Raw genomic sequence first — 144,179 nt, forward strand, 5'->3', positions numbered from 1 at the left:
AACATCGTTCAGACTTGCAGTTGTATAATGAAATATATAAGCTACTGTTTTCAGACTCAATGAAAAGACAAAGGACTTAAACAACAGTTGAAATTCTGGCTGAAACCAAGTAAAAGTTGTGAGAATGAGAACAGTGGGGGATTTCCCCAATTTTAGGCGTACAAGAAGAACAAACATACATAAAGTAGACTATGGAGAGGGAAGGAAATTCAAATGACGGACATTATACATAACATGTCCGTTTGAAATCTTGCGTGAATGAATTTGAGAAGGACATACATGAATGTTAGGTAGAGCCGAGTGAATAGACTGTAGTGGTAGTGACCATGTTTCAGATGATGAAGAAATGGATGAGAGTGAAAATGATGTGTGGGGGGAGAAAGTTAATGGTATATTGTTTGAAATAGAAATGCAACAAGTTTTAAAATAATACACCTAAAGTCCTTTTTTGTTCGGGTAACCTAAAACCAATTTGGGCAACCTGAGGCCTGTGCCTATATTGCCCGAACGGCGAGTCCACATTCTATCGAGCAACCTGAGATCAGTACCTATGCCCGAATGGCGAGTCCACATTCTAACCAGTGTCGAACTCTGAACACCTATAATTCACAGTGACTAGATTTTCTATATACATGTATTGTATTAGAATCAAGAAAATTGCATCACTATTCACGATAGCAGTGTATCGAGCTAACTGAGATCTTAAAAAAATCAAATTGGAGTAGAATTTTAACAATCACATGTACAAGTAATTATGGAAAAAGGCATGCATATTTTCTCTTTTCAAAAATAGTAAGAATCAGTTAATTTGCAGAGCTATGAATAATGTGCAAAACTAAAGAAATTAAATTTTCATGTATATGATGATTTTTTCTTGAGTATACATTATTTCAATATATGCAGTTAGATAAATTTTATGTAACTGCATATATCCTTCTTACCAGAACCAACTAGTGCATTTGGGAACATTTGTTGTCCGCTAGAGGCATATATCTCTCAGCTTTGGATAAAATTAATGTCATCCCTTCCAATTCTGATGCACATTTAAAAAAAATCTAAAATGGGCTGAAATAACCTTGCAACTCTGAAGTAAAAAGCTCCCTCTTTCCTCGCAATTTTCACCAATATTATTATCCCCCATCACTTTCATTACTCATGTTCAATGTTGTCACATTTTTTCTTCGATTATTCTTCCTTACATATATGTACCTTCCTACAAAGGGAAATAATTTTATAATAAAATTTCCGAATTTTATTTCCAATATTGAGAAATTTCTATTTATCTGCAACTAAATTCCTGTTCAGTAGTTATGATTTTTATATATTTCAAACCAGGAAATTGTAAATATAAATCAAAGGTACTGTTATCAAAGACTACAAGATGACGTCATATGTGATTATTCTTAGTCTCACTTTTCCCAGACTCTCGCTCTCGAGACTTTGCACGAGCGAAAGTTTGTAATCGTACCAGACTCTCACTCGTGCAAAGTCCTGAGAGCAAGAGTCTGGGGAAAGCTAGATTAGGGTTATGTAACCCCCATATGGTGTCGAGAGTATTGGCACTCTATCAAACAACAGCATTATTACGACTAAACTTTCCCGTAGGGATCCGGGTTAAAATAGGTCCTCAGTACCCCCTTGCTTGTCGTAAGAGGCGACTAATTGGGGCGGTCCTTCGGATGAGACCTCAAAAACCGAGGTCCCGTGTCACAGCAGGTGTGGCACGATAAAGATGCCTCCCTGCTCAATGGCCATAAGCACCGAGCATATGCCTAAATTTTGCAGCCCTTCACCGGCAGTGGTGACGACTCCATATGAGTGAAACATTCTCGAGAAGGACGTTAAACATTCAAGCAATCAATACGACTAAACTATCGAGGTTTTATGAACAAAAACACCCACACCAAACAATGCGACATAAAAAGAAATGAAAGGCAAAGATAGCGAACAGTGATCAGTCTCATACCTCTGGTATATCCAGGGGTACGTGTTTGCCCAACTCTATTTTGTATTCCATATAGGAATTATGAGATTGACCAATGTTCGTTATTGTCACCTTTCAATCTTCGAATTCTAGTTTAAATATTTGCATGAATTTTGTAATTTTTTCTTCAATTATTTATTATATTTTGTATTTTACAAAATTCTTTTAGATATGTTAAAGATTACTTGCTACACTGTATGCTGTTGTTCTTGAAATTATATCAATTGAGTTGATATTGTGTTTCTATAATTACAGTTTATGTAGAATCCTTTAATTTCCGGCAGACCTTGTCAGATGTAACAGCAAATGTATGTCGCAAAGTTATGGTAAACTGTGTACCAGAAGTGTTCAGCAAGTGTGTGCGTGCCAGAAGTGTACAACAAGTATGTGACGTGCCGGAAGTGTACAGCAAGTGTGTGTCGCAAAGTTATGACAAACTGTGTGCCGGAAATGTGCAGCAAGTGTGTGTCATAAACTTGCGGTACACTGTGTGCCAGAAGTATGTGCCACAAAGTTGCGGCAAACTAGTGCAGCAACTTGCGTGCCAGAGAAAACAAAACTTTACATGCGAAAAATACACTTCAGGCACATGCTCCGTAAGTAGTTCCAGCAAACTTGCCGCAGATATGCTGTAAATTTGCAGCAACTGTGTGTCATAGGGATATTTTGGTAAGGGTATTTACAACATTAGATGAACAATTTAAAAGTTCTTTATGAATTAATCAGAAACATACAATGCAATATCTAGAAAAAAGTCAAGGTCACACAGAATGTCACGGAAAATAATAATAGGAAACATAGTTTACATGTATGTGTTTACAACAAGATTCAGTTATATAAAAGATAATATTTCTGACTTTACTGAGATTTAATTACAGTGGTCCACGTAGGAGATGTAACGCACAGCATCGGATTCCTTGAAATCGTCTTTGATACTATTAAAAATGAAAACTTCTACCTGTAGACAATGGTAAGCTAGAGATCCATTGCACTGTGTGTGAAAAAAAAGCCTGCTATTTGTAAATCCTTGCGTCAGTTGTGTTGCTCGATTGCATTCCGAAATTGTTGGAGAACTATCACAGAGTTGTCTTTCTTGCTCTGTAATTTTGGTTATTTACGACCAGAGCTCCAGATCACTTTTTAACACAAAGATACTTCTTCCGTTAAATTTTAACTTATTAAGTTTTTACTGAAAGACCGCTCCAGCAACATTGTCTCACTAAGAATTTAATAGCATTTGTGAGAATGAGAGTCACACATTTATTTGATACTTGTATATTTACGGATAAAAATCTTTTGTAGATCTATCAATTATAAACTCTTCATTGTCGATCACTGGAATTTCAAAACTTTAGATTTTCAAATTTTTAAATTTTAAAATCAGGGAGTAAATATTTTTTGTGGAAAAAGGTCCACTAAAGAAAGGAGTTAAATTATAATTCAAGACTTTTTCAGTATATTCATTTCATTTTTTATTTGTGAAACAACATACTGTCATAATCGGTGGTGGTGGTGGGGTATCAGAGAATGACAAAGCCCGGAAAAGGGGAAGGCAGTATTGTCTACAAGCGGTTAAATACTTAATATTTTTCATTATAAGTTTTAATGGTTTTGAAATACATGTATGCATTAATTAGATGAAGTGTATGAACAGGGAGATTTCCGTTCTCCCCGTGATTCCTGTTTCCCCGGTTCACGATAGACATTTTGATTTTACATTTTGCTGACTTGCTCATGATATACCTGTTCCGTTTCTGTTCCGCGTTTGAACAACATCCGGAAAAAAAGCGTCCATCTACTAGAATGACTAATTATACGACATATGTACTTCCGGTCGAATTTCGCTGGTGCATGTGCATTTTCTATTACTCTTACTAGAGTTTTCGAAAGAGAAATTTTCATCAGCACTTGTTTGAAATCTTATTTTCAAAAGATACAGCTGCATCAAACTTTTTAAAACTCCTAATAATTTTTTCCAAGATCGAAGTGTAGGCAACTCGAATTCTGCTCGGACAGAAATATGATTATGAACATCACCAATTCCCGTATCAAAATTACAAACTTTTATCACCTTTGTTGTTTTCACCTGCTAAAATAACATCTCAAAGTGTAGGTTTGTCTATATAAGTAAAACGTAAGAGGCCTTTTCTGACAACATTCATGTAAATATCAGAGATGTTATATAGCAAAGCACTCTTATCACATCAAGTATATTAAAATTCAGATTACCCATAGAAATATACATGTAATTGTCATAAACAGAAATGACTATAAAATTTGATTGTACTTAAAACTATAATCATATTCCGCTCATAAAAGAGGTCAGATTATTTGTCATGAGTGTTCCCACATATGTAATGTCTTTTTGTGGCCCAATGGTAGAGAAATCACTTTTTGGGCAAAAGGTATTACGTGTAGATTTGCAGCAATCAGGTGTAGTACAAAGGACATTCTAATTCTAGTTCTTTTGGCTAATTGGCAGACCTCCTTGGGAGTAATACGCGAATAAGACGGTGCTGCTAGTCAAGAATGTCTAGCTGCGCGAGCTGATTCTTTCAGATGTTGATAGCGTCAGCCTCTGCTACTGAGACAGGTAATGTATTCCACTCGGTGATGGTTCTAGAGATAAATGAGTGGAGTCTTTCAGTTGTGTTGCACCTCTGTTGTTTCAGATTGAGAGAATGGTTTACCCTGGTTCTGGCATCAACTTGTTGTAGTCCAAGGTCTTCAGGTATGAATGCGACATGTCCGTGTAAGATCTAATACATCATCAGGAGTCTGGGCTTCCTCCTCCGAAGTTCCACTCTCTCCAGCCCCAGTGATTCAAGGATTCCTGGCACGCTGAAATAGGTACTGTACTCATTGACTGTCTATCGCCGAGCGCTCGCCTTTAGTAGAACGTGAGCAGTCGTGAATCACTGAAAACCAATGTCGGCACGAAGACCCCTCGATGCTGTAAATGATCCAATCACTTTATCCAAAACGGCTGACTTCATGATATGAATAAAAAAGGCGTTCCAAAAACCATTCACCGTGTATAACCCCCATTCACCGTGTATAACCCCACATTCACCGTGTATAACTCCACATTCACCGTGTATAACTCCACATTCACCGTGTATAACCCCACATTCACCGTGTATAACCCCACATTCACCGTGTATAACCCCACATTCACCGTGTATAACCCCATATTCACCGTGTATAACCCCACATTCACCATGTATAACCCCACATTTGGGAGCGCGGAATCGTGACATTAAGGAGTGTTTTTCTAGCTGACATAGTTAGCTTTGCTAGGTGTATATTAACATGTGATGTCACCGCTTACTCTTACTCGTTTCCCACCTCGCAGTTCGTGCTAGAAATAAGTGAACACTTCAACAATATTCGGCAACCACACGTAGGGATGTAAATTGATCGATATTTGATAAAATTGGCAATTATTCTACCATTCCATGTAATTTAACTAATATACATGGTTTCTGTACATAACGCTGCTGCAGATACTTTCATCATTTCCGAATTTTCACGTCAAATAAACGGCGAAAACTGCAATATCAGCGCGTGTCACTCGGGGGTACAACTTTCAGTGGAGGTAGGGGCACTGAACCAATCTCCAATCGATTAGTCGCTGTTCATTTCTTCACTTTTTATCCTCTCTGTCTGAGTCTATATCTTTATTGTTGGTAAGTGTTGAAGTCGGTGGATAAAGGATTGTTTTGATGTTTTAAGGACTGCGAGGCTTTGTAAATTATGTGATTATAATGATATAGAAGATGAGTTTCATTTTATCCTGAAATGTCCATTTTACAACGATTTGAGAAAGAAATATATTAAGGGTTTTTATTACACAAAACCCAAGTGTCTTTTAATTAGTTAAGCTCCTTAGTGTAGACAATACTCAAAAACTCAATAACTTGGAAAAATTCTTAGTACACGCTGTGAAAATACGTAGTTTAGCATTGTAAGTCAATAATGTAATTATAGTATTTTTCTAATAACATGTGCATATCATAATAGGATTACATGTACACTTCTATATCATTTTATATTTGTAATTTCTTCTCCTCCTATCCACTCATCTGTTGTTTATCTTATACTATTAGATATATTGTGTATATACATATACATGTATTAGATGAGTTGTATAAAGGACAATAAAGAATTGAATTGATCATTTCATTAAAAAAATTGGCTTCAATTTCTTTAAAATGTAGTCCACATTCCAAAACCGCTAAACGTGTACATACGTCATCCCAATGGTTATGCAACACACTCACCAAACCATTGGCTCAAGTGAGCTAAAAAGGTGTAAAATCATAATGGATTCACAAACAATTGTGATTGCAAAGCAAACATGACTTATTCGCAGATTGGTGAGGTGTCACACATTTTTATAACACAAATAAGAGGACGGACTATATACCTTGAAGGTTACCATAGTTACGTTATACAGCCGATGTATATGTAGCGATTGTCTCTAATAATCCATGGTATGGTTTTTTAGCTGATGTAAAACTCTGGGGAGCGAAAACACAAATACCCAATTAAATTTTGAGATAAGGTTGAAAGACTTGGAAAGTAAGGAGGAAACAAGTTCAATCAGTTGCAAGAAAAAAATTATAAGCAATTTGCCGCAAATTGATTAAGACCGGATATTGCAAAAAATGTACCATTACATTAATATAAAATATAATTTGGAATTAACTCAAACAATAAATGATGCTGACCCAGGGTCATGATGTATCGCTGTGTCACAGTAGAAGGTTCTAATATCTAGGTCCCTCCAGTACAAGGTTATGAGATTGACCATGATATAGGGTCATGACTAGCTGCAATAATGTAACCCTCTCCGATTTTTTTTTATTCTTACGTTTTCGGGAGAAGGTTACAATTCCGTATGATCTTCATAATGGTGCAAACTATTTTTATGAATATTTTGTAATAAGCTCCGTGAATTTGTCTCCAATGTAGTTTACACCAAAAAAGAGTACCAACTTTGTTCTTGGGCATGCCTAATAAAGGTGATGTTCATTAAATATCACGTGCAACATGCGAAATTCTTCGTCTGCTCTGTGAGGCTTGTTATCGCGAGATCTCGTAGGTGGATTTACTGGAAAACCTAAACATTGACAATCAACGCGAAAATGTAGTTACTCAAGCCACTCCGACAAAGAAAGGAAAGCCATAAAAATTTACACTCTGCTGTTCGTCTTTTGAAATTTAAAACTTTTCAACACCGACGAAATCGCATTATCCTCCGTACTCGTCCATTCATGTAAACACTACATTACTGGGGCATATGCAAACATGGCGAACAAATCGTAAGTTGCAGGTTGTAAATTTAGATATTGACTAAGAAACGTAGAATATCATTTTATTTGCGCAAAGAAAGTTATTAATGTTTACTATAACAATGATCGAAAGTGTTGCAGGAGTGAATCACTGTTGTAGCCCTCCCCCCTCCCCTCCCCCAACAAAAATCGGAGAAGGCTACATTATTGCAGCTACGTCATGACACACCGAATGATCACAACCCGCAACCCTTTGTGCCAGTGATGGGCCTCAAATTTTTTTCATTACAAAATTGCCAATTAGAGAAATGTTTTAATTATGTTTGTCTGAGACTTTTGCCAAGTGACCCTGGAGAGGAATAATTTTTGATTTTATCATTACATCTATTCTAAGGTGTTCACTCGTTTGAAAAAATCAGAGACGATGTGCTATTCCTTCGAAGGGCTTAAGACATACATGTAGGGATTGATTATTTGTAGAAGACAAATTCACGCCATTGTTCACAGAATCAGAATCTTTAGATGGAGGTGTTGTTCTTCACAAGGAATTGTGCCGGCTAATGAAGAGGCTAATTACTGTCTACCAGACAATCGTCTGTGAATGAACTCATAATCCAACGCAACAATGCGTACCTGATAACCATTAATGACTCTGGCATTGTGATTAATGCATATATGTATGTATATATATGTCTTGTATATTGTAACATAAAAATCTTGATTGCATGAAATGATGTTTCGCTTCCGAGCCAAGTCTTTTCGCTGAGACAGGAAAGTGAGGATGAAAGGCGTAAGACAGAAAAAAAAAATCAGATATATAGAATAAAATTCATCATTACTTTTTGTCAAGCCATTTTGGTTAATCAGTTTACAGTAAATCCTGCTTAAAAGGAATCCTGGGATATATGCTATATTATATTTACATTTTCAACTGTTTTCTCTTATTATACGCCCGTCATTATGTTATGGCGCTGTCCGTCCGGGGCCATGTTTTCAGTAACGGATGCATGTACAACTTCGAAATTTGGCCAGAGTTTTTCCCTCAAGAATTGTAAGAGTGAGTGAGTTTGCATTTCAGCTGGATTGGTCCATGCTTGACTTACTTTAGGGCTATAAGTATACTTAGGCTTAGGCTCGTTTCGATTTAATTTCGCGGTTTTGCAGGTGCCCTGGTGATCAACATATTACACACAAAAACAACAACAACAACAAAAAAACAACAAAAAACCAATAACTAACAACCAAATTGACCCAAGTGTTAAAAGAAAGATCTCAAACCATTTGTTTCATCTAAAAATTCGAAGTTAACATGTTTTAGACAATAATGATAATGCATTGTACATTCATTATTTCAAAACATTAAAAATGAATCCTCATGAAAATATAAAAGGTACGTAAAATGATGGTACATACAATTTTTCTTTTTAAATTTGCCTTTTGTTTTGCAGTTCAGATTTTGCGTTACCATGATTATCAGGAAACGTTTTCTTTCTTTATTTTTGTTCTTACTTATAAGTTTTTCTTAATATATGAACAAATTCTTTGCTAAGAAACACTTCTACTTTACAAACGATGTGTTAAAATAGCGCAGTAGAAACGCACAGCTAATTACAACTTGCGTATCCATACCAACCGCCTCTTGGAGGCCCGTAAAATTTGTTCATTCATGATAAAAATTCTAATAAATTTATGCGCTTTTCATCAGATGTATTCAAATATGGATATAACATTAGAAATACCAACAAAGTAAATTAATATTGTACATGTACTCTCTAAATTGTACTCGAAAATACAGATATCCTACTCTTGAGTATGTCCAACTCTCTCTCTCTCTCTCTCTCTCTCTCTCTCTCTCTCTCTCTCTCTCTCTCTCTGTGTATGTATGCATGTATGTAAGTAAGTATGTGTGTGTGTGGTGTATGTATATATATATGTATGTATGTATGTATGCATGTATTTAAGGGGGGGGGGGTGCTTATACATGTGTACTATGGGATGAATTAATTTTTTTTTTTTATAGTTTCGTATGTTTTATACTTTCTCAGTAATACCGTAAAGCATATCTCTTAAATTTGTCTCTATGAAAATACATGTTCATGTATCTACATTCAAACTATCGGCAACATACACTTTTCGATACTCAGATCATTTGTTGTACAAAGCCCGACTGACTTTCCATAATCTGTTTTCTAAAATCAAGATAAAAAACGTGAGGGGGTAACCCTGCTATGGGGTGAAGATCTACTATATATAGCCATTTTCCGGGTGGTGGGTGGTGGTGGTGTACTATGGGGGGAAAGCTACTATACAACATCAGTACTACTTGTACTAAGGCAATACACATCAAGCCATGCATCGCCTCTGCTTATTCTAGAAGTCTATCAATAGACGAAATCAACATCACAAAATGTATTTATGATTTTACTTGTATCCAAGCAGTGGACTTTCATCAAAGATAAACACATTCTGTAAAACAATGATCAATGTCGTCTGCTACCCTGACCCCTGGTCATCCTTATGTAAAGAAAGGCTGAATTTGGCAACTTTGATATGGGTGATGCGGAATGTACCTTCTGCTAGACGATGACATTTTTGCATCACTAGATATTGCCTTTATGGCACCTCAGAAGTGCATTAAGACTTACGCACCGCACTGCCTGCGCACCACAGCCATTAATTGATGAATGATGCCGGTTTCCGAAGTTTATTTTGGGGCATCAAAGGAGAGCGTCGTTGTAAACCTATAACAGAAAGTTATCGAGTCATAAGAAGCGTTCAGTGAGCTCATGTTTGTCAACAATTAGCCTACAAATCCAAATCCAAACCGTCCCTTACCTTCGTGCACTTCCACATCCTCTACGATGTCAGTTCTGTCAGGAGATTCATCCGCGTCCTCTGTCATGATTTACCTACACCTGACGACTGCCGCCCTGTTCTTCATGTTCCTCCACCTCAGTCTTTTGTTAACTCTGTAATATCCACAGAATATTCAAAGTAGGTCTTCAACAACTTTCAAAAGTGAAGAGGCGCAGGAAAACTGTAACGTTCCACGCCCCCTTTCGCAGTACGTTTTAAACCAGTTTTCCAAAGTTACCCATTCAGACATAAGGAAGCTGTTTTCAGTTATGTATTCCTGAGTTAATGTATACGTTTTTGATGATACAGTGTACTTGCTTTTCAGCGTCTTTAAATGATTAAAACAGTTCTTCATTTGATGGAACTTTGTTGTGTGTTTTCGTCATTTTGAACGAAGCGACTGCGTTGTGCAGGTCAACAATGTGAAATGTATGGATTCGTGTTGTTAACATAATTCAACAATGGCTATCGATCAAAAATGTAAATATAAGTAATAAGGTATTTTACATTATCTATCGGGATATAAATACGGGTTGGTACGTGATCAAATTTACCATAAAATCCTTATCTCTATATTGATACCGATGTTTTGTCGGCTAGTATTAAATATTTTATATATTTCTTCATAATTTTCAATTAAGATTTTACAATAAGTATACAACTAAACCTGGGCCTGAATTCCGTAATGAAAACGCCCAAAGTTCTCAAAACATAGATAAATATACTCAGTGGTGGATCCAATATTTGTTAAAGGGGTAGGGGCAATAGGTTGGGGGTCTGGGGTGTAGGGTTTTTCGGCTTAACAGCTTTACTTGATACATAATAAAATCAATAACTGGTTTGTTTATCTGTTTGTATATCAAATTATACTTTACTAATTTTTGTTTTTATTTTAGTCGCTAAAATGGGGGCCCGGGTCCCCCGCCCCATTTAAATCCGCCACTGCTTCTACCACCATGAATATTTCTTTCTGTGTTTATTTCCAGGATGAATATTTTTAAATTACTCAGCTCATAGAAAATTTTCTCTCTCAGTTCTCTAAATATGTTTAATGCCATGATAATTAAAAGCCCAAGAATGCTGTTGTATTATTTGGTTTTATTTTTTGGTCACGAAAAGGGTGTCCCTGCTCCCTCTACATCCGCCACAGATATTTTGAATGTACATGTAGTGATGCAGAATCCCTTGTATTTTTAAGTATACAGTCTATGTTAAAATATTTATTCACACACACACGTAGTAACACACTCTTGAACCAGTTTGTCAATATGTTTCTTTTGATGTCAAACGTTTATTGAAAAAAAAAAGCTATCTCGGTCATGACGCCTGCATTATTGTTCATTCTGTCCAAGCTTGATGTACGTATGTAAGTAAGTAAGTAAATGATTTTTTTTATAGTGATATGTGTTTTATACATTACAGAATTGAAATATACATTATACAGAATAATAGGAATTTAAACACCCGGCCCATTGGGTCTATTTGTCACTTTTAACAGACCCCCCCCCCCCATTATATAATAAATAAAGTGGTACATGTATTTCGCATGACTTTTGCTATTATGGTATATGATAGACTGTCTGTAGGTGTATGCGGAGAACAGGAATTTTGCAGTTTGTCTTGGAAAATTTAATAATAGAAATTTTGTTTTGTCTAAATCTGACATATTGATCACAGTGGGGTTAAATCCGATACTAGTAAAAAAAAAATTCATACTTATTTTGTGTTATGAACACCCGTGAGTATGCTGCCAAGAAGACGAGTATTACTACTGCATTCATGACGCTAAATGTGGATTTATTTTCAGATGCCACCCTAATAGCAATGACCTTCAAACCAACCTTAAGGTTCACGTCAAAACTTGACAAAGGCAGATTTAAACGTGGAATTTTTCCTCTTTTTTGCGAAACAGGGACTGATATTTTCTTCTGTTTTTCTGAGACGACATAACGGCTATCTGGTTACACAAGTTGTATAGAAATTAGACATGAAGGGCCTGTGGCGAATCCTTGTGTTGTATAGGTTAGACCGGGAGCTAGTATTTCAAGTGTCTGCTTGAGTTAGACGTAAACAAAATGGCGTGCCTTTTGCTGTATTTCTGCCATGTAAGTTGTGAATAGACATGTCTTTAAAAAAATCATTTTAAGAAATAATTATATATCGTGTACTAAGGCAGATTTACACTATAATTAATCTTGAATGCATGTACCTAATCAAGCTGTAATGGTTGTTGCTGCTGGTAATTAAAATGAAATAGAACTTGTCCTTTTATGTGTGGCAAGATGCGTGCTACTGAGCAGTCAATTAAAGCAGACAATCAAAATCTTTGACCATTCCTTTAAAGTGTTTGATTACATGTGGACCTTTCAAAGAAAGTTTTCTCCCTTGATGGCATTGTGAACCCCGAACTCTTCTATTCTTTGAATTCATGGGCGGATCCAAATTAACACCCCGGTTTCTCTCTTCTTTTCATCTACGACTTTTGCAGCAGTTATCCTAATTACACATGCTACAATGTAGCAGAATTATATCATTGTTTCTGATGCAATGACGGGAACAAAAAATGGGAAATTACATGTACTTAGTATTCAGAAAACACGAGTATAAAAAAAAAGTTGTGCGCGTGTAGATGCATGTGTCAATATATTTAGTGTATAGAGTAGTATCTCTAGGTACTAGTACAATGTTTAAATCTACGGGAATTGTCAACGGAATACAAAACCTACATGTACCTATGAACGCACAGACAAACTCGGCGTTAGGTATTCCGTATCAACAGTGAATGTAGATTGCATATGAACAAAATCGCGGACATTTTAATGGTTGACGGATGGTCATGAGAGCTGTGAAGAAATTTAATAAGAAATGTAATTAGCCTTATAATTAAAGATCAAACAGTAATGAAATAACCACTGCAGCAATGCTTGCCTCTAGGAAATGAAGATTCGTTAGGCCACAGAGTAAACTTAGGGGACGTGTTGCAGTTGAGTCTCCATATGAGTGAAATATTCTCGAGAGGGACGTAAAACAATATTCAATCAATCGTCATCCGTCACGCGTTAAGCAATCTTATATTTTTAACTTCTTGATAGCTATTATTCCAATTCTTTTCAATTTTGGTATGAAGCATCTTTTGGACAAGTGATACATAAATTGTATGTTTCAGGACCCCTGCATCCCCCGGGCTTTAGAACTGACTGCTGGCACATTTTCAAAATCTTCTCTACAATCGCACATCTGTATATATATGTATTAACAATTATTGCCAGTAAACTCCGAAACACTTGCTCCAGAGTTACTGCATGCATCTTTGATTGTGTTTCATATGTGAGATGAATCCGTAAGCTATAATAGAATCTTACTTGATTAGTAAATATCGTAAAATTGATTTTAAAAAACCTATGTTCGTTTTCGATAAACTACCCAGAAATAGCGAAAGTGAAAGTATAGTGGCGGATCCAAGCCATTTTTTTTTAAAACGACAACTTAAGATAAGACGATATGATGTTGATTCGTTGTTTATCGATGCTTGATTTTGATCTTACAGAAGAAATGTTTTGATAATTGCTGAATAAATAAAATATGCCTGTTCGTTTCTTCAATCCGTGATTTTAGTCTTGAATCAGCCTTATGGAAATTTCCAGAACGAAGCAAAGCAAAGTCATACCAGTTGCACATTCTCAGGCCTCTCTGGCAAGCCGAGAAGATGCGATCGGTCTACAATGTGATCAACATAAACTTGAGTAGGTGTTCAGAGTTAGTTTTACTTATAATAGTTTTGACTAGGCCCATATTTATCATATTAGCACTACTTGTGTTAGTATCTCACAAGTGGTCATCTCAAAAGCTTGCAGAAAGTAGAAATTGACTTTGCAGAACGACTAACGAAGGTGATCGGCGGGGAAGTCACATATTTTAGATAAATTTTCGTTCTATATTTTTTTTCATTTGGTAGGAGAAGTATGTACATATAAACTTATCCACAATTCAGGTGCTTGTGCTCCCGAGACGAACGATCTGACACATCGATGAATTTTTAGATACGATATTCATCTGATATTTTCAATGTTCTTGATTTTTTTTCACTGTGGATAAACACCAATAGGTCAGATATCGGATAGTTCAGGACTGTTCTGGGGAGTTTGCGCCTCAAAGCGTAAACATTTTACCGAAATTAGGTTGTACACTACCTGACAATATCCAGGAAATCAAGCCACTGTTTACAATATGTTATACATGTAGCAGTTTTTCTGTTTGTCATTCATATAGTGCATAATGTTTTAATGGATTATTGTTTTTGACGAGAAGAAACGATGTGCATTCATAATTTTGTCCTTAAATTGCCGTACAGGACGAAAATTACCACGATAAACACATTCGCAATACTGAGTTTCAAATATTGAAATTATGAATGACCGTTCATTTTCATTTTGTCTTTGGTCAACTATCGGCATGACGGATTACAGTTGCATTAGTGAAATCGTTATCTAATTTTCAATACGGAGAGAGATCATTTATGTTACATAATTTGGAGCTCCAGGTGACTTGCTAATAATTAAGTTTTATTTACTGTATATGATATCAATAAATATAACATAACTAATGCTCGCAATTATTCAAATATTTGTCTTACATTCATTTGAATTATTGATATCGTTTATTCAATTAATGTGCGTGACAAATCAAACACACATTAAAAAGTCCTTCCTCTATATGCAATATCATTTATTTCTGATTTCCCGGGTTTCATCTAGTGTAAAAAATAAAAAAATAAAAGAGAAAATAAAAAAAAACTTAAATGCATAGTGGTGTAGAGCAGGAAGTCCTCAACCAAAATTGTCAATTTCATGATCCCCAGGGTAGGGGTTCTGACCCCAGGGATGGACCACACCTGGTATATAGTGTTTATATATGAAACATTTTAAAATATTTTCTTCAATGCTATTGATACTAAATATATATTTAGAGAGCTATCAAACTATAGATTTCATGATCACAGAGATAGCGTAAGGGATTTTAGGATCAGGATGAGACCAAAATGGTCAGTGATTTTGAGGATTGAACATTTTTATTTATGTAAGGTGAAGATAACGAACTGTGATCAATCTCATAACTCCTATAAGCAATACAAAATAGATAGTTAGGCAAACACAGACCCCTGGACACACCAAAGGTGGGATCAGGTGCCTAGGAGGAGTAAGCATCCCCTGTTGACCGGTCACACCCGCCGTGAGCCCTATATCCTGATCAGGTAAACGGAGTTATCCGCAGTCAAAATCAGTGTGCCAAGAACGGCTTAACAATCGGTATGAAACACGTCAGACAGCATTTGACCCAATGATAGGTTGTACTGACGAAGTAGATCGTTGTAACGACCATAAAATTTGCGAAATGCTGACTTCAATCGAGACTGTTGAAATCCCTGTACCATCAACTTGTTTGTCAGTAGCTTACCTCGATTTAAAAACTGACTATACACAGACCAAGCTCTTGCATATCGAATCAGTTGAGATATATAAACACTATATGCAAGTGATAATGGAATATTGCTACATAAATATGGGAAGTTGAAATCATCCCGTTTGTCATACAGTTGAGTTGTCAGTTTGCCGTTAATGTTTACTTTCAATAAAATATCTAAGTATAAAGCAGAAGTGGACGACTCTGTGGTGTCCTTTATTTCGAGCTCACAGGGATATATCAAATCGACATATGAATGAAGTCTATCATTGTTAATAGACAAAACGTCATCGATATATCTAAAAGTCGAATTGAAGGCCACAGCGAGAGAATTTTTCTTCTCACGTAGAAGTTTTTGAATAAATTCTGCTTCATATGAATATAAAAGCAGGTCAGCTAACAAAGGAGCACAATTCGTGCCCATGGGAATTCCAACAGACTGTTGGAAGACCTGATCACCAAAGACCATGAAGATATTGTCAATGAGGAACTCTAGCATATTTTTTATTTCAACTTCAGATTACTTGTGCGTGGAATCAGAGAGGTGTTTAACAAAGTAAGTTTTTGAATGACTGATCACTAGATATGAATATTTCCGTTTTCCGTTTTTGTTGAAGAAGCAACTGTCTATGATGTCAAAAAGTCTAGTCTTTAATTTATCGTGAGGAATGGTCGTGTATAGTGTTGAAAAGTCATAGGTTTTAATGTTATTGATTTGGGAAAAATTCTGCGATTTCAAGTTTACTAAAAGTTCTTTAGAATTTTTTAGAATCCACATTTAATTAACAACACTTCTGGCATATGTAGTCGCACAGTAAGTTTGAAGTTTCTCCTTCACAGCTGTTAACATTTTCGTGAGGAGCAAAGATAGGGGCTTGGTAGCGCACTTACTGGATCCAGCAATGTATCTTTGTTTGTAAGGGTTTTTATGTAGTTTAGGAATCCAGTATAGGTACGGTAACTCATATTCATTCGACCCATTGACTGGAATATTAAATGTGTCTAAAACTGAATCATGGTTTTGAAGAATTTCATCTTTTGAAAGAGCAGTTGGAGTATAAGTATGATTACCAAAAGTGGAATTAATGCCAAGTTCGTTTAAAATACAGTTGTAATAATGAGCCTTACAAACAAAGACAATGTTGTTACTACCATTCTAATTCTTTTCAAATTCAGTATGAAGCAGCTTTTGGACAAGGGGGACATAAATTGTAAATTTCAGAAATCCTGCACTCCCCGGGGCCTTAGGGACGGGGCAATAACTGCCCAAAATTGACCAATTTTCAAAAACCTTCTCTACAACCGCGTATCTTTTAGAAAAGCTGAATGCATAGTGATGTAGAGCAGGAAGGCCTCTACCAAACTTGTACATTTAACGATCTCCGGGGTAGAGGTTCTGGCTCCACGGCAGGGTCATACTTGGTATATTATACATCTACTGCATGATAGTGAGGGGGATATGAAAATCTATACACCCAATCTATCCACCGTGTTGATCCAAGTTAGAATTGGTTTTCAGTACCCCTTGTTCGTCGTAAGAAGCGACTAAATGGGGCGGTCCTTCGGATGAGACCGCAAAAACCGAGGTCTCGTGTCACAGCAGGTGTGGAACGATAAAGATCCCTCCCTGCTCAAAGGCCGAAAGCGCCGAGCATAGGCCTAAATTATGCAGCCCTTCACCGGCAATAGTGACGTCTCGATATGAGTGAAATATTCTCGAGCGTCCCGCTTAATTCTTTAAACAATATTAGGAAGAAAAATCCAAGTAACATCAATTACGTTTGTTAGAAACATTGGAAATCAGCTAATACAGTATTTTATTTCCGAATATTGATATCAATGGCATATGAAAAGGTGAAGATTTATTTTAAACTTTAATGCATTTTGTAGGAAACACCAGTGGTGTAATGTATGGCATCATCTTAGACAAACTGAGGATTAAATGAATGGGAATGAAATTCGTCCAAACCAGAGCATCGTTACTGTATAAAATCAAAGACATTGCGCAACATGACAAGTCTCGGTTATCGCGAGATTTCAATAAGGATATATCTTGTTACCTAAAGTGCTCACATAAAGTGCAATATTGTTTTTCAAAACAAAAGAGGAATGAGAATTAATAAACAAATGCATGCAATGGTGAGCATATATGGATTACTGGACAAATATTATTTGCATTTTTTAAAGAAGAAAAACAAATGTCGACGTACAAGCTGTCAAAGTTTAAGAAATATTTTCATATCACATCATTCGTATTTGAAATTTATTCTAGGGCTCTCTTTTATTAATACACTTCCCGACGAGGCTGGTGCGAGGACTTTTTAATGTGTCTAAGGCGCGTGACTTTTACTGAACAGCAAACATGATGCTTATTCAGATCCTCGGAAGGACTGATTTTAAGGAGAGATAATTCTAAAGTTATGTTTTCGCTATACCGTCATTCTCTCCGGGGTTTCAAGGGGAATATTGAAGAACAGAGTTCTCCGTGACTGACGAGTACAAATACAATAATGGCATTTCTGATATTCAAGACTATCATTTATTTATAATATTAATATGCCTTCTAATTTTTTGTCCGTTTGTAGCGTCCAAAATGACAAAATGTGTTTTGTCAGCTGCTATCTGAAAGGCACAGATTTGATTGATAAGTTTGAACAGCCGTTGATTCCAGGAGACGGTAATTATGTAAAGTACTTACAGAAATGTATTTTCATTTTGAATGGTTTCTGCGCAATTCATTGTTGCCCCGGTATGTACCACAGTAAAATACGCTTATATGCTAGGGACAAACATTTTGATTCGTTATAAACGTAATTCGTAATATCCCATAAGTTAATAATATATTTTGAAAAATGACTTCGCTGTAAGTGTGAGTTCATTATATGTGTGTTTTATGGTATACGGGTGACTGCCTCGAACATGATGATTTCACAGTGTCGTCAAGCTGCTTCAGTTTCTTGTCTTGAAATGAAATACTTTCTGATAACGTGCACGTGTATTTCTCTCTTTTATAGATATCATCTGATAACATGCACATGTACCTCTCTGTGTTATAAACATATGATAACGTGTACATGCATTTCTCTCTTTTATAGATATCCCCTGATAACGTGTACTTATTTCTTTGATAGATACCTTCTGATAACGTGCACGTGTATTTCTCTCTTTTATTGATATCTTCAGATAACGTGCACGTGTATTTCCCTCTTTTATTGATATCTTCTGATATTGTGCACATGTATTTCTCTATTTTATAGATATCTTCTGATAACGTGCACATGTATTTGTCTCTTTTATAGATACCTTATGATAACATGCATGTGTATTTCTCACCTTTATAGATACCTTCTGATAAAGTGCACGTGTATTCTCACCTTTATATATACCTTCTGATAACGTGCACGTGTATTTCTCTATTTATAGATATCATCTGATAACGTGCACGTGTATTTCTCACTTTTATAGATATCACCTGATAACGTGTACATGTTTTTCTTTCTTTTATAGATACAATTCCTGTATTGTTTTATCTCGAAGGACAACCTTAGATTTGAAGAAGCCTATATGTGTCCAGCAAATCTCGGAACGAGGAAAAGAATGGGTTAAAGACATCATTGTAGTATTTTACGATCTCTGCAACCATTCTCATCAAAGGTTGCACAATTTGCCTCTCAGTTTTAATCCAGTAAAATTACCAGAAGTGAAAACAAATATAAACTACTGCTCATTACTAATTACTCCCCCACCCTTCTCTCTCCCTCACACACACTTTCTCTCTCTTTCTCTGACTTTCATTACATGAACAGCTTCACAGAAATATCTACTTTATATTTTCCTCCTGATTAGAAATACTCTCGCTCAGAATTCCCTTAGAAATACCATGTAATAACATTCGTGTACAGTAGATCAGAATTTTATTGAATTATTAAGTCTACAGATAATATACAATCTCATGATTGAGGTCTGAAGATGATATAAAACATAGAAAAAAATAGACTCAAATGTATTATCAATGAGATACACAAGTTTTAAAATTGAAAATTAGGCTAAAGAGCATCTACAGGAAAGTATAAACAAGCATGGACATAAAAGTATATTATTTCGGTAAAACATGGCATATTTACTAATTAGAGAATAGATTTACGTGGCGAAACCCTGAACGGTTTTGATACTGTTTCTTCTGCCATTTTTTTTCAGTTTTTCCATATGGCTAGATGCAGTAGTAACAGCATTTATAATAGTATGTCTTCTTAACTAATTTAGAGCTCCAAAATGATTTATTCCATATATTGACAACATTTTTTGTTTCCATTTCTTGCTTATAGACATTTTGTTTTCAAATATAAGAACAACAACCATTGTGGAACAGAAAAAGGTATTGAAACACTTACAGGATTTTATTCATTGTACAGAAATACGCTACGGGTACAGTCGTGTGGCAGAAAAAGTAAGCACAAATGCAAATCATTTAAACAAAGCAGATAATATGAGTCAACGTCTGCATGATGAAACAGCAGGAATGGTGATATGTTCTGAACAGGTTTAACCTCCTCACCGATTTACATCTTAACCTGAAAAAGATTGATAGATTCATCATTCCATCGTCTACATGCAATAATATGTACACGTTTAGGACATGTTATTGATAGATCTATATGGAGGGCACAGCGGGTTTTCTTAATTTGGTACCGTATATAATCGCCTATAAGTCGGATTATATGGAGTTAACTTTTGGTCCAAAACTCTATGTCCGACTTATAATTTGTTGAAAATAAAAAATGAAATATTAATGTCATATCCCAAAATATTATTGGAACACAGATAAATACATAAGAGTATTGATATGAAATTGATAAAAAAAAAATATCAAATATCGGCGCATTTCTCAAAATATCATGTGAAACACAGCTAAAAACATTAGAGCATTGATTTGAAATTATCAACCGATTTTTGAAAAAAGTTAGACCGACTTATAAATGGGTCAATGGCAATTCCCTCCAAAATAACCTAAAAACTGTACAACCGACTTATAGGCGAGTATATACGGTACTCTGTAATTATCAGTACAGTTGTTGTAAATGGACATTCCTTCACTTGTCCCCCCCACCTATTTTGGCCCACTCCCCTCTCTCCCTCCTTTCCTCCCATTTTCACCACCATTTCCCCCTTTCCTTATAGCCAGTCCACCCCGGCTTAATATATAACTGATTTGCTTAAATTTTCTGAAAATGTCATTTTCTGCTTCAAAAAGTTTATCGACACAAATCCCTTATTACCTGCACGGATGGATCAGGTGTGATATATAATGAATTTAACAATATCTTTTGACAAGCACACAAGGCGGAAATGGTAGTGAAAGCCCATTAAGACGAGGGGTTATGGAAATCGATATAAATTATAATAGACAAAACCAGACAAACACGGACAAGTGATTCCCGAGCTTTGAAATCTACAGCGAATATCAATAATTTTCTGCATTTGTAAATCGAATTAGAAATGAATTTTCTATCTATTACTAACGGATTTCGAGGATGAACTAGACGTTTAGCGCGCAGGAATTTCTATTGAAATTCATCACTGAGAATTAGGCAGCATTCTTTAGAAAAAAAGCCAAGTAAAATTGATGTAAATGTTTGAGGGTTTCTTGATACATCGTATGTCTGTCGATTAATCTGAACATGTATAATGCCGGTTTCCTGTATTTCGTGATATGAATGTAGGATTGTTTCTCTCCACGAGTGTTTGATTGTTTCTCTCCACTATGACCCCTGTATCTAACAATCGCGTCTTTGAGACCATGAGCACAACGGCATCATCTTATGTTAGATTCATACCTCCAATATTTATTATCTAACAAACTGTACATGTATATGCATGTATAGACAAATTTTTAATCTCTTCATTTCGAAAATGTACAGAAATTTCATCAAAATCCATTTCTATCCATTATTTTTTAATATTGATTAAAGAGAATAACAAATCACGTTAAAATCTAATTAGGTTTTAGTGACGCAACGCGTATACTATGCTAAAGTTGTACATAACAATTATGTTGCATAATTTCAAATGAACGGTCTCCAGTCTCCAAATGCTTGTGTGTAGTTATAAATAAAGCAAGTTCCAACATTCTATGTCTCTCATCGCGGAGAAAATACTGGCCCATAATAAGCAGTCATTCTACTTCTCACAAAACTAATTGATTTAACGTTATGAATTAAAAATGTAGCAGATACGAAAATATGGGATGTTGACGATGGGATGAATTCCACCCCATTTGATACAAAGAATGCGGAATGCTCTGGACGCACTGCCACTAAACTTATAATCTCCGGAATCATGATGAAAGGACACTTAATAGATAAGCGCCTAATATAGCCATCATTTTTTACTTAAATTTCAAAACAGATTTAAAACCATGAAACCTAATAAAAACTTATATAAAGATGATGCCTTAGTAAAACTATATATTCATGATCATGAATTTAAGCAACTAAAGTCACAAGATTGTCACATATTTCAAGAAATTTGAGGTATCCAAAGAAAATGACGTGTTTTCTTTTTGAAAGTTTACATACAGTTTGCTTTGAAAAACATGGAACAAACGTTTGCCTATGTACCATACTTATAATAAATTTGTTACTGATAAAATGTACAAAATATTGTAAGTTTAAAAGTATACAAAAGTGAATTCCATATTTTCTGAAGTAACAAATGCTTAAGATTTGATGATTTTTGGCCAAGCATGAGTAAATTTGGAATTTTCATTAACCTTGTAACATTCTTATAAACTTGGAATATGATTTGGTCTACTACACAATGATAACGAAATCGACTCGTAAAAATGACAATTTTCCTGACGTCTGTTATTGAACAAAAATCAATGAAGTAGACGAGGAAAGTCAAATGAAATACTGAAAGGTGTAGCTATATCAGAATGGTCATGATACTTCACCTTTGAGAAAGTATTGCTACATGTAATTACATTAAAATGATAATATTTTAAATCTGTTTTCAGCTTCGAGGATGTAATATTAATGTTGGATTAAGGTTGACATCAGACATCCGCGGTGAAGTCACGTGATGGACATTCACTTAACCAGAAAGGGGGTTATTTTTTTGTTAATTCATTGATTACTTCAGTTGAAATTAAATAGTTGATATGTTTTCACCCACCTCTGAAACAGGGATAAGGAACATATCGGGATCCTGAGCGGCGAACACAGATCCGGAGATGTCCGCGTTTGTCCGTCGATATTTTGTCTTTACTTTCCTTCTCGTTTTCGTCGTCTGAGTAACTCTCTGTTGGTGTGGCCATTACGTCAGGGTTCAATTTTCCTTCTTCAACTAACTGTAAAAAGTTAAGAATTCATTAAAGATCATGTTTATTAGGAAAGGAAGATGACACATTGAAAGGCCAAGCGTCGGTGCCGTAAAACTTAAATGAGCTCACTTTTGATCTACATTTTCACTTTTTCTTCTTTTTTAATTCAAAAGTGACCTCATGTAAGTTGAATGGTCCTGTAGCGGGGATAGAATCTCATTTATCCTATGCCGGGTATCAGCAAATAATTCAGATAGTGTGACAAGATAATTTTAATGCAAAAGCATCAACCCGGCCGCTAGAATTTTAAATATTCTACACTAGTTCCTAAGGAACACGCGGAAATTGTAATCTGAAATATGATATTTAAAATTGGAAACAAAATCAAAAATCAATTTAAAATGAATAATCAGTTTAAAGAAAGTGTATGTACTATCATCAATGGAAAAGTAATCAAGAATTTTAAAAAATATAGATGCATAAAATATCCATATTTTTTTATATTTTAGGTTTCAATAATGGATGTGTTCGGTCAAAATTGGAGCAACTCACAATTGCAGCATCATGTATATATGTTTATAGAGGACGTACAGGGGAAACAACAACAAAAAAATCAGAGGAAACAAAAAAATCGGACGTCACCCAAGTCGATGCTAGACAAAGGGAACCAACAACGCTATCCAACATGACGGGGGAAGTTAAAAAACCGAACCATTATTTATTCCCAAAATTAGATTGCAGCATGTGTACTTAATTCTATTAATTTTACGCCAGATTTCATTATCAAAATACGTTTAAACACGGGACGTTCCGGGCTTTGCTCCTTGGGCCCCCGTCAGGGCGAAATAGGGACCTAAAAGCGACCAACAGGCCCCTTGTCTCTCATATTTTCCCCTCGCCCTCTAAATTGAAATCCTTAATTCGCCCATGCTCATATGGCAATTTGCATTGAAGAAGCTAAATTCATTTATAAAATGTTGAAGTACCAGCATTATGGTATGCAAATGAGGCGAACATGAATAATACAAGATTTTGAGTTTCAATATACATGTATTGCAGAAACCAAACATGCTTCAGAAATGTTCTTAATGTGTCTTAAAGATTATAAATAGAATGCAATGATACGACCGTATCTAGGTCACATGATGATGGCGGTATTATTTTCTGGACTGACAATACTGTGCATGTCTGCAATTCTGATTTGCACGTCACCAAAATATACATGTATATCTGCAGCTGTAACATATTCAAACCAAATTAATTGTTTTTATCAATTCCTTTATTTAATTAATATTTGGAATCTCATGGTAGGTTGCTTCTGTATTTCATTACATTGCCATTTCCGGGGAGTAGTCGTTGTAAAAACGTCGTATAAATCCTAAATTCATAGTATTTATCTAATAAGGAATAAAAATGAAACGTATTGATTACAGAAATCAAGACTTTTATTTATATAGTTTTAGAAAAGCTTTTATTAAGAACTTTGATGCATGTTATCGATAAGGAATTATTCTAACGAAACTATAAAAAATGATTTCCCATTGCGCACTTTCTTACACAACCACAAGTAAATCGGCCGCTCCTGCGTTAAGGATGTATAAATGGAGTTTAGTACTGTTCTGGCACTATCATAAAATGTTTGTCATTATAAAATCGCAAATTACATATGGTTCATTGTTCGTGGATTTTGTCAATTTGACTACAAGTGCATTTAAAATTTTTGTTGTTAGCAAATTTAGACATGATGATGAACCATTCGAAGTTTATATAAAAAATAAATGACCAATTAAAAACTGGTCATCTGAATAAATCATGTAAAGCTCAAAATGTTGCTCTTTAGATTTGATCACGAACCGCCCACTTCCTAGCCTAGTGAAGTTTTCTTAAAACTAGTATTCACATATAGTACTTGTACCTATATATGCCCGTGGGGATCCGGTTAAAATAGGTCCTCAGTACCCCTTGCTTGTTGTAAGAGACGACTAAATGGGGAGGACCGCAAAAACCGAGGCCCCGTGTCACAGCAGGTGTGGCACGATAAAGAACCCTCCCTGCTCCAAGGCCGTAAGCGCCGAGCATAGACCTAAATTTTGCAGCCCTTCACCGGCAGTGGTGACGTCTCCATATGAGTGAAAAAGTCTTGAGAGGGATGTTAAACAATATTCAATCAATCAATGTATATGCATTTAGGATGAAGCAGCAATGACTCGCTGCAAAACAGTGACTTAGAAACAGAGTATGCCTACAAGCCTTTATCGTGAGTGTTATAAAGCTGAAGTTATGCAGTTTAGAATGATTGTTGTGTATTTGATTAAGCATTCCTGTCGTCATCAATATGACAGAGAGTGTTTGTGTCTAAGTGTGCATATGAAATGACCGGTTGGGACAGGGTAAAAGGGGGCTGAATCGAAGTTTGAACGTTTGAATGGATCGCACATTTAGGTCCAGATAATTATCATGCTGTGAATTCGTTATTACAAAAGATGAGGAAGTAACTTTCTTTCTACTGATAAATTCTGTTGTATCTTGTCGTATATTTTTAATTGTATTTCGTATACTAGTATATTCTGTGTGATTTCTTTGCAAAATATTCTATCTAAAAGTTACTACCCGTTCGCAAAATGTATAATATGAAATAATGACCATTTAACGCTAAAGGTTTAAAACATAGCATGCGTATTTGGACCTATTTCCACATTTCAGATGACAATATAGTTGTTAAACTTCAATTATTCAATATACAGAATTGAAATCGATACCAGAAAATGCCAATATAATGATACATTGTTTTAATTTTAGAATGCACCTTTAAAGGAAATAATAAATGATTCATTGGTATGAATTGTATTATATTCATCTCACTGTGTAGGGTTCACCTGAACATGCGTACTAAACAGTTTGAAAATTTATTTTCCCCTAGTAACCACAACAGTGCATGCCAACTGCTTCATAAAAGAAGAAATCGGAAAGGTTCTATAGTTAACTTTCACTTCAACCCAAAGAACTGTTGTCCAGAGCAAACTCTTCAGAACGTAGTCCGGCCAGGTGTTGTTCTGACTGACCAATAAGTCCAAAACACAATTATGACAATTTTGCTAAAGTACCGACTAATGTTATTGCATGCGTCAGCTATAAGATACGACCTTCAACTAATACTTTAGGGAGATGACTAAAATAGACTGTGCCTGCTGCCCAATCCCATTCATTTTGTGAATGAAATATTGTTTAAATTAAAGTCAATACTTTGAAGATTTCATTTTCAAAACTGTTAAAGAATTTACATACATATACATTTTTTTTTTATCAATACTGTAATTGTTATATCATTTCCACGTTTGCTTCAGTTTAATATGTAGCTTATCATACAAGTTCTTCAACACTACATTGACTGAAAGTGCGCAGTGTTAATATTTCAATCAAGAATAAACACCAGGTGGCGCTGTATAACATACTTTAAACGAACACGTAGTACGATCTTAAACGCTTTCATTCATTGACCCCCGTGAACATAATTGTGTAGGCGTTCGATATACCATTGTTTAACTATTTTAATGCCGGTCATATCATCAGCTAATGCGGTAGAACATCCAGTTATTTGCACTAGACAAGCACCCTTTTAAGTGGCCAGGACTGTCAAACAGCGATTAATGACATTTCACCTGAGACCAACACAGAATTAATTCATTATCATGTTTTACCACTCTATCAGATTTCAGTGGTAGTGATTATTAGGCTCTCCTTATTCCCAATAGGACTTCCGGGCAGTCTAGTCCGCGGTGTTACCGGATATGACGTTATATCTGTCAATCGAATTTGTCATGCTACCAAGCTTCGCTGTATTTCGATGCGCAGTTTCCCGTTAAAACGTACTACAATTATATATGTTGTTAAATCATTTTTTTCACTTTCTGTATGTATTTTCAATTTTGGATTCCTTTTTAATGAATATTTATACTGTTGATAGATTTGTTATTAATTGTATCCCCACCCCCACGAAAGTCATCTTGATTGAATATTGTTTAACGTCTATATCGAGAACCTTTCACTCATATGGAGACGTCACCACTGCCGGTGAAGGGCTGCTAAATTTAGGCTATGCTCGGCGCTTACAACTTTTGAGTAGGGAGGGATCTTTATTGTGCCACACCTGCTGTGACACGGGATCTCGGTTTTTGCGGTCTCATCCGAAAGACCACCCCATTTAGTCGGCTCCTACGACAAGCAAGGGGTACTGAAGACCTATTCTAACCCGGATCCCCTCGGGACGAAAGTCATGTTGAATTTCATATAAATGGAAGCAAATATCAATGTTGTTCAATACTGGATTAACATTTTCTCATATGGTTGGTTGTCATTTTCTACAAATCATCTACAAATGTTCCACCAATTAGTTCTGGTTCGAGTACCAAGATATGTTCATTGACGAAAAAAATCACACTATGATGTCAAACAAAATTCTTGTCTTATTCATTTGTTTTAGGGGTATTAAAGAATACCGTATTTTTAAGACTACTATTGCAAAGGAGTTGGAAAATTATAAATTGATTTAAGCTAAGGTGGGATGATTCCATTAAGGAACCCTAATAATATGGGTCTAATCGTAATATACCTCGTGCCGGGGATTTTTTGTATCTTATCGAGTCCTTTAAAGATAAACATGTGGAAAATTCCTCTATCTTTGGTTGCCATCGACTACAATATATAAGATATTGAAGTGACAGAATTCAAACGAGAAAAATAAGATCTCTGTCACTAGGGTTCATTGAAACAATTGTTTTCCTGTGACAAATTTTAGAACAACATTGTATAGGGATGTAGAATTATTGATTGGAAGGACAGTGTGTTATATCTCTAATTCATTGTTGTAAAAATTGCGGGTAACTCCGGTGAAACCGAGGCAGTGGAGGCTATTTTCGATCTTTACGAATGTTTATATCTGCTCTTTCAATGTATTTGCCTTTGATTTGTAACGATGGACATTTTCTTATGAACGCAACCTAGCTGCAAACAATGCGCGTATGAATACAGGTCTATTTGATAAATATAGTACGTCTACTGCAATGGCTGGGAATTCAGACAGAAATGAATGTGGAATGTAAATATTAGAATCGATTTTTATTTTTGAAAATACATGAGAGTATGTACTGCAACGGTTCACACCTGCATACCTTTCATGAAATGCTAACACTACATGTAAGTTTGCAGGCATGAAGCGTCAAAGTTCATGTACATGCTATTAAATCTTTTCAAAAGTGAAATTTATTTCTTTTTCAAGTATATATGTTTCAGGTTGGACAAGATTACATTAAAAAAAACAGATCCTTGAAGGCATGTAGATTTTTAAAATGCAGTTTTGATAGAAAGTGATGGGGGAAAAAGAATAAACCCTGCTAGACTCGAACTGACGATTTATAGATCAGAAGCTGAACCGTCAACATACTGAGCTACTAGGCGGGGCAATTAGATCAAAAATAAATGTGCATTGTATCACTGATATTCATATTTTTCATGTTTCGAAATGAAGTCGGCCATTTTGACAATGCTTTAATCCTCCTTAACTTCATGACCTTCTATAATACAACGTACCAATTCTTATCACTTTATTTACAAAACTAAAGAAAAAAACCTTCATGCTTTTGATTTTAAAGAAGACAGAATTTCAGACCTAAACCTAGTAGGATTTCCGGATTCCAGAGACCTTTCATGTGCAGTAACTGTCATGAAACTTCACAGTGTGTGTTCTAATTGGGCGATAGTTCGGTTTAACGACGGAGATACTTAGTGAGGTCACTCGACTGTTTAATAACAGTGCTGAATAATGGCTATCATGAACTGTTAAGTTGACCCCCCTCCTTTAAATGGAAGATTAGTTTGCAAAGTATTGAGAGTCTTTTGTGTCTAAATTGATTGTTTTATTCTTGGACGTAGGTAGAAAGTACAAATGCAAGTAACATTTTGATGCCTACGAAAATTATCTTTATCTGCCTTTCATTTTTACAGAAAACTATTAGTTTTACTAGACAGCAAATCAATTCTACAAATTATAAATCTGAACTCAGTATCAATGCTGTGGATTCAATATATTCTCAACGGGAATGATAGATTGAGTTTGAAATGAATAGAATCTTATTTACAGTGCCGATTTAAAGTGCATGTAATTGAAAATTATACAAGAATTCATTTTAAAGCAAGTAGTGAGTAAGTTTGAAATTGATTGCTGAAATCGATCGTGCGCATGTTTGTTTTGTAACAATAAAGGGTATGATTTGAATTTTGAATAGAATATCGTAATATCTGCGCTGCAAAAAATGTGCAAGTCTTCATGCATTGTCCAGAGAAATGGAGCTGAAGACATAACATTATTCAATGTCGAAAAAAGCAACCAAAAAAAAAAAAAAAAAAAAAAAAAAAAAAAAAATAAACAAAATTTATAGAAGTCATCGACACATTTTTTAAACCAAGAGTCCCTGTCAAACCTGTAGCTCTACTGGTTCGGTGTTTAATGCATTGGAGAAACAAACACTAGTGAAATATAGTAATAACAGCGGTAGCTTTGTATATCTAGATTAAAATCCTATAAATAGAATTAGATGTCAATGTATTTGCTTATAGACACCAGGCAGATGGATGAACGACGAACCATGCATGGGAATCAGACACAAAAAAACCCAACACATATTTTCTCGGGTACCTGTAAAGTGCGAAACGAAATCGAAACGAAACGAAATCTACCGAAACGAAACCCACCGAAACGAAACGAAACAGATTGTACAACCGAACTCTTTTAATTATAATTATTAAAAATGGTATCTTAGGCCCCTGTGAAAGTTACCACATATAAATAAAATTCGCCTCCCCTTTGATGTAGGCTTTGGGCTTGACTTATACAATTTTTTTTTAAAAATTGGAATGGGGGGGGGGGGTGAGTAAGCACAAAGTACATATCCGATTAAATAACATGTGCAATTAGTTTCCGATCCATAAATTTCAGAACGGAGGGTTACAGTCTCACAGGTCAGAGGTCTGGGGAAACACACTTAACGAGGGGTGGGGTCGTCGGCGCTGGATCCGCGTTTGGGCATAAATACATGTTTCAGTGTTTTTTGCTCTAAAGACAAATCTATGTATACATGTGGATATTGTGTATTTGTATGTAGTATATCAAACGGTGGATTCTGAGTATGTCCTCCCGTTCTCTTTCTAATTTATGCTTCCCTTGTTCATAAGCCTTTTGATTTTACAAAATGCAGATCTCTTCCTGATATTATTGCATAAAACAAACTTTCTCGGACACCAGCTTCTTCAAACAATGTATCATCCATTGAATAAAATTTATATTTTTTTTTACAGTTATAAGCAAATGTATTAAAGCATTGTTAAAATAACAACCGGAACTACTTGCCGCAATATTCATCCGCGATACACAAAATCACCTTCATTTTACGTTATATATATAATTAATTATTTTTTCATGTTTTTTACTTGAATACTCAAAATAAAATTGAAGTTGTCTTTAATATTGTTCAAATGTTTTGATTTTTATGTATTTTGCTTATTTCTTGAAGTAAAATATTTTCTGCGCTATATTGTTTTGAACGTCAATAAAAGTGCTTAAAGAAAAACCGAAGTCAATAAATTCCATGTTTTTGTTGTTGGATCTAAATTTATTTCACTCATGAGACAGGACTTTTGAAGAAATATCTATTTTCACTTGTGCTTCGCACTCGTAAAAATATATTCGTGAAATAAATTCTATATCCATCAACAAAATCATCGAATATCCTCTACTTATTTTACTTCGTAGATAACATGTTTGAGAACCACAAAATGAATTTATAAAAGCAGAGGCTAAATCTCATAGTAATGTCGTACGAAGTAACGACATTCCTTTATCTTTGGCAAAAATACATGTACATGCATCATTTAATTGATAGTGGTGCCAAACCATTTCAAAATATTGAGCAGAGGATATCTTCCTATGTCCAGATTGGATTGACCATGTGACCTAAAAATCAAGAGGGGTCATCTACTCCTTATTTTGTACCAGTGTACCAAGTTTCATATTAATCAAGCAACTAATTCTTAAAATATGGGAGACAATATATTACTATGTTCAGTTTAACCCTTGACCAGGTGACTTCAAAATCAAATCAATAGGGGCATTTACTCCTTAAGATGTACCGTATATTTCAATGTCCAGTTTGACCATTTACCTTTAACCATGTGACCTCAAAATCAATAGGGGTTATCTTCTCCTAAAGATGTACCAGTGTACCAAGTTTGATGTATGTCAAACAAAGGGTTCTCAAAATATTGAGCGGACAGTATATTCCTATGTCCAGTTTGACCATTGACCTTTGACCATGTGACCTCAAAATCAATAGGGGCTCATTTTCTCCTGAAGATATACCAGTGTACAAAGTTTAATGTCTGTAAAGCAAAGGGTTCTCTAGACATTAAATCAATAGGGGTCATCTACTTTTTAGGATGTACCAGTGTACCATGTTTGATGTCTGTCAAACAAAGGGTTCTCAAGATATTGAGCGGACAGTGTCTATATACGTCCAGGGTGGATTAACCCTTGACCTTTTGACTTCAAAGCGATAGTGGTCCTCTTTTACTCATAACCAACCCACATATGAAATATTATTGTGATCAAGTGAATGGTTCTCAAGATATTGAGCGAACAGCATGTGGTCTACCGACCGACCGACTGACATGCCGACCGACCGACAGGTGCAAAGCAGTATGCCCCTCTTCTTTTAAGGCGGCATAATCATACCGGAACTGGAGAGATTCATGAAATATAAAGGGGAAAAAGTACCAATTCATTTCCCATAGACTCCTATACTTTCTCAATCTATTTTATTCGAATGCTTATGTTATGAGAGATTCATGAAATATAAAGGGGAAAAAGTACCAATTCATTTCCCATAGACTCCTATACTTCCTCAATCTATTTTATTCGAATGCTTATGTTTTCATTCCTAATTTTTGCCAATCACGTTAATTAATATCTTTGCGCTCTGTGTTAAGTAAACAGTCTGCGGTTTAAACACCCGGTATTTGTTATTCTATTTCCATAAACCCAAACCCTTTCATAGAAAATGCAGTCGACACATATCTCTATGTAACCCCAGCTTTCATCAACGTTTTTCAAAGCCACGTGTTTACCATCTTTACAACATGCTATTGGAATTTTAATCTCTTGTGTCATCACTGTTAAACAAAGTGCAGTATAAATTTTGCAAACTATTTGTTGATTTTAAATCATCATTTGTATGCAAAAGGTCTTGCTCTGCTGTTGAATTGATTTATCATGTATATTGTCAAAGGCTAGTGGATTAAAGTATGTTTTACTTCGAGGTAATTTCAAAGGACCGTCTTATAGTATTATCAATCCATCAGTAAACTCCGGTAGGCTGTGTGATGGTGTGACTTCCGGTGGGCTGTGTGATGGTGTGACTTCCGGTAGGCTGTGTGATGGTGGGACTGAGTGAGCAGAATAAATCACCACGTACACGCACGAATCTTTTGTTACCAATATATCTGTTAAAGTTTCAGGAGATATGGATGGCGATTTGACAGATCTTAAACCAGCAATTAGAACTGGTGTGAGGATGGTGGACACTGTTATTTCGTGGACCCCGTCATGGTGTAGAAGCGGAGTCTACTGTTTTAAACATCTTTGATTTGCTTTAATTTCTTTACTATTATGATACAGAAGAAATTTAGCCTCCCAGACCTAGTCATTTTATATTGGTATGGATCCGATCGTTCTCCTTGAATATTTTAAAAACGCTATTGTCTGCTATGTCGGTCTCAAGTTATTGTTTTTCCAATTTATTGTCAAAAGTCATGACTATGTAAGACATAGCATGTACGTGAAAACGTGGGAAAATCATGTAAGCAATATACATGTTCTTCATGCACTTGTGTGTGTATGTGTGTGTGTCTGCCTATATGTGTGCATTTGTATGTTTGTGTGTTCTCGCAAATTATAAGTTGTATCATGCCGATTTTCTTAAATCAAATACTCGATTTGGATCGTCAGATAGATTGAGAATAATGCAAAAGGAAAGGTCATATACATAATGCAACAGGTCTTTATCCAGACTGGAAGCCATCTGTCATGTCTCCACCCTCAGGTACATCTCCATTTCATCTCATGATGTATCGTAACTATTCGTACGTGTGTGTATATGGTTGTCTGATCAAAGAACAGTGTGACAAAATTCCCGTCTAATTCTTCTGAAAACAGTGACTAACAGTTGGTAATGACGTAGCGGGTCTCGTTCCATCTACATGGGAGTACAATTGTCCTAAAGCAACTTTATCATTAATTTACATCTCTCCCCAGAGATTAATGAAATATTCAAGTGCATCAATGTGTTCCTTTTAATACTTTAAATGATTATTTTACACTCTGTTTAGTTTTATAACAAAGACACACCGTTAATAGCAGGATAAGGAATGAGAAATTTTCTAAAAAGGGAAATGTTTTATGATATGTTTCTGTCCATCTAAAGATGCTTAAAACGCAGGACTTTTGCTCTGGCTTTTCACCTTTCTACTTCAGTACAGCACCAGAAAGTTGAAAAATGTGACTTACTGGTAATCATGAGTAACTCGATTTTCATGACGGGATGTGTATATTGCTTCAAATAAGAATTCAGGCATTTTTATATATTTCTTAAAAATGAAGTGTTCCGCATCAATTCGATTCGATCTGATATACGAATATCGTACATGTAACAATACGATTTCTCTCTCTCCGTCTGTCTCTTTTTGTCTTTCTCTCTCTCTCTCTCTCTCTCTCTCTCTCTCTCTCTCTCTCTCTCTCTCTCTCTCTCTCTCTCTCTCTCTCACTCACCCCTTTTAAAGCCAGGTATATAATTCTTTGGAATCTGTCGAGGTCCCTGGTGTCCATATACTTTGGTCGTTTGTCTTCCAGGTGTTGGTCACCCTAAAACACAACAAAATACGCTTCATTACCTCAAAAATAAGTAGTTCTTCATTACCTCAAAAATAAGTAGTTCTTCATGTACATTTCCATTCTAGTCGCATTTATATTTTTGTCAGATTATTGTTAATTGGTTCATTAAAGCCGAGCAATGTATGTTTTGTTGAAAGAACCTCCCAGCACCATTGATTGACATTGAATAACTGAAACTCAAACTGGTGGACTTGTACATACACGTCAGCATCCTTCCTGACCAAGTCACAACAATTCCTTATGTGATACCTGTTCCTTAGAGGTGACATCCATCCACTTACACACACCCTAGTCAAGGTTAGCGCCACTTACACCCCCCTAGTCGAGGTTAGCACCACATACACACTCCCTAGTCAAGGTTAGCGCCACTTACACACCCCCTAGTCAAGGTTAGCACCACTTACACCCCCCCCCCCTAGTGAAGGTTAGCGCCACTTCCACCTCCCTAGTCAAGGTTAGCGCCACTTACACCCCCCTAGTCAAGGTTAGCACCACATACACACCCCCTAGTCAAGGTTAGCGCCACTTACACACCCCCTAGTCAAGGTTAGCACCACATACACACCCCCTAGTGAAGGTTAGCGCCACTTACACACACCCTAGTCAAGTTTAGCGCCACATACACACCCCCTAGTGAAGGTTAGTGCCATTTACACCCCCTAGTGAAGGTTAGCGTCACTTACACACACCCTAGTCAAAGTTAGCGCCACTTACACATCTCCTAATCAAGTTTAGCGCCACTTACACACCTCCTAGTCAAGGTTGGCGCCCCTTATCTATTCTCTAATCACGTTGGTGCCACTAACCCAAACCTAAATTAATGTCGATGGCATTTTACGTTCGAGTAGAAATTTTGATTTAAAAAAAAAGAAGACTGTCCAAGTATAAAACTTACAGTATGATAACACATGTACATATACCAACAAGGGATTCGATTGCTATGGCAACTTAAAACAACTTAATAATGCACCACTTCGTGCAGAGTTCCGCTGTATATTATACATGTAAATGTTTGTTAACGGAGAAACAAAAGGTCTAAATTGTGTTTTAGATGCGATCTAAGCCGCAATAGACGTTTCATTTAATGGTTATCATCAGGAATGATATTCTGGGTAGGAAGTGACTAAATGGTTGAGGCTAAATCTCAAAGTAATGTAGTACGAATTAATGAAATTCCTTTCCGGGTTAGAATAGTTCCTTAAGACCCCTTGCTTGTCGTAAGAAGCTAAAGACTAATTGGGACAGTCCTTCGATTTAGACCGCAAAAACCGAGGCCCCATGTCAACAGCAGGTGTGGCACGATAAAGATCCCTCCCTGCTCAAAGGCCGTAAGCGCCGAGCATAGGCCTAAATCTTGCAGCCCTTCACCGGCAATGGTGACGCCTTCATATGAGTGAAAAATTCTCAAGAGGGACGTTAAACAATATGAAATCAATTAATCACTATTCTGAGTAGGTTTACAGCGATTTCATAAATGGAGCACGTTTCGATGAAATGTTGATGGTAAGATTTGCTGAACTGTTCCATGGCATTTTACATGCCATCGACATTCAATGAAATTGCCACTTAGAATTTAACCTAAACGTTCACCAGCCATGTTTTGCGTTTCCACGAAGATAACTATTTGTGAATATCTCCGCTTTAAATGTGTTATACAGTTGCTTGTTACATGTATATCGCAAAATTTAACGAAGACAATAGAGCGCTATTTACATACATGTAAACAGTTATTTAGCAAAAACAGAGTCACGACGGTGGGTCCAAATTATCTTTTCTTTGCCTCGTTTACAGAATTGGGATTGGCTCTTATTTTTTCAGCGCTCTAATACTGTTATTGTATATACCATGGCTTTGACTATTTACCTTACCAATGTTGTTGCTTTTGATATCTCAATAAATTGTAATGGTAGCCATTTCTCCGTGAACGTGTTGCAGTTATGAACAATTTTGAAGTACATAGTTTTATTTCTCTTTCTGATCAGAAAGCTGCTCTTTAGTCACATTTTTGGAAGAAAAAAAAACCCACTTTGGCAATATAAACTTAATTCCACCAAATTGCTAAATGATACTACAGATAATTACATAGAATCATTGCAGCGATGACTGTCAACACAAAATTAAATCCACCCAATGTACCCGTTTAGTTGGTTGTTTTGTGTGCATGTATTTATAGTTAATTAACTTGCCTTGCTGTGTGATCAAATTATAGGGATAAAGTGTTTTAAGAGGTCGAGTCTTAAATTCATCTTATTTATCCAATGCCTATCAGACGATACTTAATCTAGACAAATTGTCATTAGCTTCAGAACAAGGAGAGGAAGGAGAGACCTAAATATACTTTGTAAAAAAAAATATTGATCAAGTAAATAAAACTAAGAAATTGAATGAACTTGGATGAAATATAAATAAGTGTGCGATCATCTTGTCGCCCTGTCATGGTCTGGAGTAGGCAATTTTGAAAGAAATATAACTTTAGATGTTCATGGCTTCAGCACTTCAAGAACAGACCTTCCCCAGTAGCTTCTAGCAGGGAAAATGATGACTGTTAGTTTCCCCAGCCGATAATCATCAGTGGGTTTGACATACGTGGTGATATTTACGGAATGTGGATTTCTTAATTTGATACCGATTTGTTTTTATAGAAAGTCATTATACTTGTGTGAATTTGTTGTTTTCATGTAGATTTCAACATGTACAACATCCATTACACCAAAGCTCGCATTACTCCTCGATAGAAACACGTTCTAAAATCAATGGATGTATGCTAAAACATGTATCAATGGTATTTAATAGAAAATCAATATTCGTAAAATGAAAAACAAAAACCTCGCCACATTTTACAACCTCAAAAACTCCATTACCAATAGTAAATATTACTTGCCTTTGTCTGTGTGAATATTTGTTACCTGATTTCATCATTTTATTTAAAATCTGGATCAAATAGGCTTGTCAAATATTAAATACATATTGTACTTAAAGAATTGTATAATAGGTGCAACTGAATGCCATTTAAACCAACTGACTGCTGTTTAAATCAATTGTCAGCTGTTTAAATCAACTGACTATTGTGTTGTTGAAAGTGGTTCTCTTGCTTTATTACATCAGTGTCTCACCACATCAATCGGTTCACTGTTTCTTGTCTCTTCATTCGGTTCACTTACCCACGTGTCTCTCACCGTCTGTTCACTTACCTCATCGCCTCTTCCGTCGGTTTACTTAGGCCAATTCAACTTAACTAGTAGGTTATCATCCAGGGTCACCAAAAAGTATGGGGCGGGTGGAAGGATTTTATTTTTGAATTTTTATTTTCTGAGAAAAATACTGAAGTGCATTATTTAATGTCAGATGGATATCAATCTATCCTTAATTCACAGACGAATTCTAGGGTAAGCTTTAATTTCAAACACAGAAAAATACATAATTCTTCAAGATTTACGCCCACAAGAACGCAAGAAATATTAAGAAAACCATGCATCTATTTTCTTCACGTGGCTTTTCACGTTGTTATACCGGAAATGCAAACAAGAAGTGTAAATACCGGAGTCGAACATGAACACTTTACGGAAATCGCAAGTTTCGCAAAATAAAAAAATTCGGGGCGGACTCATTTTTGAGGGGCGGGCGGGGATTATAATCTATCAATTAAGTTGTATTGGCCTTACGTCAGTTTCAAAAGCTTCTACATGAGAAAAAAGCACATCTTGCTGTGGCCTTCACCTCGACATTTATATATATCAACGACGTTTTATCTATTAACAATAATCATTTTCATTCATATGTCGATTCAATATATCCCTGTGAACTCGAAATAAAAGACATCACAGTCTTCCACATCTGCCTCGAACTAAACATATTTTATTGAAAATAAATATTAACGGTAAACGAACAACGCAACTTTATGACAAACGGGATAATTTCAACTTCTCATCGTCAACTTCCCATATCTATGTAGCAATATTTCATTATCATATTATTTTGATTTTATGTTTATATTTCTCAACTGATTCGATACGTAAGATCTTTTTCTGCGTATGATCAGTTTTGAAATCGAGGCAGGCTACTGACAAGCATTTTGATGTTACAAGGGTTTCAACAGTCTCGTTTTAAGGCAGTATTTCACAAATTCTATGGTCGCTATAACGATCTACACATGTAGTTTGCCAATACAACCTATCAGTAGGTCAAATGCTGTCTGACGTGCCTCATACTGAATGTTAGGCCGATTTTGGCACACTGATTTTGACTACGCATTATTTCTGTGTTTACTTGATCAAGATATGGGATTCACGGCGGGTGTGACCGGTCGACAGGGGGTGCTTACTCCTCCTAGGCACCTGATCTATCCTCTGGTATATCCAGGGAACCGTGTTTGCCTAACTCTCTATTTTGTATTCCATATAGGAGTTATGACATTGACCACTGTTCATTATCTTCATCTTTCCTCTCACCAGGTCGATCGGTTCACTTATCTCACCGTCTCGTATCCCCTCAATCGGTTCACTTATCTCACCGTCTCATATCCCCTCAATCGGTTCACTTATCTCACCGTCTCATATCCCCTCAATCGGTTCACTTATCTCACCGTCTCATATCCCCTCAATCGGTTCACTTACCTCAGTTTCTCTCGCCATGTCAGTATGTTAACTTACCTCAGTGTCTGTCGACATGTCAGTATGTTAACTTACCTCAGTTTCTCTCGCCATGTCAATCGGTACACTAAAGACGCACGAGATCAGAGCCAAAATGAGGCCGGAGGACAATAATGTTGACATACTAATATCCATGGTCTGTAAATGAGAAAGAAAAAAAACGATCTTTCACAATTTGGTTTAACATAACATTCTATTTCTACAATTCATATATCTATCCTGTTGAAGAAATCTGCGCATTAGCAATGAAATGTATATGTAAAGGTTCAAGTATGTAAATGAAGGATAACATGTTTGAAGGCATAGATTTTTTTTACATCCACATTTCCAAAATCATATCATTCTGGGTGGGTTTTTTGTTGTTGGTTATATACACTGCATCGGGGTAAAAAAAAAAATTCATATTGTGCACTTGCACACGTACATCTTGCAATTTACACGTGATATAATCATGTTTTACAGATACCAGTGCGTCAATACTATATTCTACTAATTCATCAAATCATTCACTAACATCAGAGCGCTGGTGTAAAATACTCTATAGTGTACAAGTTCGCTTCTGAAGTCTATTGAGGGAGATCATGTAAATAGATTTCAATATACATAAAAACATATTACTGAGATACACAAATTCAATCACCCAAATGTATCAATCCCAGCGACGGCCATGCTTTGTTTTTATGGTATGGGTTTCTCCTGTGATTGTGCGATGGTCGGGGTGTGTTCATTAATAGGGTTTTCTCGCGGAAGTCGTTGTGTGGTAAGCTTATAGATATCGGAATGCAGTTGTAATTCACTCGGTGATTTTTTTTAAACAAAGGTACAGGAGAACAGGCCTCAAGTTGGTTTATAATAGCTGTACTGTAGGACGAGGAAGCTTGATCTTAAACAAGTGTCTGTTGAGAAGGCCAACAAAAGCGAATTGTAGTTGTTTTTAAAATTATTAACTCTTCAGCATGTATTATATCAAGAGGCATTTTACATGAAAAATTTGTTTTAACACACCATGAATGAAAACTTTGACGCCAGGTGGTGCATTTATGATATGATCAACATAGTTATATTCATAAACTTGATAAAAGATTACATTTAATCAGTGCTCAATCGCATTTTTTAAAGGAACAAAAATGCGAAGTAAATTTAGAAAATAGACAAATGGCCACAAGTTTTGTATGATATGAGATTTATACAAAAATGGCACGCGACAGTCTTATGATGGTATATCAGCATACCAAAGGCTTATGGCAAAAGACAAAAAAGTTATGGCCCAGATAAAAAAAAAACTGTCCCAAGGATTCTATTAATTAACCTTTACATAAAAGGTCAAGGTCATCAAACAATGGTATGCGACACACTGTCTTATCAAAGGCCTATGTGAAAAGACAAAAAAGTTATGGCCTGGACAAACTTTGTATGAGAAGAATTCACACTAAAACAATACGCCCCCTTATGGGAAGGGGAGACAAACTGATGTGTCAAGCAGTCGGTAGTACTTGCCATGATGCCAAACCACGATTCCGGCGGGTTCTTGGCAACTGCCGAAAACATATCAATTTTCTTTAACCTTAAGCATTTGCTTGTCGTTTTAAGCACAAATTCTACACAAAAATAAAATGTCAATTTTAAATCTTTATAAATATTTTTATTGAAATGCCCAAGCAGCAAACTTATGTAACGACCTGCATGATTTTGCCTTTAATAGAGTGCTCTCACTTTAAGTGAAATGGTTGTCAATCTTTATATCATAGATCTAAAACGCATTCTGCTATCTGTTTACTAAATATAAACAAATTAGTGTTTATGTTGCTAGGGGAGATGATGGCGGTCAGTATTATAGGAAAATTTCTAAGACGCGCTAACACGCGTTATTAATTTTTCTACAATGCTGGTGACTACCCCGAATAATGACAAAAAAACCACACTTCATTGTTTAAATGAGACATAGATATTATTTCACCATTAAGTAAATTCTGTGTTTTGAAATCAGCATTTACCACAGATGAATTTGAGCAGTTTCCGTCTCCAGATTAACGTTCTTTATGTTTAGATAGATACAAGTTAAAACGGTCTAGGATTTCCCCGGTATATATATCATGTGACAGACTTAAGTAAACATTTTGACAACATTTTTCTTTTTTTAAAAACAAATTTTAACGCAGTAAACCTTTTTAGAAAGATCCTTTCTGAAAGACTCTGGTGGCCGAGAGGTTAGATCGTTCACCCCGCATGCGGAAGGCTGGGGTTCGAATACCGGCTGCGACAGCCCTAAGTCGTTAAAATATGTAGTGACAGTTCCATTGCCAAATGCTCGGCATCAGGTGTGAATGTCACGGGTCCTCGGAGGTGACCTTAAAAACGGTGTCACAGCAGGTGTGGCACGCAAAAGAACCCTCACTGCGCAATGGCCGTAAGCGCCGAGCATAGGCCTAAATTTGAAGGTTTTCACCGGTCTTGGTGACGTCACCATATGAGTGAAAAATTCTCGAGCTAGACGTTAAGCAAGATACAGTATTCCAATCAATCTAGTCCTTTGTGACCCCCGCGTGGCCTACGATGCTCTACACTTCTTTATCCGTCATCAGAAGATACGTTTGTGTTTTGACGTCTGAATATCTTCAACATGACGTGGCATCAAACCGTTAATTTAAAAAAAAAATGGTACAAAGTAAATATAAATCTTGTTTAACTTATGGTCAAAACCCAGATAAGTAGCCAAGGTGTGTGTCATAGTATTAATGGACATACATACATCATCCTGTACAGATATAGGATATACAGTCTCTTGGACGGCAGCTCAGACCCATATACATATCGGCATATCTCCTATGCTGATAATCATTTTTCAAAAATCTTGGACAAAATAGGCGCGTTTTAGCATGAGCACAAATACCTTTACATTTTAATTGAATTATGTACCTTGACCAGCGGTCTTGGGGACAATGTTCACCCCCCGGGGGTCAGAAGAAATGGTCAATAAGAATAAAAACATCAAAGTCCTGGATGCAAGCTATTATTTAAGAGGTATCTGGTGGCTGGTCAGTAACTTTAGAAATTGACTGTAAATTAAAAATTGACAAAATATGGTTGATACTAATCGCAACTTAAGGAGGTGTGCTATACCAGAGAAATTGGAATGTGGGTGAAAAGTGGAGGATATGTAAAACAATATTTTGAAATTGAAAACTTTCAAATTTGCTTTGTTTAGTCAAAAAATGCAGTTTTAGTAGAGAGCAATATGAATTTTTTTTTTCAAACCCCTGCTGGACTCGAACCCGCGATCTACAGTTCAGCAGTCGACGTGCTAACGAGAATTTGTTATATGAATAGACAAATATTGTTGATATTTATATTTCCATCCATGTTTTAAAAAGGAAGTCGACCATTATGACGATGTAGACAACCTCCTTAATATAAGGAGCAACAACGACGAAAGATTCGCGTCTTGTACATTACCAACAACAAATTAAAAAGTCTGTATTTTCCTGTGTGGTGCTCAGGTGATTGCTACAACTAATTGAACTCTTGTTCCATAATTCAAAAGCTGTAAATTAAGCCTCGATAATCCCTAGACGGTAATTTTGTTGTAAATTATTTAATAAATTGAAGACAGGAGATAGATGGCGCTTTCTCCCTTTGGGTAAGGAAATGGTTGTATTAAGCTTATTGATTGTACGACAGACTATTTATGTTTTCTGTGGTAGATCTGTAACCGAACACCTGGTCTCATTATACTCGCCCTCCTCAGTCAATCTTGATGAACGCCTCCTTAAACCCCAGTAGACCGATTAACAACGTTCAATGAATTACAAATGTTCAGTTTACAGCTACATTATGTATCCATCCAGACAGCTAGCTAAGTCACAAAAACCGTACTTATTAAGGTTTTGTTCTCTCTAAAACTGCACGCGTGTATAATTCATTATTCTCATCATCATAATCGTACTCAGCATCCTCTTCATTATTATCATCACCCATTATTCATGAATGAGGATTGACGTCACCGAGGGTGATTATTCAGCGAGTTGAGCGATTTTTTCCCCCTGAGAGTTTCCGAATTTGTTGGTCAAGTACATTGCAAACACTTTGAGATGTCTTTCATTGTTCCTCAGTTACACATGTACTTCCCTTGGATATATATATATATATATATATATATATATATATATATATATATATATATATATAATGGAATGCCCCTGATTCATTTATTTAATACAACTGCTGCACAAAAGGCTGGTGTTCCTTTATTTCGTTAAGACTTTCTATTTAATAACCTGAATTTTAAAATGCAGAACCTTTATATATGGTTTGTCACACTGTAGTTGCATCCGGTGCTCGATCTATTACTGTACACCGGGTTATTTTCGCCCCGTGTTATTTTCGCCTTTCTACACTTGCAGACAGGTTCGCCCCTATTTTGAATTCGCCAAGACACAGTTGTGTTGAAAGAAAGATATGAGAAAAATTCAGTCTTAAATTCGCCCACTGACAACAGTGGCTAAAGGAGCGAAAATAAAACGGGGCGAATATTTCCCAGAATACAGTAATTTGTCATACTCAGCGCATATGACAAATTTAGCGCATACGATTTAATGATGTTGAATTATTCGGTCTGATTCGGGTTTTTTTTTTATTGTTCATTTGTATTAAATATGTTTCGTTAACTGCATAATTAGGTAGGCACAAACAAAAACTTTGAATTAAATTTACAACTAAGATATCATTTTCGGAATTTCCGTGAGGGGGTGGGGTGGCAAAGCAATGTTTTTGTTCGGATTGAAATCATTACAAATATCAATATTTGTATATCACTAGTAGTTGTTGTACCGTGGTCTAATATCATTTTACATATGCGAGTTATTCAAATTCAGATGGGGATTGAGCTGCGAAATTCTAACAACATTTGGGTGGATAAGAAATCAACTTGACGCAAGCGTCATAGGTATCAGGCCGCGGAAGATATGAAAGGAATTGTTAAACTATTATTGTTTAGGTCGGACCACACAGATGATATGCATTTTGTACATCCCTTCAGACAATGATTTTGTACAGAATCCACAACAGCCTGGCACTGCAGAAGACAATGATGTTTTACCTATGTAATCTGTTGAACTTCAATCTTACATTCGGGTTATGGTGTTAATACAAGTCATAAAAAACTTGTACTCAATAGTGTGGTAGAGATCACCCTTCAAAGAGGCTACAAAAAGATTGACTCCATTCAAAAGAACTGACACAGTGCTAACATTTGCATCAGTATATCAGGCCTCGCACTCTGCTAAGTCTTCCGAGTTGCTAAAGGACAATCAAATTAAAATCAGATCCTTTGATCCGCTCACGTAAATAGCTACACAAGGATCTGAAATAATCCAATATAGGGTTGGCATCGACAAGAGCTTTCGTTAAGCCAATCAAATACACGCTGTCAGATTTCTGCCAGCGATCCCTTGTATCAATTTACATACGCTAAAGTATGATCGGAGTGCACACCTGTCAAAACATGCAAACAATACCTGTATTCTTTGCTGGTTTTGTTTTTTCAGCCTCCCAATAATTGACAACTATTCATACAAAGATATTGTAATTGACAATTTACCACATTTAGTTGTATTCTGTCTTGTACGTTTTGTTGTTTGTGTGAACCGAATAAATTAAGCATTATTGCGAAAGTTTTGAAAATCCTTGTGCGAGCACATACAATATTATAGTGTGGAATAAACTTCTGGGGAGGGCGATTTATCTGTATGGTGCAATATGATTGAGTGATAGTTCTCATTAATATTCCAAAAGAAAGGTCATGCGGACATGACCCTCTATTGGGTTACTTCATATCCTTGTGTAGCGATCAAAGGATCTGAGTTTAATCAGATTGGCTAAAGCACGCCCATACGAGAAAGAGTTGGCTGGGTTTTTTTTGTTATTATGACACCCAGTACAGCCTTCTTAAGTCCACTAACCCATTCAAATCCTTGGGGAAGGGGATATTTCATACGGGATTATGGTTACTTTATATGTCCCCTAAACCCTACATCCCATCCTAAACAACATAAAAGAGCCTGACTACAACTTTAAGTGTATTTGTATCAAAATTCAATGCCTATACTCTCATTTATGCATTCATTGCACTGGCTTTCACCACATACGCCTCAGTTCCTATACACAAAGATTAGCTCAATCGTCTTTTTGTCGCCCAAGCCCCTTATACACATCATCCAGTCGACATTTCAGAGCTTCAATCCCAACATCAATTTTGAATACGACATTCACTGAATCACAAAGATTCAGGTATGGCGTCAACCCAAAAATATGGGAACTTGGAAAATAAAATCATTAATAATACACTACGTGGTGACTATCCCTATAGATGCCTAGCAAACAAGTTATTGTCTGGATTTTCATTTGGATTCCGTTTACATTATTCAGGCCCAAGAACCTATTTAGAAAATTGGAATTTACTTGTAGCATATCAACATCCCCAAGAAATTAAGTAAAAAATAAACAATGAGGTCAAATTATGAAGGATTGGGGGGACCGTTTCAGAGACTGTACATTTCTAATCTGCGTGCGTCTCGTACATATATTGGAATTGTTCTGAACGTTGATAACTCAGGCTGGCGTCTTATTTCTCATTTGTTAATTCCTTCCGATAATAGCGTGGACTTGTATATCGATCCTTCCGAATTCACGGTACATTATGCATCTTTTGATACTGTTTCCCAAATGTTAGCAAAGGTAGGTAGGGGGCTTACATTGGGAAGATGGATATTAAATCGGCATTAGACTTGTACCCATTAACCCAGGTGATTTGGATTGATTGAGAATTAAGGTAGACGGGAAATATTACATAGACAAGTGCCCTCCAATGGGATGTGCTTTATCATGCGAAGTTGACGAAGAGTTTGCTACATTTTTGCAGTGGGTTGTAGAACAAAGGAGTGGCGTGGTTGCCATTGGTTGTTACCTATATGATTTTAATTTTGCTGGTAAGGATTTTGTATATTGTTCAAAGTTAATGGTTACAGTCAAACAAATTGGTCAGGAATTTAGGGTCACACTGGCCGAGGACAAGTGAAATTTGCAGGCCCTACATACAGACGATCTTGTTTTTATAGGGTTAGAAATTGATACAGTTGAGATGATGGTTGGGTTGGTTGTGTATTATTTAACGTCCCGCTCGAGAATTTTTCACTGGAGACGTCACCTTTGCCGGTGAGGGGCTGCGCGAGGCAGCCTTTTGATTTGTTTGCTTTGTACTTTCAAACATCCGTACCCTTTATCGGGAAATGAAATATAAAGTATAAAAACGAATATTGGCCATGTTTGTTTGCACTTTCTGAGTTATAGTTATTGAACAACAGTAGCTTCCCTACACCTGAAAGGTTATCGTTATTGTAGTATAACAATTGTTGTGGTATTTGTAATCCGATAAAGACATTGTGTTTCCTTTCCTTAAAAAAATCACGATGGATTATGAGTATTTAAGGTGAAAAAAAGCAGTACGTAAAGTTCTAATCTCCCTGATCTTGTTAATGTTCAGCAACTGTGCCTAATTCATTATTATTATTTATAAACGAAGTGGATTTCAAATATATCTAATCCTTATTTCAAATTATAACGTGTAACAACTGTTTATTAAACCGATAAAGCCACGCTCCTGGTTCCACAACTTCAAAGTTAGACAAATAAAGTCAATGATTTGAATGAATATGTTAACACGATTTTTCTTTTCTGTTTTTTTTTTATATCAGATAGTACGAACACTGTTTGATTTTTGAGATTTTATAAATTCTATTGATGCCTATAGGAAAATGAAAAGGTAGAATAATATTGAAGTCCTGATACAATGAAATTTTTTTGCATCTCAAAATCAATTTTCGACAAATAATATTTGGTTTGTGGGAATCTACGCATAGGCCGGAAAAAGGTATGGGGTGAAATATTCCTTAATTAGTTTAAAATTTCAGTAACTATAGACCAGAATCACAATAAAATCTTACTTTTAATGAAGAGACTTAAAACTGACGATTTGCTTGTTTTGTGTGTTTCACCATAATGGTTTAAAGTTCGGATCGGGATAAAATTTCCATTTTCCATATGTTAAATGAGACATATTTTATTATCTTGCAGAATATATTTCCCCTGATAGATGCAAATATTTGTTTCTGGTTGCATTTGATATACACATGTAGATAGATACAAAAATCTACGAGGTTCGATTTGACTAGTTACCAAACGTGGCTAAACATGCAAAATCATTTTGAAGCTGTGAGTTTTCTGGTCGCATGGGGCTTTGATGAATATTTGAAGGTAAGTTTGGGCACAAATATAGTGGAGAAAATGTGTAAGGATTTTGTTTATGAATTAACTTTTGGATAATTCAGTGACATGATGCTTCAACGGTGCGCAGATTTTTGCGCTCCGTAAATGGCAGGTTTCTATAAGGGGTGGATCTGTAGCTCTCTGATCTGTCCCATTACATCCCCTAGGGAACTGCAGCTACTAATCATAGTGCAGTATTCTAAAACACGTACAGCGTATTCGAATTGAATCCCAGTGTGATGCATAGCGTTAATGTCGGTGTCTACGGGTATCAATGGTGTTCTCCCGATGCCAATCAATATTATACATTAGACATTAACTCGCCCTTTTTAGCACAACCAGATGCACGGAAATGCATTGTAAATATTTGATGAAATATAGGAATATACTATATTGTTTATCAGCACTCAAAATAAGGTTGTCAAGTTAAATACTATTTATAGCGATGACATTTGATCAATGAATGGTTGACGAACGTATTCTGAATTAGACTCTGGGAAAAGCAATACCAAACTTCTAAATATCTCACAATATCCATAGAGAAACATCCCGCTGTTAGGACAATAGGCCTATTATCATTGGGCATTGTGAATCAAAACGGATTACAATTGGAAAAAAAAGATTAATAAATAAATAAATAAATATGTTTAAATTACTCACTTCATGATGGTCAAGGGGAAAAAAAAGTTCAACATAAAGTGACAGTGTTTTTGTAATTTATTTCCTGAAATGCGCGATTCTTGATTTAAATTCAAACAAAGGAAAATATTTTCATTAGTATCAAATTCCTCAATTTCCTTGTGGATCATTCATTTTTGCATGAAATGTAACAACAAAATGTTTAATAATATGAAATGCCTATTTGTGAGCTCTATCGCTACTGTATAATACACAATGAGTTCTATTTGTCGATGTAAGCCTCCCGTTTATTTCAAAAGAATGGAAAAAAAACAACAATATATCGTATTATCTCGCAAAATTACAGTTGTGATGTGCGCACTATAAAAAAAAATCAATATACAGAACTGTAGCTAATACCACGTGAATACCATTTTAGAAAGAAGAAATTGAAAGAACAACTTAGTTATAGCCTTTATGGTATGGTATCGAATTCTTTCACATTTCCAATGTAACAACGATAGATTTTATAGGAAGTTATTAGTAATTCAGAGTACCATCGTGATTTAAAAGTATATAAAGAGAAATAGAGAGAATCCTTGATATTTTTTCTGCAGACAGCCAAATCATATTTTTTTGCGATTTTTTTCATTCAGAATTTTGATGTGATTTTTTAATTTTTTCCCGCCGCCAAGGAGACAGATGAGCCGTTTCAAGATAAGAGCTCTTCTGAATGCTTAAATAGGACAGAGTGGACATACAGTCAGTGGGGAAGACGATAAAATGTATTAAAAGCGGCTTCTGATTAAATATGTAAATGTAAGAAATATTGAATATTATCGAAAGAAATGTTTTAAAATAGTGGAATAATAAATGATAATATCAGCTGCCTTTTATGTAGCGTTATATTTCCCGCGTTCAATGAATAGGCGGATCAAATGCTTAAAGTGTTAGGATGCTTTGATAGTCTCAGAGCTCTGTACTTACACCTCTAATTTCGGGATATTTTTGTCCTGTGATGGATATATACCCAATTCTAATACTTTTTGCTTTGCCCTCAAACACGGTCACGCCGTAAGACATGTTACGTACGAGCCATGCGATATAATAAAAATTCCATGTATTTAATTAACACCCTGAATACATTATTATATATCATTTTCTTAAAGTTTGTGTATCAGTTGAAAACTACGTATAAGGATCGAATTTACTGAGCACATTCACTTATGCAGTGATGAATATATTTGTCCCACTCCCACATGTAAAGAAGTTGTTTCGCGCCTTACTATGTACGAGAGTTCTACAAAGGGAAATAACTCGGAAGTGTCACGAAATCGGCGTATTGCGACGTTACAACAGCTATTCCAATTTCAATCCTTATCAGGTTGACACGACTAAGTAAATCAGTGATAGCTAATTTTAAAACTTGAAGAAGTAAGTTGAATCCAGTGCTCCTCAAGTCGGCAGATCACGCAATTTAATACATTTAGATTATATTTTAACGCGGTCTGCGCAACTTCCGAGAGTTTATCCTTGACATGCGTACAGAGTATCAACAAAGTTGTGTACCGGAAGAGATTGATGATCATGTCACAGGTAGGTGTTCTATGTATAAAATTAATGCTACAACCTGTCACGTAGTATTTGATTTTCACGTATAGGGGAGTAATATACACGCTTTTTTCTAATAAACCGAAAGAAGAAAAAAAGATAAATTGCAATACAGTAAGATTTTTTTTTTTTTCGTTTTCGATTCACAATCGATATGTGTTTCATTGCACCTAAAGTGTAGGGGGGAAAAAAACGAGAACAAAGTCTGTTCTTATATTTTACTGACAATAATACTGGTGCACTTGAAATGGAACACATATATAAGAAACAATGCCACCACCCCCCCCCCCTCCCGCATGTATTGTACTTGCATGTCCTAATTCATAACCTTACCAATCTATGAAAGTGAAATACGATACTCTCTTCATTACGAAAAAACAAGTTTTATCAAAAAGGTTCCATAATCATAAATTAATTATAAATATACACAGTCTTCTCCATTTTATTGCAATCATCAATTTTATCACAACGAAAGGTGCATTTTATTGATAACTTGCTAAAGAAACCTTTCTTAGAGTTAGTCTATCTAATCAGCTATAAACACGCAAGGCTATTGCTAATGTATACTAAGGCCCAAAGGTTAAAAAAATTGCATTTATTCTTGACTAATTCTTTCCCAATCTACCACCGCGGTGACCTAGAGGTTAGAGCGTTCGCCCCGCAAGCTTGAGGCCGGGGATCGAATCTCGGCCGCGACAGACTTAAGTCGTTAAAACAGGTTGAGGTAGTGATAGTTTCATCGTAAAACGCTCGGCATCAAATGTGAATGTCACGGGTTCACGGAGATGACCTTAAAAACGGATGCCCCGTGTCGCAGTAGGTGTGGCACGCTATAAAGAATCCTCACTGCTCAACGGTCGTAAGTGCCGAGCAAAGGCCTAAATCTGAAGCCTTTCACCGGTCTTGGTGACGTCTCCATATGAATGAAAATTTCTTTCGAGAGAGACGTTAAGCAAGATACAATCAATCAATATCCTAATCTACTGAAAACATTACTTTTTTTCATAAAATCATTAACGACAACGACGCCAGGATTCACGCGCTTGGTTTTCATTCTTTGCTGAAGTGAAACAATCAAAACGACATTTTTTTCGAAAGCGAACAATTTTAAAAGTTGATATATTCTGACTGAGATTCATTCCCATGTAATTGAAAATGAAATACAGTATGCCTGTGTAAAAATCTAATATTCTAATTCATAATTCTACCAATCTAAAATCACTCGGATATTTTACTTCTACAATGTCAGATACGCTGGCTGTAAAAATTTTAGAACAGTCTTCCAATATGACGTCATGAAAACGTCAAACTTGGTCCTAATTTTTTTAATTTCAGGAATTCCCTATCGTTACATCTGTACAATTTGAAAGCTTCATATTGCTGTTTGAATGTACTAGACTCAGATTGTTTAAACAACTGCTGCAAAAATTAACTGCTTTAAGTTAATCACTAAAATAGTTCAGATTAAGTGTCGAATTTTAACAGCATAGAATAATACTGCTAGCGTTTTAGAGGAATGGAGAGACCATACATACAAACACACACACACACACATACATACAAACACACACACACATACACACACAAACACACAATATATAGATATAGATAGATACTCAAAGGAATAAGAAATGAGCGGTATCACGCTTCACGTAAAATTGACATTTATAGCAAATGAAACAAATTAATAAAACACTTCTTATTAGCAATGTCACCCTATGAATATAATTCAAACAGAATATTTATGAGGACAGCAGGGGTGAATGAAATTGATGTTTGTTGTAACATGACAACAAAGACAAGCTGCATTAAAATAATTATTACTTTATCGGCAGCCAGGGCGTTAAGCAGTGAAGAGAGCAAAGGAATACTAGCAATTTTGTAGATAGATTGTACACGGTTAAAGTTAAGATCCAATGCGTTAGAATAAGAAGTTGAATTTCCATTAGAGAGTGTTATTGGATTCTAGAATAACGTAAAATTAGAAATAGCACTACATATTTTTTACGTCCACTGCTTATACGCAACGATGTCTAGAAAAAATATCGTGTCATGAACAAATTTTTCAGCACACCGTTGCGTATTTTGAAGTCTAGAATTGTGAATCTAAAAAAGAAAAGACAGCACTTAAATTTACGTCAAATTTAGAAGTATCTTTTTAAAGTGTAACTTTCAGGAGCAATTTTTCTTTATCAGTCAACAAATTGGAACAGTTTTGAATGCTCTCTTTAACGTCTGTCGAGCTGCTATTGTGACGTAACGTTATCGTTGAGAGTGACTTTGTGATATCATTGCGAATTTTTATTATTTTTGTTATAGAAAAATCACGTTGGAATGACCTAACAAAAGAAATTGGCCATCAATGAATTTCTTTGATCAATAAAAAAGACAGAGTCCGTGTCCATAATTATTGTTTATATTATATAGTCCGAATGATAGCCTTGCTGATTAACGCGCATGTCCGTGGTACACTGATTTGACTACGGATAGCTCCGTTTACCTGATCAGATATAGGGCTCACGGCGGGTGTGACCGGTCGACAGGGGATCCTTACTCCTCCTAGGCACCTGATCCCACCTCTGGTGTATCCAGAGGTCCGTGTTTGCCCAACTATCTATTTTGGATTGCTTATGGGATTTATGAGATTGATCACTGTTAGTTATCTTCACTTTTTATGCATAAACTCTACATAAGATACCCACTGATTTTTTTTTCGCTGATCAGTATTTAGAAAATTCATATTTAAAGAACAACAAATAAGAATTATTTTTTAGATTTAAACTTTTTATCATTTTTTGATATAAATTCACACTTAAAATAATAGTGTCTGTAAAGAAGTTATTATCATCATAAAATTATATAGCGCTTTATCTAATCAACTTAATTAACCTAAAACGCTTTACATGTAAAACAAAGAACAATGAATACATAAAAAGACATAGGCCAATATTACACTGAAGTAATTAAGAATAGGCAAAACTATATAAGGTTTTTTGTTGTTTTTTTTAAATGTATTTTTTTATAAAGATAACTGTATGTTTACATAAATACATGTAGCGATTTACACATTAAATACAAGTTTAAAAAGATATGTTTTAAGTATATTTTAAAAAAAAACACCAGCTAATAAATTTTCGAATCGAAGAAGTTTGCCCGATGCCTGACAAGGAGAATTCTCAAATAAGTAATGAAACTCATCACTAGAAGCTTCTTTGTGAATAATTAGCATCACTTTCACTAAGGCGCTTTGTTCAGTTGTAGGGGATTTGGTATAGGGAATTTACATCGATGTGCTCCGTTTAACTTTGTTACAAATTTCCGTTTGATATGTCGGTTGAAATGAATTATTAACAAATTTTCATTTGATGACGAATCGCAGTCACCAATGCCAAACTTTTAGTTCCCTGTCATATGAGAATTCGGTTGTCTCCCCTTTCCTATTGGGGAAGGGGTTATAATTCCCTATTCTTGTAGATGATTCCTGTATATTGATGTTCGAAAATTTTAGCCAGGCTGAGGGTGAGGTTGGTTCATAGATAATTAAATATTTAATGAGAAGCAATACAACATACTGTATATTAGACAATAGATATAATTATTTCTGTATTGTAAAAAAAAAAAAAAAAAATCATTATAACACAAAAACGTCGGGCAGTTTGGTGAAGTACCAACAAAGTATTAATCGTGGATTTTACAGACATTTTCTGTTCTTGTTCTATATCGAAGGCGATTCAGCGAATAAAGTTATCATGAAATGTATCTGAATCTGCTATATCAAAAGTGAATCCATTTAATTATTGTCCTTCAAAATCAAAATAAGAGTACGTAGTTATTTGCAACTTTTCCCAGGTGTAAGTAAAACTAAATTTCCTATCCAAGTTATAAACGCCGTTCATTATTGCACTCTCGTCATCAAAAAATCATGAGAAATGCACAGATATAGTAACAAGCTGTGGTATTCCCAACACTATCAAATCTTTCCTTTTCTTTCACGTGTCACAGTGTCAATGAATTTGTATGTTAAAAACTTATTGACACTGTTAGAATGAGAAGAAAGTAAGTAGAAAACGGATATAATTTTCTCCCATTTCATTATCATTCGTTTGTTCTTTCTGACAAATCTAGTCTTATTGAATGAAATTCGCAACACAAAAGGTCATAGAGCAAAGGTTTATTAATTAGAAATATAATTTAATATTTTATTGTGATAGGAAAGTCAACACCTCTATTACTAGTCAGTTTAAGAGTGGGTAACTTTACTACTGTTAATTTAAACTATATCTTATTCACAAAGTGAATGGGATCGGGCAGCAGGCATAGCCTATTTAAGCCCTCTCCCTTTACTACTGTTAAGATCATTTCAACGACTTTCTATATTAAAAGCACAACGGGGCAATTTTAATATACCTTGCTAAATTTGCTATCGCCAGGAAAATTCTTGAAGAAATGAAGATGGAAAAAATAACTTGCATTTACTTTTCATACATACGTTTTGAGGAATGCTATTTTCAAAAACTTAAGACAACTGACAAACAAATTTTATCCGATTCTTTTAAAATGACTGAAACAGATTTACATTTCATGAAAATCCCTACTGTCATATCACCGAACATACCTACTGATGTCCTCTCTGGTAGTTTCAATATGAAGTTGCTCTTGCTTATATTAGAGGTTATCAAATGACTTTCAAAATTGTATGGAAGAAAATAATTCATTGGGGAGACATTGCGCAAAATATTTCCAAAATTCAATCACCCTTTTCTACTCCGACAATAATTAATTTTCTTCATTTTAAGCGCAGTCCGGTATAGTAGGATATTTTTTATTTTAAAAATCTACTGCTTACACCATAGTTCCGCTTTAATATGTGTTAATACTTTTATCTTTTTTATATTTCATTTAAACAATTACCCAGTCAAAAACTATCGCTATGATATGAAGAACCCCAATACTATTATTGATATAAGCGACCCTTACCTTTAACTGTTGCAGTTGCTGAGTTATGAGCGGGCGAGGAGTGAATGGAAGAACCGATTCATTCGATTGGCTTTTTGTATCGTCTCCGGGGTTATTTTTTAGATAAATTATTAACTCGTACGATGATTGGCTTTTTACGGGACTACATCACCGGTCGCTTTAATGAATTATTAACCAACACATGATTGCTTTTCGGTGAGCAGATAAGTACTATTTGTAGCAAGGGAATGTTGATAACAAGGTTTGAACATAGCCAACACTGCGACCAGGATAATTCATTAGATAATTTATGAGATATAGAGAGAGATTTTTCCTGTTTTGTCTCATTCAATTATGGAGCGCACCTCATTAGAATACAAAAGAAAACGTTATGTTATTGTGGGGGAGCAGGTGATCGCAACTAGGAGTGTAAAAGACAGAGAAATACTTTTTGTAAGACACTGGCCTGTAAATGTATCAGGGTTTTGTAAATTAGATTAAGATGGCCGTCATGTAAATCCTCAGTCGATCACTAATGCTCTCTATATACTGAGTCGAGTATCTTTTAAGATTATATCGGTGTATACAGAAATTGATCAAAATTTGAAATCACTTACTATCGATTGAAAGTAAGAGAGCACATTCTGCTATTCTTCATAATCTTGTTCTGCAATAGTTGTCCCCGTGTTTTCTTTCTTAGATTGATTAAACTCTACATAAACTTATCTATATAAGTAAAGCTTTCCCTTGACTGTTCCATTGACGTAAACGTTCACCTACTTCCTGTCTTTTGACGCTGTAAGCCTAGAATACTGACAAGATACATACGTATACGAGGAGTTTATAATTTCATTATATAATGGCTACGGTAATTTAAATAGTAAGTTTGCAGTGCCACTCCTTCGGGAGGTCTTAGGTTTGATCCTTGATCCCAGCGTCGCGTCTAACATATTAGTGATTGCTCCTTAAATAGCCAAGTGCCCGGAATATGATTGACTGAATATTGTTTAACGTCCCTCTCAAGAATATTTCACTCATATGGAGACGTCAACACTGGCGGTGAAGGGCTGCAAAATTTAGGACTATGCTCGGCGCTTATGGCCATTGAACAAGGAGGGATCTTTATCGTGCCACACCTGCTGTGACACGGGACCTCGGTTTTTGCGGTCTCATCCGAAGGACCGCCCCATTTAGTCGCCTCTTACTACAAGCAAGGGAGTACTGAGGACCTATTCTATCCCGGATCCCCACGGGACCCGGAATTTTAAGTGAAAGTCACGGTCTTTTCGGATATGATTTTAAAACGGAGGTCCCGTGTCAAGATTGGCGTTGACATGATAAAGACCTCTCACGTCTACGTCCGGAAGTGCTTTGTATAGGTTAAAATCGTGACACTTCACCTACAACTGGTGATGTTTTAACATAAAGTGAAAATTGTTTGAATGGTGCATTAAGCAACATACAAACAACCACTGTATAGGTGTTTTAATCGCTCGAAAAGAATTAGTACTTTTTTTTTTATTTAGTACCTTTTTCTTCATTTAGTACCCTTAGAGAGATTAGGAAAAATAGCCTTCGTCCTGCTATTTTCCCGATATGCATAGTCTTGGATATCTACCCTCGGTACCGCCATACACATAATGAATCCAAGCTCGCCTTACGAAACATGGTCGGACTTGCAGCAGCCGACATCAAACTTTCTCTGTCATGTTTAGTCCAGCCATTGTTTATTATTGCGTTCATCACTACAGGGTACCGGGGCCCGCTGGGTTGTTGATTGATTGATTTTATTTTGTTTAACGTCCCTCCCGAGAATTTTTCACTCATACAGAGACGTCACCACTGCCGGTGAAGAGCTGCTAAATTTAGACCTATGCTCGGCGCTCATATTTATTTCCATTACTTTTTTATCTGTATTGTTAGAAGACATGATTATGTGTCTATTTTATGTAATGATTGATATACATGTATGTTATGTTGACACAACAGAAAAAAATCTAGTTTAATCCAATAAATCTTAAGTCAATTTTAATTGCACAAAGGTAATTTTCCTAATTCCCCTTCAATGTAGACATCAAAAATACACTTCCAAAAATTGACATTACTCCACATCTCAGGTGCGAACTTTTTAAAGAGACGATTCTAACAGCAAATGTCGCTTATGTTAGTTTCTTATCTTTCCCCATTCCCTCACCAGAGGGCGTGTTACGCAAGCTTCGCTTACACCTCTGTCAACGCTTGAAATCACGTGATAATATAATAACATGATATAAACAACCATTCTCGTGTCCTTTCCCTTTAAATGTTTTGGCATCAGGTGATACATTTCTCTACTGATTCGATACGGAAGAGCTTGTTCTGCGTATGGTCAGTATTTAAATCGAAGCAGGCTACTGACAAACAACTTGATGGTACAGGGGTTTCAACAGTCTCGATTGAAGTCAACATTTCGCAAATTCTATGGTTGTTATAACGATCTAGTTCGTCAGTACAACATATCATTGGGTCAAATGCTGTTTGACGTGTTTCGTCTCCGTTGCCGAGTGGTTAGAGCATCGCGCTCAAAATCACGGCCTCTCACCTCTGGTCGGCGCAGGTTCGTATCCCGCTTGCGCTGGTAAATGAGAAACTTTCGGAAGGTCCGTGGTCAATCATACCGAATGTTATGCCGTTCTTGACACACTGATTTTGACTACGGAAAACTCCATTTACCCGATCAGGATATACGGCTCACGGCGGGTGTGACCGGTCGACAGGGGATGCTTACTCCTTCTAGGCACCTGATCCCACCTCTGGTGTGTCCAGGGGGCCGTGTTTGCCCAACTATCTATTTTGTATTGCTTATAGGAGTTATGAGATTGATCACTGTTCGCTATCTTCACCTTTATAGGAGTTATGAGATTGATCACTGTTCGTTATCTTCACCTTTATATGAGTTATGAGATTGATCACTGTTCGTTATCTTCACCTTTATAGGAGTTATGAGATTGATCACTGTTCGTTATCTTCACCTTTATAGGAGTTATGAGATTGATCACTGTTCGTTATCTTCACCTTTATAGGAGTTATGAGATTGATCACTGTTCGTTATCTTCACCTTTCATTAGGAGTTATGAGATTGATCACTGTTCGTTATCTTCACCTTTCATTAGGAGTTATGAGATTGATCACTGTTCGTTATCTTCATCTTTATAGGAGTTATGAGATTGATCACTGTTCGTTATCTTCACCTTTCATTAGGAGTTATGAGATTGATCACTGTTCGTTATCTTCATCTTTATAGGAGTTATGAGATTGATCACTGTTCGTTATCTTCACCTTTATAGGAGTTATGAGATTGATCACTGTTCGTTATCTCACCTTTATAGGAGTTATGAGATTGATCACTGTCCGTTATTTTCACCTTTATAGGAGTTATGAGATTGATCACTGTCCGTTATTTTCACCTTTATAGGAGTTATGAGATTGATCACTGTTCGTTATCTTCACCTTTCATTAGGAGTTATGAGATTGATCACTGTTCGTTATCTTCACCTTTATAGGAGTTATGAGATTGATCGCTGTTCGTTATCTTCACCTTTATAGGAGTTATGAGATTGATCACTGTTCGTTATCTTCACCTCTATAGGAGTTATGAGATTGATCACTGTTCGTTATCTTCACCTTTCATTAGGAGTTATGAGATTGATCACTGTTCGTTATCTTCACCTTTCATTAGGAGTTATGAGATTGATCACTGTTCGTTATCTTCACCTTTATAGGAGTTATGAGATTGATCGCTGTTCGTTATCTTCACCTTTATAGGAGTTATGAGATTGATCACTGTTCATTATCTTCACCTTTATAGGAGTTATGAGATTGATCACTGTTCGTTATCTTCACCTTTCATTAGGAGTTATGAGATTGATCACTGTTCGTTATCTTCACCTTTCATTAGGAGTTATGAGATTGATCACTGTTCGTTATCTTCACCTTTCATCAGGCTCTTTTCACTGGCCTTTCTTACTTTTGATTCCATGTTTACATTTAAATCTCCACCACATTAGTGTCCTATATATTCATATGCATATTATGAAGTAGTTCCAAATTAAGGATCGGAAAACAGCGATTTGAAATAATTTACAGTAGACATCAATTTAACTGCACCAAAAGTATTTCTTGATATGACTAAATATTTAGTCCAAAACATAATTCTGTCGATATTTACATGGCACTGTTAACAAATTCTATCATGTCATCGTCACTCAATGCAATGTTATGACGTCATCAGAAACAAATTACACGACATCAATATAACATTTTGTATTTCTTTCTAAGTAGTGACATGGTTATTTCATATATGAGTAAAATTTGCATGAAAATAAATACAGAATTAACCAGATCGAGATATGGGGCTTACGGAGGGTGTGACCGGTCGACAGGGGTTGCTTAAAGGGAAAGGCAACCCTAACCACATTGTTGCTTTATGAATAACGTATTACTTACTGATATTGTAAATGACAGTCTTCAACAACAGACATCCTTGCTTAACAATTAAATCAATATCAATATATCTTATATTTCAAATTACCCGCCGCTAAGAGAGCGGCCATTGAAGTTTAATTTATGACGTCACACCGTCGAGTCCGGTTTATTTCATCAGCAGCACTGTAAACATGACAAGTCACGAAACAGTTAAGTTTGGAGTCGTAGAGATTTGAGCCCGTTCTTTCGCAAGAAGAATTTAAGAAAAGAAGACGTCCAGTCGAGTCGCAGACCATGCAGATGATGTCTCAAACCTCAACTTGTCATTACACAAATGATGGATCCACAGGTTACGTAGTATTTTCTTTTCAGATGACTTTGTTGGGTCAGGAATTTCGGGGGGGGGGGGGGGGGTCCCACATCTTCATGGTTCACATCTTCCCTTCGCATTAGTGTAATTAAGTGCTTGACAGTAAGGCATCCACCTATTTACAATGTATTCGTAAAATCTACCACATGCACATCTTTGATGATCTTAGAATCTCATCAAAACCGGAATAGACGGTGTGACGTCAAAATTATTGATTTTTGTGGTCTTGAATACTAAAGAGTTCCGCATCATGGCAGCCTATAGAGATGGCGGGAATTTCAATTTTTAAAGTTTTAAAATTAGTACTGAAGCTTATCTAGGTCGTATATGAACAGAATAGTATGACAAATCTTTATCATATAATTAATCCTATCATTTATCATGTAAAATGTTTTGGGGTTGCCTTTCCCTTTAATCCCTCAGAAAACCTGTTCCCACCTCTGGTGTGTTCAGGGGTCCGTGTTTGTCCAACTCTACATGCTGATTTTTTTTTATATGTAGGAGTTATGAGATTGATCATTATCCGCATCTTCTCATACTTAATGATATTCTTATTTCAAACGTCACATTGTTTCGCGGATTTTATCCCAGCAAAGATTTTTATAACCTGCCATAACGTACTCGTGAAGGAAAATTCTGAATAGCATTTCTACAAACAAGTATCGATATTTATTGAAATACTAATTCTTTTAGAATTGGTTTTGTACAAAGTTTCACATCCTTAGATCAAGCAAGAGGCATTCAAGTTTGTTCACCGTCTATGGGGTTATTTTACACACCAGGTGCATCAAAGGTGGGAATACCTCTGGTAGTTTATGCAGAACGAAATAGTCATCATTCTTTAATGCATGTCGGCCCCCATGGGATTATATGCACATCATGTTTCATTTAGCCGATACCCGCACAGAATTGATTGCTTTTATTACGTCAGTGTCAATGTCGGCTTTGTAGAGCATTGACTGAAACGTCATGCCTACTTACGTTAGAATTATTACAGTTTGCTAATCCTCAATACTAATACATTTTATTATATCATTTCTTAATTGCACATTAATTACAGTACATTGTTTCTTTTATTGGACGTTCCCCGGATGGTTTTCTGTAATAGTTTGTGTCAAAATCTTTTTATATGAATTACTGTAAAATAATTTATTTTCGTTTAGATATTTTTTTTTCTTCTATTTTTAAAAATGTTTATGGAGTATTGATTTCATTGTTGATAAACATGACAATTGTTCTTACAACAGGCCTCTTCAAAGAACTTTTAATAGCTTTTAAATAAGAATTTTCCTAAATCAATAACATCAAAACTTTTTACACCACCATTCCTCGGTATACATTAAAGACTAGGTTTTTACAGTCATTTTCTCAATAAAAGTGGAAGATGGAAACATTTCTATCTGATAATCAGTCAACCAAGAATTACTTTGTTAAACTCCACTCTGATTTTACACACAAGAACACTGAAGTTGATATATTTGAAGATGATGGAGTTCCTCACCGAACAACATCTAATTAGTCTTAGCATTAGGTCTTCGGATGTTTCATTGGAATTCCCATAGACACTAATTTTGTCCTTTTCTTATGAAGCAGAATTTATTCAAAAAATTAAACATGAACAGAAGAGGTCTCTTACTATGACATTCAACTTAACATTCAAATGCATCCACGTTTTATCTATTAACAATATCATGGATAACGAACAGTGATCAATCTCACAACTCCTATAAGCAATATACCAGAGGTAAGCTGATATGCCTAAGAGGAGTAAACATCCCCTGTCGACCGGTAACACCCGCGGAGAGCTCTATATCTTGATCAGGTAAATGGAGCAATCCGTAATCAAAATCAGTGTGCCAATAACGGTCTAACAATCGGAAACACGTCAGACAGCATTTGACCCAATGAAAGGCCTTATTTGTTCGTCATCCTTTTGCTCTGGGATTGTTTTGATGATTTTGTATTTGTCATCTTATAGCGTAGCATTATTTGAGTTATTTTGTCTTCTTTGGGGGAAATCAGACTGAGTAATTTATCTTTGCAGATACTTTGATGTAGAATGTATTAGCTGATTTCCCCCAGAATCTTCTGTTGAAGATTTCTTTCGTCATTTGGTATTGTAATAAATGACAATTTTTCAATCTCAATTAATCTTTTATTTTGTTCAGAATTTTAATGCCAGCAAAAAGGAGCTACGGTGAGCAGAGAGTTTGGGTAATAGAAGCTGATAAACATAAAAGGTTGTATTGACTGAATTTTTGTGCTGTGCGTTGGAATCCGTGCCCGCCGCTGCTCGGGGCTCCTGCAATCTGTGTATGAAGCGTATAAAACGCATAATAACCACATGATTACTGGATACACACCGGGCAATTAACGGACATTACCGTCTGAATAACGAACCAGTACCGGGTTAAACGAATACCCTATCGCTCTTGATTCAACAGATATAACCAAGGTTAAAGTTTTTGAACAGTAGGTCAAAGTTCAAGGCAAACGCCATTAAGTCAAAAGTCTTCCAGCAAAACAAAGGTCTCTTCATGAGGCATATATATTAATATCAAAACTTTATCCCTATTAGTTCAAAAGATATAGACCAGATTAAAGTTGTTTTTTTTAAATTGTTGGTCAAAGTTCAAGGTCACAAGGTCAAACGTTTCTTCATGAGGCATCTATACGTGAAATATCAAAACCCTATCCCTCTTAGTTTAAAAGATATAACCCAGGTTAAAGTTTTAAAAAGTAGGTCATAGTCCTCAGTAAAGGTCACTAGGTCAACAGTCTTGTACCCACAACAAGGTTTCTTCATGAAGCATCTATTTGTGAAATATCAAAAACCCTATATACCTTGATTCAGTATAGCCCAGGTCAAAGTGAATAATGGGTCACAGTCAAAGGTCACTAGGTCAAAAGTCTTGGTAACAAAACAAAGGTCTCATCATAAGACATTTATATATGAAATATCAGATCACAACCCCTTTGGTTCAAAAGATATAGCCCAGGTAAAGATTGTGAATAGTGGGTCAAAGTTTAAGGTCAATATCACTAGGTTAAAAATCTTGGTACCACAACAAAGGTCTCTTCATGAAGAATCAGTATGTGAATTGTCAAAACCCTATCCCCCTTGATTTCAAAGATATAGCCCAGTTAAATGTTTTTCCTTAAAGTGTGACGCCGACCTCGGGGTCATGACAATAGCTCTTCAGACAGTCGTCCCAGCGAGCTAATAAAATATCTGAGGATGAAGCAGATGTGGAGGACTCTGTGGTGTATTTTATTTCGAGTTCAAAGGAATATATCGAATCGACATATGAATGAAAACGATTATAATTGTTAATAGATAAAAGGTCTTCGATATATCTAAACGTCGAGTTGAGGGCCATAGCATGAGATTTTTTACTACGGATTACTCCGTTTACCTGATCAAGATATAGGGCTCATGGCGGGTGTAACCGGTCGACAGGTGATGCTTGCTCCTCCTAGGCAACTGATCCCACTTCTTGTGTATCCAGGGAGTCGTGTTTGCCCAAATCTTAATTTTGTATTCCTTATAGGAGTCATGAGATTCCTTATCTTCACTTTTTCATTATTACTTCATTGCAGATAAATACTTCATGGGTTGATTGATTGATTGTTGTTTAACGTCCCTCTCGAGAATATTTCACCCATATGGAGACGTCACCGCTACCGGTGAAGGGCTGCAAAATTTAGGCCTATGCTCGGCGCTTATGGCCATTGAGCTGGGAGGGATCTTTATCGTGCCACACCTGCTGTGACACGGGACCTCGGTTTTTGCGATATCATCCGAAGGACCGCCCCATTCAGTCGCCTCTTACGACAAGCAAGGGAGTACTGACGACCTATTCTAACTCGGATGGGATATAGCGTTAACGTTTTGTTAATCTTTAAATACGGTGCAGATCTCAACCGTGAGCCTTTTATCTTGATCAAGTAAACAGAATAATTCGTAGTCAAAATCAGTATGTAATGCGCAACGTAACAATTGGTATGAACCACATCTGACTGCCTTCGACCCATTGATAGCTTGTATTTGTACATTAGATTACTATAACATAATGATTTAACATGAAAATTTGCGAAATTGCTAAATTTAAAACGAGATCACTGAAAACCCTGTAACATCCACTTATCTGTTTCGATTTTAAGATTGACCATACGCATATGAATGTTTCCATGCCAACCACAAAGGAAACACCTAAAATCATTCAAATCATTGACAACGTCTTAAGGTGTTATTGTTTCAGTGTTCAGATGATGTCTCTATCTGACACATCATTCAAGGAATGAATTACTAGGGTGTTTGCATTATAAGGGGTGTATATAAACAATGAATATCCAGGGTGTTTGCGTTATAAGGGGTGTGTAATGTGTAGGGTGTTTGCGTTATAAGGGGTCTGTATAAACAATGAATGTATAGGGTGTTTGCGTTATAAGGGGTGTATATAAACAATGAATACCCAGGGTGTTTACATTATAAGGGGTGTATATAAACAATGAATACCCAGGGTGTTTGCGTTATAAGGGGTGTATATAAACAATGAATACCCGGGGTGTTTGCGTTATAAGGGGTGTATATAAACAATGAATGTCCAGGGTGTTTGCGTTATAAGGGGTGTATATAAACAATGAAGGTGTGGGGTGTGTACATTATAAGGGGTGTGTATAAACAATAAATGTGTACGGTGTTTGCATTATAAAGGGTGTGTATAAACAATGAATATGTAAGGTGTGTACATTATAAGGGGTACACCGGTGTATATAAACAATGAATGTCCAGGGTGATTGCCTTATAAGGGGTGTGTATAAACAATGAATATGCAGGGTGTTTATAAGGGGTGTGCATAAACAACGAATGCCTAGAGTGTTTGCATTATAAGGGGTGTGCATAAACAATAAATGTGTAGAGTGTTTGCGTTATAAGAGGTGTGCATAAACAATGAATGTGTCGGGTGTTTGCATTATAAGGGGTGAACATAAACAATGAATGTGTAGGGTGTTTGCGTTATAAGGGGTGTGCATAAACAATGAATGTGTAGGGTGTTTGCATTATAAGGGGTGAACATAAACAATGAATGTGTGAGGTAATATCATGGAGGATGAATACGCGCATATCAAATTACCGTATGTTTTCACTTTCTCCACATATCCCTCAAAATGCAATCTAGACATCAATTTCTTATACCGAGATCTATATTCTGCAAAATAAAATGGATTTACATTTTATGCTCAGAATAACTTTCCATACAAGACAACCTCTCTTTGTGACGTAATCATGAGTTCCTATATGAGGGTATATGAATATGGAACTGACATTGTTGAATGGAAATTCATCGATGTATTCTATCAGGGCACATTTAGCTCATACCCAATCGTGAAACTCGTAAAATAACCCAAATCCACTAGGATGTAATAGAATTCTTTTTCTTTTACATCGTTTGTTCTAGTACTAAATAATTACGTCATAATAAAAATGGTTTCTCTCAATTACGAAATCAGATATCGTTTTGAACATTTCAGGGATTCCGAAAGCAGTCGATCGAATACCATCTGCATTTTAAATTTCAATGAAGAGAAAATATCGCTTATGGCACTGAATTGAATACACGTTCACATGACGGAAGTGTTGTCATCACGAATTCAACATTTTCACATGAAGTGAATATATTGTTAGCTAATTTTGTATTCCTAACTTTTGTGAATGATATATTTCTGTATAAAAGCGTGAGTTAGAAGCTAAAAGGAGTCAGTGTTAATGTGACATGAAATTTCTTTGTATCTATCAAATCTACGTATTTCTGCATGGTTCACTGATTTCTTCCAATTTTGCCATTATTTGATGCAGTCACTCAGCGTAGAATTTTGTTTACTAGTTTTGTAATAACTGAATTCTTAATGATATTCAAATTAATTTTTAACACGTTTTCAAAACATGATATCCAGGAAGTAAGGAAACGTGCGTCAGATACATAATATATATCCTAGATTTACCGTGCCTGGTATACAATCAATACATAATATATATCCTAGGTTTACCATGCTTGGTATACAATCAATATTGAGATACATCTGAGAAAGTTAAGTAAGCATTTCTCTTCTACAAGGGCTGACATTAATCTACAATACAAAAATTAAAATGATTCAAGAAAGCATTTCTCTTTTACCAGGGCTGAATTTAATCTACAATATAAAGATTAAAATGATTCAAGAAATCATTTCTCTACTACCAGTGCTGAGATTAATCTATGATACACATTTTGACAATCTGCAATGTTTAAACCGGCATAGTTACATTTATAAATCACGTAGTGATAGCCAATTCTTGTGTTATGTCGTGGATGTATCCTTTAACTTTTCGTAGAGGGGAGTTCACATTTTGAACAAAAGCCATTATATACAAAAACGTAGTTTTACGGACATTATCCATGACTATTTTTTGAAAGCAAGATTGATTGATTGTATATTGTTTAACTTCTCTCTCAAGATTTTTTCACTCATATGGAGACGTCACCATTGCCAGTGAAGTGCTGTACAATTTAGGCCTATGCTCGGCGCTTATGACTTTTGAGCAGGGAGGGATCTTTATCGTGCCACACCTGCTGTGACACGGGACCTCGGTTTTTGCGGACCGCCCCATTTAGTCGCCTCTTACGACAAACAAGCGGTACTGAGGACCTATTCTAACCCGGATTCACACGGAATATATCATAAGATACAATTAATGAAATTCTTCATCCATGCCGTAGCAAAATAAACAATATTTAATGAACTACATCTGTCCATATTCAAGATGCTGTTAATTTAATTTTAGTCACACGTGGATAAATCAAATGCATGTGTTGAAGGTGAATCGTAGTCAAATTTTATTGAGAAAAATAGCAACTTTGCGTTGTCATGACTATAAAGAATCGCTGTATTTTCAAACAACATCGACTAAATGCGAGGGCCTCCGTGGCCGAGTGGTTAGAGCATCGCGCTCAAAATCACCCGGTCTCTCACCTCTGGTAGGCCTGGGTACGAATCCCGCTCGCCCCGGTAAGTGAAAAAGTTTCCCAGTTTACTTTCGGAAGGTTGGTGGTCTCTTCCCAGGTACATTGTATCTTGGTTCTCTCTTCCATCAACAAAAACTAGGCACCACCAGATAACTGAAAAATTGTTGAATGTGGCGGAAAACAGCAAAACAATCAACTAAAGAGCAAGCGAGGTGAAATGGTGAATAATGCCTTCTATATTTCCGCCATTCTGGTCACACAGAACAGCTAACTACATGTAAAACAATGATATTAAGAACGTCAGTTTCATTGGTTTAGATATGAACTAAATGAATAAACCACTACCAAAATATAGCTGGTTAATATTTCAAACAAACGTCTCTTTTGAAAATAAAAATCATATAGAGAAAACAAGTCAATTTTGATTGTAATACTTTATTAATTTTAAAGGAAGTGCTTGTTAAAAGTGGGTGTAACATACTTTGTTACTTTGTGGATTCTTTACCAATTTAGTCCATAAATCGTGCTTTCATGTTTTGGTAATGAAGTAGGTTGCCAATGTGTTTTATCCTTTGAAATATATCTTGGGATTTTTAAACAAATTGAGTTTCTATGTCTCCTTTTAAACAGAAATTAGAATTCCATTCCATCATTAAGTTCCACAGACATGCGCTAATCCGTTCTGTCATCGTACAATGTAGCTTCTTTGCAACTACAAATACCATTATGCAATGTATATCACACGAGTTCACAGATCTCTCTTCCTGTGTCATCCTTTGTCTCGAAAAAAATAACACTCTATTTACTTCATTTTCCCACGAATATTCCATTTGGTTATATGCACGGATGACAGTTCACAGCGCTTTAGTAATACGTCTCACAATGCTTATGTCGATTTCATCATACATTAATGATTATTGTGTGTTTTAAAGCCACTTTGGGAATTTACGGAAGTCAATGCAGATTACGTTTTATCTAAAGATATCAATTTTGATGTAGTCTCTGATATATATTCTTAAACGAACCGTGACCAGCTTACCCGAAGAAGAGGCCCATGGGCCACATCGCTAACCTGAGTCATGTTTCCTACTGTCGTGCTTGCTGATGCGATTTTTATAGGATATTTTTTCATCTTTATTCCTATGAATAATTCTGAATCCATATCGTGTCCCTTACCTAGCCTCAAATGCCAAAGGGTCACCACATAACGATAATTAAACGTCAAAAGGTCAAAGCACGTGTTAGAAATGTAAGATCTTGCTATAAGATATCTATATACGAAATAAGAAAGCCCTACCCTAAACAGTTCAGAAAGCCCTACCCTAAACAGTTCAGGAGATTTTACCTAGGTAATGTTTTCTTTCAAAAGTAGGTCAAATTCTAAGGTCAATTTACAAGGTTTAAAACTCTGACATAACAAATGCACATATTAGATTGATTGTATATTGTTTAACGTCCCACATATTAGATGTGAGATCTCTATCACACAGCATTCAAAAGTGATGAGCAAGGTTATAGGTTTAATTGAAATTCGCGTCAAACCCAGAGGCCAGGATCACAAAGTCAAAGATCATGGTATGAATAGTAAGGACTTGCCATAAGGAAACTATCAACAAAATATGAAAGCCCTTCTTGGAATACTTTAAGATATATTGCCTTAGATAGGAATGGCTCTTATAAAGCAGTTTAATCCACAACGTCAAAATATGTAACAACAATAAAGGTCTTGCAACAAGGAATGCACATATAAAAGCCTTATCATTCACCATTAAAAAGTTAGGGTCATGGTTAAAGCCTTATCATTCACCATTAAAAAGTTAGGGTCATGGTTAAAGCCTTATCATTCACCATTAAAAAGTTAGGGTCATGGTTAAAGACTTATCATTCACCATTAAAAAGTTAGGGTCATGGTTAAAGACTTATCATTCACCATTAAAAAGTTAGGGTCATGGTTAAAGACTTATCATTCACCATTAAAAAGTTAGTGTCATGGTTAAAGACTTATCATTCACCATTAAAAAGTTAGGGTCATGGTTAAAGACTTATCATTCACCATTAAAAAGTTAGGGTCATGGTTAAAGACACACAAAGAGGGTAAAACCAATATGTGTCCCGACTTTAGTTGCAGGGGAATAAAATATTTTTATTGTAGATGACTGATCACGTGATAGTTGCAGGGGAATAAAATCTACCCAAATTGAGAACGTTTGTATTTTGATATGAATTAGTGCGACCCTGCTACTCTTGAATTTGTTTTGATTTATTCCATGTTTATTCCTACATTGTATATAAACCTCCCCCTACAACCGGGGATCCTTTATTGAATAATCTTGAGTTTACACTACCTTGTGTGTACATAATCAGAATCGCGTTTTACAAATTGATCGTTTAGATGAATGGTTACAAGATATTGATATTAAGTATTTCACGTGGTATTAATATTTCCTGGTCCCTGTTTTATTGTAGATGACTGATCACGTGGTATTAATATTTCCTAGTCCCTGTTTTATTGTAGATGACTGGTCACGTGGTATTAATATTTCCTAGTCCCTGTTTTATTGTAGATGACTGGTCACGTGGTATTAATATTTCCTAGTCCCTGTTTTATTGTAGATGACTGGTCACGTGGTATTAATATTTCCTAGTCCCTGTTTTATTGTAGATGACTGATCACGTGGTATTAATATTTTCTAGTCCTTGATCTGCCTCTGATGTTAAACAGCGCCTTCTTTGATACATAGTGAGGAATAGTTGTGTAAAGTGTTGTAAAGTCGTACGTTTTGATACTGTTTATTTTAAAACAGTTTTATGGTTTAGAATTTATTGAAAGTTCTTTGGGATGTTTGCATTGAAAATCCACACTCTATTTATATCAATTTACACCGTTTATCGCATATGTTGTGAAACAACACGTGTAAAGTTTCTCCTTCACACCATAGTATATTCTTGAAAAGTAAAGATATGGACTAGGTAGAAGATTTACGGCATCCTGCAATGCACAGTGTATCTTGGTAAGGTTTTGGAATCCAGTATAGATTCGGTAAACTCAGATTTACCCCTCACACTGAATAGGATATTAAATGTGTTCAAAAATGAAATTGATTTTTAAGAATCTCGTCTCCTTTAGTAGGTATTGAATTAACAAATGTAGATTTAAAGCCAATTTCTTCTCAAATGCACTGGTAATGAACACGTTTAACTCAGGAAACAATGACACATCTTTATAGAGAAATGTAAAATAAGGAATCAGACGATTACACAAATGAAGAGTACAACACTGAGGTATACATTTCTGAGAAACATAACTCACATCCCCTGAGTTACATATATACATAGCTGAAACTGAGATTAACACGATTGACTGAGAAATTAACACGATTGACTGAGAAATTAACACGGTTGATTGAGAAAATAAACGGTTGCCTAATTTGGATTAACAAGCTTACATGCTTGAAGTTTTAACACGATTAACTTCCATAGATACTCCGTAGTACGTTAAAAAATACAATATTGCATCAAAAAAGAATAACAACTCGGAAATAAAACCAACTAGAATTTTAATGGATTTTCATGAAAGTTAATGAATTTATGTGAAAGACATAATAACCATTGCAACTGGCAAAATCCTTTTATGACTTCAGCTTTTCCATCGTCTACCTCTAGTTTTTGTGTAGCAATTTTCCATTAACATTGCATGTGGTGTTTATGTCTCTCAACGGATTCGATACGCGAGAGCATGTTCTGCTTGTGAGCAATTTTTTTAAAAATCGAGGTAAGCCACTGACATAAAAGTTGATGTTACAAGGGTTTCAACAGTTTTGTTTAAAGTCAACATTTCGCAAATTCTACACTTGTTATAATTATATGCTAGATATCGTTCGGTTAAATGCTGCCTTATACAAATTGTTAGACCGTTCTTTACATACTAGTACGGATTGTTCCGTTTACCTCATCATGATATACACATGCATGTGACCGGTCAACAGGGGGTGCTTACTCCTTCTAGGCACTTTATCCCACCTCTGGCACATGTATGTTCAGGGGTCTATATTTTTGGCCTCTTAATTTTGTATTCTCTATAGGATTTATGAGATCGATCAATGTTCGCTATTTCAACTTGTATACCAAAGATAGAAGAAAAACATTTAAAATTTAATCCCTGTTTTGTGTTTATGGTAACGTTATACACTAGTTGAACATTGTGTGATGCTTATGAAAGGTGAAGTTAACGAACAGTGATCAATCTCATAATTTATATAAGCAATACAAATTAGAGAGTTGGGCAAACACGGACCCCTGGATATACTAGAGGTGGGATCAGGTGCCTAGGAGGAGTAAGCATCCCTTGTCGACCGGTCACACCCACCGTGAGCCCTTTATCTTGATCAGGTAAACGGAGTAATCGGTAGTCAAAATCAGTGTGCCAAGAACGGCCTTACAATCGATATAAAAGTAAAAAATAAAAGCAAGAATATGAGAAGCAGTAATACATTTCATACTTCCTCCCTGACGTTTGTTGTGGTCAATGTAACAACTGGGAAATCTAAGACTTAGGGAGGAACATGCACTCTATAATCGTCATAATGACCGACTTACTTTTAAAAGATGGATGGAAATACAAATATCAGCAATAATTGTCTATTCATTTTCGAATATCATTGCCTAGCTGAGTAGCTCAGTAGGTTAGCACGTCAACTGTTGATCGGTAGATCGCGGGTTCGTATCCAGCAGGGATTGAAAAAATTCCAGATTGCTTTCTACTAAAACTTCATTTTTTTTGTTTTACTAATTAAAGTAAATTTGAAACTTTTCAATTTCAAAATATTGTTCGTATCCCCCACTTTTCATCCACATCAAATTTCTTTGGTGTAGCATTCGTCCTTAATTCTAACAGAGAAATTCATCAATGAATTCATTCAGATGTTGAGAGACAAATTCCGCACATCACATAACATAGTAAAGAAACGTAAATACTTGCATAGACAACACGAACACTACAAAGGACAGGTTCACTAGAATTCCGTTAAGAACACTTAACGCTTATTGAAGCAGGGAAAAAATATAGGATTTATTCCCACAGCATGATTCGTAATGTATCCAAGCTTGGCATTCGATGGTACAGCCATGGAAAGTTTGATGGGGTTCTCTCAAGAAATTGTGAGACATTCCGTTTGACATGAAAATATACACGTAGCAAGAAATAATTAGGTTATACTTTAACATATAGATAAAAATGACATATGGGTTAGGCTAAACTTCAATATCCATGTTGAATATCCAATATATTGGAGAAGGCTTATATAGGCTGCAAGCCTGCTGCCTAATCCATTTATGTTTCATACATAATAAAATATTGTTTAAATTTAAATTAATATCCAGATAAAAACGACATATGGGTTAGGCTTAACTTTAATATCCAGATATAAAGGACACACGGATTAGGCTAAACTTCAATATCCAGATAAAAACGACAGATGGATTAGGCTAAGCTTCAATATCCAGATATGAAGGACACATGGATTAGGCTTAACTTCAATATCCAGATAAGAATGATATATGGATTACCGATTATAAAGAAAATTACCCTTTGTCTCAATTGCTTTCACTCTCACTTGATCCATTTGTACAAATTGAGTGCTGTATTTTTTTAATTTTTTTTTTTACAAACTTGAGTATTCTATGTTATGTTCCGTGATCGGCGCGTATAAGGTTATGATCAAACTATAAAATGTTTTAGCGAAGTCACACCTGTTTGTTATTTTGAGATACAAATCATACACTCTGTATAATCTATAATGGATGAAAAGAGCAACTTACTTGTCTTACCGATCTTCCCTGAAATATAGATAAACCTCCGTCATTGCTCTCTCGAGGAATACGCCTACGGGTAGTGCATGGTAGATATTAATTATTATTTATTATTACCCTCTGAGAAACACCTGTAATGAAATATGCTTACCTATCTCTAACGAGTTCACAGAATAACGACTCTTTAGTTGGATGTTTATTTATTCATTCAAGGTTACTTGTAGTTGGTACAGGTAGTTGGACGCACCTCATAGGCCTGTATCCCTTATCATCTAACGTTGAAGTATCAACATCAAACCGGGGCGGATCCAGGAATTCTGGTTACGGGGGGCGCCACTTTATGAGGCAGTAGGTCCAGGGCGAAGCCCTGGTAGGGGTCCAGGGGGCGAAGCCCCCGGAAGCTCCTGGATTTTACAGATTTTATGGGGCTTGAAATATTTCTCCTATTAAGTCATTTGTACTATTTTCTATCATTTTGATAAGGTGAAATTAATAAAATGACCCAATTCTAAGGGGTTTTTGGAAAAAATTAAGTTCTCCCAATAAAGTAATTCAAGAAATCAAAGCATTTTGTCATTTATTTCTCCGGGAGTGGAAGAAATTATTGCTTCTTTTATCGTTTAGTACATTTTCCAAAACAAGATACCCCGATTTACCTTAAATTTGAAAATTTTAGGGGCGGGGGCGCCGGCTGCGCCCCCCTCTAAATCCGCCACTGTCAAATCTTTTGATTCAAGAGAAAACAAGATTTTCCAAAAACCTCGTAAGAAAATTAAGTCGCACAGTTTATGTTCGGGTGTGTATCACGTGACTGTATAACACTGCTGCAATCACACACACGAGTGTCACCTATCCACGATTCATAATACGTCAACGTATTACTACACATGCACGGTAATATATGATAACACAATCTTATGTTTTTATATGCTTATGTGATGCCCTTGATTTAACAAAATTAAATGAAGCATAGCGAAAAATCTATATATATGGTAATTCTATCCCTCTCCAGCTGGGAGTTGAACTCACGGCATCGTAATACAATGTAGCCGCACGATTTTATTGCTGTTCCTACTGTTTCATCTATCAAACAGCCACATGTATTAATCAGGTCGGATTATCGGTATTATTGTTCTCATATGATTACATTAGCACACATGGCAAATAAAATATTATATAGCTATAATTAATTTGGACAATTAGATTCTGAACATTGGTTTGAGTGATTTTTGGGGTTTTAACGTATATTATTGTACCCCACGCAACGAATTTGCGGCGGCTATAATGTTTTTGACCTGACCGTCAGTCCTTTTCTTGTCAGCTCCTCTGAGACCTCTCAACAGAATTTCGTGAAACTTTGTAGTTGTTTTATTGTTTTATTTTTGCTCTTTTCGCCCTCGTTATAAGTTGCACAACTTTATGACTGGGCGAGGCTGTTTACTCTCTTTTAACACAACGAATCTAAAACGGGGTTAAATCGTCTGCAAATATAGAAAGGCGAAAATAACACGGGGCGAATATAACGCTATACACGGTACTTAGAATAAGTAGGTGATGGCAAAGTTTAAGCCAAATTTAATATTGAGCATACCAGAAAACATGAATAATTAATTGATAATATCTTAGTATAATGTTTTATAATGATACTATATCAGATTAAAAAGTGTACTTCTTTCTAGCTGAATTAATCACTTTTAACATTGTATGCATAAGAGAGAAAAATTATTTTCTTAATCACTGAGAGATTCATCCTCCACATTAATGCAATAGTGTTCAGAATACTAGTACGGCAGGGCCAAACCCATTGTCTAATAATCAAGGGCGACGTCACTCTGCTTAATACAAGAAACTCGTCGTCTGCTACAACATGTACCATAAGCCATGGAGGGTTACCGATGATATTGCAATGAAATAATAAATCTTTATTGAGAATACCGATGAGGCGAATCTTTGTAACATTTCTACGCTTTTTGCCGAATGAAAAATAAGATGAAGATGTTTTGATGGTGCTATTAATCCAATTTATGGATTTAGAAATAGTTTCAATTTGTCGGATCTCTTGGGACTTGGGAAATCCATGTATGTATTGCAGATGAAAAGGAGAAAAAAAAATCCGATACTTCTAGTATAACTGAAGAATATCTTAACTCTGCTGCTGGATGCTCGGGATCGAAGACTTTAAAATATATATGTTTGTTAATTAATAATTTTTTTAATGTACGACCTCATTATCACTAGGTCGAATGCTGTTTCATACCAATTGTAAGGCCGTTGCAAACTCATTTTGACTGCGGATTGATCCGTTTAGCGGATCAAGATATAGTTCTTACGGAGGGGGTGGGGTGGGGGTGAACAGTTAGTAGGGGATGCTTCTGATCCCTTCTCAGGTAGGTCCAAGGGCCCCTGTTTGTCCTTCTCTTAATTGTGTATTCTTAAAAGGATTTATGAGATTGATCGTTGTTCGTTATCTTCAATTGTTCACTCTATACACGTGTTCTGTCCTGTTGCTCTTTCTTCTGATATAAAGCGGTTCTTACCCAGATTCAAAATAGAAAGACTTCTGCCTGAACCCGTAACTTAAAAGGATCGTCACACTTTCATGAAGTTTTCCCCAACTTTCCTTAATCGATTTGTTTACACTCTTCCCTAAATTCTGATGCTGATCAAGTCTCTGATCTTTTTAGTTTAACTTTTAAAATTAACCCTGATGTTGTTGTGCACCGACTAGTATTATATTATTATAAAGGTTGGTACAACATTTGGTCCCACCTCTGGTATATCCAGGGGTCCGTGTTTGCCCAACTCTTATAGGAGTCATGAGATTGGTCACTGTTTCTTCACCTTTCGTTTGGGAATTGAAACAACAATATTTGACACCTTTTGAACTGCATTCCCTTTTCCCTGACATTGTACTACAATTAAAGCACCGACTCAAGTCAGAACATGCATGTATCAGTCCGCTTTTAAAGCACACCATGGTTAAAAATATCTTCGTCTAAATATCACAGCCTTTTATATACATATACATCCCTTCTACTTAACTGTGGGGATTCGGGTTAGAATAGGTCCTTAGTATCCCTTGCTTGCCGTAAGAGGCGACTAAATGGGGCGGTCCTTCGGATGAGACCACGAACACCGAGGTCCCGTGTCACAGCAGGTGTGGTACGATAAAGATCCCTCCCTGCTCAAAGACCATAAGCTCCGAGCATAGGCCTAGATTTTACAGCCCTTCACCGGCAATGGTGACGTCTCCATATGAATGAAATTTTTTCGAGTGGGACGTTAAACACTATTCAACCAACCAACCTTTTAGTCAATAAAGTGGATTCCATCGATAAGTACCTCAATAGACACAGATTTAGGCCGATATATCCCAGCGTCTTTATCACACTGAATGACATGAAATTAGTTGTAAATGTGTATTGAGAATTAATTAGGTGTTAAAATGCTCGTCAAGGTTACCGAATGCATTTTATTTCGAATCAACGTCATAACGCGATTACATTTTCAACAATGGTGTAACACACTTTGCCGAGGCAATCCGCCCTTCTTGACATAAGGGAATCATTCATGAAGCATAAACAAATGAATACAACGAACAGTGAGCAATCTCACAAATCCCACGAAGGAAAGCGAACACGGACTCCTGGATATATTAGAGGTGGGAGCAAGTGTCTAAGAGGAGTAAGCATCATATGTTGATGAGCCACGCCCGCTGTAAGCCCTGTATCCTGATCAGATAAACGGAGTAATCTGTAGTCAAAGTCTGTATGTAAACAATGCCCTAACAATTGGCATGCACCCAAGCCTGGTCATAGTAGCTCAGTAGTAGAGCATTCGCTTCGTAACTTGGAGGTTGTGAGTTTCGAGCCTCGGTCGTGTCATGACCGCGTAAACATAAGTAATGGCTGCTCCTTTGCCAAACCCTCGGCATTTAGAAGTGAGATTCACGGGCCTTTTGGATATGACCTTAAAACGGAAGTCCCATGTTGCGACAGGCGCGGGTACATTTAAGAATCCTCACTGTTACGGCTGTAAGCGTTAAGCATAGGTCCAAATTTGTGGTACTTCACCTACAGCTGGTGACGTCTCCGTATGAGTGAAAAATTCTCGACGGAACGTATAACAAACAATCACACCCTGTCATTCCATCACTTTAACGCAAACTTACTAGTGATCATACTACTTTCATAGGGCAGTTAAGACAACTGTCACGAAATATTCAACGAAGTCGGGAACATAAGCATATCTAATGATCAGAACACTGTACTTAAAAAAGTTTCTATAACTGACCACTAACACGAATTGATCAAACACTGAAACGATGAACCACACGTTCTATAAATATACAATGAACACCATCAAATTCAAAATTTCAACCAATGCCCGCGCTTTTCAAGAATGTTTTATATCAAGCATGAAAAATGTTAAACGCCTAACAAAAATTGATTAACATCATAGCTTCTATAAAGAATACAAAATAGAGAACATTGCAAAAACGGACTGATGAAAACACCAGAGGTGGAATCAGGTATCTAGGACAGGGCTCGAAATTAGCGAGAAATACTCGCAAAATGCGAGTACATTTGAAAAATAGCGAGTAAAAATAATGGACACTCGAAAATCTTAGCGAGTGGTGATTTACAAACTATGATCGTATCGTATCCGTTTTATACGGTGATGCGCTATTCGCTTTTCTCAAACTTGCACTCTGAATCATACAAATGCTTACATGAACGACCGATTTCAATAACCGTTTTTATCCGGATTTTTCTTTTATGATTTTTTAAGAAACTCGGAGTCAAACAAATGCTTTAGAGATCGGACATCGCATATCGACATGTGCCACGAGTCCTGTTCACCTATAGGGGTGATTAAATTGAATAATTCCAAGTATGATGTTTTTGTTATTCATTTATCTACAAAAAATATCGGAATCTATGTTTTACCAAGTCTTCCGGTAGTTATTTTTATCAGAATCATGAGAATGTCATATCTAAATTTATTGTCATATTGAGGTCGGGTTGTAGTGACAACACGGGTGCATTTCTCACCGCGTAGACGATTATCAAAAAAGTCATAGGACTCGTGATCGTGCTGCTTATAAAACCATGAGTCCTGTATTCGCTTTAAAAAATCACTTGTGACAACCCTGATGTGGCATGAAATTGGAAGACTGGATCTAGACCTGCGGTAAACAAGTCGTGGATTAAACTGTTAGAGGTGCGATAATCAAGAGACCTAAACATTGCACCATATGACTTACGTAACTTAGTGTCTTGTCCAAACGCTGCCTGTTGACCCACTAGGCTCAGTAATGATGGGGAAAATCATTAAAAAATTGATTGAAAAAAATATATATATAAAAAGAGCACTGCTTCATTATTTTCATTTTAGCTTGTAGGTTTTCATTTTAGCCTGTGGATTTTTTACCCACAGGCTAAAATTAGCCTGTGGTAGAAAAAGTTAATTTCGACCCCTGCTAGGAGGAGTAAGCACACCCTCATTAACATCCATACCTTGATCAGTTAAACAAAATGATAGCTTAAAAATTCGTATGAAACACGTCAGACAACAGTCTACCAATGACACGGTGTATTTGCAAATAAGATCATCATTTGTCAGGAGCCTGCTTCGGTTTTAAAAAAGTATGATAATCAGAAAATTGTCTAAGTTACAAATCCAAGTTTGCATGCGGAGAGATATTGTTCTCTTAATATGTAATAATTGTGACAACCATGCAATAGGACATTGTACCTTTATATGTATCACAGTTAACACAGCATTAGGGTATTCCTTTCTATTGTTTCACGATGTGTGCACCATACCAAATTTACCAAATGCCATTTCTACGGAAGCCGGTAGGTGCCTGGATATATAATAAATATCATTTGAACTGGCAGAGGTTACTTATCATCTGACAACCGCCATCCATTACCTGGTGGCCCCCACATATCTCAATGGTGGCGACAACGTAATTTAATGGCGACCGCCACTTATGATTTATACATTGCGGCTTCCAATCGAACAAAACAATTTACTTCGTACCGCTGATGTTTGATGACAATTCTAGCTAAACGTAAAGAGATATTTTCCTTCTAACATATGTGTATTCTAACTTATATTTGTATATGTAAAGAGACATTGCGTTGATTTTAAAGACATCGTCCCTTTTTCAATGTTGTTAATTCTAACTGAACATCAGAAATACATTTCGATTGATTGATTGATTGATTGATGTTTTTCGTCACACTCAACAATTTTTCAGTTATATGGTGGCGCCCAGTTTTTATTGGTGGAAGAGAGAACCCAGATACAAAGCACCTGGGATGAGACCACCAACCTTCTGCAAGTAAACTGGGAAACTTTCTCACTTGCCGGCGCGAGCGGGATTCGAACCCGCGCCGAGCAGAGGTGAGAGGCCGTGTGATTTTGAGCGCGATGCTCTAACCACTCTGCCACGGAGGCCACTGTCCGTTTTCGAAGTGTGGATTCTAACTCTTATCAAAAACAATGTAAGAAAAGCGGCGTCGGAGTTGTGGAAGTACATACAGGGAGCAAGTTGACAACAATCTGTAAGTATTGCATACCAATAAATGTCCTCTCCCGGCCCAAGTCAACTCGTCTGAAAAAATTATCCGTGAATAATTACATGTCACAAGAATAACCAGGTCCCATAAAATTCCATATTCCAGTCACAAGTAATCAAAACTGGCATGAGTATCTGCGTTTATAAACAAACCGGAACAAAATTCGAACTTATCTACAACTTGTCATAGTAAAGCAATGTGCCTAATATAAAATTAATACTTAGTATCTACAAGCATGACAAAACGGGTGTGGAAAACTGAGTATTTGCGTTAATTTTCTCAGCGAAAAATCAATGGACGGGAACAAAATACGAACTTCATCTATATACTTAAGGTAATTGCACCCCTCTAGAATTATAGGTTCAGTCTTACATTTGATTGTTGATTCTTCAAATAACATATCTTAGTAACAAATAAAAACGATAAACGATAAAATAAGTATGTTGCGGTATTGATAAAAAATTATTATCGAGTAGCACAATATACCTGTTATTAACGTCAGAAAATTGCAATTTTTCTTAAACAGCATCATGAAAATTTCGCAAAAACTGGTTGTAACGATATACATGTAATAATATTCATAACAATTTCATGAAACTGCTTCTTTAAAAATTATACAAAATGTTTGTGAAAAATAAAGGAAATTTATCGCATAATGGACTTGATAAATAATTAAATGAAAACAGAGTTATTGCCCTTGGATTCAAAATTTTGAAACATATAATTGATTATTCATATATAACTTAGACTTTTGGAATATTTTATAGTTAACATTTTTTTTTACAATAACTGTTGAAAAAGGCTCCAACAAAATTTATGTTCCTGTCATGCATAAATCTTAACAAATCATTGACTTTGCAAAATATTATGACGTCATAGGAGGGTGGAAATTCCTTAACTTGTTATGGTAAAGCAAATAATACACCAAATATCAAAGAAATATCCGCAAGCATCAAGAAAAAAGTGCGGAAGACTGATTTGCCGGACTAACAGACAGATTGACGGACGAAGTACAAAACTTAATAAACTCGCAAACCGGTTCAATAAAACACTGTTCATAAGATTGTTCAGTACCTTGACTGATGAAAAAAACATTTAATACCTGTATCTAAACTTAAACACATAATACGTAAGAACGGAAACTATATAATGCACAAATCAATTACGCTATGAAATTCCATGAAAGCGTTTCATTGTCACATATGTATCAGAGTGAACATTGTCACTACAGACTAGCTAGGAACATTGATCATTCAAATACCATATGAGTAAGTTTTAAAATAGATTGATTATCGGAATGTTGGTCTATTTTACAAATACCACAAGAACCAGGTACCGTATAAAACAAACCCTATTTGTCTCCAGGGAACGACGGAGACATTTGCTGATTAAAGTGAGACGCCTCTGAATATGTCTTCTCATTTTTGTATAACTGTCATAAAAACCATGCTCCGTTTCCTTACACTCGGATATGAAAAAAGCTTTAATATTTGACTTTAATTTATTACAAACTTCTAAAAAAATAATAAAAAAAAAATAAAGCCACATAATTGATATTTATGAATGTGAAATGTATTTGACCATGTGCCATTATCATTAAGAGATATATTTTCTGAAAGAGAGCATACTCTTTATACCTGCTATATATAGAGTCACAATCTGATAAGGGACACTGTCTACGGCTACATACATATGTATATCTGTAATTTCACACTCTGACATCAATAAGAATGCATTCATGATTCATTTAATTATTTCTGTGTCTGTAATTTCACATTCTGACATGACAGGAATAAGAATGGTTTCGCAATGACTTTCGCTTCTAACACCCAGAGCTTGTCGAAGGATTAGTATGGGCAACTCGCAAGAGTTTTACAGCGTTCGGAGAGCCCGACATGATTAGCAATTCCGCGGGAATTACGTTTCAAAATATGTACACATATAATGACTACGTAGATAGACTCGCGCGCCATCTACCGTCAACCGCCATCAGATAATGTCTTTTTTGCACGCCATCTACCGTCAATGCAATTAATGATTGTTGGTTTTGCAACGGGGTCTGTGGATCTTATTTTAAGCTGGTTTGCTTTGTATTGCAGTATGCTTTTAAATATTAATTGGTCGTTTTGCATTAAGTCTTTTGTTTTTACCCTTTCCGCCACCCACAGAATAGTCATTGTTAAGTAAATGGTCTTAGGTTTTACGCGGTGCCTGGATAGGAAATTGAGCCCAGGCCTTCAGTTGTGAAGACACTCTCACCACTAGGCTACTTGTACTAGATCTGCTGGTGTATGGAACTACGGGTGTATGAAGTGTTATCAATAAAATAAAATAAAAATCCGGAAAAAATATCCAATCCGGAAAACAAATATCCACCATACATGTATAGAAAACGGTAGATATTTTCCACCCGGATCTTGATAAAATTCATAAAACTGAAGACTCCTGTGGTAGAATAACATCTTTAAAATTCTTAAATAGAGGTTTCAAAACCATTATATGATGCCAAAATGAACAAAAATGTTAGAAAATGCAAGTGGCCCAATAACATTTTTGACACTAGTTTTTAATATTAAATACAATTTCTAAAGGTGATATGATTATTTTGGTAATGCGCAGTAGAAATTCTTTTGAAAAGGTATTTATGATTGAACAAAGCTATAAAACACATGGTTTGGCCCGATAGAGGGACGAAGTTTAACAGTTTGCAAATTTCGACAGTTTGGGACATAGTAGACATTTTTATAATTATCAAATTAAACTTTATTTATAATGCACACCGGATTGTTTCCCCATTTTTTTTTTTTTTTTTTTTATTCATTTAGCTATTTTTTGTCATATCTTGATATTTTTAGCTAACAATAATTCCCTTTACCTTCTATTTCCCTTTTTTCAGCGTCATAATTATTCACTTGTAGAACATCGCAAAATGTCTTTTGTTTGAATTTAATGATTGAGAAACTGTTCTGTTTTTTTTTTTTTTTTTTTTTTTTTTTTTTTGGTCCGTAAGTTAATTACGGCGAGTAGTAGTCAGTAAAGTTCTTGGAAGGTCACGTGACCCTTTTCAATGTCTCTTCCTCCTCGTATATATAACTTTCTTAATTCATCAATTAAGACATTTGACGTCTTTGTCTGTCAGATCGGGATCGGCATTCCTGACATGAATTGTCTTATTGAGAGAAGTTTAGAGAAAATTGGAGCGAAAGTCAGTTGTCCTTCGGGAAATAGTTTGCTACCAATAATTATCCAACTGATAATAAATCAGAAATGACGGGCGTGAAAGCTGTCTGTGTTAGTACCGCCATCATTGCAACCCAGAAAATCGGGCTGCTCTCTTCTTTCTTTCTCTCTCTCTCTCGATCAATCGAGTGAGGGGGAGGGGCTCACGGTTAATGTGACCGGTCAACAGGGGATGCTTACTCATCCCAGGCAGCTGATCCTATCGCTGGTGTGTCCAAGGGTCAGCGTTTGCCCTACTCTTAATTTTGTATTCACTATACGATTTATGAGATTGATCAATGTTCGTTGTCTTAACCTTTTCGTGAATATGAGTTCTTTTATCTAAAGTTCCAAAAGCCACAAAGTGTAAAATATCAAGTAATGTGTATTTTTGAAATTAAAGCAGGGGGAAGAAATGAAAGTAGATAAACTTTGAACATTTTGTCTTGCCTTACAGAAATAGTCGAACCACACTCAAAAACCCTAATTCTGGTTACAGAACACAGTTGTCTGTAGACATAGGATTCCTTTCCCTGTCTTGGATATTTAGCAAATAGTTTCACAAAATATTCACCTTAAGAGTTGGTGTTTTAGCTTTCTTGTGTTCGCATGTTGTCCGTCTGTCTGTCTGTCTGTCTGTGCGTAAACTTTTCATATTTTCATCCTCTCTAGAACCAATGCGCCAATTTCAATCAAAATTGACTCAAATCATCCTTAAATTTTGTTCAAATGAACTGTCGTGTTTCCTTCAACGGGAAGATAATCAAGAAAATGCAAAAATATAATGGGGTCATTCGATAAGTAGAGTGGAAACACAATGGGGGCCCAAAGTGTTACATAAAAAATATCGGGAAACATTTTTTAAATTCTTCATCCCAACAATAGCAGGGCCATGGTTGGACGTGTTAATATACAGAGAGAGAGAGAGAGAGAGAGAGAGAGAGAGAGAGAGAGAGAGTGATAGAGAAAAAAGAGAAATAAAAGTAAGGTAGAAAAGAGAAAAGAATAGCAAAAAGAAGAGAAGAAAAAACATCTTTAGGTTCTTGAAATTCGTTTTTGTTCAATTCAGGGGCCCGGGGATTGAGGGGAGTCACAATAGTGGGTTAATTTTAGGGTAATCGAAACTCCGCGAAATAAACAAAAACAACAATGATTAGAAGAGGGTAGAATATAAATCAATTTAAGTTACATTTCGTTCAGAACTGCGACTGAGTATAATAAAATAAATATGATAAAAGTTTAAGATAAGGGAGCTTCTGTGAATAAAATAGGAATCTTGCAGTAAGGGCTTGGTACAGATTTTGAATTAGCTGTTTAATTTGATCCTAGTCTCCTGGGTGCTTTTTCGGGACCGCATTATTTCAATGCACCAAACGTGAAATTGATTTTGTCATACATAATCCGTATCTCAAGGGCGCTATAAGCTGGCTCACGATCCGTCATGTTATCTAAACGTAGAATTGATTCCAGTCTTTATGGGCAAGTAAAGGGCTATGTTATGACTTGATATAGATTGTGACCTTGCATTGCGAACCGTCGAGATTTTTATGCACATACTGTTAACCTGGAAAATTCAACGCACATTTACCCACATGGTATAATTACTAAATCATATTTGATTGCATTTCAACCTAAAAGAAATAATTACAAAACTGAATTACCGTGACCCTAGCTCTTCTGTGGCGGAAGGACGTTTAGTAGTCTCTTACATACTTGCGTAGGAATATAGTATTACGTGTATCATAGACTGCCGTTGTAGAAAATGATAAAAGCAATGAAAAAGTAAATTCTGCTTGCTGTACACATTAACGGAAGAAAATAAATTATGCTGTGCAGTTCAGTTAAGGTCTTTTCCTTTCTTCTCTCCCCCCCCCCCCCCCCCCCCCCCCCCCTCATCATTTAAATTATTGTTTTTGTGAAGATTTCTGAGAGACAAACAAAAAGCCCCCCCCCCCCCCCCAAATAATCATATGAAATAATTGAGTGCTTGTATCACTCTTTCCATGGTGAAATCATACTCCATAAGAGGTGTTTTAACGAAGCATTAAATGAAATTTTGGTGTAATGAGCTACCTTAGGAGCTATGTTATTTTTATTTTACTTATTAGATATATCCAGATTGTAAAATACATGTAAATCTAATTTCCTTTTTGAAAAAGTAACCTGTAACTGAATCTTATTTAGACAGTAAGACTAAAAATTCCCCAACAAATTTTGAACTTTTTCACTTTCCTAAGTACATAACGTGCATTTCCTTCTACAAAATTGATGTAAAAATGAGTTAGTCGTAAGAATTCTATAATTCATTCTAGACTGAACCTATTGTAATTTTGTTTTCTGTATCGTTGTAAAGTGAAGATGCTTCTCTAGCATTGGGTTATGATAAATTAGAATGATGAAGACTAGGATTCAACACGAGGCTAAACTCTCCACAACTGATAACATCTCAATATCAGACGGCTGCAACAGCTCTTGAATTTATTTTTAAAAAGAGAGAGAAGGATTGTTGCCCAGCGTTTGGCCAATATAAATTACATCAATTGTATTCATTTAAGAAGCATGAAAGGTGAAGATAACTCCCATAAGTAATACAACATAGACGGTTGGGCAAACACGGACCCTGGATATACCAGAGGCGGGATCAGGAACCTAGGAGGAGTAAGCATCCCCTGTCGACCGGTCACACCCGCCGTGAGCCCTATCCCGTGATTTCTCTCCGCATTACCATATGTGGCAACACATGTACATTAAAATTGTTATTGATTGATTCTATATAGTTTAACATCCCGCTCAAATCCCCCCCCCCCCCACTCATATGGAGATGTCACCATTGCCGGTGAACGGCTGCAAAATTTAGGCCTACTAAATGAAACCCCACGCAAGCGCGGGAAATCACAAGTAAATGATATTGCATAGAGGAAGGACTTTTTAACGCGTGTTTGAATTGTTGCGCACATGAAATGAATGAACTGTACCTTTAATTCAAATGAATTTAAGAACAATTCTTTATAACAACTACGTACATCTTTCATGTTATTTTTATTGACATTATATACAGTAGATGAAACTTGATTATTGGGAAGTCACTTGGAGCTCCAAATTAAATGTTTGTTATCTAACAATGAAAATTAGATATAACGATTTTACAAATGCAATTGTAATTCGTCATGCCGAATAGTTGACCAAAGACAACATTCATGAACTGTCGTCTCATATAATTTCAAAATTTGAAACTCAGTATTGCGAATGTGTTTATAATGATAGTTTTTGTCCAGTATAACAAGTTAAGGACAGAAGTTTGAATGCTCATCGTTTCTTCTCGCCAAACACAATAAACAAAAACATAAAGCACTACATGAATGACAAACAGAAAAACTGCTATATCAAAAACTGGCCTGATTGCTTCGACATTGTCAGGCAGTGTACAACCCTATTGCAAACAATGACCTAATTTCTTGGACATTGTGTGTACAACCTAATTTCGGTAAAATGTTTATAACTTTAAAGGTATAAGGTTCAAACTTCCCAGAACAGCCCCGGACCATTCGATATCTGACATTTTGGACAGTTTTTGACTTATATTATTACTTACTTTCAAGATCTGTGTCATCACAAAACATATTCAACCAAAATAAAAACTTTATTATGTTTATCCATGTGTTTGTACAAATCAGTAACTCTTAATGAATTATTACAAAAAGTTGTAACAGTGACTTCTGTAATTAGGGAAAAAATTAAGAACATCGAAAATATCAGATGAATATCGTACCATTATGTTCAAAAGAGTGGAAAGTTAGCCTGATTGCGATATAAATCTGGTAAATATTGTGCTTAGGACTGAAATTTAGCTTGTTAATTTTTAAATAGATTATGAGGTTTACATACCTGTTATTTGGCGCTTGAGAAACAAACTTTTGTATCAGATTTACGCTAATTCATTTTCCACGGTTCGGAAATCGTCGCGAACAAAGCGAAAATTGGATATACAGTATTTAAAAATTTATCGATGTGTCAGATCGTTGGTCTCTGCAGAGGGTGTCCTTCGTTGAATGAGATGTATAAGAATGCAAAACCTTCATAAAATGATAAATATGGTCCAAATAAAAATAATTGTAAGTACAATAAAGAGTAACACTGAACACCTACACAGTTTATGCTGATCATGTTGTAAACCAATCGCAACCTCTCCGTTTGTCGGAAAGGTCCAAGAATGTGCGATTGGTTGTAGATCTAAGCGTCTATGATTTTGCATCGTTCTTGTCGCTTCGTTCTGGAAATTTCCATAAGGTTGATTCAAGACTAAAGTCTCGGATGGTCGAAACGAACAGGCATATTCTATTTATTCAACAATTATCAAAACTTATTTCTTCTGTAAGATCAAAATAGAGCATCGATAAACAATGGATTTACTTCATATCGTATTATTTTATCTAAGCTTAGCTCCGCCACTTTACTCTCATTTTTGCTATTTCTTGGAACATGTAGTTTATTGAAAACTAAAGTAGGTTTTTAATTGATTTTACGATATTTACTATAATCATGATTCTATTATAGTATACGGACTTCACCTCACATATGAAACAATATTAAAGGTTCAAACAATAACCATGAAGCAAGCATTTTGGAGTTTATTGGCAAAATTTGTTAATTTATATATTGTATAGATGCTCGGCGCTTACGGCCTTTGAACAGGGAGGAATCTTTATAGTGCCTCACCTGCTGTGACACTGGCCTCGGTTTTTGCGGTCTCATTCGAAGGACTGCCCTATTCAGTCGCTTCTTACGACAAGCAAGGGGTACTGAGGATCTATTCTAACCTGGATCCCCAAGGGGAAAATATTGTTATTAAATGTTATTGCAATCCCACCAGAGTTGGAGGAATAGGAACTGAAAAAACAATCGAAGCCCAATAAATTTATATCGTCATTTTTAAAATTCTGGAGTAATGTGTGTGTCTTAAAGACAATAAAAGTTATTGTGCAATCCTTTCAAGTAGTAAAACTGCGTTTGTTAATGTCGTCTAAGCCTGGAAATCTAAGCGACATACTTGTACGGTAATCTTAGACTAATACCTTCAATGTGGCATGTATTGATGAGTATTCTCTAGAGAGGAAAAGAGAAAAGAAAAGAACTGGAAAAGTTAAAGCTAATAAGAGATGTATACTGAGAAGTTAAAGTTAATAAGAGATGTATACTGAGAACATATAGAATATAAAGCGGTCAAAAAACCGCAAGAATGTATCAAGGCCACTTTGTCTTTATGATAGAGTCAACAAAACAACACCAGAAATGCATGTCTCATCATATTGAGATATAATCGAAAATAGAAACGAACGGACAATAAAGTTCCGGAAAGTCTAGGTTTATTTCATGTGTCTCGTGATCTTGGTCTCAATGTTGTCTGTAGCCAATAATTTTCAGTACCTAGTTGTGATTATTTAGTGCTTTATCTATTAATTAATTGATTATCACATGTATCGTTTAGATCCTAGGGGTAAACGTAAGGTTGGGTGTTATAATTGTTTGTTTGTGCTTTATATTAAATATTCTATACAATTGCATCGAGAGATTCACTCTCCTTATAAAATATCTTAAACACTGAATGACACAGCGACTGTGTGAGATTGCATCAGTGTGTATAAGTAGCGCTTTAGGAGCATAACAAAACTTCCTTTCTTAGGGAAGTCGTTGTGGCCGAGTGGACTTACGCACTGGTTTGACAATCTTGCTAGGCGGTGGGTGCCGTACGTCGCTGGTTCGACCCCGGGCTGGGGCGAAAATTTTCACTATATATATATATATATATATATATATATTAATTATATGTAGGGAATATCAATAATATGCTTTCACACCACGTATAAACGTACATAGACACAAACATTGACAAGACATAGACATTTTATACTTGCTGTAGTAACATTTTCTTACCGAGACACCCTGGAGAAATGCAATGCTTTCGCATTACCTTGTGAAAGACTAGGCTGAGAGTGCTCGGGTAGAAATCGTGTAGCGGGAAAAAACCTACTAGTCACATGTCTGTCATTTGATTGGTCAGTGTCTTCTCATTCATACGTCGCATGCACGCACTCACTATTTGCATTGGTTACATTTTCCTTCATTGAAATGGCTGCAGACATTTCACATATCAATTATACTTGTATAGCAGAAGAAATATGTACTCATTATGATCATGAATAATTGGTTATTACATATACATGAAATTATCTGGATCAGGTTTGCATGAACTGTGGAGATCTCCGACCATCATTTGTCGGCTAATTTGTGTCTTCACTGTATTCCACCTTTCCTCACGAGGACGCTGTCTTCGAATTCGATTCTTGAAAAATGAACCTTTTCATCACACTGACTCTTGTTCTTTTCAGCAATCCGTTTCGCCCTCAGCCGAAGCTGTTACAAAAGCAGACGTCATCCTATCTTTCAATGTAGATACATATGTATGATGATCACCATGTTGACGGTTAAGATGTAAAACTTATACGCTACCAATTTTGATGCACCAGATGCGCATTTCGACAAATAATGTCTCTTCAGTGATGCTCAACCGAATTGTTTGAAATCCGAAATAACAATGAAGTTTTAGAGCTATATTTTAGGGAAAAACAGTGTGCCAAAAAAGTGGAGTCAAATTCGTCTAAGGATAAGAGCTATGCGTGAGGGAGATAATCCTTAATTTTGAAATGAATTTCTAAATTTCTATTCCAAAGAAAACATCTGGGATGCCAGCCTAACATCAGGTAATCTGATTTGTACACAGTAGAATCTTTCTTGGTAACATTGTAGGTTTGTACAAGTGGTATTATATGAGATTTCCTATCAGATTTGTCCCGTGGTGATCCGGATTAGAAAAGGTCTTCAGTACCCCTTGCTTGTCGTAAGAGGCAGCTAAATGGTACGGTCCTTCGGATGAGACAGCAACAACCGAGGTCCCGTATCACAAACAGGTGTAGCACGATAAAGATCCCTAATTCTTACATAGTACGGCATGCTTAAAACGGGTAAATGTCGGTAATGACCAAGCTATTTTCACATATCCGCATTCTGGGTGCTCCAGAGTTAAAAAGTATATAAATACCAACTCCATAGGTCTGGTCGTTGTAATTGGCACAAGTTCAGCAGCTGGTCGAAAAGGCGTTTTGCTGAAAGTGCATCTGTTACAACTATTCACTTTATTCCGTACATCCTTTACCAATAGAGCCTTTGTCGGGCCAGCCAGAACGTCTTACTTTTACCCGAATGTCCTGTTTCATCATGAATACCCTGGAGTGCCACTTCTCTGAATATTTCAGGTAAAAACAATTATACATCAGGTAAAAACAATTGGCATATCTTTTTCTCCACCATTGAAAGAGGTTTTGTCCAAAATACCAATTTGATGATCTCAAGTTTCTTAAAGACTATTGGGAACTTCTGTGCTAAAACTGTTTTCTTTGACCTTCCTCCCCTTTTCCGATCTAAATGGTTTCCTTGAAAGGCCATCTGCGTCTCCATTTAAATGTCCACTTCGGTATGCAATATAAAAATTGTCATTGGCTGATGCCACCGCCCATCGCTGCCTTGTAGCATTCAAATTGGCTTTGGACATGACATGACATTGATCACTGTTCGTTATCTTCACCTTTTATATGTTAAAGGATTATTGTCTGTTACACCATGAAATTGATTCCCATAAAGATAATCATGTAATTTGTCATACAAAGCCCAACTTGAGTGCTAAAAACTCAAGCTTGTGTGCTGTATAGTTTCTCTTGCTTGGATGTAGATCCCTACTTGCATAGGCTATAACTCTCATTGTACCTCCTTGTTCCTGGTACAAGAACGTCCCTAAGACCATTAGAACTAGCACCTGTGTGTAGAATGAATGGTTTCCTGTAATCAGCCTATCCTAGAACTGGAGGGGATTTCAACTTCTCCTGAATTGTCTGGATAGCCTTTTCCTCTGAGTCAGTCCATCTCCACGGAACTGTAGTTGTTTACTTCTTAACAACCTTATTGTGACTAGCCTTTCTGACAGGGCTGGTCTCATGTAGTTGTTTTCTTCTTAACAACCTTGTTGTGACTAGCCTTTCTGACAGGACTGGTCTCATGCCCTTTCAAAAGATTGTGCAGTGGACATACATGTACAATTTTAGCAAAGTCATTTACAAATTTCATGTAGTACCTGATGAAACCAAGAAACTGTCTTAGCTCTTTTACTTTGTTGGGTGATGGCCATTCCATCACTGCCGAAACTTTTTCTAGATCTGTGGAAATTCCACCCTTTGATATGATATGTCCTAAATAAGTTACAGACTTCTTGAAAACTTCACATTTAGAGGGTTTTGATTTTAAACCATGCTCACCTAAACTGCTGAAGAAGAAAAAATTAAATTGATGTGTTGATCTACTGTGGAAAAGACGCTATAATAAATAGTTGTGGTAAAATATGAAAATAATACCATCTCTATTCCTCTCTTATCATGTACAGAAGAAACGCTGATGATTACGTCAAAAGGATGATACATCTGCTCAGACTGATTCTTCATATGGTTAAATTCAGGCATACAATGTATGATATCATATATAAATTTATTTCAATGTTATGGCTAGGAGGTATTCGCTACAACTGCAAATTAACTTCAATTTCACGGTTTTTGTGTACAGTGAAAATGGCGGCATGTTTACTGACATATGTGATCCTTTCCTCGTATTTATCAACCAATGGGAAGCTCTTATTTCCGTAATACCGATCCCATCCATCCAATGTCACAATTTAAAATTCAAACTGCTATACAACATATTCATTACAACATCTATGGACAAATTGTTTCCGATAGAGTTGTCCGAACTTTAAACTGTGAAAATTACAATTTTTTGATGGAAAGCAAAGTCAATTTCTCCTCTTTGGTTGGCTTACGATATTCTGACTGTTTCCTCTACGTGTCACATAAAAATTTTACGCGGGTAATTGTTATCTTTCTATCCCATCAACAAAGGCGAATGATGTGTTTATTATGGAAATGAATTTTGTCTTGTAAGCGTGATGAAGATAAAATTGCAACTTTAAATATTGATTGTATTTTAGATTAGAATTTGATCACAGATGTTTTGTTTGGTAAGAAAGGAATGCATGAAATATGAGATTTGGATGGTTTTCAGATTCCTGTTTGAATGAAAGGTGTTTAGAATTTTATATCATAGTATACTCATTATCCTATACTTTACTCCCTGTTCAACGTCGAAATGTTTGTCTTCTGAACTATTCTCTTTGAAACAAGATTTTCACTTTTTTTATGTGTCATTTTCCTTGATAATTTGTGCAATTGCAAATATTTATACTTAACAGTAACTTAATACCAGAGTCTAGTTCAAATTCAAACATGTATTCTTTGAAAATGACAACTTCCCATATGTATGTACATGTAGCGATTTTCCATTATCATCTGTCAGGATGTTTATGTTCTTCAACCTATTCGATAAGCGAAAATATTATGTTCTGCGTATGATCAGTCTTTTTTAAATAGAGCCAAGTTTACAAATATATTGATGTTACATGTGTTTCAACGCTCTCATTTAAAACCAGCATTTTGCAAATTCTATGATTCTTATGATGAACTTATTTGCAAATGAAACCCGCAATTTGGTCGAATGCTTTTTGACATAATCCATACCCATTGTTAGACCTTTCTTTAATTACATACTGATTTTGACTATGGATTACTCCGTTCACCCGATGAAGTGTGACCGGTCAACAGAGGATGCTTACTCCTTTTAGGTGCTTTCCCAGATATACTAAATCAAACTTCCACCTGTGGCTCATTCCTTTGTGTGATTTCTAGAGGAATCATCCGAGAAAGTGTTGATTGTATAATACTCCGCTTAACACTACTCGTTCTTCGAAACATTCGTGACTTTATCTACTGTTGTGCTTCATAGTACAACTTAACAACAGTGATAAAAACCTGGACGCACACATACGTAATAGTTACTAGACCGATAAGTATTTAAATTAACTAGCCCCCAAAGCACGTGCATACTCTTTACAACACACTAGCCCAAACTCATAAATTACTGGCCCCGAGCCATCAGGCTATCAATCATTTAGAGCCCTCTGTTCTTATAACAATGACACACTAGTCCTATTCTTATAACAGTTAGATGTGACAATACTCTTAGATATGACGCACTAGTTCCATTGTTATAGTGATACTGGATATGACACATAGCATTCATACGAGTCATTGTGATGTACGATGTTTGTGATAGTCGTTCAAATGCGATTTGCAAAGGTTAAGATCGTCAGTCGTAGAGCTGTATAAAGGTTAAGATCGTCAGTCGTAGAGCTGTATAAAGGTTAAGATCGTCAGTCGTAGAGCTGTATAAAGGTTAAGATCGTCAGTCGTAGAACTGTATAAAGGTTAAGATCGTCAGTCGTAGAGCTGTATAAAGGTTAAGATCGTCAGTCGTAGAACTGTATAAAGGTTAAGATCGTCAGTCGTAGAACTGTATAAAGGTTAAGATCGTCAGTCGTAGAGCTGTATAAAGGTTAAGATCGTCAGTCGTAGAGCTGTATAAAGGTTAAGATCGTCAGTCGTAGAACTGTATAAAGGTTAAGATCGTCAGTCGTAGAGCTGTATAAAGGTTAGAATGTTCAGTAACTAACACACAGTTTAATTAAAATTTTATTCAATAAGTAAAATATTGAAGATCAAATGAATGTACTGACAATTTCACTAGTATTTATTTCATTTAGTGAAATATTGAAGATCTAACTAATCACAGTTTAATCAGTATTTAGTTCGTGCAGTGCGTTTCAAAAACAACATGTATCCCTGCCTTCCGTCGATGATTACCTGAAGAGCCCGTGTTTACATGTTTACATGTTTGACAAATCAGATAGGATTAACATCTGATGACTAACTTATTCTTCATCCAGTTTCTACGTCAGCGTCTCTAATAGGATGATTCATGTTTACAGGTGCTCTATGAGAAAACTAATGATTCATGTTTACAGGTGTTCCATGAGAAAACTAATGATTCATGTTTACAGGTGTTCCATGAGAAAACTAATGATTCATGTTTACAGGTGTTCCATGAGAAAACTAATGATTCATGTTTACAGGTGTTCCATGAGAAAACTAATGATTCATGTTTACAGGTGTTCCATGAGAAAACTAATGATTCATGTTTACAGGTGTTCCATGAGAAAACTAATGATTCATGTTTACAGGTGTTCCATGAGAAAACTAATGATTCATGTTTACAGGTGTTCCATGAGAAAACTAATGATTCATGTTTACAGGTGTTCTATGAGAAAACTAATGATTCATGGTTTAGTTTTCTTTGCTATGCAAGGTGAAGATAACGAACAATGATCAATCTCATAACTCCTATAAGCAATACAAAATAGATAGTTGGGCAAACACGGACCCCTGGACACACCAGAGGTGGGATCAGGTGCCTAGGAGGAGTAAGCATCCCCTGTTGACCGGTCACACCTGCTATATCAGTCGATTATTTTCTTATTCATTAATGACAAATTGATTTCAAGTATATGATTGGTCAAAAATTAAAAGCGTATCCAAACTCGATAACGACACTGTACAAAATAGGCTAGTATATATTTAATATTCTTGAAGGAACTCACAGGATACCAAGGCTTCGTAATTAAATGCAGTTCTTGATCAAATTTTTGTACGATAAACTGAGTTCCATTGGTATAGAATAACTATTCATTTCTAGAATATATCAAAAATATTTCTTGTTCCTTTTTCATGAATATCTTAATCACTTTGTTGAATCAAAATTAGAAATAAAAACTTTTATCCTGGGTAAATCGATGAATTGATTCATCTGGTGAACGAAAGATGATTACATCACACAGTAATCTTGTTCGCAAGTATATATGTATACATATGATTCATCAGCAAAGAAAACTAAACGATGAATCATTCGTTCTCTCATAGAGCACCTGTAAACATGAATCATTCGTTCTCTCATAGAGCACCTGTAAACATGAATAATTCGTTCTCTCATAGAGCACCTGTAAACATGAATCATTCGTTCTCTCATAGAGCACCTGTAAACATGAATCATTCGTTCTCTCATAGAGCACCTGTAAACATGAATCATTCGCTTTCTCATAGAGCACCTGTAAACATGAATCATTCGTTTTCTCATAGAGCACCTGTAAACATGAATCCTATTAGAGACGCTGGCGTAGAAGCCCATGAAATCTGCAATAATTATGAAAAAAAAAGTAAATAACCTACAAATGAATGGTTTCTGGTTTAGAAATACATTTCAGTTTTGAAATATATAGAGGTGCGACACCTCACGAAAAAATGAGATTTATTTCTTAAATTTACTTTCTACTTTCATTTCTGTCGGAGAATACATGAAACATTCCATCGTACATCATGAGTATATTTAAATCTTCTTTAATGGATTTTTTGGCCCATTTCTAAAATTGAAACTTTGATTTATAGCAGTAGAATAGATTATACTGCCTACGCAACTACAAAAATGTACGACTATGTTCGATCATGCACGTTATGAAAACGTGCTTTCATTTTACTCCTACACATTTCAAATATACATAATTGTGTCGGGTAATATTTCTAAGTTACTAAGTGATTGAACATATATAACAATTACAATATGACAATATACATTTATTGCATGATAATGAGGGATATATGAAGACAATTCACCCAAGAAAAAATTCCCCGAAGAAAACGCATATATATCATATATCCTTCGCGAATAAATTGTTTATTATTCCGAAACCAGGGGCAGATCCAGGAATTGCGGTTACGGGGGCGCCACCTCTGAGGCAGGGGGTCTGGGGGTCGCCTGGAGGGCCCCAGTGGGTCCAGGGCGAAGCCCTGGTGGGGGTCCGGGGGGCGAAGCCCCTGGAAGCTCCTAGATTTTACAGATTTTATAGAGTTTGAAATATGTTTCCTATTTAGTCATTTGTACTATTTTCTATCATTTTTTATAAGGTGAAATTAATAAAATTACGCAAACTTAAAGGGATTTTGGAAAAAATTAAGTTCTCCCAATAAAGTAATTCAAGAAATCAAAAGATTTTGTCATTTATCTCTCCGGCAGTGGAAGAAATTATTGCTTCTTTTATCGTTTAGTACATTTTTCTAAACAAGATACCACGATTTACATTAAATTTGAAAATTTTAGCGCCCCCCCCCCCTTAAATCCGCCACTGGAAACAATAGTGGCGTCGGTGGCCTAGTGGTTAGGCCGTCAGACTCGACCGAAAGGGTTCGAATCCTGGCCGCGGCAGGGCCGACGTTGTGTCCTTCGGAAATGCACTTTATATGAATTTCCTCACTCCACACCAAGTGTAAAAGGGGGTACCTGGCTATAGACATGCAGTGAAAAGATATTGTTAGAATGTTAGTGTTCTAGCGCTTGTAATGGCAGCTTGCACTGTATGCTTCATAGGAGGCTGAGGAAGTTCTAGATTGGTCTGCCGGGGTAATAATGCATTGTAAAGCTGCTTTGAGCAGCATACGCTGAAAAAAGCGCTATATAAAACCAATTATTATTATTATTATTATAAACAAAGCAAGACTACAAAAATCAATTTGAAATTTGAGTCCGCTCATCTTACATTGTATTTTTAACACCGCGTCGTCAACGTATTAGAAGGTACAAACAACGAAATACAATGATATGATCACCCGTTTTTGTATTTCCATTCTCCATGAATGCTGACTTGCTTGCCTTTTCTATCAACCAAAACCAAGCGATTTAACTGTGTATCAGAAACCTGCATATTTTATGCCTTTCGAACTATGAAAGTACAATGACTTGGACTTATTGTCACGTCATACGGAAATATATGGGGTCCTTGAAAAAATCATATTATGCCTCGCCCAATATGTTATTTTTTCAAGGACCACGTTTATTTCCGTATTACCCCTTTAAGTGTCCACATAACGAATTTATTCTGTCGATGATTTTATGTATACATTAAAGGCATATTAACATTATTCATTACTGATGCTTTTCTAATGTACATGTCACATGTACAGCTGTCATTATAAATGAATGCAAAGTATGTATTCTTCAGATAATTTATCAAAAGTTCAACAATGAAAAAAGTGGCTGTAACATTTAAACCATCAACAACGGGATAAAAACAAATTTTTCTGCAAACTGTCAATTCAAAAATGATATGCGCTGACTCCAGTGACGGGGTATTATTAGTTACCTAGTCATCTAGTGACCTGGTACGGGATGATACCAGGTCACTAAGTTCTATACCGGGCGAGGCGAAACCGAGCCCGGTATAAAACTTAGTGACCTGGTGTCATCCCGTACCAGGTCACTAGATGGCTAGGTAACGAATTTACCCCACCGATGACCTATTATGATAAGATGCATGAGGCTATTGCGTACCAGAACTACAGACAACACCGTACCATAAATGTTTCTTGTTCAAAGACTACTGTATTTAAACAAATTTTTGCTTGGACAAACATACCATTATACGTATACATCATACCATTATATGTATACATCAGAGCAAATATACCCAGTGTGATTATCAATAATTTCTTCTTTTTTTCGATCTCGTCTGCTGCCAAACTTGCAAACCGTTTGGCCGCCATTGTTGTTGACAAATGCAACAAGAAAGATAACTCGCAAGGAAGCCTGGTATAAATTTTGACGGTGACATGGGATAGTTCTAATCAAACTCCCAGTCGAGGCCTCATTACGTCACCTACGAATAGAGCAAACGAACTCTGGTGGGAGTTTGGGGATAGAATATCCCACGTCTTCACGTGACCGTAATGAGCCAATCACTATTAAGGATCTCCCAACTAACTCGTCAAAGGTGGAGTAAATGTATTTTCATGACGTCATAGTACACATGTGGTCAGTAAACCACGTGGAAGGGGCATACTGAAAATATCAGGTTAGTAAGAGACATTAACATCGTTGTATATTGTATTGGTTTTAGCCAATGAAATTCTAAAAATTTTATCAGATGCAGGATAAATATAAATATGTATATATATTACACAAACACCCACATGGAGAAATCCGCACACATACAATATCGACCTGTTGTCCTATACACAACTACACAATGAATATCAGCTAAATTGATGTTAGAACACACACAGAAAGTCAGCAAATACATTCTTGCCTGATGTCATGCAATTTCTGGATTCACCACTGGGCATGCATGGCAGGATGTTAGTGTATCTCTGACACTTTCTCCATCACAATCTTGGTCTTCAAAAACAACTAAATTTCAAAGTATATAATTTTATGTGTATTTTTATTAAGGAAATTGGCTGTACAAATATATACATGAGTGTATGCATTCAGACAACTGACAGTTGACAGTTACAATGAAATCTAATGTTAAGAAATTGAGACTCTAATTTAGATAAAAAGACTGAATTCTATTCTTCCAGTTTTAGATAAAATAATATGAGGCTCATGGGGCCACAACACTCACCTGAGTCATATTAGCCTTACTTGAAATTTTTTTTTTCTATATTTATGCATTATGTAATTAAAATTTGACCCCCAATTCTAGCTGCACCCTAACACAATGGTCCCTAATTTAAAAAGAAAATGAATCCACACAACTTAGGAATGTTTGCATATTAATATGATTTAGTGTAGCCTTGCAACTTTTGAAAAGAATCTTTAAAACTTTCCTATTTTCATTTAAATATATCCCTATTTTAGTCTTGCCATAGCCTCAGGAACCTTGATTTTATCAAATATAAATCTGCATTACATCAGAATTTTTGCAAGTTAGTATGACTAATCATGGTCAGGGGTTTTTGACAAGATTTTTAAAGATTCTCTATTCCAAAGCAGATCCCTATTGTGGCCCCAGTATACCTCTCAAGACCATAATTTATGCAAATTTGAATTAATGTACTACCTCTTATTGAGTGCTTACTACTCAGCACCCTGCTGTTATTGAGATAAAAGTCATATAATTTCGAATCAGTACTGTGGCCCAAACCTACTCCTAGAGCATTGAATTGATCAAAACTAAAATCTGTTCTTTCTGAGACCCCCCCCCCCCCCCCCCCCCCCCCCCCCCCGGTCATAATTTGGAAGAAATTTTAATCTGCACTACTTCAGGATATCTGCATATCAATATACGACTATACATACATATTTCCTATACATACATACATATTGCCCTCAGGCCCCAGGTTGTAACTGTCTGAATAATAAATGATTTCAGAAACAGTGTGAACTTTGGTTAACAAAGTGTACTAATGATTAGTATTGTATGGAATTTTTTTTCAATGACAGCCTACTGATGTATTGAACAACTACATTTTTGTAGAAATATAAATCCACTTAATCACATTGAATTGCATAATGCATAGAGATGACCACTTTGTTAACCAATGTGTCGGACAGAGATCGATTCTGAAATAGCTAGCATTATACACTCTGTTGTGTCTTATTCACTTGGCACATGGTGCCTACATATATAACATTGTCACAGACAATATACTGTAAAACTACATGATATAGAGTAAAAATGGGATCGTCACTGACGATAACTAAACTTGTACTTTAAAATAACATACATTGTAAATAAAATTGAATGTCACAGATAATTTGAAAGACTTAGTATTTAAGTTTCCCCTCCAGTGTCGCAAGTTTACAAAACTAATTGGTCCAAAATGTTACAGTGGTGATCTGAAGCTAGGGATGCTAGGAAGGCCTCTGGTCCTCTGTTACAGACTGACTCCAGCAGCTATAGGGTGACACACCACCAAACAGGTCATCTTTGTGTGACACCTGAAAAATATATCAAAGCTGTATTTATCTCCAAATGTGTACATGAATCTATATATGTTCATTTTATAGGTGTAGGGTAGATCACATAGGTCATTTGGATAGCAATTTGTCTTAAAATGGATTATTGAAAAGATTCTGTAAAGTTCCATATTAAGTTATAGAAATTTAGTCCTTATAACTTGTAGCAGGTCTAGTGTTTGTGTAGCAGGTCTAGTGTTTGTATAGTCTGTGTAACAGGTCTAGTGTTTGTATAGTCTGTGTAGTTGGTCTAGTGTTTGTATAGTCTGTGTAGCAGGTCTAGTGTTTGTATAGTCTGTGTAACAGGTCTAGTGTTTGTATAGTCTGTGTAACAGATCTAGTGTTTGTATAGTCTGTGTAGTTGGTCTAGTGTTTGTATAGTCAGTGTAACAGGTCTAGTGTTTGTATAGTCAGTGTAACAGATATAGCAGATGTAGCAGATATAGTGTTTGTAACAGGTCTAGTGTTTGTATAGTCTGTGTAACAGATCTAGTGTTTGTGTAGTCTGTATAGCAGGTCTAGTGTTTGTGTAGTCTGGCTAGCAGGTCTAGTGTTTGCATAGTCTGTGTAACAGGTCTAGTGTTTGCATAGTCTGTGTAACAGGTCTAGGGTTTGTGTAGTCTGTGTAGCAGGTCTACTGTTTGTGTAACAGGTCTAGTGTTTGCGTAGTCTGTGTAGCAGGTCTACTGTTTGTGTAACAGGTCTAGTGTTTGTATAGTCAGTGTAACAGGTCTAGTGTTTGTATAGTCGGTGTAACAGATATAGCAGATATAGTGTTTGTAACAGGTCTAGTGTTTGTATAGTCTGGGTAGCAGGTCTAGTGTTTGCATAGTCTGTGTAACAGGTCTAGTGTTTGTGTAGTCTGTGTAGCAGGTCTAGTGTTTGTATAGTCTGTGTAGCAGGTCTAATGTTTGTATAGTCTGTGTAACAGGTCTAGTGTTTGTGTAATCTGTGTAACAGACCTAGTGTTTGTATAGTCAGTGTAACAGGTCTAGTGTTTGTATAGTCTGTGTAACAGATCTAGTGTTTGTATAGTCTGTGTAACAGATATAGCAGATATAGCAGATGTAGCAGATATAGTGTTTGTAACAGGTCTAGTGTTGTGTAGTCTGTGTAACAGGTCTAGTGTTTGTATATTCTGTGTAACAGGTCTAGTGTTTGTATAGTCGGTGTAACAGGTCTAATGTTTGTATAGTCTGTGTAACAGGTCTAGTGTTTGTGTAATCTGTGTAGCAGACCTAGTGTTTGTATAGTCAGTGTAACAGGTTTATTGTTTGCATAGTCTGTTTAGCAGGTCTAGTGTTTGTGTAGTCTGTGTAGCAGGTCTAGTGTTTGTATAGTCTGTGTAGCAGGTCTAGTGTTTGTATAGTCAGTGTAACAAGTCTAGTGTTTGTATAGTCTGTGTAACAGGTCTAGTGTTTGTATAGTCTGTGTAGCAGGTCTAGTATTTGTATAGTCAGTGTAACAGGTCTAGTGTTTGTATAGTCAGTGTAACAGGTCTAGTGTTGTGTAGTCTGTGTAACAGGTCTAGTGTTTGTATAGTCAGTGTAACAGGTCTAGTGTTTGTATAGTCGGTGTAGCATATCTAGTGTTTGTATAGTCTGTGTAACAGGTCTAGTGTTTGTATAGTCTGTGTAACAGGTCTAGTGTTTGTATAGTCTGTGTGACAGCTCTAGTGTTTGTATAGTCTGTGTGACAGCTCTAGTGTTTGTATAGTCAGTGTGACAGGTCTAGTGTTTGTATAGTCTGTATAACAGATCTAGTGTTTGCATAGTCTGTGTAGGATGTCTAGTGTTTGTATAGTCTGTGTAGCAGGTCTAGTGTTTGTATAGTCAGTGTAACAGGTCTAGTGTTTGTATAGTCTGTGTAGTTGGTCTAGTGTTTGTATAGTCAGTGTAGTACTTCTAGTGTTTGTGTAACATGTCTAGTGTTTGAATAGTCTGTGCAACAGGTCTAGTGTTTGTATAGTCTGTGTAACAGGTCTAGTGTTTGTGTAGTCTGGGTAGCAGGTCTAGTGTTTGTATAGTCTGTGTAACAGGTCTAGTGTTTGTGTAGTCTGGGTAGCAGGTCTAGAGTTTGTATAGTCTGGGTAGCAGGTCTAGTGTTTGTATAGTCTGTGTAACAGGTCTAGTGTTTGTATAGTCTGTGTAGCAGGTCTAGTGTTTGTGTAGCAGGTCTAGTGTTTGTATAGTCTGTGTAGCAGGTCTAGTGTTTGTATAGTCTGTGTGACAGCTCTAGTGTTTGTATAGTCTGTGTGACAGCTCTAGTGTTTGTATAGTCAGTGTGACAGGTCTAGTGTTTGTATAGTCTGTGTAACAGATCTAGTGTTTGTATAGTCTGTGTAGGATGTCTAGTGTTTGTGTAGTCTGTGTAGCAGGTCTAGTGTTTGCATAGTCAGTGTAGCAGGTCCAGTGTTTGTATAGTCTGTGTAGCAGGTCTAGTGTTTGTATAGTCAGTGTAACAGGTCTAGTGTTTGTATAGTCAGTGTAACAGGTCTAGTGTTTGTGTAGTCTGTGTAACAGGTCTAGTGTTTGTATAGTCTGCACTTCGTATTGTGTTTGTTTTTCTTTTATTTCATATTGGCCACTTTAAATAGACTAATTACACTATGATTGAAGACTTTAAAAGATACTTAGTAGAAATGAAAATTAGGTTAATAACACTTTTCAAATTTAATTACTTGAATTTGTAGTATACTAGTAATAATGACAAATAGACACTCTTGAAGAATAGAATTTAGCCTATAGACTATAAGGAATTCTCCAATCTAATTAAAATCAGACTTCTTAGATCCGCACCGTATACTATGCATAAGTAGATCTGACATAACCCGATTAGGGGTCATGTTCAGATGAACTTTATGTCAACCAATCAGCTCGTTGGCTTTGAAATCGTCGGTGTTCACAATTCCACGGAAAATGGCTGCGATTGTTTGGTTTGAAAGAAAACACATCGCAGCTACATGCGACGTCACAATGCACCGTTTACGTCGACTGGCGTTATATTCCTCGAGTTATTTAAGTAATTCATCTTGAAAACTATTCAAATCGTACCCATCCCTATTCATACATAAATCGGAATTCACAATTAATTTAGTTTGCGTGTATTTCATATCATACGTTTTGTTGTTTGTATGAACGGAATAGATTAGGCATTATTGCGAAAGTTTAAAATTCGTTATGCAAGAATATACAATTTTACAGTGTGGAATAAACTTCGTGGGAGAAAGATTACAGCAATTTGTTTACGAATTGCCAGGAACCGCCTAAATAGCCATTATTGTCTGTATGACGCAATTTGACTGGCTGATAGTTCTCATGAATATTCCAAGTGAAAGGTCATGCGGACATGACCCCCTATGGGTTTATGTCAGATCCTATTATAGCGATTGTGAGTGTATTCTAAGATCTGATTTTAATTAGATTGAGGAATTCTCCAAACCCAAATATACTATAATATCATTAATTTAGTGAGTAAAAAGGTAGAAGATGTAGGAACAAAACAGAGGAACAAAATCTGATTCCATCTAGTACATATGTATAGGAAGAATGGAAGGAGAAGTGTAGCTAGCATGGTCCGCTGTCTCACTTCCACAAATTGTTTGCTGAAGTCTTTACATACTAGTTGGGACAATAGAAATTGTCATTATAGCTATTGGCCAAAAGATAAAATTGCTGTGTACAAATACAATAGGCAAATAATCGCAGAATCGCAGTTTAGCAATAAAAGTAAAAGATGAACCAAAACTGCCACAAACTAAAGTGGAAATTTCAGGTGTTGAAAATTCATTGTTATGTATTAACAGATAGACCTGTGTCTTACCGAATCACATGCCCCTTTTCTTGGTCTTTTAGCCAAAGATGTTTGAAGAGGTCGTGATGTCAGTGCTGAGGTACATGTAGGATTACCACCACCCATTGAGGCGACTGGAGGTGTTTCTCCGTGTGAGGGTATATCCACCTCTATTAGCGGGGCCCAGCCTTTTGGAGCAGTTCTTGGGATATAGACCTGTGTTTACAATTTTTTTTTTGATAAATGCAGTCTACAAAACAAGATTTGCAATACTTTTAACATTTAAACTTCTGACGCTTTACTTTGTACCTTAAATTCCCATGCACTAATGCCAAGATAGGTATACACCTACCTGGTAATCTTGTAGATCTGGGGATATATTTGCATTGTAAAATTGTTTTAAATCATTGTTACTTAGATACGGTATCAGGTATTTCCCACATATATACTTACTGTTTCACTGGCAGAGATGGCTTGAGGTTTCTCTGCCATTCTTGTGATCATCGAAGTTGATGTAGACACATGACCTAGGTCTTGATCAGATGAGGTAGCTCTAGGAGAGGATGGAGGACTGTCCAGATAGCTGGTCAAGCCCAGGTCCTCCAGAGTTGGTGTTGGGTGATACTGTAGTGTGATGTACTCTGTAGGAGCATACCTGTTAATGGGCTTGACCTGGGGCTGAAATAAATCATGATGTACAAGACTCAATATACAAATGCATATAGCTATCAAACGTAAATGCATCAAAAATAAAAAATAAGTTCCTAACAAGAAAATGTTTCAGAAACATGTGCTAAGTACTATGTTTGATGTCAGACAGAAAGGGTTCTCAAGATATTGAACAAACAATATCTTCCTATTTCCAAAGTGGATTGACCCTTAACCTTTGATCTCAAAATTTATAGGAGGTCTTCTACTCCATAATGTTCCAGTGTAACAAGTTTGATGTGCCAAGCAAAGGGTTCTTAAGATATTGAGTGGGCAAGACTTGGTCTACAGACCGATCGACATGTATAAAACAATATCATCCCTCTTTTTCAAAGGTGGGAGGGGAAATAAAAATAAAAATGGGCCCATGGGCCTTGATGGTTACCTGAGTATGCACATTTACTCTGGGGGACAGAATACATGAAATTCAGTTTTTGTTTCCCTTCACCCATAAATCTTATATACCATTATATATTGGTTGAAATTAGGTCAGCTGTTCCAGAGAAGATGAAAATGTTAAAAGGACTCAGGTGACCTAAATAGGACTGGATGCCCTTTTACTTTCAAAGGCCCAATTTTTGTCTTTTTCATTTTTTTTAATTTGGTGGTGGGGGTGAACATGTTGAATGTAAATTTATGAAAGAAAATAATACTAAATTCTTTATAAATTGTCTGAATTGATAATTTTTCTCGAATGAGTTTTTAAAGCAAGTAAAGAACCATTTCATGTTGATATGTAACAATCATCCTATCAAAGGGCTTGCTGTCATGTAATGTTCCATTTTTTCCTTCTGTCTTTACCTCTTTTTTCACCACTCCCTGCTGTGGGGGAGCTGGCCGAGCCCGCTGTCTGGTGTCCACTCTCTCTGACCCAGTCCTGGGATGAGGATGAGTATGGTGAACAGCTTGATGATTGTACAAGGGACCAGAATTGACCTCAGATCTTCCATACGTATGGTGCATGTACCCATGTGGATAATGTTGAGGCTGGTACTTGGGGCCACCATTTACGACCTCTTTCTTTTGATCACGACAATGCTGACGGTGATCATGAGGACGATTATATTGTTTTTCATAGACAGCAGCTGTTGCTACAGACTCAGATATTCCAGTGTTTCTGAATTGCCTGACAGTCTGCTGGGGCTGAGACTAAAGAAGACAAAAGCATGTAATAAGAACAATAACTGCATTAATTAGATTTCAAGAGTAAATCAGAGGCGGATCCAGCAATTTGGAAAAGAAGGGGGAAAGGGGGGGGGGGGGTCCAGAGATCTAAAAACTGCACTAGATCATATCCAATATGCGACTTCCAAGATATCAGTTCTTCTGTGATAGCGGTACGTTCAGTGTTCTGTTGAACGCTTGGGTGCATGGGTACAAGATGTATACATATACTATAGACTGTCTATGTAAATACGGGTAACACGTGTATAAGTGTAAATTTTGTTTGTATCAGCCATTGGTATACATTAAACTGACCATATCAAGAATAATATGTTTTACGGCGTGACCGTGTTTGAGGGCGAAGCAAAAAAGTTTTGGCATTAATATCTATATCCAAAACAGGACACAAATAACCCGAAGTTATCACGAGGACAGAGCTGTATCAAAGCATTATAATTTTTGGACATTTGATCCACCTATATATTGAACGCGGGAAATATAACGCAATCGATGTAAACAGTACATTGTGACGTCATATTCAGCGTACGTCGTTATTTAGCAAATTTACAAACATAGTGTTTGAACCACAACAAAAAACATGGCGTTAATCGTGGAGTGATTATATATGATTAAGAAAATAAGATTTACAGGTTTTTACGGATTTTATGTAACATCTCAGAACGACGTGAACTAAGGTAGACGAGATTCAAAATGGAGGAATACATATCCACGCGCTAATATTCGAATCGACGCCATTGGTACCAAACTTTTCAAGTTCCATAGATATGTTTTAATTTTTCATTATTTTCCTTTTAAACATGTATATACGTGTTACCTATAGGGAGAGCTCCGCTCTCACGGCCCTTCGGACCGTGAGAGGGCTTCGCCCTCTATTATTTGAATGAATTAAGTTATTAAATTAAATATGAAATTATTTTTCATTTCCCCTTCTGCACGAGTGATATTTTAATCAAAGTAAAATGGTGATTATCGATTTTTGTTTGAGCTTTTTTATTATTAAATAAATTTACTAATATTGTGTGTCCCTGCAATTTGGGTGGTTGCATGATGTCTGATAATCGGCCTTTAGGCAATATGAAGGCAACGATAAGCATTTGTACCCACCACGTGTGGACGATAGCATGTTTTGCGTCTCACAGTGCGTAAGAGTTCCACAAAGGAAAAGAACTATTGGTCAACTCGGAAATTGCAGGTTAATTTAATAAATGCTAGCTAATAAGAGACTTGTAATTTGTAGATGAAAAAATAATTGCCTAAAATTTAACACTACATATATAATGTTTAAAACAAGAGGCCTATGGGCCAAATCACTCACCTGAGCAGCAATTCCTAGCAATAAAAAACTATCAGTATACAAGAAGCTTGGTGCAGAAAAAACTTTTCAAAGGAAACGACTAAAAATTCATTAATTATCAAACTTAATTATTAAATTTTGCTTCAAATTCATTAATTATCACATGCTCTTCTACAAGAGTATAGCCTTTCATATCAACAAATTTCAACTAAGGGTGATTTATTTGTGCCAAGTTTGGTTCTTTATACATTTGCATGTAAAACTTTGATCCCCTATTGTGGCCCCACCCAGTGATCATGATTTTTACAAACTTGAATCTCCACTTTGTCAGGAAGCTTTCATGTAAATTTCAGCTTTTTGGCCCAGTGGTTCTTGAGAAGATCTTTAAATGACCCCATCCGATCTTTGCAATTATCTCCCCTTCCAAGGGGAAATGGCCCTTCATTTGAACAAACTTGAATTCTCTTTACCTATATATAAGGATGGTTTCTATCAAGTTTGATTGAAATTGGTTAAGTGGTTCTTGAGAAGAACAATATCCTATATACATTAACAGCATGTAAAACTTTGATCCCCTAATGTGGCCCCACCCTACCCTCGGGGGCCATGATCTGAGCAAAGTTGAATCAACTCTATATCATAAAGCTTTCAGGTAAATTTCCACTCTTCTGGCTCAGTGGTTCTTGAAAAGATCTTTTGAGATTTTCTTTATATATTTGCATGTAAAACTGCGATTCCCTATTGTGGACCCAACATACCCTCAGGGGGTCATGATTTTTCCACTATGTCGAAAAGCATTCATGTAAATTTCAGCTTTTCTGGTTCAGTCGTTCTTGAGAAGAAAATTGTTAATGACCACATCCTATTTTTGCGTTTTTGTGATTATCTCCCCTTTGAAGGGGGATGGCCCTTTATTTGAAGAAACTTGAATCCCTTTCACCCAAGGATGCTTTGTGCCAAGTTTGGTTGAAATTGGCCCGGTGGTTCTGGAGAATAAGATGAAAATGTGAAAAGTTTACGCCGCGATGATGCCAACAGAAAACGGACAAATTTTCATCAGAAAAGCTCACCTGAGGTGAGCTAAAAGCCTTATAGATGTCTCAGATAAATGGGGAGGTTCCAACCCCCCAACCCCACCCCAGAACACCATCCCCGTTTCTGGATCCGCCAATGTGAAGTAAACTACATTCTGTTTACATACCCACTTAGACACCACTCTGTCTTGTCCGTGAGTGGGCCTGCAGTTTGGTACTGCGCGTTTTCTTGGTTGCTCAGACTGTAAAACAAGTGAAATCTCAAATCTTTCATAATATTTTCAGTTATGAAAATACAGCATTTGATATTTCATTGGTTGAGGAGGAATAACACACTAGGGAAAACTGATATACATGTAGATGGAAAGTAGGAGACATCCTTGGAAGTTGAACAATATGTTAACTCACTGTGATACATGTATTTCACAAGGCGGCTTGAATTTAAAAGGGCAAGTATTTCAAATACATGTACCAATACCTCGAACACCATGGATATATGTTGAAGTGATTCAAAAGTCTCAACCACTTATTCTTTAAGAATTTTACCCTTAATATCTCGAATCCTCGAAGTTTATTCTCAGTCAAATTGAGTTCGAGATAATGAGGTTTGACTGTATATACATGTATGAATTTTTATTTCAATAGGAAGTCTGCCATTACAACAGTGTGTTGTTCCTCTTTAACTTATAACATATATCAATAAAAAAAAAAAAACTAAGGAAACATTTATAGACTAGAGACCAAAGTGATGAAGGGGAAGTATGGACAATTTGACTTACTTTTCAGATATACACAGTGTAAAGTAAAACAAAAACTGAGACCTCCTCAGACTGCCCAGAAGTGTAGGACGTGGCCAAAATGTCCAGTCCCAGCCTCTTGTAGAATTCTGAGGCATCTTCCGGGGCAGGGCAGGCAACATCTTCTCTCTTCTGTAATACAAAAACATTATAGGTTTATAGACCTGTACATGTATTTATATTCAGATTAAAATGTACATCAGTAATGCATGCACTTTTATTAGCATGCTTAATAATGTTAAACTCTGCTTGAACATCATTAATGAAATTAGTGGGATATATAGAGGTACCCTATACCTTATAACGGCACTCTCAATTCCCCCTCCCCCCCCCCCCCCCCCCCCCCCCCCCCCCCCCCCCCCCCGTTTTGCTCTGTTGTATTTATCCGGTTTCTTTCACTATTTTTATTTGATATCAATTTTTTTCTTCTCTTTTTTATGTCCCTTAGTTCCCATTAACCACCCCCCCACATTTCTCTCTTGTTAGCTTATCATTCATGAATATCCAGAACTCATACTCCTTATATTAACATTATACTCTGAATGATATATCATCCTTTTACTTCATATAGATCTACATTGTAATTTCTTATGTACATCATTATGTGGACTTTACCTTGTACACTGTACCTTAAAGGAGAAGGCTAGCTTATACACAGGCATTGCCTGCTGCCTAATCCTTATTATGTTATTCATAATAAGATATTTTTAAAATCATATAGGGGTACCCATGAAAATTGACATCCCTTAGGAAGAATTTTGATTTTGAGAAAAATAAGTCAATGAAGATAAAATGAATAATAAATTGACAATCAGATTGAACATTGTAAAGCCATCATACAAGTTTATCTTCAACTAACACATGGTAGTGGACAGTTAGCAACACAAAGTCATTTTTCATAAATATCCTTAGAATCAATATAGTATTGTTATCAACTCCATTTAGAACAGCATTGTGGCAAGTCCAAAGTATGAACATACGTTCCAAAATTGTTATGTCACTTTCGACAATTCAATCTAAAGCTGGACCTGTTAAATGATTCATTCTTAGAAAGATCAAACAGCAGGCAAAATCTTATACACTGTAGTGAACATACAGTATAATCGCAATTAAAAGTTCCAGAAGAACTTCGGCTGTCTGCAACTGGCTTTGCATTATACAGCCTAACAGGGGCCTACTTGTGAGTTGACCATCCTTTTCAAAATCTCAGCACAATTCTAGGTCTAATATTCATTACCCTCTTATTCATGTGTTGCATCATTTTCTAACTGTGTCGGTCGCTTTCTTTTTCTGATTGAAAAGAAAGTGTTAGCCTAACTCAGGCACGTCTTGTCTCTTCGGTTACCGCCGTCAATTTGAGCCGTAACCACAACAGAACCATCCAAGCAACGGATGTCGTCATTGACAACGAACATTGAAAAAAAACAACAACAACAAAACCACCAAGTACCATTTAAATAAACGCTGAGGCGCTACTAACGTTTACTACATTTTAGGACAAATACTAATAGTGATACTAATAAGACTTATACTAATTCGTGAAGATGTTTAGGCATTGGAGAAGTTGAACCTAGATCAGTAGATAGGCCTATAGCCTACGAGTACCGAATTCTGATATTTTACCAATAGACCTTGACCTACCTAAGTTAAACCGTGGTCGTAAGAGCCGAATTATAAACATAATCCTCCATCCATAAACTAAATATCCAGGCAAACTTTACACATTCAATCAAATGTCACGTCTTCAACTCAATTTTTTTTTTTAGGAGGACGCCGTGACGTGTCGTTGCTAACGAATGACATTTCGCGGAATTTCACGAAGCAAGAATAATGTTACTGAATCGATCTAATCAGAACAGTACCGAATGTCAATGTTGGACTGGTCTAATATTGTGCTGTTTTAATATGCTTGGCTATGGGAGACCCCCCCCCCCCCAAATAAAGAGGTCAGACTGTAGGACGGGCCGAGCTAGGCGTAGCACAGACACTCGATCGACGTTTTAAATATCTAGGCCTATACTAAAAAAGTCTTCCTATAAACAAATATTCAAAATATTTTTTTTTTATCATGGATATTTCAATAACGTATAGTGCCTTTGCAATGAGGTCTGTGTGTTGCAGTCTTCTTTATAAGAGATCGGGCCTAGATTAATTCTGTACATAATGTGTCAGTAAACTATCAAGATTAATTACCCTCTTATCAGGGCCGTAAGTAGGGTTCTAAATCAGGGGAGGCAGGGGATTGGGGGCCGCCGATTGACTTTACGACTGAAAATGACACTTTTTAAATCCCAATTTATCATGTTTGTGTTTCATTTGTACTATGTAAAGAATCGTAATATGGTGTCAAAGACAAAGGTGCTTGTCTTCATTTTAAACATATATCCTATAATATAACATTTATATAATTTTATTTTCTTTTTTGCCAAAAAATCAGACGAGGCAGTTGCCTCGTCTGCCTCATCGGCAGTTACGGCCCTGCTTATAAGAGACTCCGTTCATCTCTGTGATTTAAATCGTAGATATTTCAAAAAAAGATATTCGCTTGCCCAAAACCACGTCTTGTCTCTTCGACCTCACAGTAACCAAAACACGAAAACAAGCGTCATACGACAAGCGTCATCATGTATGACGACATAATGGTTTCAACGTAAGACAAGTAAGTACAGGGACGGATCCAGGGGTACGTATACTGACACTTTTCATAGATCGCAATCTGATTAAAATACAGATCTCTCAAATAGCAAACAGTTATATTGTTTTTAATGTCACTCTCGGGAATCTTTCACTCACATGGAAACGTCACCATTGCCGGTGAAGGGCTACAAAATTTAGGCCTATGCTCGGCGCTTACAGCCTTGGAGTAATCCGAGATTCCTCTGACTCTTACCCCCGCTTTTATATTTGACATGTGCGGGGAAGAGTCAGAGCGGACTCCATATTGAAAAGTGGGAATTCAGCGACACCAGCTGGTGTCGCTGCTTTACCTACCTCTTACAACTTTATTTCGCGGACCCATCTTCCAAGACGAGAGGATTCAGTTATCGGAAGATTATTCTACAAATACATCATGATTAATACGATGCTATCGCCGTTTAAACGATGGAATTTTGTGTTTACATGTGCTGACGTCATGCGCAAAGAAATCAAATGGCGAGGCGGCGACCTAATTCAAGTGATGCTCCATTTGTCGGTGTTAGGGCCGTTTAAACGGCGATAGCGTCGTATTAATCATGATGTATTTGTAGAATAATCTTCCGATAACTGAATCCTCGCGTCTTGGAAGATGGGTCCGCGAAATAAAGTTGTAAGAGGTAGGTAAAGCAGCGACACCAGCTGGTGTCGCTGAATTCCCACTTTTCAATATGGAGTCCGCTCTGACTCTCCCCCGCAGAAGTCACAAAATAAAAGCGGGGTTAAGAGTCAGAGGAATCTCGGATTACCTTGGAGTAAGGCGGGATCTATATCATGCCACACCTGCTGTGATACGGGGCCTCGGTGTTTGTGGTCTCATCCGAAGAACCGCCCCATTTAGTCGCCTTTTACGACAAGCAAGGGGTAATAAGAACAATTCCTAATCCGGATCCCCACATGATCTATTTTCATTGACATATATGCTATTCTTTATTTGCTATTTTAATAAATCCATGTAATGTACACAGTTAAAAAACTCATGATTACATGTGGCGGTCAGACAGAATCCAAAACTCAAACTTAAGACACAGGCCCCGTATTCGATTCCCGATCTGATCCGTCAAGATTTGCAGCTCGATCTCTGGGAATATTGGGACTGACCTGGCCCCTGGTATTCTAGTGGCGGATCCAGGGGGCCCAACCTTTCTTACAACTAACTCATTTTTATGGTAGACACCCCCCCCCCCCTTAAAACCAAAAATAATGGCAGACCCCCCCCCTTTCTAAATTCCTAAATCTGCCCTGAATTCTGTGGCAAAATAAAATTACTAGTACATATTTCTGTTTAGTTTTTAGTTAAGTTTGTTTTTGGACAATCAAAGCCTTCAAACTCACCTTAGATTAACAAAAATAAGAAATAGGCCTACAGCAAAAAGTCAAAAATGATGAAATGAATTTATTTGACTTTGTTCATCTAAGTTGAATGTCAAGAAAAATTAAAAAAGAAAGATAACAAAATATACGGGGTGATGAGGGTATCTGTACAAAATGATGCCCGTAACTGATAAAAAAACAACAACCCCACAATAAAAGAACTTATAGATTCTCAATCTGCTTCATACAAAACGAAACATTTGTATTTCTTTACAATTTTCTCCTGAGCTCCATTCGATAGAACAATTTTATTTACATAATGAACACTGACCTCATAAAAATCTGAATTTTAAAAAAGTTTGTACATGTACTTGCGAAAAGATGTTTAATCCAAAAAGATAGCGGGGGGGGGGGGGGGGTGTTAAACAGAACCAGTGTAAACTAGGGTGAAGTTTATGACCCTAGAAAGAGGAATGAACATATTTAATTCATAATATATGTAACAGCTAAAATGGATTAAAAAGTCATTATCATTATTTAGATAATCTAAATAATAAAATACCAGTAGTTAGATTAGAAATATTCTCGCCTATTTAGGATTAGAGTGCTGCAGTCATTTTGTTAGTGAACACATCGTTGCGTTTAAGACGGTTAGCCACGAGAGAGAGAGAGAGAGAGAGAGTACTCAACCTCACACAGAGAAAGATGAATAACTCCAAGAATTAGTCTGGTGTGGGAATACATGTATTTTAAAACAATGTTCCATCACTCTATCAGATAAACCAGAAAATCATTACCAGTACATGTCAACCAGAGAGGCCAGTCGGTAAACGAAAGAGCAAAATAATGTCTCTTTTCCAGGTGATATGCAGGTGAGTTAGGCCCAATTGGGAAATGCGCGTGCAGCTTGCCGCCTCGACCACACTCAAATACAAACACGATACATTTTTGTACCACCAAGGTAAACTGATTACCAATCAGCAACTCGCCTAGAGATCGTAAATTCGATACCACCTAGGTTTAAAAAATATAGGCCACATTGGCCTTCAGCCACATAGGCTATAATACGTTACCTTCTAGGTATAAAAGTATAGGCAATGTGCACTTACATGTACGCTATAATACGATACCACAGATATAAAATATAGGCCACCTAGGCTATAATACGATATATACCATCGAGGTAAAAAGATATCGACCATCTAGGCTATAATACGATATAGGCGACCTAGGCTTTAATACAATATGTCACCTAGGTATAAAAATCTAGGCCACCTAGGCTATACTACGATACATGTACCATCTGTAAATTATCATAGAAATAGAAACTGCATGTTAATCATATCAATGTATAGTATATACTATTATATTGCTTCATTATCATTATATAATAACTATATTTGTATGAACTTGACCATGTATTTGTATGGAGAGAGCTTGTATAGGCAACGCCTGTTGTCCAATCCTTTTATGTATTATACATAATAAAATATTGTTTAAATTAAAACATATACCATCTAGGTATAAAAATATCGACCACCTAGGCGATAATTAATACGACACCACCTAGGTATAATGATATAGGCCACCTAGACTATGCTACGATATATACCATCTAGGTATAAAAACATCGGCCACCTAGGCCAGTGGCGGATTTAAATGGGGGCGCCCCCCCCCCCCCCCCCTAAAAGTTTCAAATTTAAGGTAAAATCGTGGTATCTTGTTTAGAAAAATGTACTAAACGAAATAAGAAGCAATAATTTCTTCCTCTCCCGGAGAAATAAATGGCAAAATAGGCTAAACTATTAGGTGTTTATATAGATAATACTATAGATAATACTTTATCATGGGATGCACATGTGGAGTTTATTTCAAAGAAAATTGTAAGAAAATTTGCTGTACTTAAGAGAGTGAGTTATATTATGCCACCAAATGCAATTGTCAAGGTCTTTAAAATAGTATTGTTTTTCCACATTTTACTTACTGCTGTACTGTCTGGTGTAACGTACAAAATCAACTATATTTAGGAAAAAAATTCAAGCTGCAAAAGAGGGCATCAAGAATACTTTTAAATATTCGAGATATCAGGACCTCTGCTGGCTTTTTATTAATAATAATAATGTGCGGCATATTAGGATTATTTTATGTTTAGAAAGGTTGTCTTTCTGTTCAAAGTTTTAAATAATCAAATGCCAAATTACCTAAACTTGTTTATTATACAAGAGATGTGAGTTGCCGTCAAACCAGGTCGAATGATTACATGTCTAATTTATTATATTTACCAAGAGCTAAAACTGAAAATTTTAAACGTTCATACAGCTACTCTTTTGCATTCCTTTGGAACAAACTGTCTCAAAATGTTCGAAGCTCTGGTTCGGTTGACATTTTTAAAGCTATGTATTTGATGGAATATTTTCATAGAAGTAGCACTTAAACATCGTGCTTTCCTCTTTTTGTTCAGGTGTGCCAAATGTAGTTGTGATATGGCACTGTGTGTGCGTGTATCTTATGCTATTTCTTCTTCTTTCCTTTTATGTCATGTATTCATATTTAGGTAATAATTTTATCACTAATTAGGTGTGTCTTATGCTATATTTTCCCCCTTTTCCTTTTATATCGTATTCATGTTTAGATACTAATTTTAGATGTTAATTTTATGTTTGTGTATGTTTTAATGCAGGACCACAATGAAAACTAGCTGTATGCTAATTTGTGTTATCCTGGATAAATAAAGGCAATTATTATTATTATAGAACTTAATTTTTTCCAAAAACCCTTAAATTTGCGTCATTTTATTAATTTCACCTTATCAAAAATTATAGAAAATAGTACAAATGACTATAGGACACATATTTAGCCCTATAAAATCTGTTTTAATCAAGAAGCTTCCGGGGGCTTTGCCCCCTGGGTCCTCACCAGGGATTCGCCCAAGGGGGCCCCTGGACCCCCTGCCTCATAAAGTGGCGCCCCGTAACCGCAATTCCTGGATCCGCCCCTGACCTAGGCTATAATAAGACACCATCTAGGTATAAAGATATCGACATTATAAAGGAACCAAGGAAGGTTCAGCCGCCTAGGCTTTATTTAGTAACAAGTTGCTGTCCCTAAAACAGGACTGCAACACATGGACCACTGGCCTGCGTTTCTAACCGAAACTTAAAGGCATACAATGTAGGGTCTAAGATACTGGTGAAATTTTGCATGTTCCAAAAAGGTGGCGAAATTTAAGATCATAACCAGAAAATCACAGAAAGTTCTTCAGAATGTTTACAAACACATTGGATAACGATAGTAATTACAAAATAATTCCCTGTTCTGGTTTGCCTAAACAAATACCCTGTTGATTTCGCATCTCTTTTGTTTGTGTGTAGCCACCAATCAGCGGGGTACCAGTTTAATATATTGTCCTCCAGACAAAAAATGTAGGGCTAAAACATCAAGATAACTTCAATTTCAAAGCGCTGCAGCTATAGATAACTCATAATTAATATTACAAATTTGTTTTTTTGGAGTTCTTCTTGCAAAATGTTGTGATGTCATTTTTTGAGATAAGAGATAGACCCTATGCCTTTAAACATTTTAGGTTAAACTTGCACAATCTCCCCATGGTTGAAGATTGTCCGATAAACAAGCAAGCTATGTGTGCGGTCTGCATGAATAAATGTCGCATTATCAAGCTGAACATCGCACCCCCCCCCCCTTTTTTTTAAATTTTACATGACCACATTGCATTTTCTTGACATGACGGATCTTCCGATTGGCTCCAGTGAAAACGTACACTTGTGCATGCGCAAGCTGACTTTTCCCCAAAGCAATTGGTTTACCGCGCGTATAAATTATCTGCGCCGATTACCTTTCATAAACGAAACACAGGCAATTGCATCGCTTGGGGTCGAATTTACTCTTTATACATGTATAGTAAATTCGACCCCAAGCGATGCAATTGCCTGTGAAACAAAAGACCGTATAACCCCCCCAACCCCCCCCCCCCCCCAAAAAAAAAACAACAACAGGTGTTGCTATAACGCGGAAAGGAAAACGAAACGGGATTAATCTATTTTAAAACACTAGAAATCGGGAAAATATGCTTTATCTTAATTAAAATCAAAATTTTAGGTATTACAAGCAGTATAACAATTTTATCTTAAAATTCTGCACCATAAGTTGATTATGTGTATAAACATTTACAAAGCATTTTACAAGAATCTTGTAATTTTGGCATCAACATCTGCGAGCAGCGACACCTATGGGTAGGAAATAAAAAGAACACACAGGGTAGGACATCGATTCCATGGTGATTCATCACGTGGATGGCGTCCATGGTGATCCATCACGTGGATGGCGTCCATGGTGATTCATCACATGGATGGCGTCCATGGTGATTCATCACGTCCATGGTGATTCATCACATGGATGGCGTCCATGGTGATTCATCACGTGGATGGCGGGCAAAAGGATTTTCTCTTTGGGTGCGATGTATGCTGATTGTAATGCAGAGTTGATCAGATTGTCTTAATTTTGAAGATCGGTGGAGTTATATCCAAATGGGACTAAAATTATAATTTAACAAAATATTGATTCTTACGATCTTCATTGTCAGTTTTTATTGAAAAAACATGAATGTAAATCCTGCAACCAAAAATATCGAAGTACATTAATTGTATTATCATATTGAGTATTGGGAGAAAGTTGTGGTAGTTTTCGATTTAGTGAGTGAAAGTAAGAGGACGATTGATGTGTGCATGGAGTCTCCTTCGTAACCGAATTGTCGTGAGTTCGAAGCGCCGCTCGTGCCGCGTCAAACCTAAGACGTTATAAACATAGGTAGTGATTGCTCCTTCGCCAAACGCTCTGCATATAGAAGTGAGAATCAGGGGTCTTTCGGATATGACGGAGGTCCTGTGTCGCAACAGGCGTTGGTACGTTAAAGAACCCTGGTCCGAACAGTAAAAAATGATAAAAAAAAATATACAAATGTACGTACAATGTAGATTGAATTTGAAATATGTCCATACGACATGAATGCCCTTTGGTAGTTGTTAATAAATGAGCTCTCTTGTCATCCAGAATCAAACTGTTACATAAAAGGTTCAAATCAAAAGCTAGGTCAAAGATCACATAAAAGGTCAAGATAATTTTAAGCATCCATTTATTTCCCGTTCAGTTTTATCCTTGCAATGTTGTACATATTTTCAAGTCATGGTAGAGAGGTACAGAAAACATATGAACAACACCATTATGAAAGTGTAACTAATGTAGTCATAGTTAAGTTCTGTACGAAATGTAAGTTAAATGCTAACTTTATAACAGTCAAATGATTTCAGGGCCACACACACACACATTCCCATTACACAATTATCCAAGGCAAAACAATGCCTTAAACGACATGTAGAATAACTGTTATATAACATGAAATCATATACATGTATCAAAATGTTATATTCTTGTAATATTATCACCCCAAAATGCATTAAGGCCATCACTAAAAATTGTACGTTTTACGTCAGGTGATTGTAATTTTGTTCACACACTATGAGAAAGGAAGGAAGTAATAAACAAACATAATTATTTTTAAGTCACTTTGAACTGTAATTAAACTTGAACAAAATAAGTCAACATTTAATACATACACAACTGTATGTACTAGCTTAAACAATCGTGGAAATTAAATTGGCAAGGAGTTCCACTCCTCCCATTCTTCTTTAAAAGCTTTGTATTTTAAACAGCAATTTTGCTAAATACAAGTGATGTAAAACATATAATTTATATAAGATGGTCTTAAGCACCTAATTGAAAAAAAAAATGGTATAAATGAGAGCACTAAACATAACAGAAACTTTGGTCCATATTTTTGTAAAACTGCACAAAGTAAGAAGTTTGCACCCTCCCTCCTCTACTTATTCTCATAAAAATAATATGCTTCAAAAAACAATCATCTGTACACATACACTGCATAATGGAACAAATTATCATATGTAAGAATGTAACATGTGGAAGCACAAGTCTCCTTCATCAAGTCCTCTATAAACACTTCTATATATAAATACATTTAAGCAAGTTCATTTTTTTTTTTACCTTAAAGTATTTTTGAGTTTTACAAAAAAAAATCTTAACATTTTCCAACAAACTTCACACACACTTGCTTTCAAAAGAAGACATTTTCTTTCTTTTGTAAACAGTATAAAAATATATTTGAGAAGAATGTGAGAACACAGATCTGCTTATGTATTAGAGCATATGTCAAAAATATAATCAATCTGAACATTTTGGTTCAGTGCAAAATTCAAGCATAAATCTGCCTCTACTCATTTACATTTTCAATCAAATATAAATCATGGAAACAAATCTCACCAAGATATATCTTTGTGCTTTTCCTCTACATTCAACAAATGGTACAACTTGGAATATAAAGCTGATCACTAAACATGACCATTTTCAAAACAGCTCCTAAGTAGTGATGATCAAAAAGAAAATTTATAAATTTTTCTTTAAAAGAGGTTAAATTTCTAGATTCTTGATTTAACTTTCAAAGGAAATCAAAATTAAACAATGAATCCCTGCTTTTTTGAGTCATTAATAAAGTGAAAACTGCCTAACCTGAAACCTGCCTAACCTGAAACCTGTGCAATCCATATCACTGAGCATCCCCACCCTTATTTTCATTGTCAATATCATATTTCTATTGTTTATACACTTTTATTCCGACACAACGTGAATTCAGACAAAAAAAATTTTCTTCCAGTGCATCTCGCATTAGTCAGGTTTCACTGTACTTAATGTCTCCCAGTGTGTGTCAGATTAGACAGGTTTCACTGTACTTAATGTCTCTAATGTATGTCGGATTAGACAGGTTTCACTGTATTTCCTATTCTAAATATATCAAAAAACAACAAAAACATAACAACCTGATAAATTTACATGATAATGTAACATAATGCACAGATTTGAAATATGTGCACATTTTTTTTTAAACTTTAATTTATTAAACCTGTGCTTGGACTATTGGACAATTAAACATGCCTATAGCTGTGGAACGATTCCGTTCTTTTCTAGCCCCTGTTCTGTGTTATAACTCATCCTTCCCTTTAAATGCCACAGTGGCCTGTTCTTTGAGATATTTCATAAATTCATCCACCGTCCTTCCCCCTCCATACTTCAGAGGAGACTCTTTATTATTGGAAGGTGCAAAATAAATTGTGGGAAATCCCTCTGCTTTAAACGATTCTGGAACATCATTAGCAGTGGCGTCCATCTTGGCTATGACAAGATTCTTCTCCTTCTTGACCTTGGTTGCAAGTTCTTTGTAAATAGGCTCTAACTGTTTACAGTGACCACACCAAGGAGCGTACAGCTCCAGCAACACGTCCTTGGACTTATCCAAAACAATTTTGTCAAAGGATTTGGCCACCACAGTTTTCACCGGTCCATCTTGACGTTTTGGAACTGGTTGTGACTTCAGATGGGGCTTTAGTTTACCTGGAAGATATCAAATCACTGTTATAGATACCGGACTCCCGTACACTTTGGAGCCAATATTGCCGCCCCACAATATCATGGCCCCCATTCCCACAACGCATCACTGAGCAGCTCTACATGTTTCGGGATGAATGTAGTTGTTAATTACGTTTCGGGATGAATGCATGTTATTGTGACAAGCTACTGTAAACAAAGTATTGTACTCGTGCAATTAATATCTGCAAGTTCCGTGAGCAACCTATTTATCGTCACGAACCTGTATGTAAGAAACATCTATGTCAAATAAGTTAGTACATTGTGTTTGCCAATATTTGAATGCTGACATTTTAATCCATAAAAAAATTAACAAATATATAGAGCAAGAAATTTATTTGTTCTACAATCAAGTACAACTGTTTTACACATCATTAAATAATGTTGTTTAATTGTATGCACTTAATTGTTTAATTGTATTCATATATATTTCGGTCAAGGACTTTTGAAAACTGCTTTCCTGTGCTTGTGTTACCATCGAACAATTTTTGCCTCATTCTCTTGTGTTTAGTTTGAGTACTATTTCCCTTCTTTTTGAGATGTTAAAATATGTAAGCCTGTGTTCTTTGCATTTTGGACACGACATATTTTTTCCAGCATTTTTTCGATAGCTGGGCCAGCAAGTAGAGACAATATTTCTGAAGAAAAAAAACACTCCTTGGGCAAGATATCTGTGTAAAGACATGTTTCCCAGTCCATGTCAACACAGCCAACAGCTCCATGAGAAATAGAATACAGTGAATAAAAAGTAAGAAATACTCATGGTAGCATTGTACCTGGTTCTGGGGTGGATGTAAGAATTTTGAATGGATACGAAACATACCTTTAAAACATGTTCAAAATACTACTTGCTCATGAAAATCAATTGTCGTGAATAAAAAATGACGCATATTCATGTAGTAGTTGGCTTAAAGTATATCAAAATTTCTGCTGTAGGAGGAAAGCTTTTAGAAGACTTTTTCTACTCTTTCTAATGAAACAACTGGATGTGTACTCCTTGATGTTTAACATAACAACATCTGGATCCACCAACGTCGATTTCTACCCCTTTACTTTTAACCCATACAAAGTCAGATAAAATTTCACCTCAGACTCACTCATTTAACCCGTTTATACAAAGTCAGGCAAATTTTCATCTTAGAACAACAGTAATTCTCATTTCAATACTCATTTAATTAACCAGTTTATACAGAGTCAGACAAACTTTCCCTTCAGTAAAACAGTAATTCTTATTTCAGTACTAATTTTACTTTATATAATATCTCTGGATCCACCCCTATATTTCCTACCTTTCTTCATTTTGCTGACGAATTCCTCCACATCTTCATCTTCCCACTCCTCCATTGGCTCCATCGGATATTTCTTCCCATCAGGACCGTAACACCCAATGTTGACTTCCTCTCCAGACTCATCTAATCCAAACTCGGACAGCAAATGGCTGTGTTCATCTTCGTCCGCTATCGCGAATTTCACCTCTTTGTGGTTATTGGCTATTTTAGCGACCTTGTTTCTCCACAGCTGGGTAGCTACAATATCGGGTTTCTATTGACATGTACTGCAAAATGGTTATTTACGCTGGGGCTTAAGTACGCGGTTTTCTATTTCACACATTACGTGTGGAGGAAAATATGCGGTAACTCAATATAATATATATTATATCAAATTTTTAATAACTATAAGCATGGAGGAAATCTACATGCTTATTACGTGACCACGTAAGTAGTGTTAATTTACCCACGCGTAAATAACCACTTTTCCATTCAGTGTAATTATTGAACATCCTATTGTTTACATTTATTCCTCTCAGATTCTCGTGACTTTCAAGTAATTCCGTTTCACAATACAGATAATTTGTGCATGTGGAATTTTTTCAATACAATTTGTATCACTGTTGTTTCATTTCATGCCATGTTTTGCTATGTGAAATTTGTTTATTACATGAATTTCAGAATGTGTTTGTATATTAAAGCATTATTAGCTGTCATTTTGATGTCAATTTTTTTAATTTACTATTTTGATGAAAAAAAATCAAGGTTTATAATATTTTGTTATTAATGTTTGTTAATGTTTGTGTTAGAAAATCTAATCAGAGGCTTTGATTGAAGCAAAATTGCATCATTGTCTTTCTGTATAAAACCTGATTTCTATAATATAATGCTATATTCTCAATAGAACCAAAATCTTACACTTAGTTTTTAATTTTATTAATGATTATAGAAATATGAAAAAGGTATATTTCCCGAAGCTTTACATTGTCCTGATAAGATGCGAATCTAAACATCCTAATCTCTTTTATGACAGCCATTTAACAAGATCCATCCAACAGTTTATAAGAGATATTAAAAATTTCTTTCTTCACAGAAAATTTGACCTGCTTACCATCCCTATGGTCAAAGCTCCAGTCCACTGTGTAGAAAACAAAACAGAGGGGTCGGTATTTCTGATAGAGTTTGATGTTGTCTGCCCGGTACTGACCGACTAAAGGAATTTCTCTCTTACGAACAAACTCTACAATGTCGCCTTCATCTTCAACATCATCCTACAGTAAACATTCAAAATGTGTCGTTGAATCTTAGAACCAATTGAAATCTGTCATGCTATCTTAAAACCAATCAACTTCACTCTATCTTACAACCAATCAAATTCACTTTTAACTCAATTTGACAACCAATCAAAATGTGTTTCTCGATCATACTGACCAGTTTCATGACGTGCCACTTGGGTTCGTATTTGGTATAGAATCTCTCTGGGGTGTAAACCAAAACCGTTCGTGAATTTGTCTTGTACACATTGCTGATTGTTGGGTCCAGAGTATGGCCAAAGGAAAACTCCTCCCTCATTTCATTGGCTGACAATAGAAATACATGTACACTGACATCACTAGTATAACTGTCTACTCAATAACAATATTAGTCCTTCATGAGAGTGGTGGCTCAAGTTTCTTTTAATGTGATGTACAGTCTCACAATAACAAGGTTCTGATCTTATCAAAGTTGTTTATTCAAATAATAAAATCCTGGTGCTATTCTAGGTCAGTTGTGGGTTTTCTAGTTCTAACACTGTGACCAGAGTTTGATCCTTGTGATTGGCAGTGACTGTATTATGAGAGGGTTTTGTGGTCGCTCGCTCGGATACGTGGGTTTCCTCCGAGTACTTTGGTTTCCTCCCACATAATGACCCTCTAGGGCCAACATCCATGCATCAAAGGACCCCATTGGAATTAAGCTTTCCAGCTTTCATGGGTTATCCTTGGTTACATGTATATACTGAATAAACATTTATTCATCTATTTATTTTCATTCTTAAATAGCGGGAAGTATGGCCCCATTGTAGGGCATGTCCCCAAACCCCCTTAGAATAATCACACTTTGACCCACTTCAAATTCTAAAGCTTACATGCATACTTATTTGTAATTGAAAACCCTGACTGATTCCACAAAATGTAAATCATGTTTTTGTGAAGATTTTTCCTTAGTATAACTTTAATTCACCCTCTTTCTATCATATCAGCCCCAACCAATTCTTCTTCCATTTTGCCCTCTTCATTCTGAAGGAAGGCTCGCACTGCCCATCATATTTGTTGCATGCACGTGCGTCAGGTTGCGACACAAAATTTTGGTCCAGTGTGAGCCCTGCTTCACACAAAATCATTCCCTAACATAATTATAGACAATTATTTCCTTCCAAGTCTGCGAGGTACATCCCATAAACATGAGCATACTACAGCCTGTGTCTGAATCCACTCACCTGCATCCATATACATCCGTAGTTTGGGATCGTTCAGGTTGTCAAAGAAACCCATCACGTACACCTCATCCTTCTTCATGGAAGACTTGACGTCCTTCACGCTCAACTTGAGCTTGGATGCTTCACCATTCTGTCTTATCAAGTAGTTCACAATACCTAAAATTTACACACAAAGTGTATGATACATATCAATTTTTGTGTGCTCAAATGTATTCATTTAACATTTTTAACCCCCAAACACAACATTCTTTCCGTTTATTCATTGAAATGGTGTGTTAGAAAGTGGAAACAATCAGTATTTTGATTGAGACCTTGAGTTGTAATCGGTTAATCCTCTACATCATTCTTTTACCGTTTTCATCCCGTGGTCCATTGTATTCATACTTCTTGCCCTTCCTAAACAGGAACAGCGTGGGATATCCCGAAACCTCGTATTCTGAGGCCAGCTCAGTTTCCACTGTGGCGTCCACTTTCGCCAGTGGGATAGGCTCGGACTGAATTTTCAGTTGTTTGGCCGCCTTCTCATAGGCTGGGGCCAGAGCTTTACAGTGGCCACACCTACACAGGGAATAAATGAGGTTAAGAGCATATATAAGTACACAGAGCTGTCCCTCTGTTTACCACACCTAGACAGGGGATGATTGAGGTCAAGAGTATATAGAACAAACAAAATAGATACACAGGTGAAAAACAACACATATGAGACCTTACAGTGATCACACTTAAATAGGAATCTATATTTTGAGAATCATACTTTATGATAATTACACAGAGTAATTCTACATGTACATCTACACCATCCTTACCAAGGAGCGTAAAATTCCACCAAACTCAGCTCATTCTTACTGATGAAATCCTTGAACGTGTCTTTGGTCAGGGTCTCCACTGCATCTGGTGGTGGTTTCCAGTCTGGGTCAGCCCTGTCCTTGACGAAACGGATCAGACCTACAAAACACAAGGTCAAGGTCACTTTCAGAATGGGAACAGACATAAAAATGGATCAGACCTAGAGAACACAAAGGTCAAGGTCTCAGTCAGAATGGGACCAGGTCTCAGTCAGAATGGGAAAGGTCATGATCAGAATGGGATCAGGCCTGGTCAGAATGGGAGCAGGTCTCAGTCAGAATGGGAACAGGTCTCAGTCAGAATGGGAACAGGTCTCAGTCAGACTGGGATAGGTCAGGGTGAGAATGGGATCAGGTTATGGTCAGAATGGGTTCAGGCCTGATCAGAATGGGAACAGTTCATGGTCTGAATGGGAGCAGGTCTCGGTCAGAGTGGGAACAGGTCATGGTCAGAATGGGTATCACGTCGCAGTTAGAATGGGATCAGGTCATGGTCAGAATGGGAACAGGTCAGGTTCAGAATGGGAACAGGTCATGGTCAGAATGGGGATCAGGTCTGGTCAGAATGGGAACAGGTCATGGTCAGAATGGGAACAGGTCATGGTCAGAATGAAAACAGGTCATGATCAGAATGGGACCAGGTTTAGGCGAGTTTCAAACTGAATCAGACCTACAGAACATAAAGTCAATTAAGTGACCAGTTACAGTTTATAGATGAAACAAGAGGCCCATGGGCCACATCGCTCACCTGAGTCACCTTGGCCCATATCTGAAGAGTTTCCATATATATTTGCATGTAAAACCATAGTCCCTATTATGGCCCAAACTACCCTTTGCAAACTTGAATCTACACTATGTCAGAAAGCTTTCATGTAAATGTCAACTTCTTTGGCCCAATGGTTCTTGAGAAGAAGATTTTTAAAGCTTTTTCCTATATTTGTATGTAAAACTTTGAACTCCCTCCCCCCCCCCCCCCCCACTTGTGGCCCCATCCTACCCCCCGGGGGCCATGATTTGAACAAACTTGAATCTGCATTATGTCAGGAAGCTTTCATGTAAATCTCAGCTTTTCTGACTCAGTGGTTATTGAGAAAAAGATTTTAACTATATATTTGTATGTAAAACTTTGATCCCCCTTGTGGCCCCATCCTACCCCCAGGGGCCATGATTTGAACAAACTTGAATCTGCACTATGTCAGAAAGTTTTCATGTAAAAATCAGCTTTTCTGGCTCGGTGGTTCTTGAGAAGAAGATTTTTGCTATATATTTGTATGTAAAACTTTGATCCCCTATTGTGGCCCCATCCAACCCCCGGGGCCCATGATTTGAACAAACTTGAATCTGCATTATGTCAGGAAGCTTTCATGTAAATCTCAGCTTTTCTGGCTTAGTGGTTCTTGAGAAGAATATTTTAAAGTTTTTCCCTATATATTTGTGTATAAAACTTTGATCCCCCCCTTGGGGCCCCATCTTATCCCTGGGGGCCATGATTTGAACAAACTTGAATCTGCACTATGTCAGAAAGTTTTCATGTAAAAATCAGCTTTTCTGGCTCAGTGGTTCTTGAGAAGAAGATTTTTAAAGATTTTTCCTATATATTTGTATGTAAAACTTTGATCCCCTATTGTGGCCTCATCCAACCCCTGGGGCCCATGATTTGAACAAACTTGAATCTGCATTATGTCAGGAAGCTTTCATGTAAATCTCAGCTTTTCTGGCTTAGTGGTTCTTGAGAAGAAGATTTTAAAGTTTTTCCCTATATATTTGTATGTAAAACTTTGATCCCCCCTTGTGGCCCCATCCTACCACCGGGGGCCATGATTTTAACAAACTTGAATCTGCAATATGTCAGGAAGCTTTCAGGTACATTTCAGCTCTTCTGGCCCAGTGGTTCTTGAGAAGAAGATTTTTAAAGATTTTTCATATATATTTGTATGTAAAACTTTGATCCCCTATTGTGGCCCCATCCAACCCCCGGGGCCCATGATTTGAACAAACTTGAATCTGCATTATGTCAGGAAGCTTTCAGGTACATTTCAGCTCTTCTGGCCCAGTGGTTCTTGAGAAGAAGATTTTTAAATGACCACACCCTATTTTTGCATTTTTGTGATTATCTCCCCTTTGAAAGGGACATGGCCCTTCATTTGAACAAACTTGAAAGCCCTTCACCCAAGGATGCTTTTGGCCATGTTTGGTTGAAATTGGCCCAGTGGTTCTGGAGAAGAAGATGAAAATGTGAAAAGTTTACAGACAGACGGACGCCGGACAAAATGTGATCAGAAAAGCTCACTTGAGCCTTCGGCTCAGGTGAGCTAACAATTATAACACAAGACTGATTGTTTATGTCATTGTACAGTGTACTTGTCTGGCCTGATTTGGAGAATATTGTGGGAAATGTGAAGATTCCTTCAATAAGAAGTAACAGTATAGAGGCTAAGTCTGCCTTCCATATAGTCTTCGCATCATCAAAGTCATAGGGAACAACTTTCTTAAAGAACTTCAGAGAAGGGTGTCTGCCTACCTTCCATAGTCCTCGCATCATCAAAGTCATAGGGAACAACTTTCTTAAAGAACTTCAGAGAAGGGTGTCTGCCTACCTTCCATAGTCCTTGCATCATCAAAGTCATAGGGAACAGCTTTCTTAAAGAACTTCAAAGACGGGTATCCACTGACATCAAATCTGTGGCCAAGAAAAAAACAAGAATGAGATGAGTAGGTCTGCCTTCTAGTTGGAATCGGTGAATAAATTGAAATGTGAAAACTCTCTCATTGTAAATAATAGCCCGCCTGAGGATCAGTGATATGTAGACACTCAATATAAATGAGATTCGTAGTTTTATCTACTCCACTGAGCGTCAGAAGGATGGATAAAGTGACAGTAACCCAGTTTTAATGGCTCACCTAGAGGCAAGTTCGGTTTCTATTGTGGCATCCACTTTTGCGAAAGGAACAGGGGGGTCCCATGTTTTCAGAACCTTGGCAGCCTTAGCATACACCGGTTCCAATGTTTTACAGTGTCCACACCTGAAGAAAATTCTACTTAAATAATTCAAATTCTAATGAATTACAGTCACCACACCCATACATATAAAATATGCTAAACCATTCCCCAAGGTGACGAATTAGTAAAATATCCTCTTGTACAATTGGCGTTATATGTACACATTTCAAAATTTCCTAAGGTCATATGCGATGCTTCTCATCAAAAATTGTCCTTGAGATTTCAGGTTCAGTTTATAGCTTGCATCCTTCCTTGTTGTCACAAGGAATTTCAGATATACATGTATTATGAAATCTGTTTTAGAGTTAGAATATTTTGTTAGTTTCTAGCTGTGGCAAGCACAGATGTGAAGTCAACTCTACTTGTGAATCATGTGTATTATAAAAGGACATTACTAAGTTACTGTACTGTAGCAAAGAAGGGGAGAAAAATAACTGGATAAATCATGGATTGAACCCTGGACCCTTGCATTGATATTTAGCTGATTTACCCACCGAGCTTACCAGGCTGATATATGAAGTATGGTAATATTACTACAACATACAATTTAAACGTAGTTCAGAAAATCATACAAGAACTCTTCATATAAAGGAGATAAAAAAATAGTTTCAAATAAAATGCCAGAAACATCGCATTTGACCTTAAAGATGAAAGTTTCTATATACTAGTAAACTTATAATATTTCCCCTTAACTGTCAAAGGCTATGCAGAAGATTAAGTATTTTCAGTTTGTACAACTTTATTGATGCTGTATATAACAGCACAATCCATACTATGCATTTTCTGCTTTTCCACACCAAGGTTCATATATTACTTATTTCAGTTTAAACAATATTTCATTATGTTGCCTATATACATGCAAGTCCTCACTGCATATTACTTATGTTAGCGCATAATACTATGAAATACTCTGTTGATTTGTAAGAACTGAGAGTGACATCTGTTCATCATGATTTTCTTTCCAATAAATTTGCTGCTGTTAACTGATTTCTGTACATACAAGACATCTTGCTTATACTGCATTGCTTTTATGTAATATGATCCATTTCATATACTCCCATCAGCCCTATGCTAGAAAAGCTAACACTGTACATCAAACCATATTAAAAAATCCCATCAGCTACAGAAAAAGGTGCAGACTGATAAAACCACTGATCAATCATTACAATTTACCATGGAGCGTAGAATTCCACCATGATGTTGTCATGGGAATTGACTGTCTCATCAAAGTTTTCTTTGGTCAGAACAAGGACATCCGATTCCTCTGTTTTCTCCTCGGCTTTCTTCTCTGACGAATTCTCATCTAACAAATCAGTAAATTAAATACTCAGCAAAAACTCTATGGGATATTACATGAATAGTACATCCACCCTGTAAGCACCTATCCTAATTTTTTAAAGCCATGTGTGAAGATCACAATATCTGAAATTCTACATTTTGATTTTCTTTTTTTTTTGGGGGGGGGGGGGGGGGGGGGGGGGGGCACACTATATCATGTAAACAGTACTGCAACACCTGGAATTGAGTCCATAAGCTTAGATGGTAGAGCATAGTTTGGTGAGTAAATAATATTCATTTAAAGTTGACACCATGCATACATCACAACAGGTAACATAAGCCCTCAATAGCTTTTACAACTCAACATATGATAACAATTATAGCATATTTCAAAGAACGTAAATTGAAGTTGAATATTAGACCAAGTAAAATTAATTAGTAGATTATCATTCCCGCCCGCCCCTCGAAAATCGCCCCGCCCCGATTTTTTTATTTTTCAAAATTACGATTTCCGGATATTTTTATGTCCGGTCCGGTATCGTACTTTGTTTAACTTTGCCTTTTAGAAACCCAAATACACATGTAATTATGATTTATAAAGCCTTTTCTCAATGAGAGAAGGCATTTTCGAGGTCAAGAATACCATGGCGAAAAATAAAAAATAAAATCCTCCCACCCGCCCCATTTTTTGGTGAAGTTTGAATGATAATCTACTAATTAATTTTACTTGGCCTTAGTTTGTTTGAATCTAAAAGTCTGATTTATTGCATTTTCTCCATTCCTGCACAAATTGGTACCCCACGAAATAGGCAATAATTAAATGTTTTCAGAGTGAAAACCCTCATCAAGTGATGATAAAAGTGGAACAGGAATTGGATATCCTACTAGGCCTAATTAATATCAATTTTGACAAATTATAAAGAATGAAGAGTTCTATCTGTGCAGTTTTAGTTAAGTCTCCAATATCTTGAATTTGGGGCCACCTGGTGGAAACAAAAATACAATTTTATTGTGGAATAAAGCACATCTTACTATTTCGTTGTCATTGATGGAGTTAAAAGAGGAATGTAAATTTTTAAACATTATAATTTAAAACTTTTCAGCGTATAAAAAAAAAAGATTCAACTTTTGTACAAACACTGCTTCTCGTAGTTGGTTTTTTTTTTTTTTTTTATTTGTTTGTTTGTTTTGGGATTTTTTCTCCACGCTAGGAAAATTTTATGAAGAAATCTATGTTGTGTTATGTTTTGTGCACACGTGTGTGTTCAGCTGTTCAGCGGAGGATCATACACCAATCAGTGCAATGAGTTCATTAATCCAATGTTTACTATTTTCCTGATGATTTCTTATGCTACCATAAAATAATCAGGGATTGTTCAAGTTATGACAAATGAATGAGTTGTTTTGAGCCGGTAAACGAGGAAATTCGTGTTGTGAAATCTCGGCTATCGACACGCGACAAATAGCGACTCTGACGTGAATTGGTCGTAGATTATCCTACCTTCTTCGTCTTCTTCAGCTCTCACGGCGCCAACGGTCAACAGGGAGACCAGTGTCATGCACCACAAAAACTTCTCCAACTTCTTCAAGTTCATGCTCACTTGTTTTCGTTGTGCACCAATTTTTCAGCCTCTTCACTATTTTGTGAACATGAAAGTGGAAATAAATGCGCGTGAAAATATACAAATCGCACCATTTTGAACAAATCGCATACCTTCTCAAATGTTGCCTTTAGTGAAGTTTTACAGTTAGAAATACAAAAATTTCAATATATTTTTAATATTTTTTACCAAGAGGGAAATGAGAAAAGCCTACCTGGTTGTGCGTAGTGATATATACAACTTCTAAAATAAAAACCAATCAGAATTTGACAAGTTCAGCTTGTTACGTGTATGGTGCTTTCGAACTTTGTTATCAGTTATATTTCAACTATAGAAGTAATATGCTATTATTCATATCAATGCGACAATCGCTATATACTACATGTGTGTGAGTTGTACGAAATAATCTCTATTGTATACTACAGGCGGATCCAAATTTTCTCATATGCTACATGTAGAACTTTCTGTAGGCGGATTCAAAAAGGTGTAAAAAATTAATTATATAAAATAAATCATATGATTTCAACAAAATAACACGGCCTTCTAGATAATTAAGATGCGTTATAGTATTTGTTGTTATTAATGGAGCGGGTATGGTTTACGTCTCTGACATATTTGGACCAAAGTAAGTAAGTAAAATAAGTAATTTTTATTTAAAGTCGGAAAACTATATACAGGTAAACAATAAACATGAGCTAAGAGCTCTTTAACCGACTATATAGCATTAAAAAAAAAACCCAAAAAACCAAAGAACAACGCACGCTAACTCTGGATTCCCGCCTACATTTTCAACTTGTATATTTTAATTTTTAGAAAGCCTTGCAAATTTGCTAATGATATTCTTTTAAATGCAAAGTAGAATTCATCAGTAATTGATTATCAACTTAATTACCAGTGTCAATTAGTTTATTAATTGCACTTAATTTCAACTCCTTTTGATTAGAAAAATATGCCTTGAAACCGGGCTTAAAACATCATATATTTTGAAATACTTAGGGTCAATATTTATTGGGGGTTTGGACCGGTGCAAAATGCAATAGGACACACATTTATTTCGACTTACATACTGATAGGACTCCTACTTTTTTTTATTTTTTCCACACTGATAGGACAGCTATATTATTTTGCAAATGTATCAATGAACAAAAAATATTATGAAGTATTTCACACTTTTAATTCAACTATCTTACAAACAATAATGCTGAATTGTGTGCATGCTTTATTTCATGTCCAAGTTGAATATACTAGAGACAATTTGCAATAAAATACTGGACCTTTGAAAAATTTTAATATTTTAAAACATGTAATTAAAAATCAATATGATTCTAATTAGTTTTTGCAACAATAGCATTTAACATTAATTAACCGTTAAGATACTGTGAAATAATAGGAATATGTTTTCTTTTCTTTTTACTTGAGTTTTTTAAGCCATGTAAAGTTTATCAAAACTGGCCTCAATTTTTTCTCTTATTTGTATTTGGGTACATATGTAATCAAATCAGTTTTCCTTTAAAAATGAAGAAAAGTCAAAATATATCTAATGCCTCCACTTTGTGATAAATTCTTAAATATGGAAATTTATCGTTTAACCTTTAATTTATCTATTTTTACGTGTTCTACAACTTGTATATTTTCGCGAAGGGGTCATTGATGGGGGAAAAAAATCGGAATACCCGGAGGAAACCCACATGTCCGAGTAAGCGACCACAATACCCTCTCACATACAACCACTGCTGATCACGGGGATCGAACTCTGGACGCAGTGGTGAGTCGTGTATATGTGCGTTAACAGTGCAATACCCGGATACCCTGTAAATAAATGGCAAAGGCTATATATTTAAAAACGGGATTTATGCAGTAAAGAACCATATACATACGCCATCACTCAGTTTATTATTTTTTTAAATGTACCTGACATCTCTCATGTCAGGTATCTTCAGTTACTTTTACATGTACTTAAAAGTTATTAGATAATACAGGTAGGTTATCAGTCCTACTAACATTAAATGAGTACCCTAGATATGGGACACCTACTGTTATCAGAGTGAAAATAACACCCCTCTAACAGCATGGCCGACCAGTGGAGCAGAAATATTATCAGCCATTTGATTTCATTAACGTTAATTCTCAATGGTGTTAGTGGGCAATCTTGTAAAAAAACTCAGTCCGTGCTCGTGTAAAATGGATAGTGGATTTGTGGTGGATCTAAGTTCTGTATCTAACAACGACAATACGCCATAGTATGTATACATGTAGCATATCCTCGGTATTGAGGAGCGGATCATACACCATTGTTTATGTTATATGTTTTAAGAGACTATGTCGGCTATCAGTTTAAAATCACTAAAGACATGCTGATAAAATGTCCCAGTCTTCATTTCCTTTAACATGTTGGGTAGAATCACAATTCCCCTAAAGAGGCTACGGTGCTCAGTTAGGATACTGTAAAAGTGGTTATTCATAGGCGCCTGAGTCAAGGATATTGCACAGGCACCTGAAGTGTGGATAGCTTGTATAGATCTTATGTACATACCCCCCCCCCCCTTTCTAGAAAGAAATTATTTTTATACAGAATCAATAATTAATCCAAAATATGTTATTTCCCCCACCGATCACCCTCAGAAGTCGTTCTGAATAGTCAGTTTCAACCTCCAACCTTCTGTAAGCTCTTGTGAGATACATATATAAATAGTATCTCACAAGTGGTCATCTCTAAAGCTCATGTACAGAAGGTTGAAACTGACTATTCATAACGACTTATGAGGGTGATCGGTGGGGAAACAACATATTTTGGATACATTCTGTATAAAAATAATTTCTTTCTAGAATTTCACATTGAGTGTAGAGTAACAAACCCTTGTCTAGCGAAGATTCATTTTAAACTACTTCATTGAAAAAAAAAAAATCCATCAAATATTTCCAAAATTAAAAGAGATAAAGTTACACTGTAGTTTAAATTGCAGTTCACACGTAATGCATCACGTAATGTGCGAGCAGACCAACTTTTCTAAATTACACGTGGAGCGTCAAGCCATACACAGAGTTGCTGTTCATGCATCACCTCTGAATTTGTAAATTCACGGTCACAATCATTTTTCCATTCACAGATGATAATTTCTTTCACTATGTATGATTCATCGTCGGTTACCCACGGGTGCTTCTATTCGATTCTCTCCATCATCATGAGGGAGCGTGAGTGGACTCAAAACCGTGGTTTGCGACGATGTGTATGATCTAAAAACGTCAACATGTCATTGGGTTAAATGCTGTCTGACATGTTTCATACCATTTGTTAGGCCGTTCTTGGCACACTGATTACGGATTACAACCAGGACTCCTCGGTAATGATAGAGAATCTTAGCTTGTTAGAGTGGGTATAGGTCCTCATTGGAAACAGTTACTCCTCTTTTATTTTCTACTTTGCAAATTTGAAATTTTCAAAGATTCTCTCTCTCTCTCTCTCTCTCTCTCTCTCTCTCTCTCTCTCTCTCTCTCTCTCTCTCTTTCTCTCCTTAATAAGGTTAATATTTTAAAAAAAAATTATCGAGTACTCAACACTACTAACATGAATAAATCTTTTAATCAATACAGCTTGAAATAAATCTTAAAAGTAGGGAATTTATTCATTTATTAATTAATCAATTAACTTGCATTTTGGCTAAGGAATATTCATATCATCATGAATATTTATTTTCTTTTTTCCAAATGAATCCGTTTAAAAAAAAATTACAAAAAAATCCAAGCTTTATTTTGAATAGGCTCGATCGGATTAAAATTCTAAATTGACTTTACGTTTCATAATTTAATGCTCTGCATTGCGCGCCATACATTAAATGTACCATCATTTTGCTTCAATCGCGGAGTAAACTTATCGGCGCTTTATTCGCGGAGCAAATTTATTGCAGGGCCGTAAATTACCCTTCAATTTGGAGGAGGCAGGAAATTAGGCGGGGGTCTGGGGGCCGCCCAGGCCCCCAGACGCTGAGCACATTTTGTGCACACTGAACACGTTTCGTGCAAAATCCTTGATTCTAGGGCCTTCTAAGATGTTACTTGACTAACTCATTCTAAAAGAAAGATTTGGAATGCTTTTTAAGGGAGGTATCATGTTCTTAGTTATTGGAAACAACATAAATTCTAATGAACTTTAAATTTTAATTTTTTTGGGCTCAAAAGTTGGAGGAGGCAGCTGCCTCCTCCGCCTCCATGTAATTTACGGCCCTGTATTGGCTTTCGTTGATAGGTCTGTATTTGTTTTATTCTGCATACAGTAGTGGATGAACGCGTCATTTATTGAAATGCACCCACAATGTTCTTTTCGGTACGTAGGCCGACACGAAAATCGAAAATGACACCAGGCCCAAGCATTGTTCGCCCGTCAATTACGAAAGTATACTTGTAAAATTTTGCATTGGAAATGAATATCGCACTTAGTGTTTTATTCCTGTACATATCATTTAGATTTTAGATTCCACAAATTTGTTTGCAAGCATGTTATGACGATGCGCTACTTTAATATTGTATGGCAGCCGATATCATGGAAATTGATTAACCGCGATACATACACAAAATATTAATTTTCTGAAATTTCTCAATGCATGAAAGCCTATTTACAGGTACATGTGTATTTGAATAAAACCATTTCCACAAAGGTTGGGAAGGTGAATTTTCAGTAGCTTAAATTGCATTGATCAAGTGCTTTGATTTTAAAAATATATCCACTCTGTGGCGTCTTAGTTAGGGTTTATAGGTTATCATTAAATTTTGTCACATGTTTTCTTTTCTCCCGAATAAAATTACGTCGCATATTTTCATTGTGACGTAAAAATACAGTGGATTGACAAAAGGTTTTTTTTTTACTTGGAACGGCTCATATATACTCAACCAGTCTCTTGATTGTCATACACCTATTTTTCGCATACACTGATAACATCCCATCTCTAGGACTGGATTCAACCTGTTTATAATGCATGAAGTAGTAACTGTGCTAAATATGTTTTTGTAACGGTGTAGACAGAAAATTTCACAATACGATGTTCACTACTTTTTAGTTTTAAGGATGTGTTGAAACCAGGTTCAAATAACGAGATGTACTCATTTAATCCGTGTAGTGGTTTTACCGAAGGGACGGGATCCTGCTCTGATGTAGCGGTGAGTAATCCTTAAAATACCCCCAATGTACCTGTGAGTAATTCTTAAAATACCCCCAATGTACCTGTGAGTGGTCCTTAAAATACACCCCCCTCCGTGTAGCTGTGAATGGTCCTTAAAATACCCCCTCCCCCAGTGTAGCGGTGAGTGTCCTTAAAATGAAAGAACACCCCCCCCCCCCCCCGTGTAACTGTTCCTTGAAATACCCCCTCCTCCAGTGTAGTTGTGAGTGGTCCTAAAAATACCTCCTCCCCAAGTGTATCTGTGAGTGGTCCTTCAAATACCCCACCCCAGTGTAGCTGTGAATGGTCCTTAAAATACCCCGCTCCCTTCCAGTGTAACTGAGTTTTCCTTAAAATACCCCGTTCCCTTCCAGTGTAACTGAGTTTTCCTTAAAACACCCCCAGTGTAGCTGTTAGAGGTCCTTAAGATACCCTGCCCCCTCCAGTGTAACTGTGAATTGTCCTTAACCCCTTGTCCCATTTTAGCTGCGAGTGTTCCTTAAAATACCCCCGTGTAGCTGTGAGTGTTCTTGAAAATACCCCCTCCCCTTTGTAGCTGTGAGTGGTCCTTGAAACATCCACCAAGTGTAGCTGTGAGTGGTCCTTAAAATACTCCCCCCCCCCCCGCACTGTAGCTGTAAATGGTCCTTGAAATACACACCCCCCCCCCCCAGTGTATCTGTGAATGGTCCTTGAAATACCCCCATCCCAGAGTAGCTGTGAGTGGTCCTTAAAATACCCCGCTCCCTTCCATTGTAACTGTGAGTGGTCCTTAAAATACCCCCTCCCCCAGTTTAGCTGTGAGTGTTTTCCTTAAAATACCCCCCCCCCCCCCCCCCCCCCCGTGTAGCTGTGAGTGGTCCTTAAGATACCCTGCCCCCTCCAGTGTAACTGTGAGTGGTCCTTAACCCCAACCCGCCCCAGTTTAGCTATCAGTATTCCTTAAAATACCCCCGTGTAGTGTTTCTTAGAATACCCCCGTGTAGCTGTGAATGGAACATAAAATACCCCCAGCCTTGTGTATATGTAGCTGTGAGTGGTCCTTAAAATACCCCCCCCCCCCCCCCCCCCCCCCGGTGTAGCTGTGAGTAGTCCTTGAAATATCCCCAAGTGTAGCTGTGAGTGTTCCCCGTGGCGTAGCTGTCAATGGTCCTTGAAATACCCCCCCCCCCCGCCCCCAGTGTAGCTGCGAGTGGTCCTTAAAATACTCCACCCCCAGTGTACATGGAGCTGTGAGTGGTTCTTGAAGTACCCCCCCCCCCCCCCCCCCCAGTGTAGCTTTGAGTGGTTCTTGAAATACTCCCCCCCCCCCCCCATTTGTGAGTGTTCCTTAATTTGCCCCTAAATATAGCAGGAAATGGACCTTAAAGATCCCATCACTTTACCATTGGAGTTCCGCACGGCTCTATTTTAGGCCCATTATTTTTTATCCTGTATATTAATGACTATCCACAAGCACTGAAACATTCTCATGTAAATATGTATGCAGATGATACTTCACAAGATGTAACAGTTAAGTCAGTGGAAAATATTGAGTCAAAGATGTGTGAAGATCTTCAGCGCAGTATAATGTGGATTAAGGAAAATAAATTAAGCTTAAACCTGTCTAAAACTCAATGTATGCTTATTGGATCGGCACAAAAATTATCAAAGTATCGAAAATTAAATTTCGTGATAAATAACCATGTCATACATGTAGAATGTGTTCAGGAGTCAAAATTACTTGGTATTATCATTGATGAAACTTTGTCCTGGAAAAGTCAATTCTACGATGGGCAATCGGACCAAAAATCATAATCGATTATCGGTAATAATTGGTTACATGTAATCGATTAATAATCGATTATAATCGGAATTGGCATTTAAGTGTTTTCCTAACAGAATCATTAAATGTATGGAAACAACATTTGAATTCTTCTTTGTTTCATTTGTTCACAGGTAAATAAATCAGAAGTTCAATATATCAAGTAATGGAATTTATCTATAATCTCAATGTATCAAAGATATCAGAGATAGACTCCTTTATTTGACTGTTGAATGTCGTTCTTGTTGCCGTCCTTCATCTCTCCCGCCAATTTGTTTGCTTATTTTTGATCGGGTTTGACATACAGAAAATAAAATTTGAACAAAGTTGAAGTGATTTCCGGATTTTGTTTGGTCAACGATGTCGGAGACTTTTATATTGTAATCGATTAGCAGCATCGTAGGTCTCTCAACGACCGACAATCGATCATCGGCGACAATCGTTTCATCACTATGTAGAATCACTTATGAACAAGATTTCCAAGAGAATTGGCATTTTAAGAAGAATAAGATATTTTATGTCAAACGATACGCTGCTGAAGATTTTTAATACTATGATTTTTCCACATTTTACATATTTTTATACTATATGGAGCAATCCAAGAAATGCTGAAAATGTGAATAAGCTTTTTATATTGCAAAAACGAGCTGCAAGGGTAATTCTTAACATCAGGAATTTTGAAACACCATCTAATGTCATGTTTACAGAACTTAACTGGTTGCCTCTATCAGATTACTTTGTCTATAGAAAAGTCATTTTAGTGTATAAAGTTTTACATGGTTCAATGCCAGATTATTTAAATGTTTTTAAATATGTATCAGAAGTCAGTCAGAGGCAAACTAGAAATTCTTATTCAAATATATTGTATATACCCAGGGCAAAAACAGAATATTATAGAAGATCTTTCAGCATTTCAGGGAGAACAATGTGGAATGCCTTGAGTCAAAATATATGAAACTCAACAAGTGCTGTGTGTTTTAAGAGAAGTTATCTTGGAGATTATCACCATACTTTTTAAGCTTCATTTTGTTTCTATTTATCTTACATTCATAATTATTTCTTAAGTTTATATGTATTCTACTTCTTTTAATCTGTGTTTATTTTACTAATATCTGTCTGTCTGTATGTTATATGCAGGACCATATTGAAAACTAGCGTTATTGCTAAATATGTAATCCTGGATAAATAAAGGCTTTATTATTATTATTATTATTATCACTAGTGTAGAGCTCTGTGAGCGAACCTTAAAGTTCTTCTAGTGTATCAGAAAATGAACAAAAACGTTCCCCTAGTGTATCAGTGAGAGGACATTAAAGTTCTAGTTTAGCAGGAAGTAGACATTAACACCCCACTAGTATAGCAGAGTGAACTACATTAAAGTTTATAGTGTATCAGTGAGTAGACATTAAAGCCCCACTCCAGACATCGAAGTCCGCTAAATAGGCAGGGTATCACTGATTCGACCGTAAAGCCCCCATCCCTACTTGTGCAGCAATAAGTGGAGTGTATGGGGTCCATTAATACTACATGTATATTTACAGTCGTTGTTTTATATTCCATCGAGCTTTTTCCCTTATCTAATGACGTCATCAGCCCAAGGTGACGTGTCACATTTATTGACGTAATCATGACGCCCAAGACCATACATGAAACACTGAAGATTTTTTTTTATCGTTTCAACGTTCAACATATTTACCTCCATTCTCAAGATCCTATCCGAAAGACCCGTGGCTCTCACTTCTAATGCCGGGCGTCATTGAAGGAACATTCATTAACTGTTAAGGATATCTTCGGTTTGCTGTGTAGCGCTGGGATCGAGATCCGAATCCATTCCTCTCCGATGAAAAGCGAACATCCCAACCACTCAACCATAACTGATTTTGAATAGTATTAATAAGTCAATATAGAATTAGCTGTGTAGTTTCTAAATAATCTAACAGAGCTATGGAAACAAATGTGATTTGAAAAGACACGTATTTTATTTGCAGTTGTGCAAAATTAGCGTCACCGGACCTCTAGAACAATATATTTCTCTGGGCTCCCAAAGCACAGCCACTTTTTCTGTTAACGGTGACGTCATAGACCTACATTATACAGATGGCTCCAGCGGGTGAGTGTAAAATTATACAAGAGAAAATTACGTATTCAATTTGTGTTATTTTGGCTATTTTCCATTACAAAAAAAGCATAATATTTTAAAAATATTAATAAATTATTTAATATCAATTAATTATTTAATATTAATTATCATTGAGAGAGAGAGAGAGAGAGAGAGAGAGAGAGAGAGAGAGAGAGAGAGAGAGAGAGAGAGAGGGAACTAAGTAACAGCGCATAACAGTATATCCAGACCCTTAATTCTGATATCGTCGTCATCAGGTTTCAATAATTTTATAATATGACTGAGATTGTATGACAAACTTTAAAAAAACCAATCCTCAACAATTCAAAGGAGTTTTGTTTCAAAATGTGAACTTCGCCATGCAGATGCTGTATTTACTATTTTGTAAAACCCTCTTAGAGATATCATTTGTAAAACCTCTTAGATACCTCATTTGTAAAACCTCTTAGAGATCTCATTTGTAAAACCTCTTAGAGATGTCATTTGTAAACCCTCTTAGGGATATCATTTGTAAAACCTCGTAGAGATATCATTTGTAAAAACCTCTTAGATATGTCATTTGTAAACCCTCTTAGAGATGTCATTTGTAAAACCTCTTAGAGATCTCATTTGCAAAACCTCTTAGAGATGTCATTTGTAAAACCTCTTAGAGATGCCATTTGCAAACCTCTCTTAGAGATATCATTTGTAAAACCTCTTAGAGATGTCATTAGTAAAACCTCTTACATACGTCATTTGTAAACCCTCTTAGAGATATCATTTGTAAAACCTCTTCGAGATGTCATTTGTAAAACCTCTTAGAGATATCATTTGTAAAACCTCTTTGAGATGTCATTTCTAAAACCTCTTAAAGATCTCATTTGTAAAACTCTCAGATATTTCATTTGTAAAACCTCTTAGAGATGTCATTTGTAAAACCTCTTAGATATTTCAACTGTAAAACCTCTTAAAAATCTCATTTGTAAAACCTCTTAGAGATGTCATTTGTAACACCTCTTAGAGATGTCATTAGTAAAACCTCTTACATACGTCATTTGTAAAACCTCTTAGAGATATCATTTGGAAAACCTCTTAGAGATCTCATTTGTAAACCCTCTTAGAGATGTCATTTGTAAACCCTCTTAGAGATATCATTTGTAAAACCTCTTAGAGATGTCATTTTTAAAACCTCTTAGAGATCTCATTTGTAAAACCTCTTAGAGGTGTCATTTGTAAAACCTCTTAGAGATATCATTTGTAAAACCTCTTAGAGATCTCATGTGAAAAACCTCTTAGAGATATAATTTGTAAACCCTCTTATGTTAGAGATATCATTTGTAAAACCCCTTAGAGATCTCATTTGTAAAAACCTCTTAGAGATATCATTTCTAAACCCTCTTATGTTAGAGATCTCATTTGTAAAACCTCTTAGAGATCTCAAGTGAAAAACCTCTTAGAGATCTCATTTGTAAAACCTTTTAGAGATGTCATTTGTAAAACCTCTTAGAGATCTCATGTGAACAAACTCTTAGATATATCATTTGTAAACCCTCTTATGTTAGAGATATCATTTGTAAACCCTCTTATGTTAGAGATCTCTTTTACAAAACATCTTAGAGATCTCATGTGAAAAACCTCCTAGAGATCTCATTTATAGAACCTTTTAGAGATGTCATTTGTAAAACCTCTTAGAGATCTGATGTGAAAAAAACTCTTAGAGATATCATTTGTTAACCCTCTTATATTAGATGCTGTATTTACTATTTTGTAAAACCCTCTTAGAGATATCATTTGTAAAACTTCTTAGAGACCTCATTTGTAAAACCTCGTAGAGATATCATTTGTAAAAACCTCTTAGAGATGTCATTTGTAAACCCTCTTAGGGATATCATTTGTAAAACCTCGTAGAGATATCATTTGTAAAAACCTCTTAGAGTTATCATTTGTAAAACCTCTTAGAGATGTCATTTGTAAAACCTCTTAGAGATGTCATTTGTAAAACCTCTTAGAGATGTCATTTGTAAAACCTCTTAGAGATATCATTTGTAAAACCTCTTAGAGATGTCATTTGTAAAACCTCTTAGAGATATCATTTGTAAAACCTCGTAGAGATATCATTTGTAAAAACCTCTTAGATATGTCATTTGTAAAACCTCTTAGAGATGTCATTTGTAAAACCTCTTAGAGATGTCATTTGTAAAACCTCTTAGAGATGCCATTTGTAAAACCTCTTAGAGATGTCATTTGTAAAACCTCTTAGAGATGTCATTTGTAAAACTTTTTAGAGATGTCATCATGTAACAAGCCGAATTTGATATGATTCACAACTACAATGCCCCCACACATGACTACATTCACACGTGACTACATTCACACATGACTACATTCAAACGTGGTAAATCTTACTTAGAATAATGACCTTTGCATTAGAAAAAAGTTTATGAGTCACATCTTGACTTATCATTTCACAAAGGACAAGGTCATCAAGTGTAGTTTAAAAGGACATGGCCAAGATTAAAGTTCTCTATAAGGTAATATTGCACAAGATATATACATGTAGGGTTTTACGTTTTGAGCCACGAGGCGCCACTAATGTGTATAGAAAGAGACACGATGTATAACTGAGTGAATACAAAAAGACCAAGAAACAGACAGATGAAAACAAAATGCCCCCGATCTTTGGTTAACCAAAATGTCTGAAAAGTGGTTATATGTTATTCGATATGACGAGCCGATTGTGAAGAAGACTTTTTTACTGATTGTAGAAGGATTGTGAAGAAGACTTTATTTACTGATTGTAGAAGGATTGTGAAGAAGACTTTATTTACTGATTGTAGCAGGATTGTTTTGTCCTAATTCTAAGTTGTGTTCTTTCAAAGTTTTTGATACCCTGTATGCAATTGCGAAAAATTTCTTCCAAGACCACGTCAATTTCTCACACAAGACGTCGTTTTCGCAGTCCCATTGAACGTAATATTTTATGAGGTGTTTTATTTATAAACAATATAAGGCGTAAACATTGGATTGCCATTTGAATAATTAATTTCTTATTTGTTTTTTGTTACCTTTAATGTTGTTTTAAGATTCGCAAACACTCGTTTTACCGGCTCCGGTAAGCTCGTGTATGGAAATTGAAATCCGGTACGTCATCCTTCATTGCTTCAAATCGCAGTGCTTTTTAACCAATCAAAATGCAGATTGAATATTAACTGTGTAGTGACCTTTGCATTTTCAAACATATAAGATTTTTGGATGACTTTTCACTAGATATAAATATTTGAAATCGTTGACTTAGGCAATATCTCCTGAACTATTTAAGGTATAGTTTTCATATTTTGTATAATTATACTTTTCCGATTACAAGACCTTACATTTCATACACCATGATTTTTGACCTTGTGACAATATATCATGGTTACGTCATGACCATTTAGGGCAAGGTTGGGGCCACATTTTATTTCTAAGAAAGTGATTTTATGTTAACAAAGGATGTAATACGTCCTTTATAGATAAATTTTCAAACATTTGAAAAAGCGCGTATTTCCGAATGATTGTCCTATCCACAGATCTCTACTTTACGATGATGATTACCTTAGTACAAAACAAACAGTTGTATGCACATGCATCTTTCAATGATAGTATTTCTTTCTACATTTTTGAAATAAGAAAATACCCATATGAAGTACCGTTTGAGGTAAATAAATGGTTGCAGAAGATCTTTAAACTTGTCATGCTACAAGTAATTGTACAAAATATCTTTCAAGACTCGAAGATTTGAATGTCCGTCCACTTGAGGGACTTCAACAAATCTTACAACCCTTCCATATATGTATTTGTGGTTATTAATTGTGTAGTGAATCAGGTCTTTAAGTCGGGTAATTTCAACATGTTACCCTTTTAAAAATAAAACAATGTAAGTTCTAACCCAATTTTCTCCATGAATCAGACTCTTTCAGTCCTCTATTAACACGGCAATCTGCTGCGCTCGTTAGTTAGCGAAGGCGATAGACCAGTATGAAGGCTTTAATACGCAGACTCCTGTAGCAAGTTAAGACAGTGAACAACATGGTGAAAAATCTGAATAAGCTGTCTTACTATCGCGTTATCTCATTAGTAAGTGCTTTCGGGGCTGAATAAGTCTACGCAGGTTGGCTAGCTATCGTTACCGTGATATGTTGTGAGAAAGGCCGGATAAGTCTATCTAGTATCCAAAACCTCGGGTGTATCCGGAAACGTACACACAGAAATCGATCGCTCGGCAGGTCACACGTGACACATGTGTTTGTCCATGTATACCATGACAATAAAACACGCATCTATAGACAGACAGAAAAAAAACCAAATCTACTGACAGATGAAAACAACCTTGTAAGAATCACTCAAGCTCAGGGCGCTCGATATTTTCGTATATATTGTTTACAGAATTGATGTCTATTTTTGACATTTTGATAAATAATATAAAGTTTGGGGTTCGTTCAAATTCAGTAAAAAATAATTACGGACGCGTAACATCGCAGATATTATCAGTCTCCTAATGATTGGGTGTAAATATCGGAATTTAGAAGTCTGCAAATTGATAGTATCCATGCTGTCTGACGTGTTTCATACCAATTGTAAGGCCGTATCTTACATACTAATTTTGACTACGGATAACTCCGTTTGCCTGGTCGAGATATGGGGCTCATGGCGGGTGTTACCGGTCGATATGGGATGCTTACTCCTCCTAGGCATCTGACAACGCCTCTGGTATGTCCAGGGGTCGTGTTTGCCCAACTCTCTATTTTGTATTACTTATGTGAGTTATGACATTGATCACTTTTTGTTACCTTCTCCTTTTCATTTTACAGATCTACATCAGTGGTACACATTTCTTGCGATGATGGCACACTCGGGAGTATGGAACCAAAGGGCACCACGGGGGGCCCAAACGTAAGGCAATAAAAGAAACCAAAGGTGCCCATACCTAAAGTAAAAAAGGCACCATCTTGGGTTTGAACCGTAAGGCAATAAAAGAAATCACAGGTGGCCATACCTAAAGTAAAATAAGAGGAGGTTCATATTTAAGGCAATGAGGGTAACCATTAGGAGTCTCTGCCTAAAGGCACCATTGGGGTTCACATTTTCAAATCTGTTGATTGATTGAATATTGTTTAACACCCCTCTCGAGAATATTTCACTCATATGAAGATGTCATCACTGCCGGTGAAGGGCTGCAAAACTGCCTATGCTCGGCGCTTATGGCCTATTAGCAGGGAGGGATCTTTATCGTGCCACACCTGCTGTGACACGGGACCTCGGTTTTTGTGGTCTCATCCGAAGAATCACCCCATTTATTCGCCTTCTACGACAAGCAAGGGGTAATGAGGACCTATTCTAACCCGGATCCCCACGGGATCTTTTCAAATCTGTTCACACCTTTAGTAAAGAAAGCACGGTTCGGCACCCCTGTGGGATTCAAACCTACGTTAAAGAAGACACTACTGGGGCTCAGTACTAGGAGGTTAAAACACGCTGCGCTGAAGGGGAGGTAAAACAGTCTCGTTTAAATTCAGCATTTTGCAAATTAGAGGGTCGTTATAACGATCTAGTTTGTCAATACTACCAATCATTGAGTCAAATCAAATGCTGTCTGGTGTGTTTCATACCGATTGTTAGGCTGTTCTTGGCACACTGATTTTGACGACGGATAACTCCGTTTACCTGATCAGGATATAGGGCTCACGGCGGGTGTGACCGGTCGACAGGGGATGCTTACTCCTCCTAGGTACCTGATCCCACTTCTGGTGTGTCCAGGGGTCCGTGTTTGCCCAACTATCTATTTTGTATTGCTTATAGGAGTTATGAGATTGATCACTGTTCGTTATCTTCACCTTTCATAAAAGAAAGTAAGAAACAATACATTTGACTTGCTTCCATGTGTAAATGTAACCTCAAACCTTTTATCTTAAAAAATAAATATTGTCACCT

General features: G+C 36.3%; 4 protein-coding genes across 4 annotated transcripts in view; 1 reads left to right on the forward strand and 3 right to left on the reverse strand.

Moving 5' to 3' along the window:
* Window positions 1–19,494: 19,494 nt before the first annotated feature.
* Window positions 19,495–54,183, reverse strand: LOC125665991 (uncharacterized). Its single transcript, XM_048899041.2, has 5 exons — window positions 54,089–54,183; window positions 38,600–38,701; window positions 33,792–33,884; window positions 22,771–22,945; window positions 19,495–20,168 (listed from the first exon to the last, which is right to left on the reverse strand). Exons 2-5 carry the CDS (start codon window positions 38,696–38,698, stop codon window positions 20,164–20,166), a joined length of 372 nt encoding a protein of 123 aa, XP_048754998.1. The 5' UTR covers window positions 38,699–38,701; window positions 54,089–54,183; the 3' UTR covers window positions 19,495–20,163.
* A 43,447-nt stretch (window positions 54,184–97,630) lies between these two features.
* Window positions 97,631–107,292, reverse strand: LOC125665992 (uncharacterized). The gene is made up of 6 exons (XM_048899042.2): window positions 107,151–107,292; window positions 106,539–106,613; window positions 103,660–104,007; window positions 102,604–102,828; window positions 102,181–102,366; window positions 97,631–98,340 (listed from the first exon to the last, which is right to left on the reverse strand). Exons 3-6 carry the CDS (start codon window positions 103,819–103,821, stop codon window positions 98,254–98,256), a joined length of 660 nt encoding a protein of 219 aa, XP_048754999.2. The 5' UTR covers window positions 103,822–104,007; window positions 106,539–106,613; window positions 107,151–107,292; the 3' UTR covers window positions 97,631–98,253.
* A 9,016-nt stretch (window positions 107,293–116,308) lies between these two features.
* On the reverse strand, window positions 116,309–129,218 carry LOC125665993 (protein disulfide-isomerase A4-like). The gene is made up of 11 exons (XM_048899043.2): window positions 129,058–129,218; window positions 127,452–127,581; window positions 126,179–126,301; window positions 125,875–125,957; window positions 123,239–123,377; window positions 122,785–122,990; window positions 122,433–122,588; window positions 121,385–121,533; window positions 121,065–121,224; window positions 119,975–120,211; window positions 116,309–118,652 (listed from the first exon to the last, which is right to left on the reverse strand). Exons 1-11 carry the CDS (start codon window positions 129,149–129,151, stop codon window positions 118,243–118,245), a joined length of 1,887 nt encoding a protein of 628 aa, XP_048755000.2. The 5' UTR covers window positions 129,152–129,218; the 3' UTR covers window positions 116,309–118,242.
* A 1,979-nt stretch (window positions 129,219–131,197) lies between these two features.
* The window catches only part of LOC125665994 (cation-dependent mannose-6-phosphate receptor-like), a 19,411-nt gene continuing 6,429 nt past the window's right edge, over window positions 131,198–144,179 (forward strand). The window contains exons 1-4 of the mRNA XM_048899044.2: window positions 131,198–131,397; window positions 134,209–134,308; window positions 138,103–138,224; window positions 143,060–143,141. Of these exons, the coding sequence (XP_048755001.2) occupies window positions 131,288–131,397; window positions 134,209–134,308; window positions 138,103–138,224; window positions 143,060–143,141 (414 nt within the window). The 5' untranslated portion in view covers window positions 131,198–131,287. The remainder of the gene's footprint in view (window positions 131,398–134,208; window positions 134,309–138,102; window positions 138,225–143,059; window positions 143,142–144,179) is intronic.

The sequence above is a fragment of the Ostrea edulis genome, chromosome 10 (assembly GCF_947568905.1).
Source record: "Ostrea edulis chromosome 10, xbOstEdul1.1, whole genome shotgun sequence".
Lineage (NCBI taxonomy): Eukaryota > Metazoa > Mollusca > Bivalvia > Ostreida > Ostreidae > Ostrea > Ostrea edulis.

Excerpts from the sequence above, each read along its gene's own strand:
- LOC125665993 (XM_048899043.2), bottom strand. The coding sequence starts at position 129,151 with ATGAACTTGAAGAAGTTGGAGAAGTTTTTGTGGTGCATGACACTGGTC. Across the intron at positions 125,958-126,178 it reads GAAACCGAACTTGCCTCTAG|ATTTGATGTCAGTGGATACC; the intron begins GTGAGCCATTAA and ends TCTTGGCCACAG. Across the intron at positions 118,653-119,974 it reads CGTCAGCAAAATGAAGAAAG|GTAAACTAAAGCCCCATCTG; the intron begins GTAGGAAATATA and ends GATATCTTCCAG.
- LOC125665991 (XM_048899041.2), bottom strand. The coding sequence starts at position 38,698 with ATGGATATTAGTATGTCAACATTATTGTCCTCCGGCCTCATTTTGGCT. Across the intron at positions 33,885-38,599 it reads ACATGGCGAGAGAAACTGAG|GGTGACCAACACCTGGAAGA; the intron begins GTAAGTTAACAT and ends GTTGTGTTTTAG. Across the intron at positions 22,946-33,791 it reads TATACCTGGCTTTAAAAGGG|TTAGTTGAAGAAGGAAAATT; the intron begins GTGAGTGAGAGA and ends AACTTTTTACAG.
- LOC125665992 (XM_048899042.2), bottom strand. The coding sequence starts at position 103,821 with ATGCACCATACGTATGGAAGATCTGAGGTCAATTCTGGTCCCTTGTAC. Across the intron at positions 102,829-103,659 it reads AGGGAGTGGTGAAAAAAGAG|CCCCAGGTCAAGCCCATTAA; the intron begins GTAAAGACAGAA and ends GATTTATTTCAG. Across the intron at positions 98,341-102,180 it reads GAAAAGGGGCATGTGATTCG|GTGTCACACAAAGATGACCT; the intron begins GTAAGACACAGG and ends TATATTTTTCAG.